At 32.1% G+C, this 144,179-nt stretch overlaps 4 protein-coding genes and 1 long non-coding RNA gene across 5 annotated transcripts; all 5 read right to left on the bottom strand.

Moving 5' to 3' along the window:
• Nucleotides 1-11,824: 11,824 nt before the first annotated feature.
• LOC143061498 (hepatocyte growth factor receptor-like) lies at nt 11,825-17,303 on the bottom strand. The gene is made up of 6 exons (XM_076233746.1): nt 17,211-17,303; nt 16,230-16,291; nt 14,578-14,720; nt 13,797-13,905; nt 13,015-13,160; nt 11,825-11,828 (listed from the first exon to the last, which is right to left on the bottom strand). Exons 1-6 carry the CDS (start codon nt 17,263-17,265, stop codon nt 11,825-11,827), a joined length of 519 nt encoding a protein of 172 aa, XP_076089861.1. The 5' UTR covers nt 17,266-17,303.
• A 21,242-nt stretch (nt 17,304-38,545) lies between these two features.
• Nucleotides 38,546-67,613, bottom strand: LOC143080553 (uncharacterized). Its single transcript, XM_076256446.1, has 18 exons — nt 67,507-67,613; nt 65,664-65,882; nt 63,900-64,139; nt 62,512-62,715; nt 61,999-62,172; nt 57,199-57,393; nt 56,308-56,442; nt 54,453-54,514; nt 54,159-54,301; nt 53,493-53,601; nt 52,892-53,037; nt 50,469-50,657; nt 48,448-48,514; nt 46,645-46,848; nt 44,296-44,460; nt 42,544-42,733; nt 41,348-41,375; nt 38,546-40,221 (listed from the first exon to the last, which is right to left on the bottom strand). The coding sequence occupies exons 1-18, from the start codon at nt 67,574-67,576 to the stop codon at nt 39,954-39,956; spliced, it is 2,808 nt and encodes a 935-aa protein (XP_076112561.1). The 5' UTR covers nt 67,577-67,613; the 3' UTR covers nt 38,546-39,953.
• A 12,070-nt stretch (nt 67,614-79,683) lies between these two features.
• On the bottom strand, nt 79,684-105,064 carry LOC143080559 (uncharacterized). Its single transcript, XM_076256460.1, has 6 exons — nt 104,614-105,064; nt 83,804-83,922; nt 82,364-82,418; nt 81,478-81,664; nt 80,908-81,016; nt 79,684-80,090 (listed from the first exon to the last, which is right to left on the bottom strand). The coding sequence occupies exons 1-6, from the start codon at nt 104,735-104,737 to the stop codon at nt 79,923-79,925; spliced, it is 762 nt and encodes a 253-aa protein (XP_076112575.1). The 5' UTR covers nt 104,738-105,064; the 3' UTR covers nt 79,684-79,922.
• Nucleotides 105,065-108,573: 3,509 nt separating this feature from the next.
• Nucleotides 108,574-109,813, bottom strand: LOC143080547 (uncharacterized). The gene is made up of 2 exons (XR_012979736.1): nt 109,637-109,813; nt 108,574-108,936 (listed from the first exon to the last, which is right to left on the bottom strand). It is a non-coding gene; the product is annotated as an uncharacterized LOC143080547 (long non-coding RNA).
• Nucleotides 109,814-136,551: 26,738 nt separating this feature from the next.
• On the bottom strand, nt 136,552-143,240 carry LOC143080530 (universal stress protein Sll1388-like). Its single transcript, XM_076256416.1, has 4 exons — nt 142,657-143,240; nt 139,212-139,292; nt 138,426-138,532; nt 136,552-137,107 (listed from the first exon to the last, which is right to left on the bottom strand). The coding sequence occupies exons 1-4, from the start codon at nt 142,766-142,768 to the stop codon at nt 136,883-136,885; spliced, it is 525 nt and encodes a 174-aa protein (XP_076112531.1). The 5' UTR covers nt 142,769-143,240; the 3' UTR covers nt 136,552-136,882.
• Nucleotides 143,241-144,179: the final 939 nt, after the last annotated feature.

Raw genomic sequence — 144,179 nt, 5'->3', positions numbered from 1 at the left:
TGTGGAAATAACAAGTTGCTAATTTTTGGTACAGACACAGAAAAAGACGGGATTTTCTTCCTTTCTTCTACAAGTTATCTAGATTTAAATAATTTTCGAAATTGTTTATGCTGTTTTAGCGGCATTTTGGCTTTTCATCCTTTTGGTTAAGGACTGGGATTTTTCTATACCATGATTTTTGCTTATCTGCTTCAAGGACGAGTTAATTTTTTTTATTCATATCAATTTTATCATACGAGTTTGCACTTGTCATAGCTTGTAAACCAAGATACCTGTATGTGCGCAAGCATTTAAAAAAAGAATAATATTGCGAGAAAAAAAAACCGTATTAGATATTTCTCGATACATATCTGTAGGTCTAAGAAAGAAAACAACTCAATAGAAAAGAACTATACAAAACATATAGAAAATAAAACAAGAATCACACTCATCCCTTCGCCTACAAAAAAAAAAAAAAAAAAAACACTACCCAACTGAAAATGATGTCAAATATTGACAATTAATGGTGACAATGCTTACAAAAGTTATAATAAATGCTGACAAAAACTGAAATGGAAATGTATTTAATTTATCTTAAATTTTTAGATTCATGTAATCCCTAGCCAATAAACCTTTTGTACGATTATCAATATTTGTGGTGTCTGGCATTTGATTGTCAGTTTTTGATTGTTGTAGATGATTATAAGGATTTGTAGGCCGAGGCGATCGATGGCCGAGTTCTTCGTATCCAGTATTCACGTCTTGGTGACCAACACTACTTGAACTACTATTCAATTCAGCACCTGGATTTATTTCACTATAGGGCGTCTCACTTTCCTCATAATGTCCAACTTCATTATCACTCCTGATTTGAAAATGTCAAAAACAATAATAACCAAATACAAATAAAAATATTGATACATTTGTAATTAGACAAACAGAAATACGTTTTTAGTAATTGATAATTGACCTCTAGAATTTTTCGGATATTTCGTCTCATTAGATTGCTGTCTCAGTGATTTTTACCACCTTTAATTTCTCTTTCTATTCAATCAGTACAGTCGGTCGACTTTGCAGAAACTTGCCTATTGAATTACCTGTCGCTTATTCTTTTTAAATAGACATAAACGTGTTCTCTTTTAGATGAAATGTATAGGAAAAAAACTATTTCAGTTTTAGTAGTTTGCTAGTGTGCCTAAAAATTGATATATGAACCTAAACAAGTGTGTTTTAGGATTAATTTTGAAAAAAATGCTCCCAATTAAATCGGGCTTTTCCTAATATTTTTACAATTCATCCAACCTTTATGCGCACATTTTCAAAATCGACCGTCTCTAGTTCTAGTTATTAGATAATCCCGGGAGTGTAAGGCACACACTACGACTCTTCACTTTCGTTTTTGTCAACTCTCCTTATGTGTGGTGTTGAATTGGTCTATTTTGATATTATTGAATCGTACTTGCTAGCTTGCACTAACATGGGATATATTATTTAAAAAAAAGGTCTCAAATTGTTAACGGGCAACTACTTTTCAAATCTACGACGAAAAATAAATACACATTTCTAAAGTGATATAATAAATTGTTTGAACGAGAAAAAAAAATGAATAAAAAAGTTCCAAATAGAAATTCTGTACGTGTTTTGTTGTGTTTTGTGTATGGTTGTTTATGTTTTGGCCTTTTTTTTTTTTGCCCTGGTGCAGTTTGTTTTCAACTGAAGAGTTTGAACATCACTTTGGTATATTTAGCTTCTCTTTTATAACTATCTTTCACATACGTCAGACGCGCGTTTCGTCTACATAAGACTCATCATAAAAAGTAAACAATTTTCTGCTATGCATTTGCATTTAAACAAATCATTGTCTCTTCAATGATGATTGAAACAAAACTTTGTTTGTCAATCTAAGCTTTAATATAAATCGTGGCGAGCTAACAAAACAAAATAGAACAAAAAGTTAAACAAATTTAGACAAGGAATCAAATCTTTGCACGAAGTAGACATTTCCTTATGCATAAGTACCGAATATCTTGCTTCTGGGTTAGTGATACCCTCGGGGACTTATGATTATCCAGCAGAGATATCGCACTAGTGGTGGTAATTATGTTTTCAATAATGCAACAATGAGAATATCAAGTTTATTTTCGACTTTTGGGTTAAAGGAGGAGCGAAAGATACCAGAGGGACAGTAAATCTCGTAAATCGAAAATAAAATGACAACCCTTTTGCTAAAGAAATAAAAACAAACAGACAACTGATAGTACAAAAAACACAAAATACACAATAAAGACTAAGCAACATGAACCTCACAAAAACTAGTGGTGATCTCTTGTGCTCCGAAGGAGTAAGCATACCCTGCTCCACATGTGGAATCCGTCGTGTTGTTCATGCTATTACAAATCCGGCAAATAGTCTAATTCGGTAGGTCTCATTCCTTTTAAGAAGGGAAGTTGTTTGAAGTTACAAGATAACGAACATATCCGAGATCATCTGTAAAACGGTAATACCATAAATATATGTACCATCAGGGTCAACCATCTCGCGATGGCGTCCGTAAAATTTACGAAGCAATGATTTCAACTTCACCATATGGAACTCTTTTGGAGTTAAATGTTCCTTTTTTTTTTATCTTGTGCCTCTTTTTTCAGTTGTGATTTCAATGAAATAAACGAATTGGTTGTCATTTTAGTAGCCAAACCTTGCAAATATTTGCTATAAATGTATATTTTAATTTTTTTCCGTTGGTTGTCACAGTCGAAAGTTTCATTTTGTCAGGTTTTATTGACTTTCCTCTTTCTAGAATTAACGTCGGAGTTTGTATCTTTTCGTCTTTATACTTGAGTACAAACCTTGAGTTTTTTCTCCTTTCAGACAAGCCTGAAATACACAAATTTTAGAGTTAACAAAAGTTTTGGTATTCAATCATTAACAGTTTTCTGGTTAATACAAACAAAAAGCTGAAGCGGCGTTCATTTATTGAAATATAATTGGTATATAGTTACACACATACAACAAACATACTAGATTATATCGAAATTTAAACATTTGTGTAAACCCGGAACATGAACACTACAGACATATTATTGACTTTGTAAAAAGAAATAAGAATTAAAACTATAAGTATTTAATTCATTTTCATAAGATTACATTGTGATATAAATATAATACGATCAGAGTTCAACAACGACTAGTTTGACAATAGACTGTTGTGTTTCCGTACGTATATAAGTTAACTCGAACAGATTAGGTTGTTTTTATTATCGGTAATGTCAGCCTGGGTATCATCCCGAGACCCCCAATATTAGCCCGAGACGGAGTCGAGGTGATGATATGGGTCGAGGGATAATACCCAGGCTGATATGGAAAAGGCCATGTATTAATCGCTTTATCATATACTTCAGACAATAGTTTTATGTAAGGCAAATAAGCAAATGCAATAACTAAAACAGTCAAAAACTTTATAAAGAAGTTAAATTATGAATCAAATATAATACTATAATTGTCCAACAACAGCATCACTACCTCCATATATGTATGGTAAAATTTCCTATAGAGGCATTTTAAACATTGAAAATTTGGAGGAGTTTTATGATCATTATTACTCCATGTTTGTTGTTCTATAAAATGATTCATAATAGTCAATGGCATTTGTTAGCAAGTACTAAACTATCCCCACAAAAGTTCCCGTAAATTTTGACGTCGTTATAAACTAGAGGCTCTAAAAAGCCTGTGTCGCTCACCTTGGTCTATGTGTATATTAAACAAAGGACACAGATGGATTCAGGACAAGTTATAACCCAAAAACTGCATTTTACCCCTATGTTCTATTTTTAGCCGTGGCGGCCGTCTTGGTTGGTAGGCCAAGTCACCGGACACATTTTTTAAACTACATACCCCAAAGATGATTGTGGCCAAGTTTGGATTAATTTGGCCCAGTAGTTTCAGAGAAGAAGATTTTTGTAAAAGATTACTAAGATTTACGAAACATGGTTAAACATTGACTATAAAGGGCAATAACTCCTAAAGGGGTCAACTAACCATTTCGGTCATGTTGACTTATTTGTAAATCTTACTTTGCTGAACATTATTGCTGTTTACAGTTTATCTTTATCTATAATAATGTTCAAGATAATAACCAAAAACAGCAAAATTTCCTTAAAATTACCAAGTCAGGGGCAGCAACCCAACAACAGGTTGTCTGATTCATCTGAAAATTTCAGGGCAGATACATCTTTACCTAATAAACAATTTTTCCCCTTGTCAGATTTGCTCTAAATGCTTTGGTTTTTGAGTTATAAGCCAAAAACTGCATTTTACCCCTATGTTCTATTTTTAGACGTGGCGGCCATCTTGGTTAGTTTGCCGGGTAACCGGACACAATTTTTAAACTAAATACCCCAATGATGATTGTGGCCAAGTTTGCTTTAATTTAGCCCAGTAGATTTTTGTAAAAGTTAACGACGCAGAACGACGACGGACGACGGACGTCGGACGCAAAGTGATGGGAAAAGCTCACTTGGCCCTATGGGCCAGGTGAGCTAAAAATATCTGACGTCACAACGGAATATTTAACAACCGATACCGGATATACCGGAAGTAACTTGCACGAGAGGCACTATTATGGGTTTTGTGCACGAGATGCCCCTGATATGGGTTATCAGCCCGGGGGAAATTATGGTTTGTGTACTTCCGTTCATTACACATATACAAAAGCTATCATATCAATGCTAAGTATATGATATATATAGAATGAAATTCAAAACAGTGTGGCTGTGGCCATTGATTGACACATTAAATTCATCCATTGACTGGGACAATTTACGTGAACGTTTGTCTGTAACGACCACTGTTTACGACGTACCTACGATAGACATTTAAACTGTGGGGTCACCAAAGGTTTCTTTAATTTCTTTAACGCCTTTAATTATAAAATAATTCTAAAAATTAATCAGGAATAACCTTTATGTTTTGATTTATATAATTAATATAAATCAAAACATCGAGTTATTTCTGATTAATATTTCGAATTACTTTATTAAGGTGTTGAGAACCTTTTGTGACCCCATAGTTCAAGTGTCTTTAAAAAGTACATAGTGAGCAGTGGTCGTTACATACAAACGTTCACCTAAATTGTCCCAGTCAATGAATGAATTTAATGTGTCAATCAATGGCCACAGCCACACTGTTTTGAATTTCATTCTATATATCTAAAATGATGTTCGAATCTTTTTGATTTTAATAGTGTATAGATTATATTCCATATTTTATTATCTGTGTATAAATCACAATACTCTTCATAGGAAAATGCCTGTACCACGTCAGGAATACACGACATCTGTGTTTTATATTTTCATGTTGTTTCGGAGCTCGGTATTTTTGTTATTCTACATATTGGTATACTTTGCACGTCCTGTATTCGAATGTTGTTTTTTTTTTTTGCATTGTAAATTGTTTTCGAAAGAAGAATAACAACAATAAATCTTTTAAGATGTGTTATTATGTACTTACATTAGTGAAAAATTAAAACAATGATCGGGCGAACAGACGTAGTTTGAGATGAGATTTGGACATATCAGGAGTGAAATCTCTCAAGTTAGTCGGTTATGTTACTCTAGGTTTACAGGAACTTTTAGGATATTTGTATACCAATATTTGTTGTTTTTTTTATTTGTAATAAATTTATAATTTTTTTTTTATATACTTGTTGTAAAAATACTGGCAGTGCACTAAAACACATACTCACTTTAATCAATAAATAATATTTTACATAAAGGCAACACCATTGTTTGTGATAATAACAACATACTTAAAACCTATTTGACCGAAGACTTGTTGGAGTATATCACCTGTTATGAATTGATAGTTTTAAAAAAATAAGAATAAACCAACGTTGTGAGCAAATTATCATTTTTTTAGTTGGCCTCTAAAGGACATTCATAACTACATTGTTTATGTTATCTCTTGATGGCATATGTAGATTTCCACATTTTGTTCAACACAATTAAATAGTATTTCTTACCTTTACTCATTTCCATTTTGCATTTTGTTATAGCTCTTTTCTTATTCCGTCTTAAAATTAATACAGCCGTAATGCCAATACAAACTGATATCACCAACCCGCCAGTTAAAAGTCCAACAACAAGGGAAAACTGATTATCGTCTTCTATATAGTGTATGTCACCGATGTACGCCGTTATCCTACCAACTAAAACCTGTAGTATTTAAGGATAAACTATATAAATATACATTATTATTTCGATTTTATTCTTTATGTATCTTAATAGTACAACAAAACACCTCTAGAAGCAGGCACTGTAAAGCGTATCGGGCCTCAAGACACTTCTTTCGGCCTTATTTATGTACAAAAAAATGAACGAAAAAAATTATGTAACACATAAACAAACGACAACCACTGAATTACAGGCTTCTGAGTTAGGCCAGCAACATACATACATAATAGGGCGGTGTTAAACAAGTTAGCGGGATCCCAACCCTCCCCTAACCTGTGATAAATTCGCTTATTTTCAAATTGTACGTTTGAACTACTCTCTTTGTCATAATGATAATGTCATGGGGCAGAATCGTATAAAAAGATTAACAGTGAGAGATATACAAAGATCATATAGCAAGCGTATTAGGTAAGATTAACTGAAATATCACTATTCTTCAGTCAATCTCAAGATCTTTTTGATATTTTCAAAACACTGGTGTTCATAAATAAGCTTTATTCATTCTATACGTTACACATCATTCTAAATTATCAGAAATCCTCATAAGTAAGGTAACATTTCAGTTCTCTTCGATATATAACCAATCACAATCGTAATTTTTATGTTCAATGTCAAAACATATTGTCTGTTTATTTTGAATTTTAACATTGTGAATGGACATATGCATAGAATTATACCTGAATTTTTTTAAACATGTGACATCGTCATGATTTCGTCGTACTGCAAATCCTTATGCATAAGTGAAATAACTGTCTAAAATTCGTAAGGTTTACCCTTAAAACACGCAGGATTTTTTTTTTAATAAGCATACTAAGGATTTCCAAAGTTATGTTACACGATATCGCCTTGCTCTAACTTATTTGATTTAAAACAGACAAGAAACGTCCAAACTTAACAAAGCGGCCAACGTTGTTGCAGTTCGACATAATTTCTGTACTTAGATAATAGAAGATAGGATATGAGTGCCAATGAGACAACTCTCAAATTATCAAATGTTAAACCTAGATAAAAAGAGGAGTTACTTCAACCATGAGACTACAACTTATACTCCCAATTGATACGATATTCCCGTGCTTACATTTCCTGTCATGATTTTGTTGTTAGAGGGTTGCTGCTTACAAGGAATATATGAAACCAAGAGTTCCAAATGGTAAAGTTAAAATCATCCCTTTTAATTTTTACGGACGCCATCACGAGTTGGTTGACCGTTATGAAATAACCGTTTCACAAATGATATCGGATATTTTCCTTACGTCGTTACTACAATCCCCTTCACTTTCTTGAATGTGCCCTACCGAATTAGACTATTTCCGGATTTGTTATAACATGACCAACACGACTGCTCTGTCTAATAGGGTAAAAAGTTTTTTTATATTGCCAACTAATTTTGTTTGTTGTTTATTTGAGGACCTGTCGTTTACGACAGATCTGCACTCATATTGGTAATCATGTTGTTGCCATATTGGAATTGATAACTATTTATTTTTAAGGCTGTATGTTGAACTCTGGATTTTGCTAATGATGTTTACCTTCTGTAAACGCCGTTAAAGTTATGACTATTTTAATAAATGTTTATACATGGCTGGTATGGTGCCTTCAAAATAGCGTGTGAGTGTGGTGTTTGTAAGGAAATGGTACAAATTTCAATGGATGTAACCAAATGTACTGTAAAAACAACAGCATGCACCAGCACATTTATTGTACTTTAAAATCCTTGAACTAAAAGATGTACTTACAGTTACGTGAACAGTATTTTCATCTGCTCTATTAGTCCGAGGTACTGATTTTGGTGGCATACAGCTGACAACCTGCATATTTATATCAATTAAGAAACAAGTGCCATCCAGTCCAATTTGTACATGGTAGTCTTCACGACGTGCTCCGTTCAAAATATTTGTACCCTATGCAGAAAATCCATCAATCAGTACTGATGATGATGATGATGATGATGATGATGATGATGATGATGATGATGATGATGATGATGATGATGATGATGATGATGATGATGATGATGATGATGATGATGATGATGATGATGATGATGATGATGATGATGATGATGATGATGATGATGATGATGATGATGATGATGATGATGATGATGATGATGATGATGATGATGATTATCGTTTTTGTTTATATATCGTCTCGTTGTTGTACAACTATAACAGCTATGATAATCAAGTTTACCAATAATTGGGCATGCTTCGACATACCACCGTATGTCTATATCAAGATAAAGGCATTCATTATTACGAGGATTTTTGTTTACAACATTTTTATCTATCAAAAAGTTTCCTTGTTCTATTTTAAGTTTCCCTGTTTGGGTTCAGTTTTTCTGATCACAATTTATAAACTCACGAACACTTTCCGTGATTATCCCATAAATAGGAAAAACAATATTGAATTTATAAACCTTACCTTAATTTGGATAGACGACTCTTGATCATATTCAAGGACATCTGAAAACCTTTCGAACGTAGGATCCTCTACATATACTATGTTTATTGGAAGTATACAGCCATCAAAATGAACATGAACAGTTTGATCATTTGATTGGTCCTGTATTTTAGGCGGTGTTTTACAGATAGCGAAAGTATCATCTGGTACATCGCAAGGTTTGTCCTAATAAACACTAATTATAATTAACTTGATTTTGTAAAAGTAATTGTTTTTTCGAGGTTTAATGCTGGTGTACTGCATACCTGATCCTAACGCATTATAATAACTGATGTATTTTTAAAAAATAAACAAAGATGTTTTCAAATTGTTTAAAAAATATGAGTTCCAGATTATCATTTTTTCAAAGTACATGTATCCCCATTGCATACCTTATAACTTTTTTATATAAATATCAACCTGGTTTTCAAATATTTGTGATTGAGTGTTCCTGATGAAGGAAAATATGGGAAAAGTACTTAGGTGCTTGCAATGTACATTGTTATTTTCATTTCAATCGAATATGAAGCAGTATGTATCTTCTCGTGACAGTTATTTAATTGTTCAAAATAAAATCTCTTGGGTGGTGATGATAATTCATTTATGTAATGTGTTTTTTTCTTGCAGACTATATATAATGCTATCGTATCACATGAAATACGTTAGTTACATTACGTTTCCACTGTGTTATGAACGATCTGTGGGCAAACTATTATATAATAATAAAAATAATAGACCTGTTTTTCGGTGGTTAAAGTTAGTTGATGTGATTTATAAGGGTTTCTCGTTTCCAGTTTTATTAAAGATGACATTGTTAGTTTTTCTGTTTCAATTGATTTGCACTTGTCATTTTGGGACCCTTTATAGCTGACTGTTTGACGTAAGCAAAAATTCTTTGTTGAAGACCATACTTAGACCAAAAATTGTTTACTGTTTATAAATTTTGAATAGGATGGAGAATTGTCTCATACTTATACCAAATCTTCTTTTTAAAAAAACATTTGTATATTTCTTATTGTAATTAGGCATACTTGCGATTATGTTATGTCATACAACTACTGAACTCAGAGGAAAGAAAAGAAAGTTTGTCGTCATACTTTGGCTTTTTTTCGACCAAGTACTGATAATCAGCACACACCATGTTGGTTAAAAGACAAAAAGCTATCGCTTGTTGATGTAAATATCAACATACAACTTAAAGAAATGTACATATAATTTTTATTGCTCTGTCTTTCGTTTTCTATGTTGTGCCTTTGAACAGTTGGTTGTCTATTAGTCTTTCATGTTTTTAGCTATGGCGTTGTAAGTTTATATTCGACTACTCAGTTTCCAAATAAATACCTTTCCATAACAATAGTACATGTTGATAGGGGATTAATTAAGGAATGAAAAATGCAAACAAATATAGAGGTCAACGTGCTTGTTTTCGAAATATTAGCCAATGTTTGCGGGAAAATGCTCTCTCTTAATTTCCCGTAGCTTTATTATAGACAAGTTAAAGTTCTCAAAAAACTATTGAAAAATAAAAAAGATTTTATAAGACTTTTACAAAGGGCTTATAATAAGACATGTACAAGATTTATAAAAGAAAAATTATACTGTCTTTTGACATGTTTAATATGCTTTTATTGATTTTTTTTTACTATTGGTATCAACTAATTTTATGGGCTTTTATCACAAACGTAATTTTACCTTAACGGTGTTACTCTGTTAATCAGTGTTTCATCAAATTGTACGTGAACGCTTAGAATATATTAATACGAAAATGTTTGACACAAACGAACCAATATTTATAAGAGTTAAAATGTTTAATGGTCTCATTTTATGTTTGTCAATTATTATGTCTTTGGTCGTCAATTTCAAATCAAAGTTCTCCTATAATTATCATCTCTGTGCTAACAATAATTGTACTAACCACCATGTCAACAGCGATCTCTCCTACATTTTTGAACCCTTCACCCCGAATTGTAAATGTTGTGCCTCCACTAAAGAATAAAATAAAAGCAAGTAAAACGTATGCAGTGTTTAAAAGAATTCATTGAATGCTTTGTTATTTAACATGCTTTCAAGTCCAAATTATAGCACTTATTGTATGTCATTTTCATCATGGACATATGAAACAATACAAAAGCAAGAAAACGAAGGCTATAAAATTGAAATTATAAGCACAATTGATATATGTATATGCTCTCATACCTCTGCATGGCCTTCTGTGATTCATTTGAAATGTTGAATGATGGATCAGGTAGATATTGAAACCTTCCGTTAAGTGCTAAGACTGTGAAGTCATCAATTACAATCTGCAACTTAGTCATGTTTCGAACTTCTGCTGATTGGCCTGTTTTGCAAATGATTGATTTTGAACTGAGCGTATTTTGTATAGGACTGTAATAACAAAAATAGCTCTTTATAAATTGTATTTAGATTTTTTACAACAATGTAGACATGATATTTGTAGGATAGCCATACTAAATTTAACTGTGTTCGTTTCTTAAATCTAAGTATACATTAAGAGCAATCTTTACAGGGACCACTTTTCCCTTGTTTCAGCACTTCAAATATGATTTAGGACATTATAAAGCTATTTTGCTTTTATCATTATTTCAAAAGTTTGTCATAAATGACAATGTAATTATTCCCTTTGCATGTCTTTAATCATGTTGAACAAAAAATTAACCCAATAACTACAATTTAATCATTATGCGTTTCATTCACATGAACAATGCACACGACAAATATTGTACGTGAAGAAAACGCATTTTGGGGCTTTGAGTAGATTGTATGAATACTATTTTGGAACATAGCTTGTATAAAGTATGATTTTATTTTGTGTGTTTCTTGGTGATTATTTTGTATTTTCATATTAACATCGAAATAACGTAATACAATTAATGTGTTTAAGTTTTCTCTGCTTGTCTATATTTTTTACACTGTACTGCTGCTTTCGATAGACTAAAATCTGTTATGGCGAATGATTTTAAGATTTGATTTTCCTTTACATTTTTCTTGTGTCGCAAAACTGTATTCCTTACTGGCATGTACATTTTACAGATCATGCCTTTTTTGAAGTAACATCATGTTCATAATAAAATGTTAAAAATTGCAACTGCTATATCTGGATTTTACAGGGCCAATGTTGGCTAGTAAATCCTTCCTATTCTTACAGATCAGCTGAATTATCTGCAGTAAAGGATCCTACAAATTCATGTAAGATACAGTCACAGAAAAAAATTATATTTATAATTACGTCTGAGCCAGTGACAACTCTACAACAGATTTATGTTATTCTTACATCTTCATGCCTTATATATCATGTACTGTAGTACGACGCTAGATTGAAACTGACGTGGAAAGGTAACACCCGGCCATCGAAAGCTTCATTTTTATGAAGCCCAGGTGGTCATGTGGTCTATCAGGACGGCTACAGTGCAGACGATTTGGTGTCACGATATCTCAGTAGCATGGGTTTGAATCCCAGCGAGGGAGGAAAAACAAATTTGCGAAAGCAAATTTATAGATCTAACATTGTTGGGTTGATGTTGAGACGAGTTGTATATACATAATGTACACAGCCATGTATCACCATCACTGCTGGCGATCCGACGGATAAATCTGTTGTAGAGTTGTCACTGACTCAGACGTACTTATAAATATAATTATTTTCTGTGACTGTATCCTGCATTAATTTGTAGGATCCTTTACTATAGATAATTGAGCTGATCTGTAACGATAACATCTCCATGCCTTATATATCATGTACTGTATTACGACGCTAGATTAAAACGGACGAGGAAAGGTAACACACGGCCACCGAAAGCTTGTCACTGGCTTAGACGTATTTATATAGATCTAACATTGTTGGGTTGATGTTTGGACGAGTTGTATATATATATGGATTCGAACCCATGCTACTGTGATATCGTGACACCAAATCGCCTGCACTGCAGCCGTCCCGCTAGACCACACGACCACCTGGGCTCTCAAAAAAAGAGCTTTCGCTGGCCGTGTGTTACCTTTCCACGTCAGTTTTAATCTAGCGGCGTACTACAGTACATGATATATAAGGCATGAAGATGTTATTGTTACAGATCAGCTAAATTATCTATAGTAAAGGATCCTACAAATTAATGTATATACCATCATATATAAGTACGTCTGAGCCAGTGACAACTCTACAGCAGATTTATCCATCGGATCACCAGCAATGATGGTGATACATGGCTGTGTACTATATGTATATACAACTCGTCTAAACATGTTTAGACGTGTTATGTATATATATATACATATGTACATATATGTGTTTGTGAATACGAATTCAAATGATAATTTAATGCAAGGACATTGTAAGCAAAAACTAATATACCTGCATTGTATACAAGTGTAAATGTTACAAAACGAAATATTATATCGATTTTGTCCTTCGAATTCTAATTCGCTTCCTTCTATTACTACAGTTGTGCCCCCAGATACAACCCCTTTCTTTGGTGAGAATTCTGAGATCATTGCTTCCTGAAATAAAATGAAATACATTATTTCTCTCCATAGGTTTTGACCAACACGATAATATATCTAAAACTTTATTAAACAATAGATGAAATTGGCGACAAAACGCTGTAAAGATTATTTTGCTATTGTGTATTTAGGTATGTCTTATTTCTGTGTGAATAGAATTTAAAAATGGCTACTTAGCCAAACCAATAATACGGATTATATTAGAAAAGACAAGATTAGATTTATGGCTTACTTTGGCTCTGTAAATTTAGGTAAAAGAAAACGATTGGAGGATATTCATTAGTAGTTATATTTGACACCACCCCGGGGCTTTGTAAAAAAGACACAACTTTTAGCATAATCGCAATTTTACTATCTTATACCTCTTTTCATTACTTTTTCAGCAATGAACGATGTTTTCATGATATTAAAACCTTACAGTTTTGTGAGCGTATGTTGATTTAACCTTCAAGTCAGTAAATTTGCTAACAAATGCATTCACAACACATTTTAGGGTCAATTTAGTAACAAATCGTACCCCGGTAGTCAAATACTGTTTTAAAATGAAGTAACAAAGAGAAAATTCTTTACTGTTTGTATGCAAAAATAATCGAGTAAAGCAATTGACGCATTACATATTTTTTTTATAAATACCTTAAAGCCAAAGTAGGTGGCTTTTGTATCGCTGAAGTTATTTGCATTTACTGATATGAATATTCCATATGTCTGTGTGGTACTACCTTTCCCAATTACACAAGTCAAACTGTGCGAATAGATACAATAAAACACCAAAGTGAACGAAAAATACTTTTGTTTCCATCTTAAGATTATTTACAGATTATTTTAATGTCCATGATGTTTAGTAGTTCTTGCTTATTGATGTGGTTCAACTGTGTTTAAATGAAATTAATGATGTCTCAGATTTCCAAAAAACATCAATAGAACAAATTTAATACCCAATTGAATTTACTTATCTCTGATGAATTGATGTTGCAAACTTCATTGAAGATTTATGAGAGAACGAAATACAATAAGAAAAATCTAAGACACGTTATGGCGATCAAACTGTGCAAGAATCTATAAAATATTTTTGGATGCTATGAATAACAAAAAAGCTAAATTCAGTTAAGTGTGGACATCACAATATAGTAACTTATTACATAACAATTTATAATAATGAAATTATCACAATTTGAAAGATTAATCGTTAATCTTTCTTTTGGTACCTATTTATAAAATTTAAAGAAATATGAGAGGAATTACATCAGTTTAAAGATGTCTGATTGGAAATGAAAAATCTTTGTATTGTGATGCCTTAAGGAAAATTGAATAATGTTTCTGATTTCTTATGGTTGTTTTACATCTCGCTTCGGATGCTGGTTGTCATTTGGTCTTTTTTTTTGCTAAATTTTACAAATTATTTGTGTTTCTTTACTTAGTTTCAGGTGTTATAACTGTGACGTTGTGACATCTTACTCCACTAACATCGACATAAATACTATCGGTCACATTTCCTATATATTTCCCAGTTATTGTCAATAATGTACCACCATTTACGGGTCCACTAGATGGATGCACCTATATTGAAAACAAAAGCAAACTGAAAAAGGACTGTTTCCATGTCAAGCATTTTAATATATAGTTGTGTTGTAATTTTTGAGTTTATTTGTATTATCTAACCATGTCGGGTTTTCTTCTAAAGCGAACTGTGTAAAAACAAAAGAGAAAATCACATAATTGATCTAGGTAAATAATTATCGTTATCTTTCAAAAAAATATCGCTTCCTACATAAAACGTCTGTCTAATTTAATAACCAAGGCATATACATGTCATATATGGGACAACAAGTATGAAGAATGTAATAAGAGTGCTAAGAATTTAAAAGACAGAAGTTAAAGTTTCAATTTATTTCTTTCATAAACAAAAGTTTTGAATTTCGAAAGTGCGAAAGGTTCAGTCATCTTGTTTGTTGTAAGTGTATGATATGTGTTGATTTTACTTGATATATTTACTTAAATATTATTGTTGAAGCATATGATAAAAAGATTATTACATGACGTTTTCCATATTGCATGTATTATCAGCCCTTGGTTCAATATCAGCCCAAGAGCCGCATGGGTCGATGGCTGATATTGATCGAGGGCTAATAATACATGAAATATGAAAACTGACCTGTTATGATCTTTTTAGTCATATGATTAAACAATGGAGAAAAATAACAGATTTATATATTAATCCTTTTACGTGGTTCCAAAATAGAAGATCAAAGATTGAAAAGTTCACGGACGTCGGACCCCAGATTAAGTACATTCGATATAAAATATTTCTATCGTATACCTCAACAGAAAAGACAAATATTCTAATATGGACGAACCGACAAATTAAATAATTCAACACACTGTTTGGAAAAGTCGACTTTTTTAAAAGTAACTTTCTAAATTATGTTTGAAACTTTTAAAAAATGCATTTATTTAATAATTAAGTTTTTTTTGTTTTTTTATTATTTTACACAATATACTTTCCAGTATCCAAATAGTTGATTTGTATACTACTTAGTAATGTTTTTTCATTGAAAACATAGCATTGAGGTGTATTATCTGGAATTTGCCAAGTATCACCGTAATGCCATGCGATAACGTTACGGAATACGGAAAGGCATGTGATAACACTCGAAGCATGCGATCATATCAGCCCACTAAGCACCAATTCGTAAAATATGAAGTTTACGTTAATTTAATGTTATTATCATACATTAAAATTCATATCTTATTTAGTCTAAGTATTTGATTATAATTATTATTGGCAATCGTGTATATATAATGATACATGTAACGTTCAACAACTTACGACATATCATATGGATGTACAAATTTTGTAATAAAAAAATCAAATGTATTGTTAGAACTTTCATCGGGTTTCTGATCTTTGGAGGGAAAGTCAAATTTAATAAAATATGTTAAGTTTCCATCACGGAATTTTAAATCCATAAACCTAGTGTTCATACTGTTTAGCCCAGTCAAGAAACTTCGCGAACATAGATCTTTTTGTAATTTAAATTATATGTGATTTTTGTAAAACAATATTACCGTATCAATCTTTGGCATACATGTCACAACTGAAGTCTTTAAGTCAACTGAACAATCTCCATCTGAAAGACATACACAAACACGTCAATGATTATAAAATAAAACCAATTGGCAATGGCGGAAATATTAACTACGATATTTAAATACGTTAATAAAAAATAAGGATAACTATTTTCAACAAGAAACTCACCATGACCGGTCGATAATGCAATAGATCGGAAAGTATAAACAAAATATGACCATCAATTGCAAAGTAAAATATAGCATGCATATGATATAATTCATGAAATTCAATAAAGAAAAATATAATAGAAAAAATACATTTTCCATTTTTTTTCTATTTCATGACTTTATGTACATGTATTTAATACTCCATTCTCAATTTTATTATAAGCTGAATATCTAAAAATGTTTTTCCCTAGAAGGATCTTTAATTGGTTTTGAAAATAATCAAATAAGCTGTAGAGCAAAAGTCTTCTCATTTGAATTGCCTAACGTGTTGTTATTTTCACATTTTGTTTATAGCTTGATATGCGGTTAAGAATTTTACCTATTTTTAAAGGCCTGTAGTTGCAAACATTTACGTCATTTTGTTTTGGATGAATACATGTTTCATTAGCAATCGTTCCTTGTTTGATATAGTAAACATTCGTGTGGGATGGGAATCAATTTGCAGAATGTAGATAAACTGACAGAGGTCATCCATTTTCTAATATCAAAGTTGAATAGAACTTGCATACGGTCCAAATATTAGTAACAAAAAAATTATGAAATATACTGTAACATTTGTTTTGACTTTAAAATGAGCAAAAGGCATCCATAATTTGTAAAATTAGTTAATTTAAGTTTTGTTTATTAAAACTCTTTATGTTTAAAATTGAACCTCATCATACGATACACTTATAATGTAAAATTAGAAAAAAGAATGATATTGAATTACAGGCACTTATATTTGATGCCAATTTGATAAGTATAACTTACTTTGTGCTGTAACTGTCAACATAACAGTTGTTGAAACTAGTAACATTAACAACATATTTTTGATAGTGTTACGTCTTCAAACTATTTTAGTGCTACAATACGAAAACAGAAAAATGAGAACAAGAACAAAGAGTAAAAACGTTAACTTTATAAATCATGAACGATGTGTATCAATAAGACACATTGCCCTGTACGCACTACAATTTTATGTTTAGTAAAGTGTAAAATCGACAAAAAACATAAGTTCAGGCATTACAACTTGAATAGTTCACATCATAATTAGAATATGCAAGGTTTCAAGATTGTGTTACTACAACTTCATGGAAAATCGCTGTAATTTATGCAATACTAGTATATATTACAATGTGTGTCGTGGTAATATTCGCGTTTTTTCTTGCTAAATAAAATATGAATATCACGTTTTCTTTCGATCAATTTTGGAATATGGTATTTGCATATTGATCCATTTGTTGTCATTATTATAATAAACTGAACCTATATACGATAGTTTTTATTACACAATAGACGAAACCACTATAAATTCAAGGATTTGTTTATATCAATACAATAGACAACTTTCGAGTTCGATGCATTTCCGTCAAAACCTCTGGTTTTAGTGAACGTCATTTGTGCGTTTAGGGGCGTCGTCTCTTCCATTCCAATATTGCGCGAGTGGTTGGAAAACTATAATTCTATATTGTACGAATTATACGACAAATTGAAATCTCAAAATTGACAATCAGCATTGATGTCATTAGGGAATTGTCATTAAGTACCTACAGAACAACCATTATTTCTAGTTTATCCTGCACAATGAAGATCACCAAGACGCTTGATGAACGTAAATAGTGCAGGGATACAGGCGACCCCCTCTATCTGGTAAATGACGTCATAAAGGCGCGTATAATTGACGAGTTTTTTCCGGTGACGGATGAACTCGAAAGTGGTCTATTATTTCTTTCAAGTCAACATCTATAACCCCATTACACTTGTCAGTAACGTTCCAGGACTTTGAAATCATCTTCTTCATCATAACAAATAGTTATCAAAGGTAGCAGGATTATAAATTAGTACGCCAGACGCGCGTTTCGTCTGCATAAGACTCATCAGTGACGCTCAGATCAAAATATTTATAAAGCCAAATAAGTACAAAGTCGGAGAGCATTGAGATCCTGAAATTCCAAAAAGTTGTGCCAAATACGGTTACGATATTCTATTCCATGGATAAGAAAATCCATAGTTTTTCGAAAATTTTTAAAGTTTTGTCAACAGGAAATCATTAAAATGACCATATGATTGATATTCCTGACAACACCGAAGTGCCGACTACTGGGCTGGTGATATCCTCGGGAACGAAACGTCCAGCAGCAGTGACATCGACCATGCTATCCATGCTAAATGGTTTTATACTGCAACTAGTTGTGTTTATTTCCTAAATATAGTAACATAGCTATATGTTGTACAATGTCAAATACACTTTCTCCTCAATTAAGGGCTTAGTAAGGGATGAAAATAAGTTTGACCTTTGTGTTACGATTAAAAAAGCTATCAATGTATTAATTTAAGTTACATTATAAAAACAATATTAAGTCAATGTCATAAAAATATAAACTTTATTGTACTCGACGCAAAACTGGGGATTGGTTCTGTAAAATCTCGCCCTTCCCCAGTTTCTCAGTCTCATACAAAAAAGTTGATGTTTTTCTTTCATTGACCTAATATTGTATATTTAATTGTATAATAGTATCATGATAGTAATCAATTTTTCTTTGGTTGATTATTAATGTCAAACTTCATCACGTTTATACTGAACGGACTCTTAATTTTAATAATGTGGGATATTAAGCCTCTACTGTAAAACATATGACACTAAAGAAAACCAATCATCGCCATTATATGAAAATGGCGAAATAATAAAATTAACGGTACCAATTTTCTTGCACCAGATGCGCATTTCGACAATACATGTCTCTTCAGTGATGCTCGTGGCCAAAATATTTGTAATCAAAAGCTTATATAAAAGATGAAGAGCTATAATCCAAAAGGTCCAAAAAGTATAGCCAAATACGTGAAAGGAATCAGAGCTTTGCATGAGGGAGATACATTCCTTAATTTATAAATAATTCTATAACAATTTCTATCATTTTGTAACAGTAAATTTTAATAACAAAAAATCCGTATTTTCATGCCAGTACCGAAGTACTGGCTACTGGGCTGGTGATACCCTCGGGGACTAATAGTCCACCAGCAGAGGCATCGACCCAGTGGTAGTAATAAAATTAACGGTACCAATTTTCTTGCACCAGATGCGCATTTCGACAATACATGTCTCTTCAGTGATGCTCGTGGCCAAAATATTTGTAATCAAAAGCTTATATAAAAGATGAAGAGCTATAATCCAAAAGGTCCAAAAAGTATAGCCAAATACGTGAAAGGAATCAGAGCTTTGCATGAGGGAGATACATTCCTTAATTTATAAATAATTCTATAACAATTTCTATCATTTTGTAACAGTAAATTTTAATAACAAAAAATCCGTATTTTCATGCCAGTACCGAAGTACTGGCTACTGGGCTGGTGATACCCTCGGGGACTAATAGTCCACCAGCAGAGGCATCGACCCAGTGGTAGTAATAAAATTAACGGTACCAATTTTCTTGCACCAGATGCGCATTTCGACAATACATGTCTCTTCAGTGATGCTCGTGGCCAAAATATTTGTAATCAAAAGCTTATATAAAAGATGAAGAGCTATAATCCAAAAGGTCCAAAAAGTATAGCCAAATACGTGAAAGGAATCAGAGCTTTGCATGAGGGAGATACATTCCTTAATTTATAAATAATTCTATAACAATTTCTATCATTTTGTAACAGTAAATTTTAATAACAAAAAATCCGTATTTTCATGCCAGTACCGAAGTACTGGCTACTGGGCTGGTGATACCCTCGGGGACTAATAGTCCACCAGCAGAGGCATCGACCCAGTGGTAGTAATAAAATTAACGGTACCAATTTTCTTGCACCAGATGCGCATTTCGACAATACATGTCTCTTCAGTGATGCTCGTGGCCAAAATATTTGTAATCAAAAGCTTATATAAAAGATGAAGAGCTATAATCCAAAAGGTCCAAAAAGTATAGCCAAATACGTGAAATAAATTATAGTCCGTTTGACTTTTATAAATCTTCAGGAAATAATTCTTAAAAGGTCATTTTTACAAATAAATATTTTTTTTCTTCATGTATGTAAATGTATGATATGTACGCACTCTGACTATGAATACTATAATTTTGAACCAATAATCAAACAAGGTACTCATTAGGTGACTATGTTACTTCTATTTATTTTAATATAAAATACTCAATGGAGTAAGTATGAGTAGTGTAACAGCCTTCCATTCAAAACGAAAACATTAGACCTGTGCTTTAAACCGGTTTCATTGTACCATGTGACTTAACATAACTGAGCTTTATGTGTGCAATGGAAGATTAAGAAATAATTTATGCAAGCTATACTTTATTGTAGTTTTAACATGGGTAGGCATTATATTCATGATTATGTGTGCCCGAGCGACAGTGAGGTCTAAAATGACAGGAATATAATGCCTACCCATGTTAAAACTACAATAAAGGATTGCTTGCATCAATTGTTTCGATTCTGATAAGAACAATTTAGGTAATATCTATGTCCGATGTATATAAGTGTACAGCGTTCGTGTAAGCTCTTCCATGAACCTCCTTTTTTTTAGTAAAATAACAAATGATTGGCAATGTGATTTTTTCAGAGGGGGGAGTTTGAACAGCCAGCAACGGCTGTAGTATCTAGGTCAAAAATGTCAATTTCCATTTGCAACACTTTACAGTCATAATAAATGAATTAGTAACACCATGTGCATCATTTAAGAGTTTGGAAGTGTTTTAAGTAAATGAAATATATTAAATGCATGCCAATTTGATAAAATTCATTATTCTGCAGTAGTCAATATACGCATGTGCAAACAAATTTTATTGGATTTCAGTAGAGCATGGGTTTATTCACAAAGCAAAAGAAGCACGTCATATTAGAATACAAAATCGTGCATACAGTAAGCTCAGTAATCACATGACCAGAGTTATTTAAGTGAGTAAAGTCACATGGTACAATGAATCAGGTTTAAAGCACATGTCGGATATTTTTGTTTTGAATGGAAGGCTGTTAAACTACTCATATTACTTCATTGAGTATTTTATATTAAAATAGATAGAAGTAACATAGACACCTAATGAGTAACTTATTATTGATTCAAAATTATGATATTCATAGTCAGAGTTCGTATCTATCATACACTAACAATTCAATTCAATTCAAAGTTTTATTGCTATATAAACGTTACAGTTTGTGACATATAACAACAACAAAAACAAATAAGAACAATAACTAAGTAACTCAATATATACATGAAATATATATACAACTCGTCTAAACATCAACCCAACAATGTTAGATCTGTAAATTTGCTTTCGCAAATTTTTGGAATATGAAATATATATATATACAAATTCAGGTAAATATTAAAGGGTCCTCTGTCCTCAGTTCCATTGATTTTTTTTTATAAAGGATCCTTGTTTATTCACTTATGTTGGTGTTGATGGGTTAAGTATATATATAACTTTGTCATTGTCAGTGAGATTAGCAAATGAATTATTAACATACATGAAGAAAAACAATATTTATTTGTAAAAAATGAACTTTTAAGAATTATTTTATAAAGATTTATAGAAGTCAAACGGACTATATATTAAAACAAGATTTGTAAGAGAAAAAAAAATGACGGCGAAACTAATAGATCAGAATTTTCATTTATATCGAAAACCAACATAAAACAAACGGAGCATTATGTAACGGTAGGTTTGTGAATGTTGTGCTAACCGTATATATTTGGATTAGAGCGGATATCCTTAAAAGCCAGCCAGTCCACATGCACATGATTAGGAGGTTTTTAAACGACCTTGACTTCACATTAGGGCCTTGTACGGTCAATAAAATTTGTTAAATACTAAATATATAAACTTCATAGGCTCTTTATTTTGGTCATCAGTTTTTTGTTTTCAAATTTCGTTATATAGATTAATTCTGCGTCTTTATATTTATCAAAAGCTATTAAATTTAATTGATATGTAATATATTAAAAATGTTCAAGAAAATATTTTGAACAAACATTAAAATGACGGTGGGCATGGATAACACAAACTAGCTCCATTGGAAGTTGGTCATGATACTATTTGGCTTCAATCTTTAAAACAAAAAAATTAAGTAATAACGCCACACATAACTGTTTTATCAAGGTTTTATTATAAAAAATGGTATATTCAGAAAATGTTAGTAGTGTCGCCTATGACAGAATAAGTTGTACCGTTTTCACTATATGTGAACCGTGTGGATATCATCTTTCATAACTTTTATAGAATAACAGAGACAAAATGTGAAATCATCTTTTACCTAGATCATTTATAAGAAGTAATGGATTCGGAAAGACAACTTACTTTCGATTGACTATAATTACATGCTAAAAAATGCTGTTCTGACTTCACAACACTCTACACGTAGAGACACATTTGAATGCACTTTAGCCATGCAATTGCTTTACATTATATTCAGCTTAAAACATAGAATTTTATTTATTCTATAAAAAGAAGTATTAACAAAAAGACTGTTTTATACTTTACCGTGTGTTTATGTAGAAACGTTCCTTACTTCAAGAATACATCCCAGTATAATAACTAAATAACTAAAAAATAAATATAAAACAAGGAAATATTTTGTTTTCTTTTCCAACTTGCAAAAGTATATTAAAAACAATACTTTCTTTCAAATAACTAGAGCATACAGGTTTTAGTCAACCTAAATTTAATTGTGTTTCATAGTTACAATGTAGAAGCTAGTAGACAAACACAAACGACAAAGAAGATAACGTTTATCTTAAAATCAGTAGAAAATACAGATGCAATCACAGAATCTCGTACAATAATATGGCCGCCAAGCCTTGCGTTTTGAACTGGAAAATGAACTGTCACAAATGAAGTAATTTCACCTTGTTCTTACGCTAAAATAACACAAATTTATGAACTACACGGATATTGATAGCTCTAAAGTGGTTGATAACTTATTAAGTTTGTTGCGTGTCAGGATTTAGGGTTGGATAGATTGTGTCCGTAAATCAATTCTCTTTTCATAACCGTTCATGTTCTGGAAGAGTTAATGATTTACTATTTTTCATAATGTATTTTGAAAATGCTTTTATAAACTTTCTTTAACAATATTTTGACCTGAAGCGGATTTTTCAAATTGTAGTGTATTGCGTTGTATGATTAAAACCACGAATGTTTCATAAATTATGTTAAAATATGTGTAATAGGTATATAAAACACGACCTGGTAATAAGAGATAAGGAAACAAAGGGATGTCATGTGATATAATGATCGACTGCTATCCATTTTTGTCCTATACCGAGACAAAAGTTTTGTTACTTCATGCAATTTCATTAACATGTATTCGATATTTACAGATTAGGGTTGGTCATCTTAACGAGATAGACTTTCTCGCTTGAGTCTGTACGGTGAAAGTGAGAAAAGCTATCGAGTTTCGATGACCAATGATAATCTGTGTATCGCTATTTTACCTATGACGAAGTTGTTAAGTTCATTGGCAACGGTAGATGTGCCCTTAGTTTCTAGCGATATTTTTTCACATCACTCTACTAATACTGTGCTGAGAAATTAAATTATCAGGCAGTAAGATCAAAGGAAAATTTTGTTAAATAGCGATGATGATTACAAACGTTTATATCCAAATTAGTGAGTTCTATTTTACTTTTTGATCAAGCCGTTAGACGGTTGTTATTCCTAGCCACATACAATGTCAGAATATATAATCCAACTAAAATGTGATCGGGCAAATTGGATACCATTTCAATCGTATGTGTTTTCTAAAACGGTATAGAGTCAAAGAGTATACATTTTAGGATTTTTCTTATTGTAGAAATCTCCGAAGGATTAAAAAACAAAGAGAGACCTTATGTCTTGGTTTTACTTGATAATCCTGACAACCCATATATTTTAACGTTTACAAATAATCAACTTAAATTTGTTACTGTTGTATCAACTTTCAAGTCTCATGTTAACAAACTCTGGTTGTGTGTCATGTGACAAAGGAATCTCAAAATATTTGGATCGATCAATAAGGTCACAAGCATATACAGTTCATTCAAGGGAAATTGTATACGTGACTGGTTACGTGATTTTAATTTAGTTCGATTACTTTATTCTTCAAGTCTTTTGATTGTTTATTTTGATAATTCAAAAAATTGATAAGCTGATGAGAAAAAAGCGTAGAATAGACAGTTAAATATTTTTAAGAGCATATTTACAACACCTAGTCAAAAACAATTGCCTTACTTTCCTTTCCACTGAATTTAGAAGTATATACTTTTCCCGTAAACTTAGTTAATATCCATGGATGATCTCAATTAAGGCTAATATCATGCTGTTACATTATCGTCATTATGATTATGCATGAAGACCAATAAATGCCATTATCTTTTTTATTAGCTTTCACAATGATTTGTGAAATGTTGAAGTTGTCCATCCGAAACGGACAACATCACGACTCAGTTGACCGTTATTAAATATAATTTTCAATCAGATATGTTCAAATTGTAACTCTGATTATTCCAATTTAATCCTTTTCACGTGATTTGACAATAATTATAAGACTTATCATCAAGTAGTAAAAAGATTAGCAACCCGATGCGTGATAGATGTAGTAGGAACTGCACCCTAGATCAGTACTGGGTTTGCATTTGGTAACTCTTCCTCAGTTTTAAGTTTCAAGTTAAAAATTAAGAAATCTGATAACAAAGATTCATTGCACTGTCATTTCAGTTCATTCACTCTGTAAGATTATCAAATCATTAGAAATCGCAACACCTCACGTATGTGAAAAAAGCCACTTCATTAGATTCAAGACACTGTATACAATATTTATATATTTTTTGCTAAAATGACTGATTTATTTTTTGATACGTTGACTTGATACAGATATTATATTTGATTGGACTATTCCCATGTTGTGCATTAGCTGTATTAAAATTTGTTTGAATTGTAAGGATGCTATACATTGCATCATTTTAAAAGAGTTTGATAAAGAAAAAGGCTCTTGTAAGGGATACGGTAACAAATGATGTATGACTTGCAAGCAAATACTGAATACCCAGGCTTTCAACAATCACACAACTGGTACGGAATTCACCAAAGTATACAATGTAACTGCACGACCACTAATGCTTTGTATCTTTTAATGTAAATAAGGGGACCAGTATGTTGGATAGATCACTACAATGAGAGGTTATATATTAGTACACACATTTTGTGTGTTTTATTAGTATGTTAGCGAGTCACTAGCCCTTGTATACATTTGTATTATATTGAAAACATTACGATTTATTGTTTCTGGTTAAAAATTTAACAAAGGGCTCACTTGGGAATTAAAAACAAATGTTTTGTTTCTCTAGATTTTTTTTTTAATCCGGGGAAACATTATTTGTTAAATTGAAGAATTATAGCCTCCAATTATTTCTTTTGATTGCTTAACATAATATCCAAAACTAAACATAGATTTAATAGAAATGTTGAATGTGTCAGCGAAACAAAAGATTTGCTTTCCAGTGCCTAAGCGAATACACAATGGATATGATTTCCTTCGTTTAATGGTTCAACTCCACTGTATACTCTGCACTTTGACAGAAAGAGGCTGTTCCGGCCGTGGTCAAGGTCAACTGCTTTGCCATTGTAATAACGACTGTGACAGCTATGTCAAGCACCGGCTATTTCATTTACCTACAACAAAATAGAATGAACGATATCGTCATACATAGATATAGGAAGATGTGGTATGAGTCCCAATGAGACAACTCTCAATCCAAATAACAATTTATAAAAGTAAACCATTATAGGTCATAGGTCAATGTACGGCCTTCAACACGGAGCCTTGGCTCACACAAACAACAAGCTATAAAAGGCCCCAAAATCACTAGTGTAAAATCATTCAAACGGGAAAACCAACGGTCTAATCTATATCTAATCAACGAGAAACTAGAAACACGCATACATTACATAAACAGACGACAACTACTGTACATCAGATTCCTATATGTATATATTTGGCTTTGAAAATGTTATTGTCTGTGTCTTTCTTGTATACATTTTGAAATCAGTTTCAACACAATATGTTTATTTAATGAAATTAAAGGAGTGTTGTTGTATCACATATTAACATGAACATGTATTTAACCGTTTGTAGTATATGAGTTGCTATATTATCAACGCATATGCAGTCACGTCAAATAATTTATCAAGTAGAAAGAGTTTTTGTTTAATGTTCGGGAAACAAAAATCGGTTTCAATATACTGCTTTATATCTCAAATTATGTAAAATTGTGAATGGAAGTACTTTACACCAACATCTGTAATCAACAAGAATTGATGGTATCTTAAAGAAACAATATACATTTGTAGATTCGCTGTCTTCGCTATCGATAGAGCGTTTTGTTTGCATTAGGAATGTCATTTTTGTTAATCATAACACAAGTATGCGATGTTCACCAGAAATTTGCAAAAGTAAAATTGTTAGCCTAAATTAGGCTTTTAAAATTTGTGACAAGTTCAGAAGGAGGTACGCCACAAATGTCGTTAGAAGCTCAAATTCCTACAACGAGATACCATACTGTGTAATTTATAAAAGATAGAACTTCAAGGATTCTTTTTTTCATATGATTCCAATATGATAAATATTCAGTGCGAGTTTTCCATATTTCTTTAAATGACAAACGATACGTCTGTTTCTATGTTATCTTTCTCAAACCGAACAAATCAAGAGAAGATTTAGATTTTTTTCAACTTACATGCATATAGCCTGATAATCATATGTCATGGATGTATTGAAGAAGTTTACGGTCAAGACACAGATGGCCTCCAGAAGCCCCTGGGTTTCTACATTCACCCCATGTGTGACTGTAAATAAAGTATAAGATGTTAAGAAGGATGAATAAGAGTCTTTTTTTCCTTTCATTTTTCAATACTTTTTTTCTTTAATCATACTGTTTTTTTTCAATCTGATTTGAATTTTAAGAAAGGGGACCATCGTCTGCACTATATGATTGTAACGCTCGTACTTAATCATGAAGTAACGAATTATCATTCTTTTACATATAATTTTGTGTACTTAAAAGTTGATGATAACCCTATATTTAAAACCAAAACGACCTAAGAAGAAAAACTTGACATACTATCTGTCACTAGTGAAGTTGGCGGCATATCTACTTTTATTTATGAAGAAAGTAATTATTATATTGAAATGATATTGTTTCAATAGGTAGAGACATTTTTTCATAGCAACTTGTTATAATGAATACCCAAACAAAGAATCATGCTTTCCAATTACATGTAGTCATATATTTTAAGTTCTTATTCGTGGCCATTAACGATACGGTGCTGTTTCATAAAAATAAAGATTAGAATTGCAATGCTGGATACCTTAGATGATCTCAGATACATTTAATTCTGTTCCATAACTTAAGTTAATACCTAGAACTTGCCAATGAGGGTCAGTTGCAAATAAAGGCAACAGTAGTATACCGCTGTTCAAACTCATAAATCCATGGAAAAAAAACAAAATCGGGGTAACAAACTAAAAACTGAGGGAAACGCATAAATATAAGAGGAGAACAACGACACAACACTACAATGTAACACACACAGAAACGGACCAAGCATCAGACAAAATTCCACGAGAATAAAAAATATAACATCAAAATCAAATACGTGTTTAAGAAGTTTTATTTTTTGTCAATGGCGTTGTCAGTTTATCTGTGACTTAAGAACTATTATCAACTCCATAACGTTTGCCTCTTTTTAAACACGATATCAATTATTATAGTTTTATTAAATCGCAAATATATGGTAAAGTTTTCTTATGATCAAAGTTTCCGTATGTGTCAGTATGTTGCATTATTAAACATATTTAAGGTGAACTCGTTTTATTACTTACTGGGATCGGGATGCAGCATGTTCATGACATGCATCGTTGATTTTTTTGTATGCGTATTTGTTGTCATGTTCTCTGGAAGGGTGTTTGTTACAAAGATGGATCTTACCAGCATTTTGGAGAGCCAATATTTTACAAGGATAATCCTTTGCTACAGTATCGCTGCACGTCGTGCCAGTTGAATGTGTGGCTTTAAAATAAGTACAAACACAGATACATGTGAATTGCATTTCACCCGGAAAAATTATTATCATAATTCCTTACATAAAAATGTAAGAATAGATATAGGCACATACCTAACACGATATACTAATATAAAATACATTTATTAGTAAACACAACTGATCTGACCAGGAGTATCCGTGTATTGTTATTATGTAATAAAACATTGATGTTTAAAAATTTGCATAGTCTAAAGAATCTTCTTTAAAATTAGATTCAACCTTAAATACACGTCTTGTATTTCAAATGAATGCGAGGAAATTACAGCCGATAAATCAGAGTAAGATCTTAATTGCAATTTTCAAAAGTCTTAACATTGCCTCATGAGTCAACACCTGCGATTAGCCCTTAACTTATTGTGTATGCAGTTGAATGTTGTTGAAGACTGTACAGGCATGTAACATATGTACTGTAACCTTTAAATCTGTTTCGGTGTATGTGTAAGGCTGGATTGCTATCATAATTTTATTGCCGTAGACAATACATCATTTTTTTTCAGAAATATGTTTCTTTGTCATTTGTTATCTGACCATTCACAACCATACCCCACCTTCTTATTTCTATTATAGTAATTGTGCTATACATACTAGTACAGTGACCTGATGTTGCTGTGTTTCGGTAGTTACCAGCAACCCATAAATTCTGACAATATTTTTATTTTAAAGGGAACTAATTTAAGGTGGTACATACATGTAACTCTACAAGGAGAACTCTGTTAAAATAAGTCAAACGTTTCAATCACGTTGTATTGTTAAGGAAACATTAAGCTTCTCAATGATCAAAATTAGTGTACTCTTTCAACATGCATCAAATACAAAATATCATGAAAATTTAAACAAACGTTGAACTTGCTATTAGAACACAATGCATTAGTTGTAGATTTCCCCTTATTTTTTTTTTTTTGTGTTTCTGTCACAACCTGTTTAACGTATTCTGTCTAAGTCTTGTGCTTGGAGTTTTTGAAAGACAAGGTTTTTATTATTCTATTTTATACCAGTATTACACATTAAACCAACTTTATGATTTTTCAGGGGGCCAAAATTGGTTGATAATATAGGGAATCACTAAAGCATGACTGGAACGGGACCCCTCGAAGGCAGGCAGTGCCCCCCTTATGAAAATTTCTGGATCCGCCATTGTTCATTCATTTGAATTTGTCCGATATTTTGAATTCCATAAAATTAGCAAAGTTAGCAATTTATTTTTAGAATATTCATACAAAAGAGGGTTATTGCATTGATATCGACTAAAATGTGATTGATTTATTGATTTGTGGTTGCTTAGCGACCAGTGGCAATCATTCCATTCAGATTTAAATTTAGGACGATAACACATTTACAATACAATAAGTTAGACCTGTAGTAGGGTTCGTCCGCGATAAAGGTCGTGGAAAATTTGGACTGCCACTGGACAAATGAAAATATATTAGACAGGGACAGACAGTTTGCTGTAACAGATGACCTTAGGACCCCCAAAAGAGTTTATGCAAGGGTTCTTGGCGTACAGTGAACATTAGTCTTGTTATTTGGTATAAACCGACATCTAGCACCTTTATTTTTTTTTATTTAAGCGAAGATGTAAGATACCGAGGCCAATATTTTCATCACTCATACGTTTTCTGGTAAAAGGTCTATAAAATAATAGTAAGGAAAATCCGAACATTTGACCAATATTGAATTCTCATTTTGGATGGAATTCTTAAAATTTTTTTTAACTGCCGTTTAACTTGTCACGCTGTTTATTTTGATATTTTTAGATTTACATCAAGCTTTGGTCAGAAAGCAGGGTCTTTAAGCTATAGTCCTTAATCGGATAGCCTTGGATTGCTTATAAAAACAATATATGTGCGCAATTTGAAAAAATGTCTTATACAAAAATCCAAAACGAAATAAAATCTTTAAAAACTACAAAAAACACATATTAAATAAAGATCAGAATAAATAGTGGATTAAGACGGCGTTCATCATCTAAAAAGAGTCCGTGTAACACCCGTTAATGTACTGTTTTTCTATAGCTCGGGGGGTGGGGGTGGGGGGGGCAAAGTCGTACAAACATGTTAAAGAATCACTTGTGATAAAAAAATATTTTTGAACTAGGCTAGCTCGACTGTGTGGACTTGAAATACTACATTACCACAGTAGTCACAATTATCACGTTCTTTTTTCTTGGCAAATAACAAAACAAAATCGGCTTATTGTTAGATTACGGCCGTGTAACACGTGATGGGTGCTGACTGAGAGGCAGTTATTGCTTATCAGAATATATATAGCTCATCATTTTCTTTCCCATTCATTATCTAGACGTTCTATTTTTTTTAGGATATATTATCTTTACTCCTGATTACAATTAAAAAGAAAGTATCTCCGTATGACGGTATATAATCCAATCGGCACCTTCGATTGTGTTACTGACTGGCTGTTTTATTTTTCATAAACACTTCATGGACATTTCCCTTGATTTATGTGAAATCTGGGGTTTTTATTCCATTAGCTTTGCTCACAATATTGCAATACTGTTGTAGTCCTTCAATAAAAGGTCTGCATTGACATTGTCATAACTAATATTCATAAAAAATGAAAATTGGCGCGGTCAACCTATAGTCGGGGAACCGCTTGTTGATGGAAGTTTCTCTTCATAAATCAAACGATTGCTGAGAACAAATGAAAACAAGTCAACGTATCATTACAACCAAATTATTATTTAATCTACTTTTGTCAACAGTCTCAACAGTCTAAATACATGTACACGACTGTATATCTACATGCATGATCATTAGTTTGAGCACCATTTAAAAAAGTTTGCAAAGGTTGCCAATGTCGCTTGCAAGCCTTGCACGTCTTGAAGATGTACACTTGCCGAATAGTATTGCTGAAATATGCTTGAAACAAATATTTTAATTGAAATCTAGCTGTCATGTTATGTAAATTGCTGCTCGAAAGACTGAAATATATTAACACTCCTTTTGAGCTCTCGTGGGGAAAACATTGACAGTCATGCTCTGACTCTTTTTAAACCACAATAACTAAAATGTATATCTTATTATTTTATATTTTTCAACCAGTAACCGAAATTTTGGAGAATTTCACCCAATGTATTAAACGTTGTCTTATTCTGATGACTGTGAATTTAACCTTAAACATAATTGACAGGACAAATCAATAGCGTTGTCTTCCTTCACGAAATATATATTCAATCGACAATTGTTTTATTTCAATCAAAAATAGGGACATTAAGAGTACATTTCTTTCTAACATAAACGATGCAAACGGCTAAGCGCGCACATGTTTTGATCATTTGTTTCTAACATACGTTTGCAAAGTTTACGTAAACTTTGAAAAATATGCACTCGCTAGAAATACGTCTACAGTTTGCTTCAACCTGATTAAACGATGTATTTGTTTCTACGTTTGTCAAAAAGTCTGTTTACCAACAACATGTGCATACATTATTGAAAGTTCAAACAGGGTCAGTTAACACTGCTTAAACGATGTATTTGTTTATACTTTTGTGGCGTTAAGAAAACAACAACAAACGCCACACAACGTTTACAAAATGTTGGTTAGAAAGAAATGCACTCTAAGATATCAATCGGAAATAATAAAGTTTCAAAAGCGCTTAATATATTATAAGTAAACAGATTAATCAAAGGATTAATGTTAGATTCAAATCGATTAAAGATCATCTAAGTAAATATCCGGAAACATTTTTTTCTGACCCACAAAAGGACGGACACAGCAACACATACACGATTTACAACCCCACGATCTCTTGTTTGCGGAAGTTTGTCACCTCTTAACAACACTTATTTGTTCTAACTAACGAACTAACTCAAAGTTCAGTTGATAAATAATCATACCATGAAACACGTTCTTATATCGGCGCCTGAACTTCAGATTATATTTCATGTAGCATCGTCATGAATCGTACAGACATCCAGATTTTTTTTATAATACCAAAAATAAAATTTGTGAGGATAATAAAACATTAAAAAAATATTAAGGATTTTGTTTTGGTCGTACAGACAATGGATACTTTATTTTTTTAACAGGCGTGTACGGAAAAGATATTTGACAGTTTTAATGATTGATCCATCTTTCACACAAATTAAATGCTTTAAGCTTTCACAACACTTAGTACTCGGGGATACATGGTAATATGAATTGTTACTTCAACTAAACTTTAAAAGTTTGTAACATTTAAAGACAATTTATATAAATAACGATTATGAATTTCGCAAAAGGGTTCTTGTAATCGCACAGACTAGTCGGAATCGAAAAACCATGACAACGGCTGTGAAATTTGTTATTATCATTTTGTTTTGTCGATTTTTAAATCTATTCAATGTGTAGTCAAATTGTATGTAATTTATTTCAAAGGCGAGATAACTCAAACTCCATATGTCCTCATATGAACAAATAATAAATAATATAAATTTATTAATAAATAAATATAGCTAGTGAAACTTTACTTAAAAAAAAGAGAAAAAATATAAATCTAGTAAGCATAATAAAATTAAGAATTGAAATGGGGTAAATGTTAAAGAGACAACAGCCAGACAAAAGGGCAAATACATGTTACAGCCGAAAAGCCACAATGGATTGTCAGCGCAACGAGAAAATCCCGCACAAGGAAATGGGTCTTAGTTGCCCCCCCCCCCACCCCAAAAAAAAAAAATGTGTATTAGTTCAGTGAAAATGGACGTTATACTAAAATCCATAACATATAAATGAACTAAAATTACAAAAAAAAACATACAGGACTTACAAATTCAAAAGGCCCCTGACTTGGGACAGGCACAAAAATGCGGCGGAATTTAACATGTTTTGTGAGATCTCAACCCTCCCCTATTCCTCTAACCAAATTGACTGTAGAATAAAAAAAAAACACAAAGAAAAAACGCACAGTAAAACCTAATTTGAAAGAAGTCGAAGATAAACTACTAAGCAAAATCAATAAACTAGTAAGCAAAATCACAATGATACATAAATTAACAAAGAACTACTAGCAATTACTGACAATACCTTAATTAAACTGATTGAAAGATTATGTCTTCATAATATAAAAATCAAGTACAATTCTCTCCCGTAAGAGGTTTAGTATCCTGCCATTATAAAATATATGAGAAGAACTTAGTCCGTATCATGCCAACAACTAGTTTAAAAATAAATGTGTTTATTATCCGGTGCAAAGACCATATATGAGGGAGTCCATATTAATACCAAAATATGCAATCCTAAATGACCTGACAACAGTATCGTTACTATATCCCTTCTGAATCAGTCTGTTTAAAGGTTTGGTTAGCTTTTGAGGTGAATGCTGATAAATGTATTTCCATAAATAAAGAAAGAGAAGAAATGACAACAAATCCGATTCATTTGAGTATAATAGGATTTAAAATCTAAATTTTAAATCAGTTATCGGTAGTGCTCATACCACTGTCCGTCGTTATACTACTTCGTCAAGTAATAGTATTTAGTTTCTAGTTGGATTATCGATTTTTGCAAGTGATTGATTTACCCATAATCCTCCTTTTGACGTCGACATTTAGGAAAAGCAGACGCATTTTTAGCCATAGATTTATCTAAAAAATCGACACCAATCTGACACATAAGTTTTAAAAACCTTATTTTTTTTATACTGTTTCAAATAATATTTATCAAGGATTTAATTATCGTTTATTTTGCCTCGATGGATACAATTGTCGAAGGGTCATGGCAAAATTATGATTCTTAGCAGACGGCATGGTCAGGTTTTGTCGTCATTCCGAAAAGAAAATAGATTACTTCTACATCGAATTATTTCTAAATTTTATTTCCGATATGCAATTTTCACAATTTGAATTTAGTTTAAATTTAGAGCAAACTTATAAATCTAAATTTAGCATTATTTTGGTTGATTAGAGACGCACGTTAAAATGTTAAGATGGCTGGATTATTGAATACAAAAAAAAATATATTGTTTGTTTTACGATGGATGGGCCAGCAGAATCAGCAGATGTATGGCTCCGGTATTCACGACCGCTACTTCTAGTTCTGCTGATGATAATCAGGTAATTTTCCAGTTTTTCGAAACCCCTTTTTCGAGCTTGCAAGAAATGTCGATAAGTTAAAACTTTTCAGGAGAATATGTTGATCTGGCCTTACCATTAGTTTATTCACAGGCCTCTTCTGGGGATAATTAGAAAGTCGTTATTTCACAGGGACTTTTGATACCCCGGAAAAGGGGGGGGGGGGTGTTCTTCCTATATTTTTATATGTACGAATGTGACGCAAAAACAGGGTCCCTTATTTTCATGTCTAACTTGCTGATTAGAACAGGGTTGCTTTTTGATGCCCTGCTGTCGGGAACAGGTTTATTTTTAAACAATCGATTTAAAAAGAAGGACAGATTGGATACTGGATATTGACACAAGTATGTTTTTTACTTACATTAATAAACTGTTTGGTGACAGGTTTTATATTTATAAACTAGTCTAGAAAATATAGGTCTCTGTCCAGAACAAGGTATAATACATTTTCCGAGCGTGTCTAGAACAGGGTATACATTTTCGAATTCTAAGCACGTCTAGAACAGGTGATTTTTTTTCAATATTATGTTTAGAACAGGGTATGTTTTGCAATGTTTTCTGGTTAGAACAGGATATGATTTGGAAAGTGCTGTCGGCACAGTTATACCCGAAAAGATAGTCAGTTACTTCCACCACCCCGGAATACAACCAAGACGGCAAGAAAAAAAGAAATTTACACAATAGGTACATTGTGTAACTGGACAGATGCGTTTTTTAGTTTATATTAGTATATTTTGTACTACTGCTCACTCGACTGTTTTTCAAGATTTACTCAAGTGCATGCATAGTATACGGCTAGGCGCTAAGCGGTGTGGACTAGGATGGAAGTCGACCGATGAACTATTTCGTCTCAGAATGTCACAGGATCCAGCTGGTTCTTGGGCTGTCGTTGACCCTGCCTTATGCCAGCTCAATATGTAGCCTCCGTCTAGTATTGGTAATGGCAATAAGCATGGGGCGCTTAAAATGTTACGCATTCAATTACCAAAGTTCATCCGTGAATCAATCATGTGCTTATACTCATTCTTGTTTAAGATGCTTTGATCAGCACCCACTTATGATTCAGTGCCCCAGACAAGACTGTTTTCCTGAAGGCAGGCAAAATGTAAGATTTAAGCAAACTAGGCCTCAGTTTAGACCGATATATAAGGCACGTGTAAGCAACTCGTTGCAGTATCCCATCAATACGAACTCGTATACTGGGCAAAATATGAAGTGAATTATTAGCAAATGCAATTACAATTGATCTTAAAGAGATATCAAATTGAGAATTCTTGTGATATTTATCTTATGTTTAATTTTGTATAGAATTTGGATTGTATTGATTTCGAATCCAAACTACCGCAAATAAATTTAATGTCTTAAGCACGGAAAGTCGTATTATCATGTGAAAATCAATCAAGAGCTGGGATCGGATACTTTTAATTTTATTACATGTTTGTTAAATGTTAATTTGAACCTCTTAATTTAGCAACAATTTTTTTATTTATTAAGAATATATTAAATTAAAAACCAAGCACTATATTTGATAATTAACAAGCAAATATCAAAATCAAAGTTAGTAAGGATGTTGATTCGTCCTTTAGTATTGTTATTAATGAGTAAATATTTTCAGATTCGAGCGTTGTATATTCCAGGCTCAAGTAATGCAGGTGCAGATTCTCTGTCTCGTTTTCGGGTTATCCGTTCCCGTACATTTGGACCGGAAGCATTTATTATACCAGACATTCCTAATATGAACTTTCATATGGTCATTTCGAAACTGGAATAGACTTTCAAATAAACAATTCGGTAGTTGATAGTACAGAAAAGTTTACCCGGGTTTTAAATTTGTTAAACAGTTTCAGGAAAGATTTCGGTCTTGCCAAAGTATGGTTTTCGTCCTTGCTTGACATTGTTGCTCTTACTGCATATATGTTAAATTAGGATTTGATCATTCAACAATACGTACACATCGATCAGGCTTGATCAGGCTTAAGCATTTACAATACGCTAAATGATTATGAAGACTTAACTAAAAATTGATTGTAAGCGATGGTTTTGAGCGTTCAAGGTTGCTTCAGATGGACACTAGGCTGATTTTTTAAGAGAGATATTGCATCGTATTTTGTCAATATTATCAGGTATATGAAGTTCTGCATACAAAGCTAGGCTATTCCAGGCATTTTTTTTCCTTGGCTTGACGTGGTCTTTTTATGCATGGTTGGGGAGTTGACAGTTCAAAATATGAGCAATGCATGTTCTACAAATCATGCTTTAAACAAGAATGATGTCAAAATTTACAAGAAATATGTAGAAATTCATTTGGTATCATCTAAGACCGATCAGTTTGGTAGAGGGTTAACTATACACATTCCTGCGCAATAAGACAAATGTATTTGTCCAGTGGCTTTTATTGCTTTGCTATTTGCCAGATAGACTTGTAGTAGGTGGACCGCTATTTCGTCTTTTGATGGTTAGCTAGTTTGACTAAACACTAATTTTCTGCAATACTCAAAATATTTATAAATGCTTTAGGTATTAAATATTCTCGTTGTTCGTCGAACTCATTCAACATAGGTATGGACCTATAATGGTTTACTTCTATAATTGTGACTTGGATGGAGATTTGTCTCATTGGCAGTCATACCACATCTTTCTATATCTATATACGGAGATAGCTTGTGTCGTTGATGGATTATCCGATAAAAATATTTAGGTCGTTTGAAAGCGGGTGCATATTTGCGTTACATATACGAATTTCCATTTAATTGTTTGTATGTTGCTGATTCTCCTATAAGGGTTTGGATTGTTAGGTCGTCAATTATTAAGAATGTGATTTTAGAAGCAAGACAACGACCGGGAGGAGCTAATTTGGCTTTGAAAAGGTCGGGAGTGAAAATTTGATGGTAGGTTTGTTTTTACCGATGGATTAACTATCTCTAAGGTGAAGAATCGCATTAAAATAATGCGAAGATTTGAAGATCCTCCCAGCTATATTATAGTGCACATTGGGAAATGATATATATAAGATATCAAACTAGGTTACTTTCATCATTAGCTTGTTCAATTTATGTCAAGGTTATATATTGATTTGCCTGATACAACATGATTTGGTCTCAAGTTTTATTGCCAAGACTGCAATGATGGTCTTCAAATAATTGGAATTGTAATGTATGGACAAGTGCAGGCGTCGGTTAAACAGCTCCATTGTTGTCCACATGACAAAGCATGGATGTTACATTCGATATCCTTACATAAAAGCTAAACACGAGTCTCTAGCAGAAGATAGGGTGTATTTAACACAGAGAAGAACATTTTTTTTTCTGAACTTAATACAGGGAGCCCTAGAAACAATAATTTCTAGTAAGACGGGTAGCATTACTTTTCCAGACGACTATTCCATGCTTTGAATTTTTATAGTTGACTCGTTGTCAGTAACAAATGCCTTTATGTGATCAAATAAACGAAACATCGGCGTTATTGGGCTGTTTTATAAATAATACAAATAGTTGCTTGTTAATTTACAATTTATACCATATAATGGCATATATTCATTTATCAGAAAATCATTTTAATCACATTTTACTTGAAATGGCACAGCTATGCGCAGCTCTCCCCAATTTTATTGGCGGTTGACGGTTCTGTGAAAATTTTAACTGTAAGCTAAAATTGTCGCAGCACCACCAATTTGGCAGATTTCGCTGCGCTTAGATAACATATTTGCAGTTTACAGACTTATTGTAATCGTATGATAGCATTAGCTTCTGATTTCCAGGGTTAATAGCTTATCTTGAACGTCCCCTTTTCATATATGGTCTGCCACCTCAAACATATTCGGCGATCATCATATAACATTTTCAAAGACACTGTCACACATATGCATTTTTATCAGTTAATTTTAGTTCATAGATCTACATGTATCACAAATTGCATTTCATATAATATTACATATATCATATCAAATATTTTTTTAAAAGCATCTAAGATAATTTATAACTTTATATAAGCCAATACAATTGATTTTTACACTTGAAAAGCTCCTTGCTGCTAGATAAACATGACATTGAAAAAGAGAAGAAAGAAAAATAATAAGTATGAAAAATAGTATTGAAAATAATAAACTAAAAAACAATACCTACATATTATTAACGAATGATGACAATAGTTACAATACTGATTGTGATAAATTAATGATGACAATTGTGACAAGGCACATAATGCAGAAGACAACCCTGGCAATTATGACACTAGTGTCAATGGGGACAATAACTGACAAGAAAATAAACTGTGTATAATTATTCATCTAATAGATTACAGGTTCATGTCACCACTGTAACTTACAAATAAATCATGTGACTCAAGAATCAATCATTGAGCATTCACACAAATTTAAAATAAATAACATGAATAAGTTGTAAACAGTTAATGTTTGCGAAACGCACATAATTGTTAAAAGTAAGCAAAAAGGTTAAACATGCTACACAGAGGAACAGGCGATCAGTATGATCAGTATGCTGGAGTTTCCTATTGTCAACATATTTGTTAAATTTGGCATTCCATGGGAACAAACTGTGCGACTCTCATTGCCGACCTCTTCTTATTTTCATATGAATCGGATGTTCTTCATATACTTGTTATACACAAGAAAATCAAAGAAGCCAGATCATTTAATTTCACATTCAGATACATGTATATTGATGATGTTCTTTTCATTAACCACCCAAACTTTTCTGATTGGGTTCTTGGTACTGACGCTCTTTATCATCTTAATATTGTGTTGTAGCATACTTTTATTTGTCTTTTTGAATATTACTGTTTAGTTTAATTTTTTTTTATTGATATTCATTTCACGTGGCTCGGTACTTATATATTTCATCATCGTGTTATAGTGCTATGGTAATTTCTTGTTTTCTTGTCTTTCAATTTTCCAGATGTGCTTTTGTTGTTGACTGTTGTACCCCTATTTTGACATATCTGTCTGTTCTGTTCACACAGCGTTGTCAATATAATGGAATCTCATGCGACTGTCATACAAACAAGTGGTATAGCTAGCTTTGCAACCAGTTTAGATCAACCATTTGCAACAATCGTTTGATCTGTTTGAACTTTTGATTTAGTCATTTGATTAGGGACTTTTCGTTTTGAATTTTCCTCGGAGTTCAGTATTTTTGTGATTTTACTTTGTTTATAGAGCAAAATAAGATAAAGTTTCAAAAGAAGAAAAAAAGACCACACAAAATGTATAGAAAATATTTAAATTAGCTTCCAACCCTCCCGAACATCCCCAAATCCAAATGCTGGCAACAATAACAAAAGTGACAATGCTGATAATCCTTGCAACGATGACAAAAGTTACAATGCTGACAAAAAGTGACAATTCTATTTTAGTGATTTTAGTTTGGTATAACTGAGATGTAACCACTATTAGATAAATCCTCTATATGGGTATCAACATGTATCATGTCTCGTACTCGATTGTCAGCACTTTCTTGTTGTAGCTGATTATAAGGGTCTCTTGACGATCGATGAGCGAGATCTGCATATCCTTCATTTACATCTTGCTGAATTCTTTTACTTGTATTGCTTTGCAATTCATCATCTGGATTTATTTCATAATATATCATCTCATGTTCCTCAGTATGGTCAAGTTTATCGCTGTTTCTGATATAAAAAATGCAACAAGAATTAAGAAAATTAATGACAATCAAAAGTATGATAACTGAAAGTGATACACTTTGGTTTATTCATTATTGTAGATAGCATGTTGACCGTTTGATATCCTTTTTTGATATTTCGTGTCGTTGGGTTGCGAAGGTATTGGTGTTTACCCCATCTCATTTTGTATATTAATTAATCCGGTTGACCCAGAAACTATCCTGTTGGATTAACTGTAGATTGTTCTCATTATATTTGCATGCAAGTATTCATTATTTTTTGATAAATTTTCTTTGAATAAAGTGTTTTTGTTTCTAGCAGTTTGCCTAAAATTTGAGAACAAAAATATCATGGTAGAAGTTACATTCTAAATTGATAAAGACAAACATGCACTTTAATGTGCGAATCAATAAAGATACCAATATATTATTGTTCTTCTCAGGTTGCGCATTTTGACAATTCATGTAATGTATACGTGATGTGCATGGCCTAATTTATTAAAACCAAATCATAATTAAAAGATCGTAGAGATGATATTATATTTTTTTTAAAAGTCCGACAGGATTGCAGAACTCTGACCGGAAATAAAGACATGCATGGAAGGGATAAGTTCTTTTGTTTCAAATGATTCCATAATCTTTTGACAACACATTTCTATAAAACAATATCTGTACTGTCATGTCGCATGGCCAAAACCAAAGAACTGACATAATCAAATGAATAATGGATTTTGTTATGCAGGGACGCTGCTTTCGTTATGGCGACTAAGTCTATAACTAGAAAGAACGTATATGTTGTGTAAGGGTTTGAAAAAATGCGTCTAAATTTATACAATGTAGTTGTGAAGCTCAAATACATATCGATCTTTTTCAAACAGTTGAAAAATAACAAGCGAAGATATTCTTTCTTCTACATGTATAAACCTTTATCAATAGTTTAACATATTACACAAGGTATCAATCCTCGTGTGTAATATTGTAATACATGTCTTTTAAAAGAAGTAAAGTGGAAAGATAAAACACTTGAAAGTGTATGAATATAAAGAAATCTGCCGTAAACTTCAATAGCTATGTTCTGAATTCGTTTTGAAAAGTGTCTGCTACAGACTGAAAACACAATACGTTATGCTTACCCTAAGTTTGCTATCTTTTCGACCAAATCTGAAACACGCACACATTAATTGTTTAAAATATATTTGTTTTTCATCTTTGGCTGGTAAATGCATATATATACAATATTAGGTCAATGAAAGAAAAATATTTACTTTTTTGTATGAGGCTGAGAAACTGGAGAAGGGCGAGGTTCTACCGAGCCCTTCTACAGTTTTGCGCCGAGTACAACAAAGTTTACATTTTTATGACATTGACCTAATATTGTTTTTATACTGAAACTTAAACAAATACATTGATAGCTTTTTAAATAGAAACACAATTGTCAAACTTATTTTCATCCCTTAATGAACCCCTGAATGTGGAGAAAGTGTTCCATGATGAAATTGACATTATACAAAATATATCTATGTTACTATATTTAGGAAATAAACACAACTGGTTGCAGTATAACGTAATTAAAGCAGCTTATCCTTATTGATATATACATGTGTATGTGCATTCACCTATACAACTATATTTAAGGTGGTGTTCTTTACTTTCAAATTTAGTTATTGTTTGAAAACGATTGAGTCGGCAATAAGTTTCATGGTTCATCTGAAGGAAGAATTTATCGTTTATGGTTATGTGTGTATCGGTAAATGTCTTCAGTTATATTTTTTTAGTTCTCTTCAATGAATTCTTACATCAATACTTAAAAAAACTGAATATTATAAATCATGTGTTACTTAAATACGCAAATAAAATTTAATGATCGAGCAGAAGAGAAAACATTGAGTTGACAGGAATTATGACAAAACAGGATTATTTTTTATTCTATCAATACGGACAGACACATCACTTCAACACATGACACAAACACATTTTTAAATTTACTGGTATCTTAATTATCTTATGTCCCCTATATACAATGTCTTTGCTATACTAAAACTGCATACACCTAATCTGGCTTTAGTTGATTAGATTTAGACTGTCGTTTCATAAATATTAATGTTGCTTTAGAATATTTAAATCAAAACATTTGCTCAAAATTTGCATGAGATTATTTTACTTGTAAGAAATCAACAGTGCTGTTGAAATGAAAATAGCAAGATAGAGTTGTGAACACATTATTCATTTGTTCAATTTGCTTTAATTAAAGGCAGCAAACAAATTGGCATTTACACATTCATGGGCAGCAAACGTACATTTCTTGGTTTTGTAAGTTTGCCTTTCTTACCTTTGCTCATTTCCATTTTGCATTTTGTAACAGCTCTTCTCTTATACCTTCTAAAAATAAGTATTGCAAAAATGCCTATAATAACACATGCTACCAATCCAGTAGTTAGTCCAATAATTAGAGAAAAGTTATTGTAATATTCTGTATACTGTAAGTCACCGATGTACGCCATGATCTTCATAACTTCTACCTAATAGATGTAATTTAAACATGTTAAAAGTAAGCATTCATATAAGTTGTATTTGAAATTCTTGGTATCTAGATAGTAGTATTACATATTAGGTTCGTGGTAAAGGTAATCAAAGTTTAAAATTAGATCACATTATTAAAATAGTCATAGTTTGGAATTACTTTGAATCAAAAGACAAAAAAATCTTATTAATGTAGAAAACATATTGAATTTTTGGACGTCGGAAAATTTGCCTTTTTGTTAAAGCATTTTGAGTCAACTTTGCTGCATGAAATGTTTATATTGTTTTGGCTGTTATGCAACACTGACATTTCGAATAACTAGAACTGTATCCCATTTTTCAGTTTGTTAAGCCTCTGAGTAAATAAATATGAATTACCACTAGTACCCTACGGAAAATGAAAAATAGCGCTATTTGTCCGTCAATAATGGACATCACAAAGATTCCCGTAGGCTTTGACGTCATAATGAAAAATATCTGAAGCCACAATGGAAAAGTGATTGATGTATAACGACAATAGCTCAAAGAGGGACGAAAGATACCAAAGGGACAGTCAAACTCATAAATCTAAAACAAACTGACAACGCCATGGCTAAAAATGAAAAAGACAAACAGAAAAACAATAGTACACATGACACAACATAGAAAACTAAAGAATAAACAACACGAACCCCACCAAAAACTAGGGGTGATCTCAGGTGCTCCGGAAGGGTAAGCAGATCCTGCTCCACATGTGGCACCCGTCGTGTTGCTTATGCGATTACAAATCCGGTAAATAGTCTAATTCGGTAGGTCACATTCATGAAAGGGAAGGGGATTGTAGTTACGACGTAAGGAACATATCCGATATCATTTGTGAAACGGTTATTCCATAACGGTCAACCAACTCGTGATGGCGTCCGTAAAATTTACGAAGGGATGATTTCAACTTCACCATTTGGAACTCTTGGTTTAATAGCTTCCTTGTGAGCAGCAACCCTCTATCAAGAAAATCATGATAGGAAATGCAAGCACGGGAATATCGTATTAATTGGCTCAAGCTGCGCAGATTTCCAAATAGCGATAAGATGCATTTGTCTTGAGAGAAATATGTCTTTTTATATTCAGTTTGATTGTTCATAGAGGTTTGAGATGCGTTAAACAATATCTGCAAAATATTTTTCTCACATACATATGTTAACGTAGGATAAATTACAACTAGTCTGTTCACTGCTTCTTATAAATAAGCTTTATCATTTTGCACCAAAAATATCCTTATATGTAGCTCATTGACCATCTGCGTGTTTCCCTTGTACACACTACCTTCTTTAATGGCATTTTGTCAATTACCTACAAAGTTTAGCAATTTTGGCAGGTTTATTCTCTATCTTAATATTTTTACTAGTGGTAGTTCATGGCGTCTTTACCTTTTGGATGTTTCAAACTAGAAATTTAAATTTTACGTTTACTTATTGAATGAAAGGGGAAAATGAACATCTACTATTATTTTGTATATAATAACATTTTTTTACACTATTATAACCATATAACTTGTGGGAGGGGGAATGAAAATTGTACTTACAGTAACACCAACCGTGTTTTCATCTGTGTTATAAGTCCGAGGTACTGATTTAGGTGGTAAACATGCGATAAATGTCATGGCAATATTAGTTATGATACATTTTCCATCTAGCCCAATATGTACCCTGTAGTCTTCACGCCGTGCTACAGTCAAAATATGTTGACCCTAGAAAAACAAAAAAATAAAGACTGATAGTATTGACGTTTTTAAATAAATCTTGATGATAAAACACTAGTAAAGATGAGTTTACGGCAGGACATTGTCATCAATTACTAAAGTGCTAGTCACATACATTTTATAACATTCAAATAAGGAGAACAAAAGTTTGAATTCAAAGAATGACGAAAGATACTAGACGAACAGTCAAATTCATCAATTGAAAATAAACTGACAACGCCATGGCTAAAAGACAATAACAATCAAAACCAAGGAGTAAACAAAGACTCACAAAACCAAAGGACATTTACATCAACAGTTATAAATAGGAAACAACACGAACTCCACTGAAAACCGGGGGTAAAATCAGGTGCTCCTGAAGGGTAAGCATTTCCTGCACCGTATACGGCAGCTGTCGTGTTATTTCTTTGTTCAATTTCGGTAATGATGGAAGGTAATTATGACTGAGGAAGAATATCAGATATGATTTCTGACACACTTTTGTCATAATGGTCAATCAGCTCATGATGGCGACCGTAAAATTTCTCGAGTGATGACCTTAATTTGATTGATTCATAGCCCTGTCTTAGCAACTTTTGAGAAAGCAGTATTCCTCGTTCAACAAAATCCACAAACTTTGAGCTAGCGATAGAGTAACGTATTAATTGAGACACATTTACTCCATATGCTGGTGCCGTTGTTGTGATGTTGCTACACAGAAATGGAAAGTTGACTATAGGAAAATTAAAATCATCGCGGTTGTCATAAATGTTGGTATTCAACCTACCATTAGTAGTCGTTTCGAGAAAAAGGTCTAAATATGAAGCAAATTTATCTGTGTCTGTAGTATCTTTAATTTCAAGTTCACTTGGATATATTAAATGTAATTGATCACTGAATCTATTATAAGTAAGAGACTGTACATCATCAATATACCGAAAGGTGAAATAAAAGGCTAGGCTAATTTCTTTTCTCCTTTCTGTACAAGTAGCCCTTAGATAAATTCTGCTTCATAGGAAAGCAAAAACAAATCTGCAAGTAGAGGAGCGCAATTGGTATTCATTGGGATTCCAAAAGTCTGTTGGAAGACCAAACCTCCAAATGCAACAAATATGTTGTCAATTAAAAAGTCCAGCATGGCAGTGATATCCTCTTCCTTTACTCTGTATGATTTTTCACAAAGTAAGCTAAATTCAGGCCCAAAACTAAATATTTAAAACGTCTAGTGCCCTTTTTGTTAAAGAAATATAAACTGACGAGTTCTTTTCGTCGAGCTTTAAGTTTAGTATGTGGAATAGCGGTATAAAGAGTTGAAAAATCAAAGGTTTTAAAATTAAAAAAAAAAAAAACAGATATATAATAGTACACAAGAAACAACATAGAAAACTAAAGACTGCGCAAGACGAACCCATCCATAAACAGGGGGGGGGGGGTGATCTCAGGTGCTCTGGAATGGAAAGCAGATCCTGCTTCACATGTGGCACCTATCGTGTTGCTCATGTTATTACAAACCCGGTAAATAGTCTAATTTGGTAGGTCACATATAAAAAGATGAGGGCGATTGTAGTTGGTATCTCTGAAACGGTTATTCCATAACGGTCAACCAATTCGATGAGATAGATGCGTTTAACATAGTCACCAATTTTTTAGTTATTTAGTGCGAGAACATCATCTATATAGCGGAAAGTAAAGTTAAAGGATATTGCTAACTTCTAATTTGTCATCCTAAGAAATTCCTTTGTGAAGTCAGCCAAATTATTTGTAGTATTGTTACCAAAGTATTTTTCATTTATTCAATAAAAGGAAATATACGCAATGTATGTCAAACTCAGCCACCTTGAAGCTATATCGAAATCTGGGTGAAAGTTTTTTTTCTTTCTGTAAACGATTGTAACATACTATACTTTGTTTTTTGTTGTTTGTTTTTGTGAAAAAAATCATGTTATTTTGATATTGTTCCGAATTTCTTATTTGCCATTATACACCTTCAATCGGTCCATTTAATTGGCCTCCCAAGCTTTTCCTTATAAAAAGTGTGTGTGACGGAGGTGTTTCCTGAAACATTTGTACTATTAAATGCTATCCCAATATCATCTTTATTTGAAAAAAGTGTTTGAATTTTTCAAATTTAAAAATCCTGAAAGGACATTATATGTGTATGCATAAATTTTTAAAAATACACAATTTACTTACTTTGATTTGGATAGTCGACTCCTTATCATACTCAAGTACAGTTTTAAAGTGTTCAAATGTAGGATCTTCCACATATTCTATAGTGATATGGAATATAGCGCCATCAAAATGAACAAACAGTGTTTGGTTATAAGACTCATTCTGTTTTCTTGACGGTATTTCACAAACAGCGTAAGTATCTGTTTTTATATAGCAAATCTCACCCTAAAATAATTTATTTAAAAAAGGTTAGATACTACAAACACCAAAAAGATAACATGAGGTACATGTTTGGAGAGTTAATGGGTTTAAAATTCGATATAAACCGGTATCATTCACGGTATATTATCCTCTAAGCCAGAGGTGCCATTCAATATTAAATGTTTCTTCAGTGAAACATTTTAATATCAATCAAAATTGTTGAAGAATTGAAACGTATGCATTGAAACTTTCGGCGTGTCCTTAAATTATATCATAACGGGTGTTCGCATTATTAAGATTTTGTTCAAAGGGATTTATCATACACGATGACTCTAGAAAATTTTGCATGTGACTGGTGCATGCAAACATGCAAATAGAAGTTGCTTACTTTATGTTAATTTATGATTCCAAATTAAAGATTATCGAGTGCGAAAACGTTTACACAAATGCTCGATGTATCAATTTGATAAGCCTTATATCTAGAGTGTTCCTGATGAGGGTAAATCAAAAAAGCGTTTCGGACGCATGTAATTTAAAACGCAATGTTTTCATTTTTTTGTGACATTTTCTCGATATACAATCTACATTAAATACTTTTAATGATTTGTAATTTGTTTCAAAGAAACTAAACTTCAAACTCCTCAAGCAAAAACAAATAGTATGCAATTCGTGTAAACTGTATCATTGTCATTTTGCTTAGTTTCACTAGTTACCCATTCTAACATCTGATTCAGGCATCTTTTTAACATATTGTGACTGTGCGTTTTGTTGTGTGTTTTCGTAATTCCTCATCGTCAGTCATTCACCTCATAAGATAAACAAACCTGACAATAGACTTATTCACCAGGGATACTTATTCACGAAGTATATAGTTATGATACTGTTGTCAAGTCATTACAGATTTTTTTAACTAATATTTATTCGCACATATGGTCTTTGCAGCGGTATTAAACACAATGAAACCAGTTGTTGGCATCATACCGGATGTATTTTTCTCGTATTTGTTATCATGGCATTATACTTAACCCCTAACTGGAGGCATTACGGTTGATTGTTATAGGATGAAGACATAATTTTTCAATTAGTATAATTGAAGTCTGGAGTCGGCATTCCACCAACCGTAATCCTCTATTTCGGCGTAACGTTTTGTTCTTAACCGGTCCTCATATTGAATTTTAGATGTCAGTCAATATATGACTGAATTAATTATCAGTTGTATTCTTTATCTAAAGTTCGAATATTGTTAACGCACTTCGATCTATTTAGTGCTGCATTATCATCTAAATAGCGAACATGTGAGTTGCAGCATCAATACATATAAAGCATAAATGTGTAACAGAATAACGTTTACTTTCTTACTTACAGGCTTAGAACACGTTACTAATCATGAAAACCCGTAACGCTAATGTGCTATTGAATAGTTTGGTATCTATATTGCCATTCTTTTTTCAAATAATCTTAAAGGGATTGGAAATATAGATTATATTTATATTCCTTTCAATTGTTTTAATTTTATAGAGTCGAAATAGCCCTTTCATCAATTTGTCATGTGTTATAAGCTTGATCCTCAAATTATACACGTAATATTATGATTATCTCAGTGATGATCGTATCTGTACTTACCATTCCTCTAACAGTTACATTTCCTACAATTCCGAACCCTTCCCCAAGAATGGAAAATGGGCCTCCACTAAAGAAAAAAAAGCATGAAATTATTCTTCTTAAAGGACGCATTTATACAAGTTATATGATTATAATGTTTTTCAACAAATTATCTTAGCAGTTGGTGCTGCCAGACAATGGGCTTATCTTCTAAAAAGCATATACATGCTACCAGAAAGTGTTAAAACATTATTCAATATAATAATAGATTACTTTCATTAAAATCCAAAATCAGTGTAGACACGGACATACAAGTAGCTAAATAATTAGTATATAGAAACACCGTAAGATTGTGCAAAGGACATCAGTGTCCAAAAAGGAAAACTAACATTAGAGAACGAGAAATCGTTCTTTTCTTTAAATAAAGTCACCTGTTTAAAACAGAATTTTTTTAATCTGACTTTTGTTTTGCTCAGTCTTTATTTTTCTCTGTTGTGTATTATTAATCGTTGTTGGTCATTTGGTCATTTGGTCTTTTTCTTTATATGGCGTTAACAGTTTATATTCGACTTATGCGTTTACATGTCCCGTTCGTTTACTTAGCCTCTTTTTAATTGATGTAAGGTTGTTCACCCATTTATTTGTATTGTAGTCCTGTCATGTAATGTTGTCATTTTAATGTTGTATTCAACATTGCCGTAAAAGAGGGATGGTTGACATGCCACAAAACCAGGTTCAACCCACAATTGTTTTTTTCTAAAAAAACGTCCTGTACCAAGTCAGGAAAATGGCTATTGTTATATTATAGTTCGTTTGTGTGTGTGTTACATTTTCATGTTGTGATTCTGTTGTGTCGTAGTTCTCCTCTTATATTTGATGTGTTTCCCTCAGTTTTAATTTGTAACCCGGATTTTTTTTCTTTTTTTTCTCAATCGATTTATGAATTTCGAACAGCGATATACTACGGTTTTCCTTTTATTTCTAGTTGATTTATTGAAGGTATATTTCGATATGATGATAATTCTGATTATTTATCTAAAATTAGCAAATAACGGTAAGTACAGTTGAATTTGTCAATATGCATTAAAACGAGTCTTTACTAAGTTTGAATAGAGACTGCGAATCTTAACAATACAAGAGCAAGTAAGCTTTTGAAGGTGCATAATTGATACCCATAAAAACACCCACATTTTTTTAATAATTGAATCTTTTTCTAGCTGATTATTTTGCCATTGATAGTACTGTCAAAATGGAAAACAACTTATCATTAATGTTTCTAACATTCTATAATAGTTTGTCACATAATAGGAAAAATTCCAAATGGTGAAATATAAGTACAGTTAATCCTAGAAGGAAATGCATGACTTATTGCATATTTTAATTTGTTTATCATGTGTACTCTAAAGGTTCTCACTATTAATCAATAATAATAGATGAAATATTCAAGTTATAAAAAAAAATGTAAACATAAGTAATTTAACTGACGATCTCTGGAATTCAACCTATTTGAAGATATAAATATGTTGCTCTTTTTTTCGATGAAGTTTCTATCTGTCCATTGTAGTTTTGATATGATATGAGTATGGATATAAAACTTATAAAAAACAAATTGTTACAGAGTTAGAACACCTTTTGATTTTGACCATCAATGTTCTTTGAAGATCTTGTCCCATTTTTAATTTTCCAATGTAAGTTTCTAGGTATCTATAATACATGTAATACTTTTCCAGATAATAAGCAATCATGCAAGCAAGGGTATCATTTTTCATTAAGGGCATTAAATTCTACAAGACGTGGATTGATAATTTCGAGGGAAATTGTCAAATGGTTGATCTAAGTTGTCTAAACAATTTCGCTGTTTTCCGTTTTTGTCATGATATCGTTAATTTTTTCTCGACTTATGATTGTTATTGTCTCTTCTGTCTTTTATTATTGTGTCAATTAAAACACAAATTCAAAACGAAATTGTTTCAATTTATTATTAATCACTAATCACTACTTGAATATCTCACTACATTTTGATTATCTATAAGTTTTTATACCTCTGTAAGGTTTTCTGGGATTCATTAGAAACATCGAACTTTGGATCTGGTAAATATAGAAACATGTCGGTATGTGTGATAACCGTCAAGTCGTCAATCACCATGTGTAGCAGCGTTATATTTCTAGGTTTCCCCGACTTTCCAGTTTTAAAACTAATGAACGCTGAATTGAAGGTATTTTGATATGCACTGCAATAAACATGCAAAATTATATATAAATTTATATAGCATATAACAAGATAAAGATAATGATGATGATTGTTATTAAACATTCAATATTTGCTGGACAAACATCACTGACAATGAATATTTTTTTGACATATACGAACGTGTAAGTTCATTTACAAATTCGAGACTAATGTGATAAATTGAGATAATAAACATTTTACATCTAATCCTGTATATACTCTGTGTGCAGACATGACTAGTATAAAGTACACAGAGGCAAATACATACAATGAGACTGGTTGTGTAGTTTAGTTTAGTTTAAATATATTTATTTATAGTTGATTGGGAGACCAGGTATTGTAACTTATATAAATCCCTGTCAACTTTGTGGTTGCGATTTCTGCCTTGAAGTGGCATTATCTCGCTCTTTTCCGAAATCTACAATGGTGTCTTTTACGTGCAAGACATATTGCTCTCTTTTATCACGGTTCAGCCATTTATCCCCTTCAGACGGACTACCGTCGTTTATCAGGACAATACTCACAGATGGTGTCGAGAGAGACAAATTTTCTCCCAGGAACCAGGAACCTTTGTGCTAGTTGTCAGATGCGCTCACCACTACATCATAACTAGTATTGTATGCGAAGAATCTGAGTAACCCTTTTTGTAAAGAAACATTGCATCGTTCAGTTTGGGAAAATAATTTTAAAATCCAAGATTGTATGTGTCAATTTACATGTCCATGTAAATGTATATAACTGTCACGGTTTTCTTTTAATAATTGTATCCTGAATGCTCTTTTGAAGTTCACATTTTAGAAATCCATGCTTAAAGTCATATGAAACGAGTGACAGGTGAAAATAATGTTAATCCAATTCTTGAACCAATGCATACAAATATCATAAACTTGGTCTTCTGTGCACGATTTTATAATTTTTTTCGCATAAACTTTGTATATTCGTCAAAAAATATTTCCATCGGTCAGTGTTATTGTGAAAATATGGCAGCTAATAAATGGTCGTGTTTGAAAGCCGAAGTCCAACTATTATGATCGTTTGTAAACAATCAACAAAGACGCATGGATATTCAGGTAAGCACGTGTATAAAAAGGACAATAAGATATAGTTTATTTTGATGACAAAGCGATGTTTACATGTACGTTTGGTTTACCTATCACGGGTTGGTGTGGTTTGTAAGTGATTCTCGGTTTTTTAAGTAAGATTAGACTATTGGTTTTCCTGTTTTAATTGTGTCTTTGATGGGCCCTCTACAGCTTGCTGCTTGGTTTGAATGCCGTACTTTTACATATATTTGTTTTTTATACGTTGTGAATAATGTTGAGATTTGTCTCCTTGGCTCTCATATTACATATTTTTATTTATATTTACTTCATGGTTTATAACATATGTTATTATTATCCATTGTATTTATTAGAAATTATCTTTAACAAATCCAAAATCCAATTAAAAAAAACAATTAACATGAGATGGATTTGGCTTTTCTTTAAAAATCCATGTTTGTTATCAATCTTTATCAGTTTACATAAAATTATACTTCATGTTTAGGATCTCTCAGTAAAAGTCGATCCATGATGTATTAAATAAATAAAGAAGAGTGTTTTTGACGCATATATTTTAATAATTTTTAAGTGTGGCTTTTGATACACTGCTGGTGAACTATTAGTTCTGGAGGGTATCAGCAAGTCAAAAGTGAGTAGTTCATTACTGACTTGAACCGATAATCGTTTTTCCCGTTGATAAAAAAAATATTATTTACTAAGGCGCCAATTACCTTAGGAGAAGATGGTCTGAAATGTATTAGATTATTCATTTTTGGTCATGTTTATTATAAAACTCTTTACGTTTTTAAGCTTTCAAATGTATGGTTATGGCGTTCGTGATGAAGATGAACCCAGAAATGTCTTTTATTGCAATTGATTGGTTGATGAGGGATTTTATTTGCTGCAATTTGTTTAGTGATTCATTCTGTTATCCATTAGTACATACAAACAATTCTAGTAATTAGCAAGGTTTAAAATTGACTTTTTTTACTGAATCATTATCTCACTTTTAAGCTGAATTATTTTCATAATACAGTCATTTCCTGCCTTATAACTGAAATTCATCGATTGGTACTGACTATTAATTCATTGAGAAGCGGTCAAATTCTACTGATCCGCATAGACAAAACTACAAATAAACGTATTTATTGATTGAATAGGCAACACGAAGATGCAATAGTTTTTTTAACAATACCTGCATTCTATGCAAATCTCATTGTCACAAAATGAAATGTTGTATCGATTTTGTCCTTCGAAATTAATATCAACACCTCTTACTGATACAGTTGTGCCACCAGCGATAATTCCTTTTTTTGGTGAGAAGTCTAGGATCATAGGTTTCTGAAATGAAAATAACAACAATTCCAATAACTGTCCTTCTAATATATATCAACTTTAACAATATCAATGATAGTCTAACAATTAAATTCGTAATGCTGGTAGTATCATTTAGTTTTTATATTTCTGTTTTCTTTTTATAATATTAAACTTAATAATAACGTCTAGTAAAATAAAAGAAATACTCGTTTCTAAGATGAATTTATTGCAAATATAGGCAACTAATAAATCGTAACATTGATATTTTACTAATTTTTTTTTTAACTCTTGTCGAAAAACTGTCTGATAGATAAATTAGACCGATGGACAATTAATTAACCATAAACAAATTTGATTAATGATGGAATAAAACAATAATAAATCTTAGACATGACCAATGTTTCATTGGATAAATTTTACTTTTGGTTTAAAAAGAAAAGAAATAGATACATAATACCGGTACGTCTTTAAGTAAATACCTTAAAACTGAAGTAAGTGACATTTGAATCACTGAAGTTATTTGCATTTACTGACACAAATATCCCCTCGGTCTTGTTGGTATTGCCTTCTCCAATAATGCACGTAAAACTGCGTAAATAGATCAAACAAAAGTGCAAATAAAACTAATTACCTTTTTTTACTAACAGTACGAAGTCCTGATGTGACCAGTAGTTATACACAATATTTTAAGAGGAGTTTATAATTAAGTATTGTGTATTGAACCTATTGTAAACATAGGTTCATATAAATCAGTACCTAAAGTAATTCCTGCAGAATTTGCTTCAAGGACGATGAAGCTATGCATTGTGTGTCTTAAAACTACTCTCTACAGTTTTTGTTTTATGTGTTTGTTTTAGCATTTTGTTAAAGCTTATATGTATGCATAAAAATAAAATTACAAAAATAATGAACTACGAGGAAAATTCTGAACAGGAAGTTCGTAATCAAAGGGCAAAACCGAAAGCTCAAACACACCAAACGAATGGATAACAACAGTCATATTCCTTACGTGGTACAGGCATTTTCTTATGTAGAAAATGAAGGACTAAACCTGGTTTCATAGCTAGCTTAACCTTTCACTTGTATCACAGTCCCATAAAATTCAGTAAGCTAAAGGTATTCGTAAGGAACATTTCCATTATTACTTGATTCCAGGTGTTGCAACTATAACGTTGTGACATCGTACTCCACTGACTTCAACATAGATACTATCGCTAACATTTCCAATGTATTTTCCAGTTATCGTTAACAATGTACCGCCATTCACGGGTCCACTAGATGGATAAACCTAGATTAAAGAGGGAAAAAAAACACGTCAGGAAAGCATAATATATAGCTGTGTAATAAGTGCATTCATAAATCAAATGAAAGGCAATGAATACGTCATCAATAAATTCGAAACTAAATAAAATATTTTGACTTTTGTTAGAAAGCCCTACCTCATAAATCTTTGGACTGCAAACTACGATTGAATGTTCTGGATTGATCACACAATCAGCATCTGAAACATGTTAAACACACATACCAATGAAATTCAAATAATTTGTGCATTATTTTTACATACTTTTAGCATGGTTTAAAAACATGTGAGATTTAGAAACGAAAGTAAAAGAAGGACGAAAGATACCAGAGGGACAGTGAACTCGCAAATCGAAAAATAAACTGACAACGCAATAGCTAAAAATGAAAAGGACGAACTGACAAACAATAGTACACATGACACAACATAGAAAACTAAAGAATAAACAACACGAACCCCACCAAAAACTAGGGGTGATATTCGTTTTGGTGTTTTTACATTATTAACACTAATTAAAACATGCGCAATACATGTTTTGATATTCGCAGCGTATATGTTGTAAGAAATAAACTTTTTTTTCGGTTTTAGTTTACATCGTACTGTAAAATAAAACTATTCAACATGCAATTGGACAAAAACAAGTTTTATAATATTTCTTTCAGAATGAAAATGTTTAGCTTCACAATGGCTCATCTTAATATTATAACAAAACGAAACTGATACTGTAACAGACGGGTTTTCTTTTTAGTGAACCTGTAAGGGTTAATGATGTATGACAAAATGAGAACTGTAAAAAAACAAACTGTTAAGTTTCTACCGTCAGACTCACTGAAACAAAATGAAAACACTTTCAAAATTGCATTCGTCCGAGTCGCTTTCCTGGATTGACTATAATTAGGAAATCAAAGCAATTGAATAGGTATATGATAAAAAAGAGCCTAACAAGAGTCAAATCAATCTTAAGTCAACTTTGCTTGACGGAGTTGAAACCAAAGTTTGCTGTTTTTAATTTGAAATTTAAGAGAGGTTGGTCATAAATTCTGTCAGTACTTAGATACCGAATATTGAGTCGATGATACATTCGGGGACTGGTAGTCAACTAGTAGAGGTATCGACCAAGTGTAGAAAAAAATGAAAACAATACGTTGCATGCGGCTGACGCGCTTTCCTGGATTCATCTTCATCGTGAATGCTCAAGTCGCAAATTTGAAAGCAAATGATGAATAAGAACCGAAACAGTTTAATCAATAAGGCCGTTATTTTTCTCGTTTGAATTGTTTTACATTGTCTTATCGGGGCTTTTGATAGCTGACTATGCGGTATGGGCTTTTCTCGTTGTTGATGGCCGTACGGTGACTTAAGTTGTTAATGTCTGTGTCATTTTGGTCTTTTGTGGATAGTTGTCTCATTGGCAATCATACCACATCTTCTTTTTTATAATAGCTATATGAGCCATGATGCCCTAATAAAAATAACCAAAATCCATCTGAGGTCAACTTTGACTGATTAAACAACCAGAACCTGCTGGAAGGCATCGAAGAGGACAAACACAGAAATCATCAGCAATGGAATATTCGTCATCAGAGAAGAATGAATCTGTCAAACTAATGTCTATTGTTGTTATAACCGATGGGAGGTATTATTCGTTTTTGGAGACACACAAAAAAACACGGCCTATCGAACATTTTGAAACAAACATCTTCTTGGAACATCAGTGTTTGGAGGAGGAATAGATTGTTTGAGATACAACGGATAGGCTGAAATTCATTCAACATATAAACGTTATTAGTAAAATGTGACCGAGTAATGTGAATAAATCTAATATTTGTATAATATCATATTATTATATTAAGATTTTACTTCATTTTTCAAATTGTCAATTTAATGAAGTTAAAGAAATACTTAACCTGCATATATCCATATGATTTCAAAATGTGGAATATTCGATGACAGAGTAACACATAATACAAAAAACAAATGGGCATTTATAATACCTATGTTACAGGTATCTCCAATCCATCCACTTGAGCATCCATATTTGCAGGTCCCAGTTACTAAATCGCACGGTCCCTTACAGTTTACTGGACACATTTTAGTACACAATGGGGAATAGTATGCAGGAGGACAGCCTAAAAAGTAACACATTCAATAAATTTCAATTGCAAAGACGAAATTTTCTGTCATTTTTATAGTTGCAGCTTCATATGAGACTTAAATTTGCTGGAACTCAATGGAAAATATTGTTGAAAAAGGAGAGTTTGATGCTTATTTGACCTTGCAGAGCAGAAAACAACATAAAAAGGGAATTTAAATTTCCAAATGGTCAATGCCCCATTTATCAGCCATCATATTTTATATTGCATATATCATTTTTCATAATTCGAAAAACAAGTAGAAACTGTAAGGACAGTGTTTGGTTTTTATTTTACTTCCAAGATACAAACAAATCAAAGGGACAGTTCTTTTTTTTAAAATAGAAACAGGAGCACTTTTCAAGTGAAAGCTATTTTGATTTATATCTAGACAATTTTTATTTTGAATTAATTATATTACAAAGTACCCTGAGAATCAAGATATGTGTCTTGAGGGAAGCAAATTCTGCTCACCCATCTGGATGACATGTGATCGTCACCTACATGTTACTGTTTTGTAGCGAATTTCATGTTGCACCAATTTCAGCGGTCTATAATGTTTTTAAACTTTTGTTTTACTGATTGTTATTATTAAAACCATTTTTAAAATTATGATGTCTCGGTTTTTCGTCGGTAACTTTTGAGTATTCCTTTTGTTTATTCAGTCTTTTATTTAATTTACTAATCTGTGTCATTCCCTGCTAATGTATGAATCTCTCAAATGTTTATTTGTAATATGATAAAAACTCTCACCAACAATTCCAATCTCACATATTTCAAGTGAAGACTTGTCGTTAATTAGAGGCACATAAATCAAGTATCTAAAATGAGTTGTGACTTTGATTGCAGATGGTATTGACTGATCGCTATATAAAACAGTGCTATGCTCCGATAAGCCACTTGTATTGGATGCGTAAAACGTATGATTTCCTGTGTTTATAGTGTGCACTAAAACGAAAAATAGTAAGTGAACAAATTGACTGAGTATTTAGAGAATCTATGTAGAATAAGTCAGAAGAAACACGAGTTATATATTTTCAACGTTCAAAATTATACTCAAAACTAGAATTCCATTTAGACTTTTTCACTTTTGTGATTCGAGCATCCGTCGGGTAATTTGAATACGAAAAGTGCATCATGTTTACACGAATTGAATCCTGGCATGTGTGATGAGTATATTTATCGACCCTAAGCTTTTTATTTGATGAATGTCTCTAATTTGTTTATGGTAGTTATTTGTATTACCAAGCATTGACCAAATGATGTTTTTTCTACCAAAACAAAATTCTTTCTACCAAAGTAGTTTTGGATCTTTGAAACCGAAATGCGTCTGTATAGAACTTTTCTTACTTAAAAAAAGCTACGTACGAACAGAAAATGAAACATGTATAATATTCCCTTAAAAACACTTAAAGTTTATGTTTAATCTTATCAGTAAACGGTATTTTTTTTCAGATAAAATGTAACTTTTAAGATAACTTGTTGCAAATAAACCATGCATTAATTATCTGAAAATTAAGATAAGTAGTTTAAAATATTCTAACGTCCAATACGTTGGCACTTCTAACCACGATAACACACATGTGTGCGGGAATTCCTCAAGCATGCCTTAAAAATTTAAACTGAGACTTGTAATACGTCTCATGTTGGAACAAATAACATTTTAACAAAGTTCTTGCAAAATTCACAATTATTTGTGTCAATGAGTACGTCAACGGGGATTGTCAATATTTTTGTAGACAAAGAAACTTCACTACTGCATTTTATACTGTGAGGAAAATGTATTAAAAAAGGCTGTGAGATCTAGAAGAACAGATTTTGGTCTCAATCTAGTAAACGCAGTTAACTAGTTTAAATTCAATTGGCAGACAAGTGAGAGACTGTGCTAGGCATAAAACCAGGTTTTACATTTTCTACATAAGTAAATGCTTGTACCAAGCCAGGATTATGAAAGTTGTTTTTCAATTCGTTTGATGCGTTTGAGTTTTTTATTTTGCGATTTGATTAGAGACTTTTTTTTATTGTTTTACTGTTGTCTTACTTGGACAAATCATTGGTGCATTTATGATATACATAAGATGATAACACCAGCAAACGTGTAAAAATCTCATTTCAATTCCATGGGGATGATAAACACAAACGCATCCTCATATACATGCCTGTATACGAAGTATATATCTCACAGTTGATACGATATTACTGGGCTTGTACTTTCCTATAATGGTTTCCCTAATAGACGGCATTTTAGACGGCTACCCAGCAGTCAACACTCGGTGTTGACATGAATATCAATAATGTGTTCATTTTTATAAATTTCCTGTTTACAAAACTTTGAATTTTTCGAAACACTAAGGATTTTCTTTTCCCAGGCATAGATTACCTTAACCGTATTTGGCACAACTTTTTAGAATTTTGGATCGTCAATGCTCTTCAACTTTGTACTTGTTTTGCTTTATAAATATTTTGATATGAGCGTCACTGATGAGTCTTTTGTAGACGAAACGCGAGTCTGGCTTGCTAAACTGTAATCCTGGTACCTTTGATAACTATTTACCATCGGGTCGATGCCACTGCTGGTGGACGTTTCGATCCCGAGGGCATCACCAGCCCAGTAGTCAACACTTCGGTGTTGACATGAATATCAATAATGTGGTCATTTTTATAAATTTCCTGATTCAAAACATTGAATTTTTCGAAACACTAAGGATTGTCTTTTCCCAGGCATAGATTACCTTAGCCGTATTTGGCACAACTTTTTGGAATTTTGGATCCTCAATGCTCTTCAACTTTGTACTTGTTTGACTTTATAAATATTTTGATATGAACGTCACTGATGAGTCTTATGTAGACGAAACGCGCGTTTGACGTGCTAAATTGTAATCCTGGTACCTTTGATAACTATTGCCTAATAATCGGCATTTAAGGAATTTATTTAAGAATTGAATGCTTTTTTTTTTGTAACTTCATTGGGGTGTAAAAGCGTTGACCAAAGTACATTTTGTTTGAAGCGCGAAAGCGCTTCATACTAAAAAGGTGCGCACGTTCAACGCTTTTACAACCCTATGAAGTTTCAAAAAGAAGCATTCGATACTTATAATTACATTTGTTAGCAATGATCATGAAAACACGAATTTTATTATTGTTTTATTTAATTCACCTGTGCACTTAATTGTGGGACCACGTGTTATCATGATTGAAAAGTTTTACAGAGCAATGCAATTGCTTTCGGAATAACACGTGATGTGCAGTTAGCCAATCAGAATAAAGTATCATAATGAAACATACATCTAATGTAATTATTAAAACATAGAGTTCCAAGTGGTGAAGTTAAAATCATCCCTTCGTTTGTTTTACGGAAGCCGTCACATGTTATTCAAAATCCGTTTCACAGAAAATAGCGGATATGTTCTCGTTGTCGTTATAACAATCCAAACACAAAAAGTGCCAAAATTTTGCTTTGGTTCGTGTTGTGCTGTTGTTTTTAGTGGTGTTTTGTGTACTAATATGTGTCTATTGGTGTTTTTTCAGTCATGACGTTATCAGCTTATTTTCGACTTATGAGTTTCAGTGTCCCTGGTATCTTTGGCCTCTCTTATACACCTTTAATTTAGACATAGAATAAATATCTACGAGATTACAACAAACCAACAAATATAAGTTCGTCGACTCGACGGAAATACATTTCATAATGACAGTTATATAGTCGCACAAAACGTTAAAAAATCGGCGTATCTTATATAGCTGTGCATATACAATAGACTACTGTAAGGAATATGAATGTCGAGGAGAGACAGATCGGGTGCACGCCACTTCTAAAGTACGACCTCGACCTCTATTTACAAATCAAATAATTATGGATCTTGCTTTAGATATAGGAAGATGTGGTATGAGTGACAATGAGACAACTCTCCATCAAAATAACAATTTATAAAAGTAAACCATTATAGGTCAATGTACGGCCTTCGACACTGAACAACAAGCTATTAAGGACCCCAAAATTACGAGACGTGTAAAACCATTCAAACGGGAAAAACAACGGTCTAATATATATATTTATACTCATTTGACGAGCTCTGTAATAATTTTTTTTTTTCAATTTTGCTATTTTTGGGGCTTTCAACATTTACGATTAGGAATGAGTTTATTTTTGTTTTGGGGTGGGGGTTCTGAGGGGGAAAGTCAATTTATTTTTGTACTGGTATTGGTGTACCGAAAGTAATATCAGTTTTGCTAAACTCGGTCCTTTCAGTTGCATATATAACAAAAACATTTCGAGTCTACGGAACAAATGACATAAAAAGAAAACTGGGGGTGATTTTGTGATCTGAGAAGGGGTAAGTAGATCCAGCTGTACGTGTAGCACCCGTCCTGTTGATCTTGTAAAAAGAAATTAGGGGACAAGTTTCATTCGGAGAAACAGTTATGAAATAATATATTATATGATGTATAGTTTGTTTTGATATAGTATGTATTGACATTTTCATATTGGCCCTGTAACGTGCTCGAGATATTAATGATGACACAGGATGGTTGTAATTGCCGCAGGGAAACGCTGAGGGCCATCACAACTGTCCTAGGCCATTATTAATATCAAGGACATGTTACAGGGCTAATATGAAAATTTTATATAGTGATACTTTTATTAACCAACTTTATTCAAGAACAGTTTTCAAGTCTCGGTTTCAAATATTGCTAACCACAAATCTATAATAGGGTCAATACAGAAACAGTCATTTTTCATAACACTTTCATTAAATGGTTTTAATTCTTCGATTAAGCTAAGTTAGAGTGAGAATTTTACCATGAAGAAGATACAGGAATTCATAGCTGAACTTGTATTTTTCGCATTAACAATGCATATTTGGTCAACATCGTCAGATGTAGTTTCTGATTTCTCATCTATGTGCTTCATATTATGCTATTACAATTCATTTTATCAAGCAAATATAAAGTAACTGGGAAGAATGAATAAAACAGTTGAACTATTCTTACTCTTTTGTATCCTGCGTTCTAATTCTTGATCAACGAAAATGAAACAGTGATACTAATCGAAAGTCGAACTCGAAAAGGCTGTGATATATTTCCGTTTCAAGACGTCAGAAAACACAGAACATCATTTAAAGTTTCATGACATTACTAATAGTAATTTAAACAAAAACGAACAAAATCGTCACTTATTTCTAGAAATAAACGACATTTTGAATTAATCAATGTTCTGTTTCATCTGTTCGTTATGTATGGCTTTGATTTCGTAATGCATGATAGTTATCAAAGGTACCAGGCTTCTTATTTGATACGCCATACGCGTGTTTCGTCTACATAAGACTCTTTAGTGACGCTCAGATTAAAATAGTAAGAAAAACAAACAAGTATAACGTTGAAGAGCATTGAGGACCCAATGACTGAGATTTTGTAATGACTGGCTGTAGCAATTCTGCAGTTCATAATGACCTGTTGTCTGTATTTTCCATTTATAAATCATTGGGATTTCTATACATATTGTAGTAAGTTTGTTAATAATGATATATATCAACGAACTCTAAAATAACATACCACGTATTTTAAAGTAAATTTCTGTAACGATACTAATTTCTTTAATGTCAACCTGTACCCATATGTCAGATCCCTGTGTTGTGACACATGATGTCGTATTTCCATCACTGACGAGACTAGTTTGTTTATTAACATTTGAATGTAACAGGATTGAACTGTTAAATGCAATGTTATCTGTAATTAAATTAAAAAGATTCGTCGATTTACTGCAAATTAATTAAACTAATGACATAACTAGTTTGAGGCTTGGATATCTATTGATATGCAAAATATAAAGCTTTAATTAAAACTCACTAGCGTTAAAAGTGGGGTTTAAAAAAATATAGAAACAATATAACGATCATCTAATAAATGAAAAGCACACATAAAACTCAAAAAGATTAAAAACATCGTCTTTCATTAATACTGGTTTCATCCATTACTATTTACATGTAAGCATTTTATACATACACGATTGACTCTAATGCCATTGTACCATAACTAAGCATGTGCACACATTTTATGAATACTTACATTTGTTACAAAAGGGTCCTGTTCGATTTTCTTTACAGCCATCGTAACAAATAGCAGAATCTCTATCGCAATTACGGTTCAAACAGTGTTCATCGCTACATCCTCCCAAAATGCAGGACCCATTTTCAGGAAAGCAATGCTGCTCTATACAACTTTTCGGACAGGTCATTTCGCAGGTATTCCCCCAAAATGTTTTGGGACAACCTTAAAAAAATATTTTGCTCTCTAATGAAAACAGGTAAAAAAAAACAAAAAAACTCCGAGGAAAATTCATAACGTAAAGTCCGTCGTCCAATGTTAATATCAAAAGCTCAAACACATGAATGTTTGATGATTAAAAAAAGATGAAATTTGAATAATGGAAACTTCGGTTTTTGTTATTGTGAATACATTGCCTGACTGTACAATTTTTTTGAAGCACTGTTTTATGTACATATTTTTATGGGTTCACAGTTGATAAGAATTACTGTTTTGTAGAAAAATAATCCAATTCCGATTTGCATAATCAAACTGTCAGGGTATTTCAAAGCTCCACATAGTTAAAGTTCTTTGTAATTTTTTTTCTAAATCTTTCGAATGAGAAAAAAAAAACCAACACATAAGTTTCCAAAACCTTTTATTTGCAGCTGATGTATTTATTGTCCTAATGAATGGTCTGATCCAACACCTTTATCTGTAATAGACTCGAGGATTGACATCGATAAACGGTTTCCATGGTGTCATTTGTTTGTCCTGAACGGCCTTAAATATCCTTGACCGGTACATTCAAAGATATTACCGAAAACACAGTTTATTATGTACACTGATATGCATTTCCTATTTTATGATTTATTCACACATAGTTGTCAACATACTGGACTTGTGTGCGACTGTCATACAAGGAAGAGGTTTAACTAGCTATAAAACCAGATTTAATCCATCATTTACTACAATGGGAATGCCTGTTCCAAATCAGGTACATTACAGTATTTTTTTTAGCTTTTGATTTTGCAATTTGTTTAGGGCATTTGTATATAAAGTTTTCTTTGAGTTCGGTATTTTAGTTATTAGACTTTTTTTGTACATTTTTTTTATATTTGTGAAGTATCGACGGGATGTCGTCAAATTAACATTTGGGTTAGAGTTACATATGGTATAATTCAAAGAAACTAAAACTATAGCGGACAGTTTCCTAATTTAAAGCTATGCCAATTACTGAAATGCAAAGTTTCTATCCGTGATTTGTTTTAAAAACCGAACGTAACAGTATTAAATTGCAACAAAAACCAAAAAATTGAAGTTGAATTCTTACAAGTTTTCAAAGAGAAAATTTGAACCAACAGCCTGTTTTATGTAACAACAATGATCGAAATAAAAAATAAAAAAAATATAATTAAAATCACACTAACCATTAATGGCTACGTAACACAACTCAACAATAGCTTCATCAACATGTGTTCCTTCATCAGATCCTTTACTATCGTAATAAATGACATATTGTCCTAACCGATTGCAAGGTATCTTCTGAGTGGTATTTGGAAAAGGAGGCCGAGAAGAATAATGATCTTCATAACAGAGATAGTCGTCAGCTGGTGGAATGGATGATGTATTGGTCACATATAATTGAAATCCACTCATCCGAATTCCATCTGCAATGTAAGAAAATAAATTTAAATTAAGTAATGAAATGATACGAATTATATTTGATAGGTCCTAGAGAGGACAAATTTTGGGAAATATCATTCCTTCAATCTCAGGAAAAGCACATTGCATGATAAAAACTTCCAAATAATCCAAATATAAGGACAAATAAGGAAAAGTATAGACCACTTTCACAGCTGATCAGGTATGTGTACGTTTCAATAATTGCCAGTGAAAAAAATGCTATGTCACAGTAAACGTATTTGCTGAAATATGTTTCGTCATCGGCACAAAAATAACCTCATTTCTAACTTGTATCTTAGCTTAGTTTGTATTGCTTAAAGTGCTTGCTTCTCTTTGAAGATGTGTCGATTGTGATGTTAAAGTATTCATTGAAGCATTATAAAGTATTTGTTTTGCTTCAAACATTAAAAGAATTAAAATATTCAAAAATACTCGTTCACAGCAGACAGTTTAGTTCAATTTTATCAAAATAAGATCAAATTCCCGCTGAAAGAATCGTGGCAATGATTCGGCCTCGTGAAGACCATCTTTTTCTTGAACTTCTCTATCTTCGTACTTTATTTGATTTTTGGTTAGGTTTTTTTTATTTGATAGTCACATTTGTTTATAAACGGAACGCGTGTATGGAGTACAAAATTTTAAGATAAGTTTATTTGCATTATACATGTTATATTTTGATGTCAATGACAAGTAATTAAGCATTATAGTTTTGTTCCCGCTGTTATTACCACTGGTTAATGTTTAACCTTTTTAAAGTTATATCGATGTCAAATGTCAATATGCAATTTTCGAGTGTCAAGTCAACAGTTATTTTCCTTTAAAAATGTCCTGTACCAAGTCAGGAATATGGCCATTGTTATATTATAGTTCGTTTCTGTGTGTGTTAACAATTTTACGTTGCGTCGTTTGTTTTCTCTTATTTTTGAGTGTAAATTGACATTGCGATTAGACGTGTCACGGTACTTGTCTATCCCAAATTCATGTATTTGGTTTTGATGTTATATTTGTTATTCTCGTGGGATTTTGTCTGATGCTTGGTCCGTTTCTGTGTGTGTTAGTTACATTGTAGTGTTGTGTCGTTGTTCTCCTCTTATATTTATGCGTTTCCGTCAGTTTTAGTTTGTTACCCCGATTTTGTTTTTTGTCCATGGATTTATGAGTTTGAACAGCGGTATACTACTGTTGCCTTTATTTAGACAACATCCAGTTTAAAACATTTCCATACTTTTTTGTATATATTCATGGATATGATTTCTTGTTTCCAGCAGGACTTGGTGATCCTAAAATCGTATGTCATAAATAAAAAATTACGAGTTTGAGTCAATTCAAAGAAATTTATTTTGTTTTGAAATATTAAGAGATCTGTCTAAATAGTACATTGTATGGTGATATTATGAAAAAGATAACAAATGATAATAAAAAAAACAACAGAAAATGTACTAAACATTGTGACAAACATACTTTTACATATGAACTCAGATATTGCTTTATATTTACAATGTACTTACAGTTTTCTCTGTAGTATATCATTATATCTGTTACGTATGCCATACCGGTAGAAAATTCGAACATCCACCAGGCTGGCATACTACTTAGATCTGTCCAACTTTTAGTACATATATCTTCATTATATTTATTTGATATTGGTGGGTGAATAGCATTTTCTGGTTTACCTTTAATACCAAACTTTGGTCCTTGTGTAGCTTTGCCAAATGGTGTCAGGTTCACTGTTTATTAAAAGCAAATACTTCTTAGTATCAATCAAATATTTTTTCAATCTTCTTGTAAAATCAGAGAAACTTTTTTGAATATGATGCTGTCATGAACACGCTAAACATGCTAAATGTTGGGGGGATACATATATGTCCTTCCCAGTACCACAAGGCTATCTGCATTATTTTTAACGATAATTTAAAACCGATCCTTTCAAAGTAAAAAGGAGGTATAACAAAAATACTGAACTCGATGGAAAATTTAAAAAGTAAATAAAAAAATGTAAAAAATCAAACGTTATGAAACAACATAACGAGCGAAAAAAACATTTTTCAAAATTCAGCATACATAGATTAGGGTAAACTTCTCAGAGTAATGTCGACGTTATATAATTGTGAAGCTTATGTATCCAATACAACAAAGAAAATTCTTATATTTGCAGCCCAATAACGCTTATTGAAGCCATGAAGGTCTTATGATTCGCCAACATGCCAAGATCCCATCCTTGTCAAATGAGATATTATTGTATGTATAATTCCTTCCATAATGTAATTCTGTGTTTTAACAAGACACTCGTATTATTACGATTTGCATAGAAAAACAATATCATTTGCAATTTTGTCTGCAGGAACAACAACATATTTTTTGCGAAGATAAAATAGAATTTCACAGCTTCGTTGTCAACTTTGAATACGGACTTTGGAAATCTTTTTCCCAACAGTTGGATTCGATGTTTCATCAAAGACCTAAAAACTTTAATAGGTTAAATAACATAGCAAAATGATTTAATGTTCGATGTAATGCGTCTTCTGTTTGGCGGACAGTGTTAAAACTTTTGTCTATCAGCTCAAAGACAAAATTTTGTCATGTCACCATGACAAAATTAACGTTTGCCCTTGATTTACTCTGGGTTTTTTTTTATTGAATTTAGAATTAAATCATAAGAAATGATTGTAATATATTTTTTTATGTCTATTCAAAATAAAGTAAATGGGGAGCAATCTTTAAAAAACCGCTATGCGTGATATTCAGTGTGCACAACATTTTTGACATAAGGAAACCATCATTTTCTAGATAATTCAATCAAAACGTAAACACACTAATATTAAGTTACCAAACATTTAAGAATTTAATACCCTTAATATGGTATATACTATCCATCCACTTAATGTTTGTGAATCATATTTTAACGAGTTGTTGGGATAAAATACACGGTTAAAAACACTGCAAATAAACTAAGGATGCAACTCCTTCGGGCCGGCAAGTTTAATCTTACAAAAGGCTGACTGTTTTGTGTGAGTTTTAATGCTATCAAAATTTATGTATGTTATATAGGTGTCCTTTCAAAACTGTTGGTCTAAATCGAACCTTAAGAGGATAATTCGAGAACAAATAGATGAGCGCATGGAAATCAAATCATACGTGATTTCGTTCAATTACATACAAGTGTGTCCTTATATTATTGAATTATTGGTTAAAGTTTCAATCCGAAATTCGAAATTTGCATCCAAAATTTTATTTAAATTTAAAGCTGTTACATTGTGCACGAATATTATTAATGACTTAACTTAACTTTGTTACAGAAATATAAAAATATAAAAAAAACCACTCATAATTGGCAAAACTTGAACAACTTACTTTGTGCTGTAACTGTCGACACAACAGATGTGGAAAAAAGCAAAGCTATGAACATATTAGTTGATGTCATATTGTGGTATTCATTCCAAACAATTCAGTGCTAGAATATAAAAATATGAGGATATAGATAATCACGTGCGGTATAGTAGCTTTAAACTCCTAAGAAGGTGGAAGTTGATGGACTATGATTAAATAATTAAATGCAAAATACATAAAAAAAAATCATTAAAATCAACCCAAACAAACCATAAAAAAAAACACAAGAGAAAAGAAGGAACAGTAGAACTAATTAAATGAAGTAATCAGAAAAAATCCACTTAATATAAATAAAACATTATTTATATATATATATATATATATATAAATAAAACATTATTTATATATATATATATATCAGTTACATCCTATCATACTTAAACCTCATTATATAGACTTAGTCGTTTTGAATTAAAACACACCACTATGAAATAATACATATAGTCACAAACACCATCGTACTTAAAATGATTACTCACTACATAACATGATAAATGGTTATTTTCTACTATCTTAAGCTTTGATAAGAATTAATATCGGGTTTTCTCATGAATAAAAGTTAATGTTCAAATGTCAACAGGAAGTATTTATTATCTTTCAAAAGAATCAATACTTAGAATTAGATCATTAAGAACACTTTTTAAACCGACATTGTACACGTACGATATTGCGTTGAAGTGTATTGAAAATAGTGCTCAATATAAATGCCCTTCAATTAAGGAAACACAATCCATACGTCATTTGATGTTCATAAAAACCGTTACCTTAAAAAAGAAAATGTCTGTGTTATCTCAATAGAGAAAACGATAACAAATAGTATATAAGGAAATTAGGCAAACAATGGCACGAAAATTCCTCAAAAAAGAAAAAAGACAGCAAGCTCTGAAGGCAAACCAGAACAAAATACGAAAATCTAAATTTCAAATTTCTCTATAAACCGAATGGTTATTTTTTTTCTTATTTAAGCTACTACAACAGGTACTTGTAATTGCCTCATTTGAATCTTCTCTCATTTGAAAAGTAAATTAATGCATATGAATGAAAGAAGACAGTAACTGCGGACCTACCAACCCTTGTTAAATCGCTTTTAATTGAAGATCAACTTTGCTTAAACAGGTATTGACTAGTAATTTCACATCCGTCATCGTAATTTGACAGACTGAGCTTTTTTAACTGTAAAATGCAAAACACGATGAAAAAACAAGTATAGTATAATTTTAGGACATGATTGAATAGCAGACTTGTTATAATTGTACTATTACGAATCACATTTATGACTAAACTCAGTAAAGAACAATTGAACTGTTTAATATGCATTTAATTGATAAAATTCAACAACATTTATAGTTATCTTGATGATATTTTTCATAATCAAGAATTTTCACAATATATTACCGAAACACGGGAAAAGGGCATTATGGCCCGGTTTTGGCCCAAAAAAAATGTCTGATAACTGTTTCAAATTGGCAGCTAATGTTTGGAAATGCATAGGGTCAAGAAATATGAATGAAAAAAGATTTTTTTATCTGATGAGCAAAACGCTGAAGAATACAGAAGTTATGCAGTTTTCCATCGTTATTTCTTTTGTGGAAACATCGTGCGCAGCCTAGAAACAACAAAATAATTTAAAAGACGCTTTATTATAACTAATGGCATAATCTCATCAAATATAAATTGTTTCTTGTGTGTGAACATACTTTACCAATCTTAGACATACTTGAAAAACATGAAAAATCAAGAAATTTTACAAAATATGCACATTCAGCTATGGTTGAATTGGTTGCCATGGTAACTCATTCAAATTGAAAGTTGTTTTTATTTTCTGAATACCTTGTACCTAAGTCTAGCTTGGAGTATTTCAAGAATATGTACAATAATGAACAATGGACATAGGCTCCTGACTTGTTACAGGCGCAAAAATACGGCGTGATTAAATACGTTTGGTGCGATCTCAATCCTTTTTCTATGATGTATGAATTGAGTATGAAATATGTAACTTCGTTCTGCTAGATGTCTTAACCCACTGTGGTTAGTAAACAAGTAACATTCTGGATAAGTTACATGTCGGTCAAAATTATAAAACATAAAAGCATTGATTATTTAATGCAATTGCATGTGTCAAATCATGGATATGACAGTTGTTACATATATCCATTCGTTTGAAGTGTTTGGCATTTTGATTTGGTCACTTTCCGTTTTGACATTTTCTTGAAGTTGGGTATTTTTGGGATTTTACTTTTAAGCGTAAATCATAATCTAAAAATAAGAAAACAATGTAACGTTACATATAACACCTAGGCACATTGCAATCGTCATCAGTAAATTAAACAAAGAATAACTAGTTTACCCATATTATAAGCGTGGTATCTTTAGTGAGTTGAAACCTGACTTTCAAGTATAATATATTTTTAAAACTTTTTGGTTATTTTATACGTTTCATTTTGATTTGTATGAACAATTTATCTAAATATATGATGTATTAGTCCAATTCATATGTATTTGAGCAAGACTATTCAGGGGTAGAATGTTATTTCAACTAATCAAAGGGTCCGAATTATCATTGATATGGTCATATTTATAAATTAACTGTTTACAAAACTTTAGAATTTGTTAATCACTAAGGTTTTTATATCTCAGGAATAGATTACCTTAGCTGTATTTGGCAAAACTTTTAGGAATTTTGGTCCTCAGTGCTCAACTTCGTACTTTATTTGGCCTTTTTAGCTTGTTTTTTTTTATTCTTGCGTCACTGATTAGTGTTTTGTAGACGAAACGCGCGTCTGTCGTAAATACACAATTTAATCCTGGTATCGATGATGAGTTTATTTCCTTAGTCTAAGACCCAGTACATTGTAAGAATTCATAAGTGACTTGAAAAAACGTTGTATGGTTCTCATTTAAGCGGACTGAAAATTTTGAACGACAATCTTTAGTTTTGAAGGAATTCAAATTGTGCCACCATTCAACATTATAAGTTGTTATTCTTCTCATTTGTATTCAATAGTTTTATGGATAAATTGCTCGTGTCAGTTTCGAATTCTTTCGAGCACATGATTATATTTCGATCAAATAAATACATTGATATTAAAATTCTTCTTTGAAAGCAAATATGATTTATCACCAAAACAAGCTTTTGTAAGTTCCTGCCTTTCATTAAACGTGTAATGCATAAGGACGTATTCAATCATGTCATTGTCAACGCAAAAATGTTATATCAAAGAGGATGTCATTAAAAGATAACAAGAGCTCATTATAATATCATTTTTAAATTCCTTTACAAATATTCGACCATTTTCCGCACAATGCAAAATTTCTAATTTCTGGGACGTAAAAACACGACAAAAGACGTTTTACCTTTGTCCAGAACAGTTCAAACATTATTTTTCGAAACACTTCGTATAATTTACAAAGAACTATTTTCAATATACAAAGAATAGTTTAACAGTTTAATTTAAGGTATCTCAAATGCACGGAAACATTAAAAATAATATTATAAATTCAGTGATTCGACTTCCTTGATTGTGACATATGTCTCAGTTGACTTCAGTAACTGTAATTTTTCATTTGTCTCAATTACAATTCCTTTCCTGTTTGTCACTTTAAGTAAACGCGACTTAACGACGCTTTTATTCTTTCGTTTTGAATTTTTTTAGTATTTGGTGTGTTTTTTTGTTAAAATGAAAATATATGGTGTAATCCAAAATGACACAACACTCCACAAAAGACTAAATAACACGGAAGTTATCAACCATAGATCGCCACACCACAAATAAAACGTCCCCATATTATAACAAAATGTAAACCAATTAAAACGAGAACACTAACGGCTTGATTTATAAAACAATGAACGGAAAATAAATATATGATATTCAGCAACATACATGTACCACAACCACCGATTAACTAGCTCATGACATGGTACCGACACATACATAATGTGGCAGGGTTTAACGTGATTGCAGGCACCCAACACTTCCTTAATCTAGGACAGTGGTTTAACAGCACAATAAAAGAACAAACTATAAAAATCAGTTGAAAATTACTTTACTCATCAGATGGACGAGAAACAAAAATAAAAATAACATCAAAATAGACCGGACATGGCAAGGTATTTATTATGCTCTAGTATTTTATTTTTCGTACCTTCATTGGCACTTTCACATTTCAAATTAGCACTACACAAAATATACATGGACGTTTGTCTTTTATATGAACAAATATATATAAGGTTCGACAAAAGAAATCTATAATGTTGTTGAGTATCGTCAGTAGCCCGAAGGGTGTCATATAAAAAGTAGAAAATAGATACAAAGGGATAATCAAAATTTTGTTTTAAACATGCGTATTTACTGTTCGTTTCAATAGTTTTGGACGTTTCGTCCCCGAGGGTATCACCAGCTCTGTAGTCAACACTTCGGTGTTGGCATGAATATCAATAATGTGGTCATTCTTATAAATTTTCCTGTTTGCAAAACTTTGATTTTTTGAAAAACTAAGGAGTTTCTTATCCCAGGCATAGATTACCTTAGCCGTATTTGGCAAAACTTTTTGGAACTTTAGATTCTCAATGTTCTTCAACTTTGTACATGTTGGCTTTATAAATATTTTGATATGAGCGTCACTGGTGCGTCTTATGAATGTTTATTTTGTGAAAATTATTAAAGTTCTTAATTGTAAGGATATATATTTAAGCAAATAACAATTGCTAACAAATTTTCTCTTTTACTTATTGTTTTACAAAAACTATAGACGTCATGTATTTTTTATACCTATACTGTATAATTTAAAGGGAAACTTCGCAAAAAAATCAAAAATTGATATTATGTCCATTTTGTATAAAAATGCTCAAATTTATAGATATTAAAGTTTTATTCCGCTAAATAAGAGATCACCATCGATTTTTAAATTTTGAGTATCAGTTCTCTGCTCTCCGCCATCTTGTCACCTTCTCCGATGAAAAATCCCGATATGTCTATAAACCACAAAGGAACAAAACTACAGTAAACGATGTAGTCGTTATTGCGTGTCGATATCTTGTCAATCGTACGGTTGTTTTATCTGACTGACTAACTTGATACGGAAAATGGTCTTATATTTTTAAATAACCATATAGTCTGTTATTTTTAAACTGATAATATTGTAATTAGTTAAAAAGTCAAAGTTCAAATCATAAATAAGTGTTCCGTGGAAATTGTTTTCGAAAATCTAATTCGTTCATAATTCTTTCAAGTAATAAACTTTATTTAAATAAATTCGGATCTTCCCTCATCTGATCACCAGCATGGCTAAAGGTATTACTCCCAAAGGTATTGGAAGGGGTGTAAGGTGACACGTCCAGGTATTCAATCGATTTCCTGTCCGGCTGGCTTGCAAGTTCATGCATCGTTTCACTTCTGTAGGTATTGATCAGTGTACACGACCGTTACTTATAACTTTCCATTTTGAACTATCAGGTGCATGTATAATATACATTTTTGTCTTGCGTGTCCGAAAGTTATATTTATACTAGTCATTACTGAACTCATACGCTTGTTTATAAATAACATTTCTGGTGTAAAGAATATTATTTATAAAAAAAAATTAATACAAAAAAACAAATTGAAGAAATACAAATCTATTTACATATTTTTCCAAGGGTTAATTTGGGAAAATGTAATATATACTCATTGTCAATAGTTTAGGACAGATTGGAACATACCAGAATTATTGATTTAAAAAAATGTGCGCACTTGTCGACGATTCGTGTATACATACGCCTGGGTAGAAAGTTACGGAACTATAGTCAGTAGCGCAATTTAAAATATGTATACATGTATACATTTGAACATAAGAAAGAAACATACATTTTGTGTAAATTGTGGTAAAAGTTTTGTAAATTATTATAGACTAGTCCACGTATGCCAACAGTATGTAATCAACGAATTCGATAGACTATTGTATACCAAAAGAAGAAGAAGAAAAAAAAGAAACAATTTGATTTAAATACAGGTCAATTTATAACTTGCTTTGGTTCATCGAAGTTAAGAACATAGTAAACTCACAGATTTATATATCAATTAGATTGTTCTCGAATAAAGGACGAAATTTGTCATCATCACAATTGTTCCAACATTCATGTAAAATATATGCAACTGGACGTACACTAATAATCCCCAAGGGATGTGAATATTTTCTAGGAAAACTATTGAGTATCAATTTCGGGATTTATTTTCTTTCTTGATATTCAATGACAGCAATTTAAAGAATAAACTGCTTGTCGGATATTTGTCCGCTTTAGGGGTATTCTTGCAAGTTGAACAGACTTATAATAACATTCAAAAATAGGGAATGATAACATTAAATTCGTTGTCTTTTAATTTTAAACATCGTTGGTCAAATAGTTATTTAAGTATATATATACGATGGGAGACGACGATTATTATAGTAGTCTCAGATTTTAATAAGGACGTTCCCGCTTATGAATAAATTTGGTTGACGTTTTTCACACTTGAAAAGAATATCTATTCGTAATTTTTCGATTCCATTCCAATACAAAAGTATTTTTTCTTTATTTAAGAATTGAATGCTCTTTTTTGTAAATTTATTGGGGTGTAAAAGCGTTGACCGAAGTACATTTTGTATGAAGCGCGGAAGCGCTTCATACTTAAAATGTGCGCACGGTCAACGCTTTTACAACCCTATAAAGTTACAAAAAAAAGCATTCAATACTTATAATTACATTTTTACCTATAGGATCATGAAAACACGCCTTTTATCAAGTTTTTATTTCATTTACCTGTGAACTTTATTGTGGGACCTCGTGTCATCATGAATGAGAAGTTTTATTGAGTGATACAACTGCTTAAGGAATAACACATGATGTGCAGTTAGCCAATCAGAATAACGTATTGTAATGAAACATACATCTAATGTAATTATTCGTACATATTATATTCCGCTTCGGTAGAGTTATCTTCAGATAGTTTCATATATTAATTAATACATGGCTTTCAAAAGTCTAAATGTAAGTGTTCTCGTACATTTTTTCGCCCAATAAAGACAAATAAAAAATGATTTAGTAAAGCTATTTCTAATTTCTAAGTCCCCCTTTTTTATGAGACATAAATCAAGGACAAGACTTGTATATCATTTCATTCTGACATATGAATTAAGTTTCCCGTCTTTAACCGAAAATTGTGTATTTCTTAGTAAATTAACTTATTTGAATTCAAATAAATAATAGCACCAAATATAATTGAATAATTCCACGGCGACCAATTTTTATTTGTCACCAACTTGAATATGTATTTTTAATGTGTGTATTAAATGCTCCCACTGATCCGAATAGACAGTCACACCTGGCAAGGTGTGCCCTAGAGGCGTGGTTAAATACCGAAGTGCAAATAACAATTTACCTTTCAACAAGCCATCTACGAGTATTGCCACAGAACCGTGAATACACACATCGTATAAACCTAGTCATAGCAGAGATAGTAAAAGGTCAATAATCATGAGTACACCAACATATTGTCTTTACAGATTATTGTACTTTAATTTGTTCACCTTATCAGTCCGAAAATGCATTTATTAAAAATAAATTTATAACTTTTTGTGTTGTCTACAAACATAATTCGAATATATACGTTTAACATAGATAATTTATCTCACGAATGAGTACAATTGAACGTCTGTGCGTTTTATCTTCTTATTATCGGATGGTTATTAGATAAAGCATAAGTCATCGGCGCGCTTACGATTACGTTAAAATATTATTAAAAACCAAGACTTTTAATGATTGTATTTTAAATCCCGGCATGCAAAAATCAGGAGAAAACGTCACGACCTACAGGAAGTAGTTGATATTTTTTCATTAATTATTGAATTTCTCCTTTATTACTGCACATATAGCGATAAAACTTTGTGAATATATATATTATGTCATAATGAACATATTTAAACCATAAGTAAAAAATCGTGAATTTTCCCTTTAAGGTAAAATCAATCAATTATTATTATACTATTTAAAATATTGCAAATCAATGGTTTTTATTCTTTTATAAATAATCTCGCGTGATGTCCAACCTCATAATAGTAAAGAAATAAAGAATGGCCAACGTAGATACAAGTATCTTGTCTCAGGGAGGGATAAATCCTACTTTGTAAAGAATCACTCTGATTCAAACAAAAAATTCTCTGAAACTGATATTATCAAGATGCTTGATTTCTTGATTGACAAAATATTTGTTACGTTCGGAGGACGTGTTTTTCAACAGACTGTCGGCATTCCAATGGGAACAAACTGTGCCCCTCTACTTGCCTACTTGTTTCTTTATCATTATGAGGCTGACTTCATGCAGAAACTTCTTAGGAAGAAAGATAAGAAATTAGCAATATCCTTTAACTCTACTTTCCGCTATATGGATGATGTTCTTTCACTAAACAATTCAAAATTTGGTGACTATGTGGAACGCATCTATCCCATCGAACTAGAGATAAAGGATACTACAGATACAGTTAGGTCGGCTTCATATCTTGACTTACATCTAGAAATTGACAATGAGGGTCGGTTGAAAACAAAACTTTACGACAAAAGAGATGATTTCAGCTTTCCAATTGTGAACTTTCCATTTCTAACTAGCAACATTCCAGCAGCACCTGCATACGGGGTATATATCTCCCAATTGATACGATATTCCCGTGCTTCCATTTCCTATCATGATTTTCTTGATAGAGGGTTGCTGCTCACAAGGAAACTATTAAACCAAGAGTTCCAAATGGTGAAGTTGAAATCATCCCTTCGTAAATTTTACGGACGCCATCACGAGTTGGTTGACCGTTATAGAATAACTGTTTCACAAATGATATCGGATATGTTCTTTACGTCGTAGTCGTAACTACAATCCCCTTCCCTTTCATGAATTTGACCTACCGAATTAGACTATTTACCGGATTTGTAATCACATAAGCAACACGACGGGTGCCACATGTGGAGCAGGATCTGCTTCCGGAGCACCTGAGATCACCCCTGGTTTTTGGTGGGGTTCGTGTTGTTTATTCTTTGGTTTTCTATGTTGTGTCATGTTTGCTATTGTTTTTCTGTTTGTCTTTTTCATTTTTGGCCATGGCGTTGTCAGTTTGTTTTAGATTTACGAGTTTGACTATCCCTTTGGTATCTTTCCTCCCTCTTTTATGTAGACGAAACGTGCGTCTTGCGTACTAAATTATAATCCTGGTACCTTTGATAACTATTTACACCACTGAGTCGATGCCACTGCTGGTGGACGTTTCGTCCCCGAGGGTATAGCCCACTAGTCAACACTTCGGTGTTGGCATGAATAACAACAACATGGTAATAATATGGTCATTTTGATAAATATCCTGTTTGCAAAACTTTGAATTTTTCGAAAAACTAAGGACTTTCTTATCCCACGCATGGATTACCTAAGCCGTATTTGGCACAACTTTTTGGAATTTTGGATCCTCAATGCTCTTCAACTTTGTACTTGTTTGCTTAATAAATATTTTGATATGAACGTCACTGATGAGTCTTATGTAGACGAAACGCGCGTCAGGCGTACTGAATTATAATGCTGGTACCTTTGATAACTATTGTAGCATTTTGTATAGATTGTTTTTACTACAATGTCATATACATTTCCAAGAATAAGTAAACCCATATATAGTATTTGTACGTAGAATACATATAAAAGTTTCAAAACTTTTAACACATTCAATTTGTCACATTTGTTATATACATATCTCTAACAAAATTGAACTCTTTCAAAGAGCTTAAACTTTAAACTTAAAAGATTAATAAATGCATACATTTTGACTACATGTATGTTTTAGTTTTTTTCAGTTCCACTAATGCAAGTAGTTTCATCATTTAGAGCTTCTGTACGTAGGAGGGGTGTTCTGTCACCTGTATGAATTGTTCAGCCATTGTGTGTTCTGAAAAATCTATCCAAATATAGCTTTTTATAACTTTAATACCGTGTCGCAAATCCAAATAATACGTAACCATAGTAACGAAACACGTGCAGAGCTTTATATTACCAAAATAGACTGAAAATGATAGCATAATCCATCTAAGGTCAAATTTGCATGAGAGGGTTAGAATCTTAGTTTCTTGTTAACACTTTCTGAATTCAAAAGCAGTCAATTAAAGAAAAGTATATTGTAAATCATTTCGGTACTGACGCACTATTGACATGATAAACGTAAATGCTCATCAGCAGCTGTATTAACCTTGAAAAGTGCTAAAAAAACCTTAAAATTATAACACTTTATAAAGTGTACGCTGCCGAAGCGTTTTTCTTTTCAACAGGAACGCTCATGCCCAACATATGAAAACCAATTGTGGTTATTTAAGTACCAATCACTCAAAGAGTTATAATACAAAGTTTCCTAACTGTGTATTTTCTTTCTGTATAAACAAATCAGTCATTAACACTTTAAAATTCATGTCGGGTCTACCTTTTTCATGTTAACACACTTTTAAATGGAGTGCCATGCTTATCTTTTTTCATATAAACACAGCTTTAAGTAGAGTTCTTTCATTGTCAGATAAACGTGTGGCTAAAACCGAGGTGACGAAAACGTAAATAAAGGCAACAGTAGTATACCGCTGTTCAAAACTCATAAATCTATGGACAAAAAACAAAATCGGGGTAACAAACTAAAACCGAGGGAAACGCATTAAATATAAGAGGAGAACAACGACATAACACCGAAACGTAACACACACAGAAACGGACCAAGCATCAGACAAAACACCACGAGAATAACAAATATAACATGAAAACCAAATACATGAATTTGGGATAGACAAGTACCGTGCCACGTCTTATCTCAATTTCTCAAATATAAGAGAAAACACAAACGACTCAACGTTAAAATGCAACACACACAGAAACGAACAATAATATAACAATGGCCATCTTCCTGACTTGGTACAGGACACTTTTAAAGGGGAATAAAAGTGGTGGGTTGAACCTGGTTTTGTGGCATGCCAAACCTCGCACTTTAATGGCAAAGTTAAATATAACATTGAAATGACAACATAATATTACAGGACTACAATACAAATTAATAGGAGAACATATTAGACAAAGAAAAACATGATTAATAGATAACAAAAAGCATCAGGTTTAAAATTCAATACGCCAAAAACGCGCCTTGTCCACACAAGACTTACAAGTGACGTCCAGATATAAAAGATCGAAAGTGAAAAAAGTACAAAGTTGTACAACACTGAAGATCAAAAGTTGAAAAGGTTGCGCCAAATACGGCATTGTTTTTATGCCCGGGATAAGAACATTCTTATTATATAGAACAATTTATGGTATTGCAAACAGTAAATTTTATCAAATGAATATGAAAGAGATAAGCGAGACAATCTTAAAACCATACTAGTTAAGGATGTAGTCATGATCAGGTAAAATCAAAAAATCTGGAAATGAATAATGTAAAACAATTCAAATAAGAAAACCAACGGCCCAATTTATGAACCAAAAAATGAACGAAAAACAAATATGTAACACATCATTAAACAACAACCATGAATTACAGGCTCCTGAGAGTCCTGACTTGGGACTGGAACATACAAACAGAATATTTTACCCTTTATAGTATTGAAACTTCCAAGGAGTCTGAACATCTGACAAAAATTCCTTAACCTGATATGACTACATTCTTAAATCAAGCAAAATACACCGAATAATTCATTATTTGGCAACTTGTTCTATGTCCATTACCCCGTTGACTCTGATAACCAGATGGCTACATTCATTCGCAAGTATGGAAGAGATGATTACAGAGAAAAACTAAATTATTCGGGAAAGAAACACGATCATCGCATGATTTACAAATGATGACTGTCAAATAATGTCTTTGTCATTTGGTCTCTTGTGAAGAGTTGTCTCATTGACAAACATACCACATCTTCTTTTTTTAAAAACAGTCGAACCATGATGCCTAAATAATGTTGCCTGGTGGTATTGCAGTATTCGCTTATATAAAGTTTAATTATAATATAAAATGGAAAATTAACAAAACAGTTATATATCAATTGATTGTGGTTATTAAATTATTAGAGGTTACATTTTGTGTGTTTATTAGTATGTTAGCGAGTCACTAGAAGTAGTATTTTATAGTTCAACATTATTGAATACGTTACGATTTATTGTTTATGGTTAAAATTTTAACAAAAGAGTCACTTGGGCATTAAAAACAAATGTTTTGTTTCTCTTTGACTTTTTTTTAATCCAAACAATTATAACTAATAATGAAATATAACTTTTTTATCTGTCTTGATTGCTTAAAATAACATTCAAAATTAAACATAGATTTAATAGAAATGCTGAATGTGTCAGCGAAACAAAAGATTTGCTTTCCACAGCCTAAGCGAATCCACAGTGGATATGATTTCCTTCGTTTAGTGGTTCAACTCCACCGTATTCTCTGCACTTTGACAGAAAAAGGCTGTTCCTGCCGTTGTCGAGGTCCACTGCTTTGCCATTGTAATGACGACTGTGGCAGCTATGACAAGCACCTGCTATTTCATTGACCTAAAACAAAATACGATGTACAATATTGTCAATACATATTTGGCTTTGCACATTTCGTTTTCTGTATTTTTCAAGTATGCATTTTTAAATCAGCTATAAATATAAAAAAGAAGATGTGGTATGATTGCTAATGAGACAACTCTCCACGAGAGACCACATAATATGCTTATTGAATGACATTTTTGCAGTGTTGATGTAACATTGATAAACATGTACATGTATTCAACCGTTTGTTGTGCAAGAGTTTTATTATTAACTTATATACAAAAACTTAAAAATAATTCAAAAAATGATAGTAACTTGGAATAATTAAATGGTTGAGTCTTTCAGGAAGACGCGTATCGCCTATCGTCTTCAAATGTTTTTTTATGCTGTTCGAGAAAACTTAACTGGTTTTGATATACTGCTTTTATTAAATGGCATATCGCAATATGTAAAATTTTGAATTGATGTACATGAATAGCTGTAATCAAAAATAATTAATGAATATTGCTATCTTAAACATGTTAGTTTTTTTTTATTATGTGCTATATTCACCAGACATTTGCTAAAAGTTAAATTTGTTAGCTTTAATTAGGCTTTTAAAATTGGTGACAAGCACAGATAGACGTACGCCACAATGTCGTTTAAAGCTCAAATTCATACAATAAGCTATCATACTGTGAAATTTATAAAGGATGAAAGTTTGTTTTTTTCAAATGATCCTTATATGGAAAAGATTCAGTGCGAATTTTTCATATTTCTGTAAACGACAAAAAATATATTTGTTTCTATGTTATCTCGAAGCAGAGAAGTTATGGATGTATTTTCTACTTACATGTATATAGCCTGATGATCCTATGTCATGGATGTATTGAAGAAGTTTACGGCTAAGACACACGTGGCCTCCGGGAGCCCCTGGGTTTCTACATTCACCACACGTGTAACTGTAAATAAACGATGTTAAGTAGGACGAATAAATAAGTGTTTTTTTCTTCTTTCATTATTGAATTATTTACTTATTTACTTATACTGATTATTCACTGATTAATTATTTATAAACGCGTCCTCTTTTCCTAAATTAGATGCATCATCAAAATGTATACTTACCACGAGCAACATGACAGGTGACACATGTAGGGCAAGATCTGATTACCTTCAGAATCAACTGTTTGTGTTGTTTTTCTTAAGTTTTCTATAAAGTGTTTTGATTTTTCCTAGTCTTTGTTTTATGAATGACATTGACGGTTTATCTTTGACGTGTGCGTTCATGATTTCACCTCCGGAAATTTCATCTCTTTTTCTAAAACGATGTTACAAGTTTTACCGGTATTTGATAGCAACGGAAGTGAAGTTTCTATATGATCGCTATTGCACTATTAAATGTGAACTGGTTCTCCTTACTTACTGGGATCGGGATGCAGCATGTCCATGACATGCGTCGTTGATGTTGTTGTAAGCGTATGCGTTGTCATGTTCTCCAGAAGGGTGTTTGTTCCAAAGATGGATCTTACCAGCATTGTGGAGGGCCAATATTTTACAAGCATAATCCTTTGCTACTGCATCGCTGCACGTCGTCCCAGTTGAATGTGTGGCTTTAAAATAGTAACAAAAGTACTGGTTACATAATTAACAAATGATAATAACAAACCTATACATGTGAAATGCATTTTTCTTTGAAGAATTATCTCAATGCCATACCCTACATAATAATGTTAAATAGTTATGGGCACATACTTCTACACGAGAGATTACTGTGATATATATTAACTAGTAGTGTTTTTTTAATTTCCTTTGTTTTTGTTTTTTTTTTTGCATTCAATGTCTCAATGCGTTTAATTGTGACCTTTTAAAAACAACTGGTATATTGTTATTATCTAAATAGTGGTGTTTAAAAATCTACAAAGTAAACAAAATATTCTTTATAACTCAAATTCAACCTTAAATATACGTCATGTTTTACAAAATATGTGAGGAAAATGTAGCCGATAAATCAGAGTAAGTTCTATATTACATTTTCAAATAGTCTTAATCTAGCCTCATGTCTACACCTGAGATAAGTCATTTACTTAGTCTGATGCAGTTGTTAGTTGCTTAAGACTGTACATGCATGTAACATTTGTACCTATCGATGTGTTTTGGTGTTATATGTAAGGCTGAGGTGCTCTCATAATGTCATTGACATTGACAATACATGTAGATCTATGTTCATTCAGGAACATGTGCCCATGTCATTTGGTCATTCTCAACCATACCAGACCTTCTTATTTCTATAGAAATTTTGTTATACATACTTGTACAGTGACCTGATGTTGCTGTGTTAAGGTAGTTACCAGCAACCCATAAATTCTGAAAATATAAAAAAATATCTTTAAAGGGAACTAACTATCTTAATGTGGTACATAACACTATAAGGAGATTACTCTTTAAAATTCAGCTCAACGTTTAAAGTCACGTTCTATTTTTAAGGAAACATTAAGCTCCTCAATGATCAAAATAAGTGTACTATTTATCTCCTTATGTACCTCCTATACATTTCTAGGACTATGATTGGTTAAAAGCGTCCGCGTGGAGACTGTGTATATTATATTAGGTTAGTAGGGAGGCGGTGCTTATTTCATATTCGGTTAGTAGTGGTTTTACGTCCCTTTATAAAAACAAAACGGTACTGAGAAAAAATGTTAAAGGTTTCAACAGACGAAGAAATTGATGAGTAAGATTGAAATAAATTCGTAAAACACATTGAAACCTAGCAAGTTGTTACTGTTGGCATCTGTTTTTGTAGGATCAATGGAAGTAGTTTCTTATTGCTACCAGTATTGAAAACTTGCTCATTTTGATAGGTCACTACATGTAGTATAAATTTCACACGTTAAGATAGTCGGTAAGATAAATTTGTTACATAGTGTGCTAGTGACGTAATACGGTATATATGGGGTCAGTAAATTCCATATGGGGTGAGAGCGAAGCTCGAATGCCCATATGGAATTTACTGGCCCAATATATATACCGCATTAAGTCACAAGCATACTGTGTAACTAATATTGTGTATATATCTTATGAAATTTGTCCCATGAAGTGTGTGTTTAAAAATTTTTGTTCATGGCTCAAAATAAATATTTTGTCAAAATTTTATGAAAATTAAACGAGCTATATATTAGCTTAGTCAATAGGTTTGGTACCAACTCAATGCTGCTGTTTACATTTCTATCTGCATTAATTCAGATGCGGATTGTTGGTGGCAGGGTCCTGGGGAGCAATAATGTAGATTCATATAGACATTTAATAAGTAGTTCTCCAAATGTTGGCTTGTCAAGGCTCACAATTTTTTTCAAAACCTTGGATCCGCGCACTTGCGCTGAAAACAATTGAAAAATAGTTGTTCATTTATACCCCTACGTGTTAACCCCTTTGCAAATTTATGTGAAATCATTTTTGGCGGATATTCCTTATTCTGGATTCAAAATTATTTCAGAATATATATGTTTTTTATATAACGTCTCAGTCTATTAAGTTATTCCTGTTATTGAAAATTATGTCTGTTTCGGTTTGCTTCCAGTTGTACTTCTACTTTGTCACAACGTTACTTCAATACGCATTGACATGTAAGACGGCAGAAATGTTTACCTCTTGAAATCGGTCAGGATGGTCTAATTTGGTTTTCTTCAAAGCCCTTAACATGTACATTACTTTTTTGGCGTGGAAATGAATTGTAACGTTTACAAGTAACTAACCTCGCCATGGACATTCTGCAGCTGATAAAATGTATAACCGTTTAAAGTATGGATTCCACCGTGGAATTTGTAACAATCACCAGTATTAAGAGAGGCATGCACGGCTGTATGAGTTCCAGCTGAAAGGTACACATGTAAAGTAAATGAAAAATACTTGATACATGATATTAAGTGTTGTCTAGTGATGTCTTTAAGAAAGAGATATTTATAACATTATCAGTTCAAAAAAGCTTCAAGAATGATATGAGGTTGTGAGATGTGATGTTTCCTCACTAGATCATTTTGTTTAGAGAAATCAAAAATTGTTGCAATATCATACATGCATATATAAAAACAATAACAGTTTCAGAAATAAGATACTATTGGACATAAGTGAGTATTTGAAAATAAAAAGACACATAGATAACTTGATCAAGATATATAGTTCAGTCAATCTAGCATAAATTAGATCCTTACCTTGAAGTAATTGCAACAGACGGTTTTTAAGTTTTAATCTTCAGCATTATATCCCAAATATACACAGAAAATAGCCCCATAAAATCTAACGCGAGGAAAACTAAAAAATCACATGATTTGAATATTCCTATGGAGATTTGTATTGAGAAGGGAAATAACTCTGCAAAAGAAGGCTGAAATATCAATAAAAATTATTACAAAATTAATTTATAACTAAATTACTGCTTCTATTCAACAGAATGTATTAATTCTTGATACTGAAGTCAACTTAAGAGTATGACAAACAACTCTTAAGTTTTTTTCATATATTATATCAAGCTACAACTTAGGTTTCATAAAGCATTAGTTAACCATTTATTAAAGTTTTCAGCATGTGAAGGTAAAGCATCTAAAATTGACAAAAACTAGATAAGCATATATTCCTCTAATTTTGTGGTTTTAAGTTTCGTTACATAAGGTAAATGCTGAACAAATATGATTTACAGATATAAACAATACCAAATATTCAAATTTTGTTTTCAAAATGATCACAAAGCCATCAATTTGCAATTTCTTTAATGAAAAATGTGCCCAAAAAAAAAAATAATAACCCATAACACTTCGGTTTTGTCCATTTTATGAGCAGAACATTATATATAATATAGTCAAATACGAGCTTATAACCGCATCAAAGTTTCTTATTTTACATGAATTTTAAGAAAATCAACCCAAAACATTTTTGCAGAGTTATCTCCCTTTTCAATGTTAATTTCCATAAGAAATTAAAGAATCATTAAAAATGAAAAATTTGAGTTTTTCTCAAGTCAGATTTTGTGGGACTTTTTTCTGCGTTTATTTGGGGCTTAATGCTATAGGTTAGACGTATTTGGCACAACTTTTTGGAATTTTGGATCCTCAATGCTCTTCAACTTTGTACTTGTTTGGCTTTATAAATATTTTGATACTGAGCGTCACTGATGAGTCTTATGTTACAGTAGACGACACGCGCGTCTGACGTACTAAATTATAATCCTTGTACATTTGATAACTATTTAGAACTAAAACATTTTCTATTGCAATTAGTTTGAGGTTCAAACTTGATTTGAATGGACTAATATGCAACAGCTAAGTAGCGGTTCAAAAATATGTATATACATTGTATATGTATAATCTATATCCATAGTTCCTTTTCTAACTGAACAAAAAGATTAGAGTTGTCTTTCTTTTCCTACATAAATCAAAATTATATTATGGTGAGTCGATCATTTTCTACATGCATCAACTAAAAAATATCATGAATATGACAAACGTCGAACTCTCCTAAACACACCGTATTTAATTTAGTAGTTGACTTTCCACCCACAGGGTTGTTAAAATTTGCCGGATTCACTATCCATACGAACCCCGAAAAAATCCTTCGTCCTTCGAAGCTGTCCATTTTTTTACATCCACTAAACATAGCAGAAAAAACAATTACTCTTTGAAATATTATAGAATAAACAGCTGCGCCATGAGCGCATGATACGCCCATCGTCTTGTGTGTAAGTGTTATGCAATAATCATAAATAGTTTCTGAGATACAGCGTGACATGTGAAAACTCCCCTTTTTTTAACAAAAAACTCAGTAACTCTAAAATAAAATTTTTAATCAAAACTAAAAAGCACTTAGATCTTTAAATTGAAATAGCTAAGAAGTGTGTTAAGTTTTAAGCAATAATCATATATCGTTTCTGAGATACTGCGCGACATTTAAAAAATCCCTCCCCCTTTTTTTTACAAAATACTCAATAACTCAAAAATAAAATTTTGAATCATCACCAAAAAGTATACAGATCTTCAGATTAATATAACTAAGAAGTGGGTTAAGTTTTAAGCAATAATCATAAATGGTTTTTTAGATAAGTTGTGACATGTGAGAAAAAAAAAACCACACCCCTGTTTTAGTTACAAAGTCCTGTAGCCCTTTTCACAAAAAATCTTAAGTGTAGAATCAGGCTTACGATAAAAATATTTAGTTGAATTGTTAAGGAATATTTTAGACTTACGATAAATTTTACACTTAAGATATTTAGTAAAAAGGGCTACTGTAACTCAAACAGTTTAAATCTTATTTTCACCAAAAAGTATACAGATCATTTGACCATCATAAGAAACAACTATATTAAGTTTCATGACATTTGGATAAGTCGTTCTCAAGTTACGGTGCGACATGTTTACGACGGACATTTGTAAACCATAATTATACGTCTCGTCGCAAATTTGACGGGCGTATAAAAAAGGAGTACGACATTGCAAACCATGTTGACACTAGAATGTGAGTGATTGATTGATTGTTGGTTGTTAAGCGTCCAGTGGCAATTATTTCATGCAGATTCAAGACGACAATACATTTACAATACAATTGGTACACTACCAATAATTTACCCACACTTTTTTGGTACATTTCTACCCTCGTGCATATCAGTACTGTTAGGAAAGACTGAAAACTTATAATGTTATACTTTCAATGAAATCAGTACTGATTTTGTCAGTACTGTTTCAGTACTGATTTTGACAGTACTGTTTCAGTACTGATTTTGACAGTACTGTTTCAGTACTGATTTTGACAGTACTGTTTAGTACTGATTTTGACAGTACTGTTTTAGTACTGATTTTGACAGTACTGTTTTAGTACTGATTTTGACAGTACTGTTTCAGTACTGATTTTGACAGTACTGTTTTAGTACTGATTTTGACAGTACTGTTTTAGTACTGATTTTGACAGTACTGTTTTAGTACTGATTTCGTCAGTAATGATTCAGTACTGATTTCGTAAGTAGTGTTTCGTTACTAAATTTCTTCAGTACTGTTTCATTATAACACTTATTAAATCAGACTGTCTCTGTATAGTGATGCCTAGTTGTTTTATATATTTGGGGTGGGTTAATTGTTCTCTTTGACACTTACCCCATTTCCATTCATTTTCTATATCGTGACATGTTAATGTTTTCGTTATGTTTTTTTTGTATTTCTCTGATTTTTGTTGTCCTGAAGTGGTTTTGCTTTAGATCCAGCTCTTCGACTAGCTTTTTTTTTTTTTAAATATTCTGGCTTTATGTCATATTTATTGTCAGAATTGCATCTTGTGTGGTCTATAAGGTTTATGTTTTTTTTATTTACTTATTAATACTTCTATTTGACAATACCATATTACATGTATTTATATCTTGCTTGAGTCAAATCAGAACATATTGAACATTGGAACTCGGTATATTACTTTTGAGAGGATGGGTGAATGGTTGTTATGTGATCCAGTGGCAAGTTGAGTGCAGGAAGAGGACATGATACTCAGATATAAATACACTGTAATTAACATATTTTGCACATAACTAGACCAGTAATGCACTGAGCTCCTTTTTAACATGCTAGTTCACCACAAGGAGAGAATCTGTTATAAGACATGTCCCCCTACATGAACATGTACCTTCAGACTGAACAGTGTATGTTTTCTCCTTTTACTGTGAGCTGAGCGAATATTCAGAATACGACCACTTTTTTAGTCTTAATTTCTCATAAATAAATTTCCAATCATATGCTCATTGTAAGATTTTTAATGGTTAAATACATTTATAGACAGACTTCTTTTTTTTTTGTATACATTAATCATGCTGCAATTTCATTCACTTGTAATGAGTGTATTGTGAATAGTAACTTAGATACATGTATGCATAACTCTTGTACTCTTTCCTATAAAACTGCAGAGCGTATTTTACGAAAAGAATATATGAAATTTGGTGTTACAATATTTAGGCATCCCGTTAACGGGGAGTTGAAAGGGTGAGAACTACATTACTCAGTATAGCATGTTCACATGAGGACTGATGACTTTCAGAAACTCTTGGTTTGTAGTTCCTCAGAAATCTCTGATGGATTTGAATCTTACAGACATACAAACAGAGGTACATTTTGTAAAATAAGTATAAAAATTTAAAGAAAGATTTCCAACAGACTGATTAATGTCTGACGGAGGTCATTTGGTACATAATTAACCTTTTTGATTTTTGAACATATATGGTTTGCTTTTTAAAATTAATTTTTATTGACTGAATAAAACAAGCTGAAGAACTCAAATTTATAGTTCTATCTTCTTATCAACTGCAATTACTTCCATTGCAAATACAATAAACAGTAATCTTAAGAATGAACAGCATTAAAAAGTAAAAAAATGTGTTTTTCTCTCTCTCAATTTAATGGTTTTTGTTAAAATAACTGTTTCATAATTCTGCTTCAATGTTATGTTCCACTGCTCTTCCTATGCATGTGATATATATCTTTGCCAACTTGTTTCTGGAAAGGAAAAAAGTGGATTATAACATTTATCATTTTGTTAAAGTCCAATAATAAGATTAAACATAGGTCAACCATGACATAATGTGAATCAGTGTACATGCATTGCTAAAGGTGGTATAACGTTAATTATACAAGGTTTATATTATACAGGGAGAAAAATGAAAGAAAAAAAAATGGAACAATGTTTGATTTACCTACTTGAAAACTGGCCTTGAAGTCATTAAACTTTCGAGTCAGTTATTTACTCAAACTCCAAAATTAACAAATCAACCAATCAAAATGCTTGATTTCAATTTTCAACCACAAGTTTTTTTTTCTCCGGGCACTGAAAAAAGTTTTTATGACTTCAGGGCCTGATCTTATACGATTTGGAGAAGAATTTTAGCGTCCCAAGTCTGGGTTCATGACAAATTTCCATGTTTTCAATACGGGCTGCACTTTGAACATTTTTAATTTGTTTTGTTATAAATTAGGTCGTTAATTTTTCTAAATTAAATTGTTTCATATATTGTTTATGTCATGGTCTTTTGTAGCCGACAATACGGTATGGGTTTTCTCATTGTTGAAGTCTGCACAGTTGTATATTATTGTTCACATCCACATCGTCTCAAAGGACTAGGGGCTATAAGGGCCATTTTTGGCCCCACCCCCAAATTCCATTTAATTTGTCATGTTGTAAGTTTATACCATAGACCTTCTGAAATTAATCGAATTATGGGTCTAGCTCGTTTATTCTGTTGCCTAGCAACCACTAAAATGGCGGAGTTAAACTCACCAAATATGATTATTATACAGCTTAAATATATCTATATTTGAAATTGAACCTGTTTAGCATGTAGTGAACTTTTCACTTGTACACTATTTAAATATTACATAATTAATTGCACATTTTTGCCAATTCCCTGTTGTTTCTCCCTAGCAACATATCTGTGCCCATGGCAACCGCGATTTGTTTTCTATTTACAAGATTTAATTTTAAATATATTGAAACAGAAAGGCAATTTAAGATGTAAATTGTAAAAAGAAACAAACTCCAAGGTTAATATTAAGGTGGAAAGCAATATTGAAACACCAACAAACAAAACAAAACACCGGGTATTGCTGATATATACAGATTGTGCATCTGATGCTGGGTGGGGTCTCACTTATCAGCGACAAGAAGAATAATATAAAGACAAGACACATTTAGCGCTTAGAAATCTAAATATTGATTATCTTAAATAAATAGGTACAGACACATGCATTAAAGGGTGTTTTCAAAAGTCAGTGTATTTCCATGACAGTAGTTATGTTTCCGGAAGGGGTTGGGGTTGAAGGGGGGCACTTCTATTTACACCTTTTTAAGCTTGAATAAGTGAAAAGTTGAGAAAACTATCAGATAATTATGATATAACTTGTTTTCCTACGCAATTTATGAAAAAGTATATATTTTTAAAATGTAAACTGGGTAAGGTGACAAAACAGCGGCATCCCCTATCAATTTAGTATTGAAGTACACCTCCTCTAGACTTATGTAAAGGATCGTTAGGGTTGACTTTTCCAAATTCATCTTATTTTTATTATTTATTTCAGTCGTCCAGACTTATAACCGTATCATTCTATAGAATTACAAAACTGGAACATGCTACTATATCAAATAAATCTGTATTCTTAGATTTTTTCTATATTCATTATATATATATATATAATATTACTTTGTTTTATTGTAGTTTTTGTCAATGTGACTAGTTTACTCAGTTTTACCTTCACTAATCTTAGCGTCGTATGACTTGGTCTTTGATCATCATGACAATATTCATTATATATTCGTCAAAATTATTGAAAACAAGAATGTGTCTTTAGTAAAATTTAAAATTGAGAATGGAAATGGGGAATGTGTCAAAGAGACAACAACCCGACCAAATAAAAAACAACAGCAGAAGGTCACCAACAGGTCTTCAATGTAGCGAGAAATTCTCGCACCCGGAGGCGTCCTTCAGCTGGCCCCTAAACAAATATATACTAGTTCAGTTTAGTACATGGATGCCCAAATCGCAAGACTGACAATGGCCAGGAAATCCTAGGTTAGAACAGGCCCAAAAAATCGGCAGATATAAACAAAGCAAAGTAGACAAAAATCAAACACACAATACACACAGTAAAATTTACTTCAAAAAAAGTCTGAGTCTGATTTCAGATTCAACTACCTTGACCAAACACTTAAACCTGAAGCGAGACACAAGGAAAATCGGACGAACAGACTTGCATACGCACGGACGAACAGACGCATAGACCTGAGAACATAATGCCCACAAATGGGGCTTAACAACAAAGCCGGGTCACATTTTAAAATGTACACTTCATTTTTACGCATGATTATAAAACTATTCAAAACGTAACCTTTAAAAAGGTAACAGACATGTAGTATGCTTACAGACTTCAGGCTCTTGTTTCTATGCATGGAAAGGTCAATTATCCATATATATATATATACATTTGCAAATTTACAGATCTTACATTGTTGGGTTAATGTTTAGACGAGTTGTATATACATAATATACACAGCCATGTATCACCATCACTGCTGGTGATCCAATGAATAAATCAGTTGTTGAGTTGTCACAGGGTCAGGTGTACTTATATAATAATATATAAATGTTTATACGGAAATATGGATAGTCTACCTTATGCCGTTTCCGTTTTTTTACCATCAAATTTTATAGAACTTGTCCTCTATGCACATTACCCACAAAGACACATCCAATTGGAATATAGGTTGTTTCATTTTCGAAATAAATCTCGTGTTTCTCGCCAATTATGGAAATTTAAGTAAAATACCCCCCCCCCCCCCCCCCCCCCACACACACTTTTCGTTTCATAAATCATGGATCTGACCCTAATACCAGAGAGAGACGATTGCCCCATTCAAACAACAAATTTTGAATTTATAATTAGCAAACACATCAGAAATGTACAGATTTTGTTATATTGAAGGTCTATCTAAAATTTCATATTTTAAAACATTGTCTTCAAAGTTGTTATTGACTCCCTTGCACATGAAGTCTATTGCTGTCGGATTTTTTAAAGGAATTCACAAGATAAACTTACGGAAATATAATTAGGAATACACTTTACATTCATAAACAAAAAAAATAAGTTTCTATAGTTATAAGAATGTATAAACTAAACTTTGTCAGATGAAAAGGTCCAATTTGGACAGCAAATTTCAGCTTTTTATTGCTCCGCTTGGCTATGAAAAATATAAAATAAACTATCGCACCAACTTGCACCAAAAAGATTTTTTATCCGAAGTTGTATATGTATGAACTTGTCAAAATGTTAAAATTTCTAATTGGTGCAAGCATGGTGCGGTGGTCAAAATTTAGAAAAACCATCAAATTTTAGGTATTTTTGCTTATTTTCCCAATTATGACGTCATTTGCACCTACCATTGTGACGTCATTGAACCTTCTTTAGTTAAATAAAAACATTTTTTTTAAATCATTTACTCATATTCTAAAAATTTATGGAGAAGAATCTGCTCTGTTAGAATTTTTATTATCTTATAAATCTGGGGCCATTTTAGGCCATTAAAGCCCCTACTCCTTTGGTGGATAGTTGTCTCAGTGACAATCCTAAAACTTTTTATTATTTTATACACTATGCAATAGTTTAAAAAATTAATAAAAGTATTCTTTTTGTGATTTTTTTTTCATTATTAGTACCAGTGGAAATTTTCATTATAATATATTACTATCTTTTAAATCTGTTATTCGGTTACAGAGAAGGAGATCTTTGTTTATATTTCCTTTAGGTTCCTAAGTTAAACTATTTTCTGCTGTAAGACTCTGACATCTTTGGATCGGCACCAAAACACATATGTATTAATATAATCTGATTATTCGAGCACAATATCAATGCAATCTGTGAAACAGTTAACTGAGAAGTTGTGTGAACGAATATGTACTTCCCGTAGACTTCTTTGTTAACTTTAATGATATCTTTCAATTGTTGAAGAATTGTATTTCTACTCTTTATTCTTTTGAATTTGCTCGTTGTTGGTTTGTTGGCATATGAACACACTACAACATTTCATGATATTGAAATAGAATTATAGGAATAACTGCAAAAACTTACTTTAAAAAAAATCATAATTGAGTGTAAAACTATATATATATATATATATATATATATATCTACCTTTCAAATTATTTCAATGTTCTACTGTCACCTTTCATACCAGTTCTTACTATCTCTATCTCATATTTTATCTGTTCATGACAATTTTTAGTCGTTGATCTAAAACTTTATTTTCCTCATAGACTTAGTCTTTGTGTTCTGGTGGGATCCCTATAACAATAGATCATATTGCATCAAATACTTTGCATGCATTTATAAAAAGTTGTTTTTCCCAACATGCATGTTATGGTATTAATTATGGACGTAACACTTTGTAAATTGTCCTTTGAAAAAAATACATCATGAGATAAAGTATCGATGATTTACAAAATTATGTAAAGTGGTTCAGGAGTAATTGATGACACTTACGTGGGACATAAGGACAAGATTTGTTCCATATGTTAACACATTCTCACTAAGAAAATGTCACCAGAAGTGCAAGTCTGTCATCACAACGGATAATGTTTATGTGATACAGTAAAAAAAGTAAAAACATTGGTAGTAAAATTGTGCGGGATGTTTAATTTTCAACAAATGTAAGATTGGTCACCTTTAATCGGATGCCTCATATAGCATGTATAGAAAGAGAGTGCCATGATCTCTGCAGGTTAATAACTATTGCAACAACTCTTTGAGAGGCCGTCGGTGGCCTTTTGTCTGAATATGCAGCAGGGCAAATTCCTGTCCACCTTCAATATGCTTTCCTTGTCCAGTGGCAGTCCAAGTTTCATTGACCTTCTTTCACCCCAGATGACATCTTTTACAGGACTTACCTATTGTACTTATTTAACAATTGATTTGAACATGCATGTAATATTTGCCACTGGAAATTAAGCAAATTTTTAATACATGTCATTTAATATGTTATTATTTTGAGGAATCTCAGTAGGATCATTTTAAACTATTGGGATTATCCTCTTGAAATATAAATATTATTCATACAAAGTATTGCACAATAATTATGTGTCGGATTACTAGTATTCGTGTGTCGGTCCGATGGGTCGTCGGACTTATAGGGCGTCAGGCTATTGGGGTGTCGGACCAATATGGTGTCGGACAAAAGGGGCGTCGGAATCATGGTGCTGCCCCACATAGCTCTATGGAGCTTTGCACCAACATAAATTCAATCATTGACCAATAAAATAAATATATATCTAAAAAGTATATGTACATTTTGTACATGATCTCTTCATATAAATTTCACACGTACAAATGTAGTTTCATTTGCAGTAAGAAAACCAAGACAAGACCGGTCCGAACAGAAAGATTTAAAAGGCAAAAAAAAAAAATGTGCAACTTATAAAAGGGTCTGGAAGTGGTTTCTTCATTTCTGTATTCTGTAATATTCTATACCATTTTTCACTTTTTGTCGAGCCTTCGACTTTAGTCGAAAAAGCGAGACTAAGCGATCCTACATTCCGTCGTCGTCGGCGGCGTCCACAAATATTCACTCTGTGGTTAAAGTTTTTGAAATTCGTAATTTGTAGAAGTAAACCATTATAGGTCAAAGTACGGTCTTCAACACCGTGCCTGCATGGGCTCTCACCGAACAGCAAGCTATAAAGGGCCCCAAAAGTGACTAGTGTAAAACCATTCAAACTGGAAAACCAATGGTCTATAGATATAGGAAAATGTGGTTTGAGTGCCAATGAGACAACTCTCCATCCAAGTGACAATTTTTAAAGTAAACAGTTATGGTCAAGGTACGGCAATTCAACACGGAGCCTTGGCTCACACCTAACAGCAAGCTATAAAGCTATATTAACGTGTCCGATAATTTAAGAATGTGTCCGGTTAAAAACGCCAGAATATTTCAAAACTCATATACCCCCAATGATACTCTGTAAAGTAAAAAACGTTTACCGCAATTCAATATTAATGGTGTGGGATACGATAGAACCCGTATTGTTCGGTTGGATTATAAATGATTAGAAAAAAAAGTCGAAGCAGGTGCCAAAAAAAAATCTGGAGGAAAGGTTTAGTTATCCGTACAGACAAATGTCCAAGGTATGCTACACTGTGCACGCTTTCTTCTGCTTGCAGACACAGACTATAGGTCTGGTTTAAAAAAAAATTACACAATAAAAAGTTATTTTTATTTGAAGCGCTTTAATTTTTGATTTTCTTTATCAATATGATTATTATTATAATAAAGTTCAGACAGAGGTACTTCACAATTTAGAAAACTAATACATCATGTACATTTTATATTGTATTTTTCCCCGGTGCTTGACCATGTTTACTGTATGTCATTGATAGGCATTAGTTTGTTAGCATAGGTAATTCATAACAAGCATAACAACAGGCTGAGTTTACAACACATAATTAACTATTGATTACTTAATGTCCAGTGGCAAATATGTCATGCGTATTTAGAAAAAAAAATTAACATTGCATTTAAGGCGAAGTGAACGTAATTAAACTACTCAATGGATTTTTTTAAAATTTCACATATGAATTCTGCTTGTAAAACTACACCAGAAAATAAAATAATAAAAGGGGGTAACCGTTTTCGTTTTTGAGATACGAGCCGTTGAAATTAACAGTATGACACTCCAAAAATACAAAGGATATATAGGGAAAATCATCAAAACTAGCAGATATTTTTACATTATCAAGATTTTCTATTTTGTTGGTCAATAGAATTTTTTTTTTAAATTGATATACGATTCAAAAATGAAAGACGAATCCATCGGTGCAAAGAAAGTCCTTAGCAACCGTGCTAGTTTTACGCTACTCCTTGTTGAAGTTTGGTTTTTTGGCCGGAACATTAGAATAATACGGCGACGTCATTGTCTACAGTAACGTCGCCACAACTTTTACGTCGTAACTCTATTATACCGTACAATGTCGTGCGTGTGTATTACCCATCTTCCTATGTATTACAAATGATTTAAGGTTATAAATTGATAAGAAAATAAACTAACTAATTTTAAAGAATAGTTCTGTCGCAATAGAAAATGCAAGTTTGTAAATAAATTTACCGCAAATGAAAGAAATTTACCGTAGACTCTAATTTCATCTTTTCTATATAAGAGGGATTTCCGAACCTTTTTTAATGCTTGCATGAATTGTTTAATTCTTTTATGAATCAAATATCGAGTTTGAATGTGTCCCGGTTAACACAGTGTTGTTAGAATGAATTGATCGGTTTTAATATTAGGATCGGGTATACACCTCGTTTTCAATCTTACTTCTGCATGTTTGTATTTAAAAAAAAGTAGACCTATTTTCTGCATATTTTCATGTTCGTCATTTCTGCAGGTTGTTAATCTGAGGATTTGCACACAATATAGTCTACATTATAAACCTATTTCATTAGTCATGTTTACACACATGCTCAAGACGCATCTCTGCCAAAACATATTTTATTTTACAAAGTTTCCCGTCTCGATCACTTTCCCTTTTCTTTACCTAAATGACAAAGAATGATGTAATGTTTGCTGAATGAAGTTTCAGTAACATAAGAAAATATGTGTTTGTTCCATGCATTATTTGTTAAAAATTCACATTTAAGGATTTAAATTGATTGATTGATTGTTGGTTGCTTAACGTCCAGTGGCAAATATTTCATGCATGTTCAGGACGAGAACAAGTTAAAAATAAATACAATAGGAAGTTTTGTTCATAACAGAGGCCATCTGGGATGATGGTCTGGGAAATTTGGAGTGCCACTGGAAAATGAGGGTATATTGGATAGGGACAGACATTTGGCCGAGCAACAGTCCACCTACGCAACCCTCAAATTATAGTTGTTGCAATGGTTTTTAACGGGCATAGAATGTGGCACTCTCTTTACACGACATCGGATTTAATGTCCCCATTCTGACCGGACGTGACTGCGAGCTTAATACATCCTGCACAGCCAAACGGACGCTCCTCTTCGGCAAGTGTTTTACTGCCGGTCGGGAGAAGACCAAGCGACCATATTTCGTATCCCCGGTCACCCTTGGGATTTAAACAATAAGCATAATGCATACTATGGCTCTTCAACTATTTTAGTTCTTATACATCCGTGGCTTTAAAATGTTCTGCCTTTAGTGTCCCCTATCTAGGTTAATCCAGAAAAGCGCTATGGACACTTGAAATTTAAAACGTGTTGATTTCATTTAATCTTCAGAAGTTTTTAGATCGTAATGAGGTTAAAAAGATGGACTCGCTTATGTATACATTTTAACAAAATAGAAAAGATTAGAGTATTTGGTATAACTACCCGTCGCAGATATTTCAAACATGTATATTCAAAATGAAAACCTACACCTTATATGATCCTTTTGAGATCGACGTACCTAGTGTAATAACGACCGGAACATACCCAGTGTTATGCAATAAAATTTGTATAGGGAAATGCTTTAAACAGCAATGTATATAATTAGTGTAATGCTTTAAATTAACTGATGTAAAATTAATGATATAAGAATGCGACCTTATGAGAATTATCATGTTCGATGCTTTAAAAATTTACCTAATAAAATGTTATAAGAATGTACTCAGTGTAATGCACGGAGATTATTCATACTGTATTGCTACACGGGTTAACCTAGCGTAGTGCCGTACGAATATAGCCTCTACATAATGCAAATGCATAGCTTTCCTATTTATATTATATAAAACAATAAGGAGATGCGGTATGACATCCAATGAGTCAACTACCCGCCACTGGTTAAATGAAGTCGATGTAAGCAATAATTATTAACAACCAAACTGTTTTCAACAATTAAAGGGACAAAAACATAATGTGTAGGCCAAAAAAATGCAAAAAAATTCAAACGAGAAAATCAACGGCCTTATTCATGAAAAAAATAGTAACGAAAAACAAATACCATGTTGTGAAGTGACAGACTTGTACCAAAGTGAATAACAACCAGTAAACCATTAGTCCAATAATACAAGACTTTGGAGTTTAAAATGATTTACATTCAACAATTTTTATCGGATACATTTTTTTTTGGGGGGGGGGGGGGTCAACGTTGATAATAAAAAAAGTAATATCCGATAAAAAAAAAACGTTGAATGTAAATGATATGAAACTCCAAATTCTTTTTTTATTGGACTAGTCATTGGCGGATCCAAAAGGGGGGGTGTCCGGGGGTTGAACCCCCTTTTTTGGGCCGATCAATGCATTTGAATGGGGACATATAGTTGGAACCCCCCTTTGTCATGGGTTGGGACCCCCCCCTTTTAAAATGGCTGGATCCGCCCTTGCTAGTACACCACAGGCTTCTCAATGCTTGTATTATCATGAACTAGGTGAAAGCATAGAGCTGACCGAGTGCGAGATCTTTCTGGAAAATCATTGAGGTCGTTTAAGCATCCATTGCAGTAGACTTCGGTTAAATTAAAAAAAAAATCTTTAAAATGCTATCGAAATGTATTAAAAGTCTGAGCTTATTTCACCTCTCATTCCACTAAACATTAAATTGCAGTTACAAGTGTCACAAAACTGTCCTGACCTCTTTTCTCTAACCGTAATGATATATTCTACTCATTCATAATCTTGAATTGAGACTTGAGAATAAAACGTTACTTCAAAATAACATTCTCAAATTTGAAATGATGCACACAGGCACAATAAAAGAAAACAAATTTTGCTATCTCTTCAAAATTTGAATTTGATAAAGAAGAAATGACGTGTTATATTTTTATCTTACATGTATCATGTATATGTGTACTTTCAATTTCAATTTGGTTCTAAATTTATATTTAGTTTTCCCATAAATTGCGGACGGAATAGAAGACACCTGTTTATTTTCTGCACATGTAGAAAAAGTTGAAAACTGGAAGTTGAATGACATAGTTTTTACTTTATAATATTCTAAGATAAATGTTTAGAGTGATCACTTTTTAGTTTACTGAATATTTTTTGGGGGCCTAATTTGTTAATTTTCGTCTTTGTTCTTCCGACTTGTAAGTGTTGCACTAGTGGTCAAATTATATTCTCTTGGTATCGCCTTATTTTCTAAATGGATATAAATCGTGTCCTAAAATTTTCATTTGCACAAAATACGAACATGTCAACGTTTTTTTAATCTAATAATTAATTTTACATGTCATTCATTAATTGTTCGTAACCTAAAACTTTATGTTGAGTACTGTGTGTTTTCGTTCAAAACTACGGCTTTGAAAACGATATTGTTGGGTCAATTCAGGTTTCATTTTAATTAATTTGATATCAATAGAAGTAGAATTGTCACATGTTTATTTATTTATAATTCTGTTGTGAGACGTTTTTACAATCTGTTGATATCATTAGTTTTACACGAAATGCCTTCCATGTCCCACGCGTCTAAAACAAAAACAGTCAACTGGTATCAAAGTCAGGCTTGCACGAAACAATAGAATGCTTTGATTTGTAACTGGAGTAATTCAGATAATTTCTCATGATTAGGTTTTAAGACAGCACAGGCGTGCTTGTTGGATTCGTGATAGACCGCACGAAGTAGTTTCTCTTTCGTGTGTCCTTTCTTGGAGTAAGGGAGATAACTTGCGTAACTAACGTCGAACGTTATTAATCCCGTATTCCGCTAGGGGCGTGCAATTACGTACACTTCGCCTTAATAAGTTTTGTAAAGTTTAAATCATCGTTTAATAGTAAGTAAATTCTATTGTTTTAATATTATCCGGTGATGCCTAAATGTCTTTTTACAAAATGTATGTCTATGAGGGTACTGCTCGTCCGGCTTCCCGCAGAAGTGGTTTCACCAGTGCAATTTGACATGTTTATCAAATCATTGACGTCAAATTGACGCGTTTTGGAGGAGTCGGACACGTTTCTGTGTGCTACCATAGATAGATGTATAACATCTCTGTAGCTACATATATGACTATGTACGATAAATTTTCAATTAAATTGAATTTCCACTTCAATCTATTAAACATTAATGTACTTTTGTATAAAGTAGTTAGTATATATTTAAATGTCTTTTGTCGTTGTTTCACGGATCTTATTATAAAGAGCACATACATAGACCGACGGTTAAAGCTACACGTGTATGAAATACTTGCCACTGGCAAACACCAATACTTTGATGATGATGAATTAAATTATCATATTTTCCTTTTTTTTTTTTAATTTAGAAACAAATTTCAACTTTGATTCATTATAATATATATGTTACAGTAAATAGGTGAAATTAGGAATTACATGTAATTACTAAAATTTAGGAATTACATGTAATTCCCGATGCACTTAGTAAATACAAGTAATTCCTAAAACTGCCCAGTTATTACCAGTAATTACTAATTTTTAAATGATTTTTTACACCTATTTACTAACTGTTTAAACAATGTTGTAATATGGTCAGCTGATCAAAAGGTATGGTAATACCTACTAGAAGATCAGTCAATACTCTTTGAAAGTGATAAACCTAAAATGTTCTTTTTTTGTTATTGGTGCATATAAGCTACAAAATATATAGCAAATTAAATACGATATTTGTGTAGTTACGTCATTAATTATAATGAAATTAGAATTCACTTTTAGCAGGCAATCTCACTGGTTCTATTTTGTTAAATATGCTGAGAAACATGGTTGATGAGTTGTGCACTTGCAAGTTAATAATTTGACCTCTTTGAATGTTAATTAATGTTAACTTGGAAAAAACTAAGATCAGCTTTAAAGATTAGATTAATCACAAATATCCGACAGAAGAAGTCATTGCTGTTGCTTTCACACATTTCTCATTTCCTTTCTCAATTTTATAGTTAATAGATATAGGAAGATGTGGTAGGAATGCAAATGAGAAAACTCTCAATTCAAGTAACATGGTTTTTTTTAAAAGTAAAACATTGTATGTCAAGGTATGGCCTTCAATACTTAGCCTTGACTCACACCGAACAGCAAGCTATAAAAGCCTCCCAAAAATACTAGTGTAAAACCATTCAAATGGGAAAAAGAACAGTCTCCCTATATAAAAACGAGAAACTAGGAAAACTGGTGAACTATTCAGAAAAAGGTATTTAACTTTTGTCATTGGGCAACTTGAAAAGCAAAATTAATATAAACAATAGGCTCTCAAGATCCTGAATCGCTCACCTGATTTTTTTTTAACTCAATTTATTCATCAATCATGATTTATATTTTTGAGTTATAATGTATATTGAGTGTTTGCTTTAAATTGCTTTTTTTGGTCATATATGCCACAAAATGAATATATAAGTTATGTAGAACATCATCAGATAAAAACAAATATGAACTTGATCTGCAGTTTGTCAACTTAATAACAATTCTGAAATCAATATTTTTCAAGCATAAGGGGTAAGTGTGAAGTTAATTTTCAAAGTTCAAGGACCACAACTCTGCACAAAATCATCAGCCTGAAACAAAATTCGAACTTCATCTATCTTGTCTGGATAAAACTTTTTACCAATTTTCAAATCAATATCACTTCAAACTTCCCACAAATGTCTGTCTAAATTTTGGATTGATATCAATGTCTTGCATGCCGATTTTTAGGGAGTTTCAAAACGTATTAAACCACCATTTTCCAGTTTCGATTCACAAACTCGAAAGAGTATGCACTTTTTATGTGCCTTATATTCCTAAATCCTTAAGTATGAGCCCTAAAAATCCCTATCCCTTTACTTTCTTGTTTGGTATCTTGAATTATGTCTTTAATTTTAAAACAAAAAAATCAAGTCAGTAAATAGCTGTAAAAATGACAAAAATAATCAGTAAATACCAGTAATCACTGAATCAACTAGTAAATACATGTAATTACTAAATTGGCTAGTGATTACAGGTATTTACTGAAATGTTTAGTAATTACGTGTAATTCCTAATTTCACCTATTTACTGTAACATATACATGTAGTATCAGAAGTCCAGTCCATTACTGGACTTCTGGTAGTATATAAAGTAATAAGTAAATTTTGATGTCAGACCATTCCCTTCCATAATTGTGCATTCTTTTTATTTTTACATAACACAGAAATGAGGAAAGTTTAAACATAAGAAAATTTATAGTAGCCTTTATAAATTCATAACATTTTCTTTCCTCAGAATGATTAACAGCAATGGAGACAGGAGCAGACATGGGAATGTTCGATGTGAAAATTGAAGACCTATAAACAAAATGATGTATCAATATGGCACTCATCAGAAAAAAAAACCAACATTTAATCATGAACCATTGAATCCTGAGTTTCGTACAAGTACCAAAACATTAAAGGTGGATGCTTATAATGAGCTCATATTAGAACTAAAGTGTCCTCTTGAATTACCACTGTACATGTAAAAAAAACATCATATCCGGGACTGAATTGAGGAAAAGAGCCAGGAAACTGACATTCAACAAAGCATTCCAAAGAAAAGATGGCATAGGGGGAGAGCAATGAAACATGATACATGCAAAATTAATTGTTTCTTTGATTGTTTTATTTATGAGCTTTAAAGGGTCATAAAATAACCAAGGGGCATGAAAATGACAGATTTTTGCCACAAACTTCACATGTTGGTATGACATTGAATGTTTTATTATATGTATATTAAAAAATGGTTATGATAAATAAAAGAAATTCCATTTATGATTAAAAATAAGGTAATCGAGACATGGTTTTGTGTTGATTATAATGCATTGCCTAACATAGTAACATATGACTGCATTAATTACAACATATTTTAAGCAATGGCAAAATACCAAAAAATGAACAGTATTGAAGATTCTAATCTTGTTTGATATATATACATAATGTGAATCTCCCTGATGTCGAGTGCGTATTATTTTTATAAACACTGAAAGACAGTCACAATCAAAATCAAGAAGTAAGCAAAGAATCAAAAAACGAAAGGGCATTTACAACAACACTTTGAAAAATACATATATAAAAACAACACGAACTCCATTAAAAACCGGGAGTGAATTCAGGTGCTCCTAATGCGTATTATTTTTATAAACACTGAAAGACAGTCACAATCAAAATCAAGAAGTAAGCAAAGAATCACAAAACAAAAGGGCATTTACAACAACACTTTGAAAAATACATAAAAAACAACACGAACTCCATTAAAAACCGGGAGTGAATTCAGGTGCTCCTAATGGGTAAAATCCGATAAACTGCTTATCTTGCTTCATTTCTGTTGTTTTCTCCTTCGCTTCAATAGTTTTTCGATAGACGAGAGTAAGCTTGATAATTTTCCTTGGTCATGTTCACGTCGCTAAAAAAAATCTGCGCAGCAGGGTGATATAGTCAAAGAGAAAAACGTAACTAGCTAAAAGAGGATAATAAAAATATTGTCACAGAATTATCAAACCTATATTTGGATACCAATTGTACTGAGATGCACATTGTAAAAACTTCTCTAATGATAAACACTTAATCAGAGATGTCTACAAAAGATACAAAATATGCCACAATTATTATATAGCATACTATACTTACCTAGTTTAAAAGTTTTCAGTTCCAAATATTTTTTGAAACAATACACATTCAAGTTAAAAAGATTAACAACACCAAATTTACTGAAACAGTACTGAAAATAACAATACCGAAATAGTACTGACAAAATCAGTACTGAAACAGTTCTGACAAAATCAGTACTGAAATAGTACTGACAAAATCAGTACTGAAATAGTACTGACAAAATCAGTACTGAAACAGTACTGACAAAATCAGTACTGAAACAGTACTGACAAAATCAGTACTGAAACAGTAGTGTCAAAATCAGTACTGATTTCATTGAAAGTATAACATTATAAGTTTTCAGTCTTTCCTAACAGTACTGATATGCACGAGGGTAGAAATGTACCAAAAAAGGGTGGGTAAATTATTGGTAGTGTAGGTCCTGTAAAAGAGGTAGTTCTGGTTGAGGTTAGGGGACATGACGATATTTAATATTTGATCGGGACAGACTTTTTGCCTTGCAACAGGTCACCTAAAAGATTGATGGAAGAGTTCTCAGCGAACAGAGAAAATAATTCTAATAGTTTCGTATTCCGTCATCTACCACATTTAAAAAAAAAATTAAGCGAAGGTGTAAGATACCAAAGCCAATATATCCATCACGCATATGTTTTCTGGTAAAAGGTCTATAAAATAATGATAAGGAAAATCCGAACATTTTACCAATATTGAATTTTTTATGTAATTCTTAAACTATTTTTTTTCTAATCTCCGTTAAACTTGTCATTTTGATATTTTTAGATTTACATCAAAGAAGTAGGTTCAATAAGACCCCTTTTTGGCCCCAAAATATAGCAATTTTACAAAATTGTTAAAATGTAAACTTTTAGATCTTTTTTGGAAAGTAGAATGCTTCTGCTACATAAATATGGGCTGTTTTGACAATACAATACACATATATCGGGTACTAGTCATGCTTAATTACTGAAATCTTAATAATTTTAGCAATTTAGTTAAACTTTAGACGGTTTCCGTCTAAAATGAAAGTGGCCGCATTTGTGTTCAGTCTTAATATTGAAATGTAAGTTGTATTTGATGATAATACATAACATATACTAGTATAAAGGTTGAGGATGAACACGGATGTGGCCACTTTCATTTTTGACAAAAAACATCTGAAAAGTGACATATTTGATAGATTTTTCATATTTAAGCTTGAATCGGAGCGTTTTTAATGACGAAATCAGTTAAAATCTTTCCCAGAAACCAATTGAATCAACTGAAATAGACACTTAAGTGTTTAAAAAGTCTTTTGTCAGATGAAACTGAAATTTGAGGCCAAAATCGACCCTTACTGGACCTACTACTTTTTGTCCGAAAGCAGGGTCTAAATGCTATAGTCCTTAATCGGATAGCCTTGGATTGTATTTATGTGCGCAATTTAAAAAAAATGTCACTACAAAAATTAAAAAAAAAAATCTTTAAAAACTACATCTAGCTTAAACACATGAATAAAGATCAAAACAAATATTGGATTTAAGACTTACCTGACGTATGCGCGTTGACATGGGTACCTGAGACACACAGGCATGTACCAGAGGTGGGTTTCGTTCCCGTTATATTAGCAGCCACAAGACCGACAAACACAAATACAAAAGCGAACGACAACATTGTTCCAGATATTCGTCCAAGGCTTTCTTCTTGAATATGTCCTGAACAGGCTTCTAAAAGTCACGGAACTGTTTATCTGTCAAGATAAACCGAATAATATCATGTAACTACATGTATGTATAATCATGACTCTATATACATTTATTTCTATTTTTAGAAAATCTGTGAATGACAAGACAATGGGGTTTTATATTTTTAATATGGTTGAGATATTTAAGAATATTATTTCTTTAGACTTGAACAAAAAAGGTCATATGTGAATCCTCGTATGCTGATCTTCCTCACTTCACTTAGGTAAATTTTAACCAATGATAAAAAAAACATAACAAAAAAGAGGAAGTCAATTTGTATGCATTATTATACAGGAAGAAAAAGTATGAAATTTTACGTTCTTAATATGTTTAATATTATTATGTTCCTCATATAAACTTTAACAAAATGAACCATAAGTTATCAAATAGTATATGAATATGTAAGCATTTATAGGGCACCGTACAGTTTTGGCGGAATTTATTTCCATAGTAATACTGTACCAAGATCTTTTGTGACATAAAAAAGTTCTATCATTAAATATGTTTATCCATTGCAGTAAGGGGATCTCGGTGGCCGAGTGGTCTTAGCAGTTATTACTCTAATCACTAGACAGTCAACACGTGCACTGAGGTTGTGACTTCGAACTACGCTCGTGCGGGTGCACTCGACTCCAGTCTTAATTGACTAAGATTGTCACCCACCAATAAAAACTGGCCGCCACGAAATAGCCCAAAAGCGGTGCTTAAAGTGAGGTTAAAACACAGAAAATCAAATCAAATGTATTGCCGTCATAAAAATGTCAAATCCACTGGTTAACATTTAATGTATCATAAATATTCTGATTTGGAGGATAAAATTATCTATTAGAAATTCCTAGATTATTCCTTATATAAGAGAGGTAAATAATACTGTTATAATAATATCACAGAGATTCAATGAATAATTTAATGTAGTGTTATCAAGTTTCTCGAATTATAAAATGTAAAAATAATTCTTAAAATACATATTACGTAACAGAATTAACAGGAAAGTCATGTAAGAGAAATTATTGAAATAATCTGTAAGAAACGGATATTCATGACCTAATTATTATTTAAAACAACCTACAACTCTGTGTGGAACATTAATTATACAAAACACATTAGCGGATCCAGACATTTTCGTAAAAAAAGGGGGGGGGCACTGACTGCCTAAGAGGGAACCCGCTCCAGTTAGGCTTCAGTGATTCCCTATATAAAAACAACCAAATTTTTCCACCAAAAGGGGGGGGGGGCGGGTCCCCCGATAAACCCTCTAAATCGGTCTCTGAAACAAATAAATAAAGTAACACGTACGGCCTTCAATAAGCAAACCTCAATGTGTATAATATCTCTGTATATTCTATAAACCATGAACATAGATATATACATAGAAGACATGTATGTACAATATTTAAAAAAAAAAGACATCTACATGTAACAAACAAAACAATATTGATAAGACACTATATGAATATTCAACAACAACAACAACAATTTTTATTTGTCAATCAAGACAAATATATGAAAGAAAACTTTAGAGTTCAATGCATTTCCGTTAAATACTTTGGTTTTAGTGAACATCACATGTGCGTTTCTGCACTTCGTCACTTCCAATCCCATGATGAGCTACCGGTTAGAAAATATAATGCTAGATTAAGCATATTGTACGACATACAGACGAGCATTGCCGAATGATGCATGAAAATGAGTTCGATGTTATTTGAAACATTGCAGAAGTCGAAAATGTACACCTCACAATCTTAACAACATGAACAACAGACAGTTATCCTAAAGCTTAACGAATCCACGATACTGAATTGACCACAAAAATGAATCTTCATCCATGAAATAAGGCAAATTCGGGGTAAGGTGAATCCTGTCTCACGGACATGTAGTTTATAGGATCCAATATACAAAATGTGGGTATCCTATAACAGTGGGATTTCCAGTGACACAAGAACAATAGAAAAGTCACTCTTCTTATGAAAGAGATAGAAAAGGTCTAAGAACAGGAGAGACAATTTACGGTTCATGTGGACCCTATGGCTAAAATGGCCGTATTTTCACCTCAAAATTTACTCTGAGTACAGACAAACCTGCGCATCTGTAAAAAATTTCAGGCATAGCATGCCCTAGATAAATAAATTCTAAATATGTTTCATGTTTTAGAAAAATAAAAACTTACCAGGATTTTGCCGTGCACTTTTTTTCATTCCTCCAGAAGGTACCAAAATAAACTAAGTTGAGAAACAGGTTTGAGAACTTCCCCACAGGTAATAATTGAAGTGAGCTGTATTGCTTGACATGGACATTAGATGGATAATAGATACCTGACAATAATTTGTTATTCAAACTGTGTACCTGAGTGGACCATATCAAAGTAAACTCAACTGTTTGTTAATTTTATCATCTTCTGCAGGGACGAAAAAAAGTGTACAGCAAAATCGAGTTAAGTTATGAATTTTCTAAATCATACAATGCATTTGAATTCTAATTATCTAGGGCATGCTATGCCTTAAAACTTTTCCAGATGCTCAGGTTTGCCTGTACTCAGAGTAAATTTTGAGGTGAAAATACGGCCATTTTAGCCATAGGGTCCACATGAAACTTACGCATAAAACTCGATATGCATAGGGATGAATATCTCGTAAAACACAAAACCATTATATAACTTTTATACAACCACTATAAATAAAGTATATGTTAAAGCTAAATGTGTTAATATATGATTTTTTAATTGCCAAACATGCTGTTAATTGAACAACCTATTGTTCAACATAGGGGTGTGTAAAAAACTGCCAGATTTGACTGCATATTTTTCTTTTTTTTTGAAAAAAATATATACAATGTATCAAACCTTAATAATGTAGCTTTCTGGGTATCCAATTTTTAACGTGTTCCGAAATGTAGTTTCGTCACAAGAATTTTTCAAAGTTGTGTCATTTTGTCTATATGAATGTCGGTAAATTCGTATGATCGAGCACACCGACAAGCATATCGTTGGGACAACTCGATATAATGTAATCAATATACGTGAAAGATTACCTAATGTGAAGTTTATCAAAATCATCATAAGATAATTGATCAACACATTATGTTTGAACAACATGAGTCCTACAATATAAGATTTAAAGGTGCATATCATTTACATTCAACGTTTTTATTGGATTTTTTTTTACTACAATGTAACCTCGAGGTTCAACGTTGATAGTAAAAAAAAATCCCAGAAATTTTTTGAATGATATTGTAAATGATATGAACCTTCGAATTCTTATAACATCGGAATAGAAAATATGTGATCCGAATTAACCATGCACGTGTGCTACAGAAGATTATGAACTTTTATGATGTACAGGGGGTAAGGGTTTTTCTTAAACAATATTATGATCCCAAATTTGATGAATTTTGTTGGCAATACTTTAATATACACACTACATATAGCAAAGTATATATTAAATCTCAATGTATTATAATTAGGAAAAATGTTTGACTCGGTAAAAAAAAATCTTCCCCCTCCCCCCGTATTGCATGTAATGGTTTAAACCTAAAGGATTCGCACTAACTGCCTAAAAGGGGTCCGCTCCAGTCTTGAATCAGTGATTTTGTTTATCATAACAAAATATTGTCTCACACTGAAAGGGTCAGCCGGGCAACATGCACAGCCCGGATTGTCAAAACAACTAAGATTTACAAAAAACGATTACAAAAAAAAAAACATCAGTTGGACAATCTTACTGGAATCTGATTATCTCTACTGATAAATAATGCAACACTAATGACACATTTAAGTTTTGGAATGATTTTATTCACAAAGAATGTTTCTCATTGGTATACATTTCTATGCTCTTGTCTTTTCAGAGTTTATATTGGAAATTAAAAATTGCTGCATGAAAGACACTAGCTCCACATTCCTATGCATATGATTTTATATGTACGAGAATCATTCCATAAAATATCCGTTTGATATCCTTTCAATGCATGACACTGTCTAGTGGTTTTTCTGCCACAATTACAAGGAAAACCTGGCTAAACTTGTGCTAAATCAAACACTTGAATCTTACATCGCTATTGATGTTAAGCAATTATTTAAAGGGCCATCCGGAACTGTTGGGTTTTATGACAGTCTTCCTTCCATACACACCATCGCTGCAAAATAATTTGAACATTCAATTAGATGATTATAATATTATTTGGCAATCCAAAGAGAACCTGAAAACATCAGACCACAATAAACAGAGACCCCAAAAAAAGCCAATTTTACTTTACAATGAAATTGAAAAAGTAGTTAGTTACATGTCAAATCATCTTTTGGCTGTCGACAAAAAATAAATAAAATCTAAATTTCGTAGCATTTTACCACCCCCCCTTTTTTTAACTGAATTTGTTCAAGGTATGGTGGTTTTACCCCTTTTCAGATTTCAGTATGTCATGTTGTATATCTTTTATAAATTAGATGAATTTCTAGCAAGTTTCTACGATATTCTTTATCATTTGACAAAATACTATGCATCTGAATTAAATTGTTTACTATTTGAAAAAGCGCGCCTTCTTTTACTTTAATTTACTTCCCTTTATTTCACATAGCAACAAATATTAAAAACTGCCACATTTGACTGCATATCAATTTTTTTTCCCAAAAAAAATATATGTCAAGCAGCATAATTAACTTTACAAATTGGGAGAAAATCAAGATGTTCCGACTATAGGTTAGTATTAAAAAAAAAATAATGAAAGGTTGGCATGATTCCAGGTTTGAACCCTGACGACACTTAAAATCGAAAATTCACTTATTTACCTATCATATGAAGATACGATGATGTGATAAACTTAACAATTAATAATTTACCTGGTGCATTATCATATTCACATTACGTTGACACGTCTCAGTTCGTCTGTGTTAGCTCATTTCAAGCTCGTAAACAATGTACACCATTTTCCGCTGTTCTTTACCGATTACCTCTAGTCAGAAGAGCCCACTGTTTACAGGGGCGATAATATTTTGTCACCGGTTCACGCACTGATAACTCGTGATAAGTGAGTACTTCACATGACAATAAAAAGCTTCATCCTACAATCATCCACTATTTTACATTTCATTTTCTGAAAATATTAATACTTTGAAAAGCTTAAACCTATTGAGGATGTTGACCTATATAGCTTTTCTCAATACCAATAACAAATATTAATTATGATATAATTGAAGAATAATTTGAACGTCTTCGTAGCATCAGATATTTATCCTTTTCACGATCTTCAAAAATGCGGTACGTGGTCTTTCACGATCCGAAAAATAATTTTTTGTGTAAATAGTTCTTTATTTATCAAATTTCAGATAATTTTTATACAAAATAACTGTGAGAACCATTTGATTAATTCAAGTAGAATGCCCTTATTCGTATAAAAGTAGTTTTTCTAGTTGAATTTGTGAAAAAATCATATTTGTTGACATTTTTTATGTCATTGAAATGTCGATAAGCAATCTGCCTTTTGTTGTTTTGTAATAACTATGAACTTTTAAAACTGGATATTCTCACATACTGATCATAATGTTGAACTTTGTATTTATTTGGCTTTTTAACTATTTTGATCTGAGCGTCACTGATGAGTCTTATGAAGACGAAACGCGCGTCTGGCGTATAAAATTATAATCCTGGTACTTTTGATAACTAATTGAACCATTTTGACAGACAGTTTTATTTTGTCGTAAATTTGTCTGTGTAATTAAAATTAAATTATAATATGTATTGACCTTTCAAATGTCTTCTCGATTGCCGAGTGTTATTAGTAGTTACTACTGCAATCACTAGACAGTCAACACGTGCACTGAGGTTTTGACTTCGAACTACGATCGTGCACCCGATCGTGCGGGTGCACTCGACTCCAATCTTAATTGACTGGGATTGTCACCCCACCAATAAAAACTGGCCGCCACGAAATAGCCCAAAAGCGGTGCTTCAAGTGAGGTTAAAACACAGAAAATCATAAAAATGTCATATCCACTGGTTTACATTTAATTTATCATAAATATTTTGATTTGGAGGATAATATTATCTATTAGAAATTCCTAGACTATAATTCCTTATGTAAGAGGAGTTAATAATACTATTATAATAATAATATCACAGAGATTCAATGAAGAATTTAATGTAGTGTTATCAAGTTTCTCGAATTATGAAATGTTAAAATAATTCTTAGAATACATATTACGTAACAGAATTTCCAGGGAAGTCATGTAAGAGAATTTCTTGGAATAATCTGTAAGAAACGAATATTCATGACCTAATTGTTATTTAAAACAACCTACAACTCTGTGTGGAATATTAATTATACAAAACACTGTGGCGGATCCAAACATTTTCGTAAAGGAGGTGGGGGGGGGGGGGGGGGGGAGGCACTGACTGCCTAAGAGGGGACCCGCTCCAGTTATACTTCAGTGATTCCCTATATAAAAACAATCACATTTGTCCACCAAAAGGGGGGCCGAGTCCCCCGAAAAAAACCTCTAAAATCGCCTCTGAAAAAAATTAATAATTAGTAACACGTACGGCCTTCAATAAGCAAACCTCAATTTGTATAATATCTCTGTATATTCTATAAACCATGAACATAGATATATACATAGAAGACATTTATGTTCAATATTTAAAAAAAAACAAGACAATTGATAAGACAATATATGAATATTCAACAACAACAACAATTTTTATTTGTCAGTCAAGACAAATATATGATAGAAAACTTTAGAGTTCAATGCATTTCCGTTAAATACTTTGGTTTTAATTAACATTTATCCATGCGCGTCTGCACTTCGTCAGTTCCGATCCCATGATGAGCTACCATATTGTACGAATAATTCGGCAAGTTAAGTTCAGTTATTAATTAAATCAATTATAGATGGTTGGTCCGTGTAACACTTATCAATTCAAAGTTTTAAAAAGTTTTGAAATTTTAGATTTTTGGAATTTTGATCAAAGTTTTAAAATATCAAAATTTCAAATTGTGTAAAAGTTTTGAAATTTTGAAATTTTAACCAAATTATTAAAATATTAAAATTTCTAATATCGTTTTTAAATTTAATATAGTTTAGGAATTTGATCAAACTTTTAAAATACTAAACCTTACGTGCAATTTTGATTATTTCACTTTTTGAAAGTTCGATTTTTTAAATTTTTGATTAAAATATCAAAAATAGAAAAGGGGCAAAAAGAGGGGTACCTGTAAAAAGCGAAACGAAATAAAAGCGGAACGAAACGAAACAATATGAATTGAAAACATACTGATACTTAAAAGTTTATGTATGAAATAAAACCACAGACAGACAGTTGTAAGCGGTGAAAAATTGGATGACAAAATAAATATTTCTCAAAAGAAGAGAATTCATTTCAAAACCAGACGTACGGCTCTGATATTGGCCATTTTACTTGCTGATTTTTCTAGCACCTATATTTTAGGAGAAACAGGAGTAACAGTAAAAACTGAACAACTCGCAGTAGGTCAAATAGTATGGTTAGGTTGAGCATGTATATATATTTTCTACTGATCTCTAAGCAATAAAAAGGCTCAATACACGGTGTATTATCTCTTTTGATTTCAAATTTTTCTGTTTTGCTCTACGACTTCTTACTTTCTGCAATCATGTTGGCTAAAGAATATCATTTCATGTACATTATGAACGATCATCTTTAACGTTTTAATCTGTTCTTTGTAAGTTGTTGGCCCTAAATATTCAGCTTTGAGCGTTCCCTAAGAAGGTCGATCAAGAAAAGCGCTTCGGTCGTAACTTTTAACGTTCTGTTTTCATTTTTATCGGTTGTATGACGATCATAATTATATTGAGTTGTATCAATGATTTTAGTTAATATTTTTTTGGTACTTATAGCTCTGGTTTTGTAAAAGTTGAAACCTTTCATATCATATATAAACGTATATCATAAACATTATTTTCACGAGCATTCATATTTTTGTAATAGTTGCCGCTGTACTACGTTGTGCCCATCTAGCATTCATATTTATGTAATAGTTGCCGCTTTACTACATTAAGCGCCCATCTATTCATTTGTAGGTGTCGGCATTTTGAAAATTGAAAATTCTGTTCAAAAGTTTATATCAGCGATAAATGGTAATCTTTTTGGGAATCCAATATATAGATAATCACTTTTTTTTTACTCTGATACTACCACGAGGGGCTTCGATAATGGTACATTAAGATATTCTGATCTCCAATTTGATGAAAAAATAATATTCCGCTGTGCCAGCAGAGGACAAAAGAAAAATTCTGAATCCAAATTTTCTCAATGCCTTATAGTGTTAAATTTTGAACCAGACAAGTTGATTAATAGCGATGTAAAACTTAATAAAATTGTTAGCGCTTCGACAAAACAACAACACCCCAGTTTTAAAGTTAAATGGTTGCTCCCTTATAGACAACGTTTGGACTGGTTATCATATACGTAGCTCCATTATGGGTCCTAAACCAACCACTGTTTTTGAATAGTAAATAAAAGGAAAGGGATTTTTTTTGTATTAAGGGATATTATTGTTCCGTATTTGCATATTGTTATTTGAGCATTTTTAAGTTATCGTACGACAATCGACTTTAAGCAAACTTAAAGAACACATGTACATCCAGTCAGAATGGGGCGTGTAAAGAGAAGCCACACTGTCAGCTGCTTGATGGATTTTTCCATTTTTGGCCGTACACCAATGTTGCTCTCGAAAAACCAGTACAATGTAAAACGCTGAATTTTAAGTAAAGAATTCACCTATGGAACGCTGAACTGAAATTTGAAAGTCAAGAAAAATAAGAACCGAAACAATTGAAGAGGTGTTTGGCCAAAGTGAAGTTAAAACATATCAAAATCCATCTATAAGGGCTACTTTGTCCAAGGGAATTGAATCCTACGTTTCTTCGTAATTTGTATGTAAACAACCTATTTTAAATTATCGATTTTTTGTTGCCAGTGACAAATATTTCATGAATGTTCCGGAACAAATAAGCAATAAATGCAACAGGGAGAGAGTGTGCATAATGAAGACATATAAAACCTTTCAATTAGTTTAATTGAGGTCTGAAGCTGGCGTATGGCAGTAACTGCTAGCCTTATATATAGTAGTCCTTTGTTTATTTATTATTAGCATTGTCATTTTGATTAGTTTCTTTTGTTTCCTATTCTGACATAGGACTTGTATTTCCTTTTCTAGTGCGTTTTACTGTTCATATTACTGTGTGTTTTTCATTCTTTATTGGCTAGAGGTATAGGGGAGGGTTGTGATCTCACGAAACATGTTTAACCCCGCCGCATTTGTGCGCCTGTCCCAATTCAGGAGCCTCTGTCCTTTTAAGTCTTGTATGATTTTAATTTTAGTTCATTGTTAAATTTCGGAGTTTAGTAGGACGTCTATAATCACTGAACCAGTACACTTTTTTTGTCTAGGGGCCAGCTGAAGCACGCCTAGTACAACGTTCATTGCGACGCTATACATTAAGTATTCCTTCCGTATCATTTCTTGGAACTGAAATAAATCATAAAAGGCAATATAGTATCGTCATGCAATCGATAAAAAAAGAAAACAAAACGTTTAAAGTTGCATGCGACCGAAGCGCTCTTTCTGGATCTACCTTCACCAGGAACGTCAAAAAGCCGAATAATACTATTGGGTTTATTGCGAGTTGGTCAGTTTTCACTGATACTTCTAAATGTTGGGCACTGGGAACACCAAATAGCTCTAAATTATTTATCTCAAACGCTAACCTTATATAAGAGATTTAAATCAACTTATTTGATTCCGGTTTAAATAGTTGTTTTTTTTTGATAGATGCACAACCTTAAAATTTCAGGATACTGTGTGATGTGATGTCTAATATGTTTCATAAAAAAAACCGACTTCTTTTTTTCATTATTTATTTTGTAATTAAAAATGATTTGATATATTTCGTGCTATTTATTTATAACTAAGAATGATTGTTATCAGAGCCGTGTTTACATCAGTGTTTACAGCCTCTTTTCGCCCCTTTTCTAATTTTGATATTTTAATCAAAAATTTAAAAAATCAAACTTTCAAAAAGTGAAATAATCAAAATTGCACGTTAGGTTTAGTATTTTAAAAGTTTGATCAAATTCCTAAACTATCAAATTTATAAACGATATTTAGAATTTTAATATTTTAATAATTTGGTTAAAATTTCAAAATTTCAAAACTTTTACACAATTTGAAACTTTGATATTTTAAAACTTTGATCAAAATTCCAAAAATCTAAAATTTCAACACTTTTTAAAACTTTGAATTGATAAGTGTTACACGGACCATGGTTCTCTTTACAAAAGATCGAGAGTTGAAAATGTTTAAATACTAAATTCTAAATCAACAAGAGTGTAAACGCTAATGCTATTAGAGCATTTCCTAAGAACTCGGCAAACCAAATCATCACATTACACTCTGTTAAATGACAGTTGTTCACAAGTCAAAATAAACAATCTACTGCTAAATTTCCAAACGATTTCCATATATTTCGTACAAAACACAACGGACATATGAGCAAGCCCAATGACATTTCCTTTCACTATTTATTACAATTCACAAAGCGATGACAAAAGTATTGAAAATGTTACAAAATATCCGAAGTATACATGCAAGTAGTATATGAATATATATTATGAATAAATTATATCTTTTCTGAGCTACAGGCAGTGTCCAAAGGTTAACATGTTAACATATTAAGCTCTTATTGGGGAAAAAAGCTATTAAAATCCTCTATTTCTCTAGAACCAGCAATGGCGTGGCAGTTATATTTTGCGTTAAGCTTCACTTACAGTGTCATTATTTTTACTTTTTCCTTTGCTGTTGTAAGATATTAATTTGTTGAAACAAAAGCCATCAATTACTTATCAATTATGGACTTCTGACGAGGCCAATTCGTTGTTATATGGACCTGTTCGAAGCTATATCGACAAAGCACGTAGCCCGAAGTTTATATTTTGATTTAGCAGGTCCATATAACAACGTTTTGTCGAGATAATCTTTTTTTAGTCCTTAATTTTAATATTACATATAATATCTGTAAGAACTAATAATAAGCATATTAAGACGTCTGTGACGTTCTCTAACTGGCATATATGAGGTATTGTATGAAGAAGGCCGTTAAGAGAATTTCATCGTCTTTGATGCTGAATACGAAATAAATATGAAAGTTTTACGACTGATACAATTGTTATATCGGCCTTTATACCTTACCACAAAATTATTTTCATTTACCTGTCTAAATTATTGTATATGGCGGCTTTTTGTTCAAGGTTATTGTTTTTTTTTTTATATTGTTTAACATCTCACAGCGGTATACTACTGCTGCCTTTATTTATTCACCCTTTATTTTATTGATTTTGTATTTACATTGTATCATAGATAAAATTTGTTAGTTCAGTGTATGTTCACTAGTGTTAATATGTCTTTTGATTGAGTTCAGCCATTCAATTGATATTTTATAGTGTGTCTTTCTATGTTGTGATGTTACACTATTGTTTCAGATAAGAGTGAAGGTTGGTTCCTTAAAACGTATAAACCCGCTGCATTTTTGGGACCTGTCCTAAGTTAGGAATCTGATGTTCAGTAGTTATCGCTTGTTGATGTGGTTCATAAGTGTTTCTGGTTTCTGGTTTTTATGTAGATTAGACCGTTGGTTTTCCCGTTTGAATGGTTTTACAAAATTGACTCTAGTCATTTTTGGGGCCCTTTATAGCTTGCTGTTCAGTGTGAGCCAAGGCTCCGTTTGAAGACTGTACTTTGAACTACAATGGTCTACTTTTAACAAATTGTGACTTGAATGGAGAGTTGTCTCATTGGCACTTATACCACATCTTCTTATATCTATTGAAAAGAACTGAAATTTAGAAATCAATGCGTGCATTTATTTTTGCGATTCCTTGATAACTATCCAACATTTGCGGTTAATACTTTTATTGTGATTTCAGTAAATGTTATATGAAATAGTTACTGATAAAATCATAATACGAGTTTTTACTAATGCGACGAACATCTTGTTACATTATTCGCATTAAAAAAATAATTTCTAAATTTGCAGTACTTTATCAGTATTTTCGTCCTGAATTTCGAGCATTCATCTTAATATTTGGTTTGCTTGTCCTTCGGTACTGTCAATTGATGTTAGAGTACTTTTGGAGGAATTGAATACCAGTATATTGCGGTTAATTTCTTCTGTTTATGTGTATGTGTAACCGCGGTTTTTTTTTTTGGGTTTTGATTTTAAATGAAACCCTTGAACAAGATATTTTCAACTTCCGCAAATAATTTGCGTCTGTCCCAAGTCAGAAATTTGTGGTCATTGACATGTGATTGTCTCTTTATATGTTGTTGTTACTCGACATTTTTGAAAATAAATTGTTGTGTTTGCCAATTTATCCACTTGTATATTTTCCTGGAGATATTTAAAGGCTCGTCATATGATAAATGGCTTCCAACTTTATTGGAGATCAAGTGTGAACTCCAGATGTCTAGTTTCGTAGGGGATGCATGTTGTCTTTCTGACATTACTGCATATTCCTTCTCCTTTATTTTCATTTTAAGATAAAAATGAAATAGACACAATGTGTTTACGTGTCAAAATATTTCTGGAAGAACAAGAAGGTTTTTTTTTTTGGACTGTCGACTGAAGGAGGTGTCGGAAAATAGACAGTTTGACAAATGGGGAAGTCGGACTTGTGCACTGTCGGAATATAGCTATGCACCCTTCTCAGCTCACAAAACCAGCACATTAACAATAAAAAAGAAGATGTGGTTTGATTGCCAATGAGACAACTCTCTACAAGAGACCAAATGACACAGAAATTAACCACCATAGGTCACCGTACGGCCTTCAACAATGAACAAAGCCCATACCGCCGAGTAAGCTGTAAAAGGACCCCACAATTGATCCTTATTGCCCAAACTACTTTACACAGATGTAGATTTATCGAGTCTCTGTTTAGATGTGTGTGTCTGTTATCATGTAATTATAACTCATTGTGTGCGTTGGTAGTCATAAAACCATTTCCTTCAGTTATAAAATTATCAAACCAATGAAATAACGCAAACAATTATTCATTAGAAATAACACATTATGATAAAATAATCAGCCTCAAAATGCCCTTGTTATCATGTAATCATGCAATCAAAAACCCTAACATAGTATTATAAACATACTCTTGAACTTGCATTGCGGTGAGACCGTTGAAAGCATCACTGACTTTGAGATGAAGAACAGCAATAAATCTAATGTTCCGTTGCTTTGGGCTTTGTCAAGTAGAAATTTTGAGTCATGAATTTATTTACCATATTCATTGTTTCTGATTACCCAAACAATTATTGACGACAGACCTACACATTAATATTATAATAAATCAAATATTTTCATCAGTATAGACATTTGGGAAATATGTGTGCAAAAAAAAGTTGAGGGTAGTTTTTTAATGATTTTCTTCACATAATGAATTAAACAGTTCTACATTGTGTACGTGTACAAGTTAACTAGGCTATGAATAAAAAGAGTCGATTAGGATCAACATAAATAATTTAAAAAAAAAACGTTTTGATATGCAAACAAACATGTACCATCAAGACTTCAATTTGGTAATTAAATGATGTCCATTACCCAAATATCAAATGAGGGATAATTTTCGTAGCTCTTTGTTACTTCCAAAAGTTTTCCGCATGACCAAGACTATCTTGTAAAACAAACCATCTGCCAGGTCTTTCAACATTAAGTCTGACGCTGTACAAAAGCATAAAACAATTTTAATTTGGCCTGGACTATTTCTTTGATGTATTTTCTCAAGTACTGCATGACATCACTATCAGCAGAAGAAAGGTTTTCAAGAAAAATAAGGCTTCCCAAAACGTTCTTAACAGTCAGTTGTTACGTATTGTAAAGCTGTTGTTATTTCGTTGGATTGATCAAGGTGAACAAGTCCGAACAATGTACTTTTGTTGCTGAACTAGTTCTTAATGTGGAATTTCCTTTATGATTAATAGGTTGAAATTATCAGGTTTTCCCACTTTTTACAAGAGTGGCTATAAAAAAAATCTGCAAGGTTTATTTTGTCGATCTCTGCAAAGTTTTCCAAAGCACATAACAAAGCTGCATTTTCACATGGAGTCCGGTACTAAAAAGATATCCATTATATTCCGTTTTACCTAACCAAACATTGCTTCTTCCAATATAACTCAGTCTAGTGCAATTGAACCATAAAAGTTGTGTGCACAAGTTTAAAAAAGTTCTGCGCACAAGTTTTAAAGTTGTGCGCTCAAGATTTAAAGTTGTGTGCACAAGTTTAAAAGCTGTGCGCACAAGATTAAAAGTTGTGTGCACAAGTTTAAAAGTTGTGCGCACAAGATTAAAAGTTGTGCGCACAAGATTTAAAGTCGCGCGCACAAATATTCTTAATTTTATCTTTGGCACTTAAAGGTCAAACCCAAAACAATTAAAATTTGAGGGTATTCATGGTTAAAAGCCAATACTGCAGGGCTTGGAGTCTCCGTTACATGTAGACTTTTGTTGCCAGCTAAGAGCACATGTCAACTTTGGGATTCTTACTATGTGAGCTAGTATAATGCAATTTCAAAATGCGGGTATAATGCAAACCAGTGTACTGAATTTTTTGTAATTTTTACCATTGGACATTAATCAATTATACATCAGTTACATGTACAAATTTATGATTAATTTTACTGACAAAACAGAAAATCATAAACAAAGGGCACTACAGAAATGTCCAAAGAAAATTAGACAATACCTATGAAAAAAAGAAGAAAAAACGACAAGAAGATAAATAAAAGTTTACTTAATACTACATAGAAACATTTGAACGTAACGGTGCAAAAAAAAACTCTCGATATGCAACATACAGTAGAAGTATCAGACGTCCATCAAAATTACATTTTTTTCTAAAGTGGGTTATCGTTTTAACTGGGCGGGAAAGTTAGGTACGTAACCACGTCCGTTTGAAATGGGGGTGTTAAAATGTAAGACCGATGCCTTGTTTGAGAAAGTGCCACACTAGCTCTCCTGTATATATACATGTACATACGTTTTTACCTCATGTTCTAGTTGTATTATTGCTCGACCTTTATCTCGGTATACCTAAATGAACTTTTAATATTAATCGTTAATAATTATTCTCCAATCATTCTCGACTTGAATCTGCATGAAATATTTGACACTATATTTTGAGCATGTACACATTAATCTAGTATGATATTTTTTTGGACATAACTAATGCAATTATTGAACAAAATAAGTAAATAAGTAAGTTATTGTACAAATATTGTTGGCGGGTTGCTGTCCCATTGACGACTTACGCATCCCGCATTTTATTAATATTGTAATGAATGATTAACTATTGGATTGCAACTCCCTAAGGAAAAATGTGTCCTGTACACGTAGAGCATGGTATTAAATATTCATTATAATAATCGTACCGTGGTGGTAAATTCAATATGATTGGAAGAACGAACGAATAATTCAATAAATAAAAAAAGACAGCAAAAAGATCAAATTACAATACCAAGTAATTCACTAAGACAATTTGATATTATAATAGATTGGGGACGTCCTATAGCAAAGTATATATTCAGCATTGGGATTTATTTTCTTTCTGAAGAACATATAATCTTAAGTTGACATTAATTGTTGACACTGTCAGATTAATTGAGCTAAGATATAAGTCATCTGATAATTGGTTCTTTAATTAAATGGCTGTCGATGGTGATAAACTTACTAGTAATACAAAGTCAGGAGTTTTCAAATATCCAAAGATACAATGATACAACTTACAGTAGCACAGTGTTAGAAATGTCTCCAGTCTCTTTGTGTCTCTATTCCGTTAGATTTATCAAAACAATTGGTTTTAGTGAACACTACATTTAATACATGTATACGTCTATATCAACATATATCAACAATTTTCAGCCTTTAGCTTAAAACATGCAATATAATAATATGCCATCGCTCTATACTCATTTGTCACTGTATTTTACATCTTAATTGTGCTAAAAGACCATTAGCAGTCACATTGTCATTCAGAACGATCGGATAAACGGAAGATATCAACTAAAGGGTTGACACAGATGTTTCGAATGTAAAGTGCTGTTCTAATGTTTCTAAGACAACCTTCATCACGTTCTTCGAGAACAAAAATTTAGAAAGCCAGACACGTAAAACCTTTAAGGGTTTCAACATCAATGTCACCAAACACCAAAAGCCCTGTTTGTTTCAAATCAATCCGAATTGCCTCTAATTGTTTGTAGATTTGCATAAATTAGAAATCTAAAACGAACTCCTTCAAATCATGTTAGAGCAAGTGAAGATATAACATTTTTCTGTATATCGTTTGAGTCGCCTCATCTCTCTCTCTCTCTCTCTCTCAAAAATTACTCTTTATGTTTATGGTGATAATGGTGGTGATGGTGATGGTGATCTTTCGGATATGTGACCACCATGACAGGCACAGACGAATGATGTAATATGTAATCACTGACGCTCCCTAGCAATGTCCTTCTGAATCTACCATAACCTCTACTTCCGGTTACAATAAGATCAGCGTTCAACTCATTTGCCACATGTATAACTCCAAGTCCAGGAGAACTTGCATGGGTGCTCTTTACTGTGCCGTTCAGCTGAAAGAAAAAAGTATACACAAGAAAAAAGTCGATGTACGAACATTTATTTACTTTGTTGTTTAATCCATATTTATTAATTTGAAAAAAAGTTTTTTTATTTCAATATCATATTAAAAAAAAAAATTTCACTTTGGAAAAGTATTTAGTTTTGTACAAAATAAAACTTACTAAAGACTTCGTTTGTATTCTGAAACAATATTTTTTTTATAAAAGAAGTACATTGTAGTACAAATATACATGTAGCAGTCTGTAGGTCAATACGGAAAAATAAAGCGTTACGATTATAACTTTACTGGTTAGGGCTATTTTGAGATTGAGAAAAACTGTCAATTGTTAAGATTGTGTTCGACTATATCAGACTATATGTATTTTCTTTAACTGAACAATTTTGTGTTGAATAGATTTAAAGTTCAATAAAATGGATTGTTCTCTTGTGATCATTTACTAACTGAGGTATCTTATTTTAACAAGTACAATTTAAAGGCAGACACTGTTTAGAAACAATGTTACCACGGGGTGCCTCATCCTGAGCAGGATCTATTTATCCCTCCAGAGCACCAGTTATCAACCCCGATTTCTGGTGGAGTTCGTGTTCCAGACTTTAGTTTTGTTATATTGTGTTTTGTATCCTGTCTTTTGGTCTTTATGTCTCTTTGCTATTGTGTTGTCAGTTTATTGTATACACTTAGAAATAGAATTAACAATTTGCTTTTGACAAAAGGAAACGAAAAGAAAACAAGTTCAATATGGATCTACATAAATACATGTACCATGGTAAACATGGAAAAAATATATTTATAACAAAAAACTCTGACAGCCATACTCAATAATAAACATATGATAGTACAATTTGTCAAAAAGAAAAGGTAGTCATACTCAAAAACGTTGAGCACTAATATAGGTATAAATGGAGTAATTTTACAGAATAAAGAATAATGAGCAAAACGAAAGAATAAAGGGTAAACAAATCAAGGATAGAGGAAAATAGGCAAAAATTAACAAAGATAAGAGGAAAATAGTCTTCAAAAAAGAAAAGAAATAAAGAACGCCCATCCAAAACCTCATTTATGTCTTCAACAGTAAGTCGTTATTTACCAGAGATATACTGTAACAGATACTATCATCATCATAAATATACAACTGCATATGTAAACAAACAATACAGTAAGTATGATGGTAATTGCCTAGTTCATGTTAGTGCTTCTTTATTACTCAAATATAATAATAAATTAGTATCTAACTGTTAAGAAGATACACGAGGACCTAATAGATTTTTAAAATCATTAAATCAGCCTTTACACACGAATGTATGTCTGACAATTTGTATTTATGAATAACTATTTAATGGTAAATCGACAGATACACGTAGTGCATAATTGGATAGATTTGGTACCTTAATTTCTTTCATATAAGCAGCAAACTCTACCAGCTTATTCTTAATTCTTCCTATCTCCCTCTGGATTAGATCCTTGAGTTCTCCATGATCGATTGAGATATGTGCTGGAAATAAAATTAATGAACAATCTTATATACTAATGTAGAGAATCAAGCTGTCTCGAATTTATTGTATTCCATCAATCACTAGTTAATCCATCAAAATAAAAGACGCCATTAAAGTATAGTGCACTTAAATACATGCATTTAATATTTAATATAAAACACTTTGAGATTATTAGTACATCATATTCCTTGAATTGCGTCAGGCTTTTTAAAACCGTTTTTTTTATGTATGAATTATTTATACGTCTAGACTAGTATTAAAATGGTCTCTTATTAAGGAATAACTGTAATATTTTTTCTGTCTATGAAGAAATAACATAAAAAATTTGGTGCACACTGAATAACGCGCGTAGCAGGTTATTTAACAGTGTGCACCACATTTTTTATGTTATTTTGAATAGAATAAATATTACAGTAATTTCTTATGATTTAATTCTAAATTCCATTTTAAACCGTAGAAAACCATGAAAAAACGTTGATGACGTCACTGTCACATGACTAAATTATGTCTATGGGCTCATAACAAAATAACGTCAGCCAATCAGAAGACGCGTTACATCCAAAATTAAATTATTGATAATTAGATAAATGATGGATTTTTTTTTTATCGAAGCACCTAAAAAAAACATCGTAGTAAAAAACGACACAGTACAAGCAATATGCCATATAAAACATCACGTCACCATAAGGTCGCTAAACATTGAAAAACATCTGATTCAACACATTTTCTTTTTATTTTGTAATAATCTTTATCACCATTGAAAGATATGATTGATAATACTTATGAAAAATTCGGGTACCTTGTGGGCACAAGTTGTATGTTTATGTTTGCGTCGCACTTCAGGGCATCTGCTTGTACTTTGTGCGCACAAGTGGTATTTTTATTTTTGATTGACACTCAAGGGCTTCAATATTCGAACCATCAAGATACGATCGTTTTTCTTCTATCTTAGATACAGTTGTAGATCATTTAATTATACAATAGAGATTCTTACCTCCAGCCTGACTTAAGCCATATATTGTTCTTTCTACAAAGAAAAATATTTGCATAGAAATCTGAAAACAGACTGAGGGGCAGGCCAATAAATATCCAAAATTAGAATGCAGCGGGACTCATACACATGATATGATGATACAGGAAGTCACGACTACTCCTCCAAGAAAGATTATTTTAATATAACATGTATGTTTTTAAATGAAGACTTGACAAATAAAAGAGCATATATAACTCAACTTGGTTAGCCGTTTTATAGGTATATCCAGTAGTTTTTGTCGTCGTGCAAACAGCGTATTTTTATTTAAATAAAAAACAAAATCTGCTTTATATTCTAAAAACTATTATTTTTCAATGTTGAATTTTGTCTTCCTTTTAAAAAAAAAGTATTGTCAAACAATTTATTTACCCCCTCCCCTTCCCAGTAACCCCATGACAAATGAGTGGTTGATGCCTTAAATACCTGTTGTAATGACATCTCCAAGTTCAACACAATACACAACAACTACATGGTCTGTTGGCAGGTAGATGGTTTCGGCAAAATCTGAAATAATATAAAAAATATTTTAAGTAAGTTAGCCTATATATGTATAAGCTTTAAGACTTTTATGAAACAGAGGTAACAAACAGTTACTCTAATTTATGGTCGTGATGATTAAGGAGGTATCGAACACCTTCACTCAAATTAATTTGGCTCGTTTAATTTTCATAAAATTTTGACATGAAAGTATTCACTTTGACTCTTTGACAAAAATGTAAAAATTTGAACAAACCGTTTTATCAGAAAAAAAAACACTTATTTTGATCATTGAGAAACTTAATACTCCCTTAAAAACACAACGTAATTAAAACGTTCAGCTGATTTTACAGAGTTATCTCCCTGTAGTGTTAGGTACCATCTTAAACGGATACACAAATTACAATCAAGTATATTGGACTTGAATTTAAAAACAGTATTGTTTTCTTTACGTGTGTTGTCTCAAAAAGTAAAATCATAAAAATACTGAACTCCGAAGAAAATCAAACACGGAAAGTCCCTAATCAAAGAGCAAAACCATAAGATAAAACACATCAAACGAATGGACAACAACTGTCATATATTCCTGACTTGGTACAGACATGTTCTTATGTATAAAATGGGGAATTGAACCTAGTTTTATAGCGCTAAACCTCTCACTTGTATGACAGTCGCATCAAATTCCATTATATTAACAACGATGAGACAAAACAGACATAATAGATAGAATTGTCAAAATAGGGATACAGCAATCATCATCGTGTCACAACCTCAGGACTAAAGCAAACAAATATTTAACAAAGAAGCACTCAATAGCATATATATCAAATTTAAGACTTATCTCCCTGTAGTGTTAGGTACCACCTTAAACGGATACACAAATTACAATCAAGTTTATTGGACTTGAATTTAAAAACAGTATTGTTTTCTTTTCGTGTGTTGTCTCAAAAAGTAAAATCACAAAAATACTGAACTCCGAAGAAAATCCAACACGGAATGTCCCTAATCAAATAGCAAAATCAAAAGATAAAACACATCAAACGAATGGACAACAACTGTCATATATTCCTGACTTGGTACAGGCATGTTCTTATGTATAAAATGGGAATTGAACCTAGTTTTATAGCGCTAAACCTCTCACTTGTATGACAGTTGCATCAAATTCCATTATGTTAACAACGATGAGACAAAACAGACATAATAGATAGAATTGTCAAAATAGGGATACAACAATCATCATCGTGTCACAACCTCAGGACTAAAGCAAACAAATATTGCATATATATCAAATTTAATAACCACGCTCATTGCTTACTTATTTTTGTATATTATTTAAGTATTTTAAATTAAACCCATATTAAAGGATTGAAATATTTTAAGTCCTGTTACCGAATGGCTAGATTAACATTAAAGTTCTCTGGGCGTATAGAATCGTGCGTTTGACGTCAAACTGTTAACGTCACACAGATAGAAATAATTGTGTCGTTCAAAGTATGCAGAAATTATAATAGAACATTAACATAATGGCAGGATTTTTGAAGTACTAGTCATACGTCATGTGTATCAAAGAAACACCAAAAGTCACACGGATAAAGCACACTAGCAAACATAAAAGATAATACAAATAACACATCTTTTTTAATGGCAAATATATATCTAAACACTTATGTGTGGAATATTCTCGCTGGCATTGCATTTTATCAAAACTGTGTGTGTCTGCTGTTATCATTTGCTTAACGCTAAACAAAATACATCGTTTAATCACTCATTTGACCTAACTATTTGTAAGCACATCAATGTCATTATGCGGGAAAGTGGTTGCTACAAATAAAGATACTCTTGAGTGCTACGATATTTTTGTTGACATTTTCAGCATCTTTATCTGAAAATAATAATAATAAAGACAGCAGCTTTCAATGATAGATAGAAGGATCGTTATACATAAAATTCGTCATCTGAGACATTATTCCGAGTAATATGTCAAGTTAACATAGTCAGTATTTACAACAACAAAAACGTGAATCTAATTTAAACAACTTGAAGGTTGAAGTTAGAAACAACTGCAGCATAAAAAAGAAGTATGGACCTCAAAATATATCGCAGTTTAAACGAATGAATACATGTAGTTTGTGTAAATGTGTGTAAACTTTGCAAAGTTACAAAAAAACGAAAGTTCTAAACGTGAACGAGATTAACAGTTTGCATCGTTCATATTAGAAAATAAAAGTGTGTTCTTAAAGAGGTTTATTTCGAAAAAATATTTCCGATAGTCAGAATTTGATTCTGAAATTCTTATATATGATGATTCATTCTATTTGACGAGATCCAATAATTTGATGTAGTAAAAAGATTTTGATACAATAAAAGCAACGTGAGCTGAACCCACTATTATAATTTGTAAGCTTACCAGAAACAAGAAAAATAACAAAAATATCGATTTATATATTAAGGAATATTCAAAACTGAAAGTCCCTTATTACATAGCAAAAAATCAACAAACACGTCAAACGGATGAAAACAACTGTCATACTTGTGACTTGGTACATGTACAATAATTTCCTTACACATGTAGAAAATGGTGGATTAAATCTGATTTAAAGCTACATATGTGATATCAAAACCCCAAAAAAAATGATACTGTGTCCGTGTGTTTGGTTTATATTTCAAAATTTAAGACATTTGTATTCTAATGGAGATTTTTGTTTTGTTTTGTTCAATTGAAATACATGGCTTTGGCTAGATATGACTGCTAGACTGCATAGGAGTTCATAGCTTTGGCTAGATATGACTGCTAGACTGCATAGGGGTTCATGGCTTTGGCTAGATATGACTGCTAGACTGCATAGGAGTTCATGGCTTTGGCTAGATATGACTACTAGACTGCACAGGAGTTCATGGCTTTGGCTAGACATGACTGCTAGACTGCATAGGAGTTTTAAAATATTTCCAGGAACGGTATGACTAGAAGTATACTTTTTTCTAAATAAAACAGTTTAAAGAGTTAGAATAAAACTAGTGCTATTTTTTAACACAGCATAGAAAAATAACAACCATATGAATACTTAATAATAAAAAAGGATAACAATTTCAAGAAAATTAAATAGCACAACAGAAGACACGTGCACCAACCATCAACTTACGAATCCTTTGTGGTAAAAACAAAGATGTACATGTATACAAACATGGCTAAACTGCTACTAGTCCTTTGTTAATTTATGATTCTTTAATTTGTGACGTCTTCTGACAACGGACTCCGACTTCTTTTAAACTGTACGTATATTGCTAAACATGATATATGTATGTATTTCTTTATTCTACATGCATTGGCTAGAGTTAAAGGGGGACGGTTGAGATCTCACAAAACATGTTTTACCCCGTCGCATTTTTGCGCCTCAGTGTTCTAAGTCATGAGCCTTTGTGAGTCTGATACGTTTCTTTTCAAATTTAGTTCATTTATATGTTTTGGAGTTTGATATGACCTTCAATTCCACTGAACTAGTACACAAGTCTATTTTGGGAACCAGCGGAGGCCAATCTCCGGATGCGTGATTTTCTCGCTGCGTTGAAGAACCATAATGGTTGGTAGACTTCGGCTGTCATTTGCTCTTTGTTCGGGTAGTTGTTTTGCATAATGGTTGGTAGACTTCGGCTGTCATTTGCTCTTTGTTCGGGTAGTTGCTTTGAAATATTCCCCATTTCCATTCTCAATCCAAATCACGTCGAACAACGAATAGCCTTGTAGAGACACACAATTTCGTGGGGTTTTATCAGTTGTACGTCATCAAAAACCTGACTTATTTAGCCTATCTTACCCAGGTCAAACTAATTTCGAGTTTGATATCGAACACAAACCCAGAAATCAACCAATAAATATAATGTATTCGTTTTTTAGCACAAACTTTTTACTTCGAGTACGGTGTAAATTTTTATGACCGAGAGTCCATATGTATTAAAAGTAAAACACAATCTATAATTATTAAAAGAAAAAGCTTGCTCAGTCCACCTCTATGTTCTAGGAAACATGATGACCCTTGCATTGTAATTTTTCACCTTTGCTCTTCATAGTGGTCAAATTTAAATATTCAAAAACGTAAAACCAGTCTGTGCTATTTTTTCTTAAACCTCACTGATCGAAGTAAACGTTCTGTTTGCTTAACATTTATCATTATTTTACTAGTCTAGCCACAGCAGTTTATTACATGTTACAGTAATCTGTTATCACACAAACTATAATCTAAGATAATGTGATTGCGAAAGAATCCCCCATAAATTGTTCCCAAGTGTAAGCTAACATAGACCTTAAATATATGCATTAATACCGCCTATAAATATAACGATCCCAAATTTAGTATTTCCATGTACTTTTCTGAAATGAACATAGTTATTTAATTTTAGTTTAATTTGTATTCGAAATTTGAATCTGAAAGGAGTCCATATGTCAATATTCAGTATATGCTAGAAAAACTTTTTCCTCTGAAACTCTTCAGAAATTTAGATTAAAAAAAAAAGTATTTCATACTTCAGGTTTTTTTAAATCAAGGATAAAAATTATAGAAAAAAAAGACTCATACTACATAAAATATGCATACGCATTTTAATACCCCAAATATTTAGCATTTTGTGAAGGCTTTCACAATAAATGTATGTCTTTACTAAAAACAGTTGAAGTCATACAGGGTTAAGAAAAATGTGATTAAAAAGGGTTGTACATCGATAAGACAAGAAACTCGACAAGAAAGCCCAAGAGACATCTAGAGGTCAACATAATTTGTATACTAACTGTCACAAAAAGATAGGTTTCTATCTAAAAAATATATAAAGCACAAAGTCTTGCATTCGTTTCGAATCTAGAGAAGTGGAACACATATTACAAAGTAATGTTAGTAAAAAACAACCTTCATTACCAAACTTAGGGCCTGATATGAAATGGTTTTAACGATTTGCAGATTCTAACACATAATACATAGTTATAGAAATAAGAACCATCAATTATCGTTGATTTATGCTGTTTGGTTACATTAAATAATAAAAAAAACAATAGTTAGATTTTACATATAATTCATAGTAAAGGTCCTAAAGAACAAATTCAGATATTGATATTTAAAGGAATAGGAAATCCAATTTTTCTTCATTTCAATACCGATAAAAGTTCATTTTGATTCCATAATGATGGGAGTACACTATTACATATGTTTTGCCAGAACATCTAACTGGTGTTTCATAAAATCAAAATGGAACCTGGCATTTCATAGTAAATTGATGCTAGCCTCGAACGAAATGCAGTAATTCTTTTGTAAAGTCTTTACTAGAACGGCTGAAATACACTTTGGTTGTATTTTGTTTTAAACTAATATTTTATTCACAGTCCTTTAATGTTGATGTTTAAAGCAAGTTACATTTGACAATAAACAGCTGCGCCATGAGCGCATGATACGCCCGTCGTCTTGTGTAGAAGTTTTATGCAAAATCATAAATGGTTTCTGAGAAAGTTTTAAGCAATAACCATATATTGTTTTTGAAATACGGCAGGACATGTGAAACCCCTCCTGTTTTTTTTTTGTTTTTTTTTACAAAAAACTAAATATCACTTAAATAAAATTTTGAATCAAAACCAAAAAGTATACAGATCTTGAGATTAATATAACAAAGACTTGTGTAAAGTTTTAAGCAATAATCATAAATTGTTTTTGAGATACGGCGCGACATGTAAAAAAAAACAAAACCCTTTTTTACAAAATACTCAATAACTCAAAAAATAAAATTTTGAATAATCACCAAATAGTATACAGATCTTAAGATTAATATAGTAAAGAAGTGTACAAAGTTTAAAGCAATAATCATAAATCGTTTATGATATACAGCGCGACATGTGAAAAAAACCTCCCCCCCCCCTTTTTTTTTTTTTACAAAATACTGAATAACTCAAAAATGAAATTTTGAATCATCACCAAAAAGTATACAGATCTTATAAGATTAATATAACTAAGAAGTGTGTAAAGTTTTTTAAGCAATAATCAAAAATCGCTTTTGAGATAAGGTGCGACATGTGAAAAAAACACACCCCTGTTTTAGTTACAAAGTGCCGTAACTCAAAAAGTTTTAATCTTATTTTCACCAAAAAGTATACAGATCATTTGACCATCATAAGAAATAACTATTTAAAGTTTCGTGAAATTTGGATAAGTCGTTCTCAAGTTACGGTGCGACATGTTTACGCCGTACAGACAGACGGACAGACGGACGGACACCGGACATTTGTATACCATAATACGTCCGGTCAAAATTTTGACAGACGTATAAAAATGTACAACAAATACACCGAGAATGTAAATCGATAATACATTATCTAAATAAACTAATTTAAAACCTAATTGGTATAACATATCCTCGTAGAACACTTATCGTGCAAACAACTCGTAAATAATTCACCGAAACATATTATGGATTAATTCTATGATAGTTCTAGTGTTTCTAATATATGCTGTTAAACACTTATTTTGTAAACAACTACAAGATATAATTGGTAATTCACTTGACTTGTATACTGAAGGTTTATCAGCGTTTCTATAAAAAATACATATTATAAACAGAACCATGTACAGATTAAAATATTTCTGATTCTCTTACTCCCAATCCCCAGGAGCCCCATTCCCCCTTTTTACATCAATCCTGCATTTGCACCTGAGAACTCCATATTACCATGTAATTTATACTAAGTAAGTCGAGTCAGGAATATGCCAGCAGTTTTGCATTTGTTAGATGTGTTTATGCTTTTGAATATGGCATTTTTTAAGGGCCTTCTTTGTATTGAATTTCCCTTAAAGTTCAGTTTTTATGTTTTACTACTTTTCACTTGCACTTGTATGCATAAACACTGACTATAGAAATAAAAAAAAAAACATAACTAGTAATTACTTTAACGTAGACTTCGAACGAAGTTATAACTTTAAAAAGTTCTCTAAAATTGTACGACCTTCTAAATTATTAGATCAAATTGAATGATCAATGATTATAAACAAATCATACAAATATAATTATTACTCACATTTCATCGCATGTTTAGCATAATCACTTCCATCAAAAGCAATAACAACTGTTTTCCCTCCTGTATCCTTAGCTGCAGTAGTTTTTACAACATTGTGCTCGGCCATGAATGACGTCTAAAATGGACGCAGATGCAGTTCTAACTAGACAATTGTTATCAAGCAAACCACAAATAAGTCATGTATCATCGACAATTAAGTAAAATAATAAATGTCGATCAGTCAATGTAATTGGAGTCAGCGATCAAACAATTACACCAATAGCTTACCAAACATCACATAATATATCATTAACAATAAATGTTTATCACATGTTGTATTAGTCGCTTCCAACTTTTTTCAGGACGACTAACAGAATTATAAAAACGACGCAAAATCTATATAAAAAACATTACAATTGAATTTTGGTTTTGAGTTAATCAAATAATATGTTTGAACTCGTGTTATTGATAACAGGCTATTAAACCACTTCTCTCGTTTAAATAGCCATGTGAACCACTTATAGGAGATTTGTTTTAAGCACAAACAGCTGAACAAGTAAACATTCTGTCTTAATAATACAAGAAAACGGTAATTGTTCGTTTGCGCATCACTCGAAATGAATAATAAAAAGCAACTCATAATTACATTTTTGCATTTAGTGTTTTATAATAGCACTCCATCTTGCTACATCTTGACTTATTAAAAATTAAATTTCAAGCCATCAATCTAATGTCGTAAAAAGAAAAGCCACAAAAGAATCTTTAATTAGCATTGTATCGATGCTAAACTGTTTGGTGAGGTCAAAACACTAGATTATTTTCATTTTACCGTCTCCGGATTATATAACTTATCGACAGATAACATGTTTCTCTGATCTGTTCTGTGGTATGCCATTACGACCACAAGCACTTGTTTCTATTTATGTAAAGGTCGACAATCCATTTGTAATATTGTTGCATTTTTTATGGATAGTCGTGGATAGAACAAGTGCCTGTGGTTCCGATACTCGGTCAAATAAGAGAAACTAACAAATATCACATAAAATTCATAACTTAAACTGCATATCGAAATCAGTTGCCAATTTTTCCTTTTCTTCTGTTAATTTCGTATCCTTGGTGGTGATGTCCCCTTTTCATGGAATATACTTTAGTTGGTCCAGTACTATGCCCATGACGTTTCATATGACTTTAACACTAGACAATGGGACATTGTAAACACATGGCATTTTGTGTATAGTAGTAAGTTGTACACGGTAACTAATTTTCAAGTGTTTTCAAGTCTTAAAAAGAAACAGTTCCTCCTTTAGTAAAATAAATAAAAGAAAAGACAAACACAAGTTGAAATAAAGGAAGGTATATTTTGCTAATAGGCTTACGTTTATGTAAATTAACTTCTTTGGCACTAAGAAAACATAATTTGACACATTTGACTTTTATTAACGTGTTACAACAATAAGTATTTGTCAGTTCTATTCAATAACTTTTTTGATCCTTTTATCACATTTGCAGATAAAATAATTTCAACAACAACAGAAAAATTATGTTTTAGTACATTTATCATTCGTTTCTTTTGATTCCGATCAGGTACTATGAACTCAACCTGTGTTTATATTCGCATCATCAACAACAAACCCTTGCAGCCCACAAAGTATTGCAAATAAATAAATCTAACCACTTCAACTCGTAATTTGTAGACATGATACCTGTTATTCAAAATACTCCGGACAAGACAACAATTATAAGGGAAATTTGTGCATCTTTGTAAATATTCAATTGCTTATGTGTCTTAACTTCAATCGTACCATAAAAACCTTTATAATAATGCTTGAAAGACAAACAAAATCTACCCCAACTGACAAAGCCAAGGGCCCGGAAAATAAAACTACATTTGAAAGATTCCTATTTGGAAAAACAGCCAACGGTCCTCATAAAAATCTGGAAAGTCTTTCAATTCATTTCATATTTGCAGGTACAGTATTTGATGAGCTTTCTGCCAGTTAGTGCTCAAACTTAAGCCATGGTATTGTTTTTTATGGTTTGTATATAAAGACTTTTTAAGCTTAACCTGCATGCTATTATAGTTATGTAAAAATGAGAATGGAAATTGGGAATGTGTCAATGAGACAACAACCATACCAAATCGCATAGCATTTCGTTACGTCTAGTTGCCTTCTCATCAACCTTGTTCACCCTTATTCATTGACCCACATGATTCAGATGTGATTTCATGAAGTTAATGTTTCTTTTTAAAACACATAAGCAGGACATTGTGGAAGCCTTTTTTTAATTGCATGATGTTTTAGGTAAAATCACAAACAATTTATGAATAATTACAACAATAAGTTTGTTTTTCTCAAAATGTTTCATAATGCAGAACGCCAGTTAACTGTTTATTTACTCCGTATATAATCATTAATGGACATGATTAAATCATTTCAATTACATTCAATAAATGTCTTGAAACATTGAACAATACTGTATTCAATTATTGGATCGGCTACAGCACATTTCAGAAATTTGAAAGCTTGCTTTAGACTCTATTGACGTAAATCATGAATTAGAATCTATTCAAAAAAGGCATGCATTACAATCTGTTCATAAACCTCTATGGGGGTTAGTTGTCATACTTTAATGATTTATCGTTTAATGTTCAGTCACAAACATTTTATGCAATTATCCGTTTATAAATTTATATGTACTTATTAAATAAAAAAAAAACTTCAGTTTCTAATTCCCTAGGAAATATTGACCTTTGATAAATTTGGCTTTTATTTTGAGATAATTTTAGTCACATAGCTCTTCATCTACTTCGGTTCTTTAGTTTTCAATTATTCGACTTGGAGTGTTATTTTTTCATCTTCTTTTTTGATTAAAGATTTCATTGTAAAAATAAAATATGAATTTTGGGATTCGAGTGATGGTGGTTCGTCTCATGTATTATAGTCTTATAAACTCCTGATATCTTTTTTTATGAAATTTGCAAATCGAAGAATTCATCTAAAAAAAAAAGATATTTGCAATACAAATTAGGCGTAGTTAAAGCAAACAATTACTGTCTTTAATCATATGTTTACCTTGTCGTTAGTAAGATATATAAGATTGTATATGCTACAACCGCTCTCCTAATAAGTAAAACTTGGCGTCCAGTATACATTATTGTTTAGAGGCAAACTAAAGCTCGCCTCTGAGTATCGTATATTCTTGCTGTGTTGATGGTCCATTCATGGCTTTTTACTCTTATTTTTCTCTTTGGTCAGGTATTGTCTGTTTGACGTATTCTCGTTTCTATTCTTTATTTAATAAAATGTACTAGTAGTCTATACGTAGACCTTATATAAAACTCCTTCCTGATATTGAGGATAACAGTGATATGTTTATGTATGCATCAATACAAAGCAGTTCATCATATTTACATAACTTAAAACGTTTAGTGTCACATGTGTTGCACACGTGTGGAAACTACGCAATAAATTAAGCTTCAAGAGTATATTATTAATTGATCGTTTCTTCTCTAATTGTGCAATGTCGTCCATCACTCTATTCTCGTACATTACATGTTGTGGGGTCTTATATATTCCCGTTTGACGCTGACCTTGACTTTTGATGTTTTTACGCGGAAGATTTTAAAGACACCTTGATATTATGTCTTCCTATGCAGCATCAAATGAAATCAATGGTAGTAAAATTGATTATTTCCGCAAGGGGCTTATTTTCGAGTAAAACATATGTTTTAAACGCAGCTTGATTTTTAGCATATGACTACTTTAAAAAAGTTTGTTCCCGCTGATGCTTAAATATGCTCACAGCGTTTACCTACTGTTGCATGCCATCTTGAAATCTGATTTTAAAAGCTAGTACCACTTCATATGGTACATTTGTCATTGCACTTGTCTATTCTGTTTTTATTGTGCTGTGTTGGCTTCAAATTTAAGTCGTCAGTCAGCCAACTTCCGTTCCAATTATTGTAGGTGTCGATTGCGTTGAAAATTTCTTTTTTAAAATTATTGTTTCATCCATTAAGTAAATTTAGCAAAATCTTCTCATAACGCACCTCTCGCACTAAATAAATCAGAAGGTGTTACTAACTTTTTTAAGAAAATAAATCAAATTGAAAAAAAGGATATTTAATCTTATAAATTGAAGACCTTGTCAACCAATTCCGATATGGCAAAAAAAAAAAGACCCATAAACTACCTGGTGTGGTTTTTTTTTTAGATGCCCGGTTAGAGCAAACAGAATTTGCTCTTTGTGTGAAATCCTTCACATGTTGCTCACGTTAGTACAAATTCGGCGACAAGCCTAATTCTAAGATGTCACATTGAAAAGAGGTCTGTCTTGATATGTGAAAAAAGATATTCCATAACGGTCAACAAACAAGTGATGGCCTCGTTTGAATCTTTCGATAAATAACTTTCTTGTTAGCATCAAGCTTCTATCGAAGAAATTGTTATAGCCTAGGAAATGCAAGCTCTGGTTTATTGTATTAATATCTTCGTATTAAATCTATGTTAATCCTGCAATCAGCAATCATACATGTACTTATCTGTGGAATATAGTTGTACAAACAATGTTTTGTGATATCCCTGTACTATGTGAATATTGTTCAAAGTGGTCATATTAGAATAACTGTTATACTAATATATAAAGGAATGTGATATGACTACCGATGAGAAAACTATTCACCAAATTTCAAATGACCTTTTGTTTACATAAACGATACCAATTATAGTATTGTACCAGATGCGCATTTCGACTATAAATGTCTCCTCAGTGATCGATGCTCGAGTCAGAAATGGTTGAACAACTAAAACATATTGAGGTGTACGACCTTCAACTATTACCAATGACACTGCAAAATATCAAATAATCAAAAAATGAAAAAAACAACGTCCTTTGAGTAGTAGTTGTCTAATACGGATATCATACCACAGGTTTTTATATCTCAAAGTTCATTATACTTGTTGTTAAATAAAATAAAAAATGTTTAAAATGTTGTTAAATAAAAAAAAAAAAACAATGATATGTTGTTCACAATTCTGAGGAAAAAAAATAATAGTATTACTTTGTCAATTCTAGGTTTGCAAACTAGAACGTATTATTTTCAAAACAAAACAAATTCAATTGTTGATGATACGGGATAATCAAGAAACTGATTATAAATGTCAATTTAAGTGCGTATTTATTTATTTTATTAATTCTCGATAATGTTCTTGTTTTCCATTGAAACATTAAATATAGTAGTCAATTTTGTTGTGCATGATGCGAAGGTCTATTATGATTAGAAAGATAAGGCTTTAGTATACGTCATGGCAAGGATTCATGTTAAGTGCCCTTTTCACATTTGAATATTCATCTTTGTTACCTATTCAATTGGAAAACAATCAGAATGTTAGGTTCTATGTTTGTCATCGACTTCCTTTTGAAGTGTTACGACCAGAACAGGAACCTTCGAATGATGTAGAATGTAGTCACTAACACTTCCGAGAAATGTCCTCCGTAAAGTACCCTGTCCTCTGCTTCCGGTCACAATCAAATCAGCATTAAACTCGTTGGCTAAGTTGACAACACCCAACCCGGGTGTACTTGCATGTGTACTTTTAACTATTCCATTTAGCTGAAATGTCATAAAGATAATTGTTTATAGAAAGAATAGTCTGCCGTCGGTAATGTTTACAATAAACCGTATTATACATACTTAAAATAAAGAAAATGGGTTTGAGTGTTTGTAAGTGTTAAATTTCATTGCTGTAATTACACTGTTAAACATAAAGTTCAAACAAAAAATATAATCATAGTTTTCCAGAATAATTCCTGCAAGCACAAATATTTATCATGGTATATTTTCTTTGATTTTAAATGAGAACGTAATTAAGCAAGATGGTAAACATGGCATTATTTTCACCTCAATGCCCGATGTTTCATCCGATGTTGGATATAAATATCTATAAAATTGCGAAACACATTGGAAACTGTTTGATAGATGTAAGATTCAATGAAAGCATATTATATTTAATTATTCGCTTGTACTATGGATATATCCGTTTCGTTTTTTTTTTTCTTGACCAATCAAGATGAAAGAAGTAGTAGAGTGTGCACTCTGGTATAAAAAAAATGCTTTTTAGAATATTGATAACGTTGAGGGAGACATTTGAAAATGCATGTTATGCCCTATAAGGCTTTTAATATCATAAACCTGAATACATGAATAGGCCTGGAGCCTTTTGAGACTGTATTTGAATAGCTTGAATACATTGTTATACATTATTTAACAGTTACTCTTCAATCATCTAAGTGCAATTCAAAATATATTTCAGGGATAAAACAGAAGAAAATACCGTTATCGTTATAAAACCAGCACATTTAAAGCGGAATGTTCATCAAATACGGATATCGCTATTTTAATTAATCGAACCTGTTAAGGGATTTCGTTATATATCTGATTGCCAATTCAATCTGATATCCAGTGCTAGTAAATGTATGTAGGATGCAACGGTTGCATCACAGTTCAGCTCTTCAGTAAATGGCCTTTTGTATGTCAGTGTTGTGTTTTTTTTTACTTCACCAAACAAGGTAAAGATTTCAAACGACAGTTGTCATTACACGATCAGGATGTTTTTTTCAGATGAACCCAGATATACATTTGTTAAAATGGTCCCCACTGATACAATGGCGGTGCTGACAGTAATTTAACTGCGAAATAGTTTATCAATATATTGAAAAGAAGTTTATGTCAAATCATTGGACATATAAATCTATCATCTTTTGCATTAGCCGTTCTTGATTGATGAGTTGAATTATTGACAAAGTTAATAGTATAGAATTATAAGGACAAAGTCAAAAACTATGAATAATTGAGAATATAAAGTATGTCTAGAAATTGTCTCCACTCAGCTTGGACAAATGATAATTCATAAGTCAATCGTGAATTTTACCTTAATATGTCGCATATACACTGCAAATTCTACTAATCTGTTTTTTATTTTGTCTGATTCATGCTGAATCAACTCCTTGAATGCGTCCTGATCAACAGAAAAATGGGCTGTCAAAAAAGAATACAATTGTGTCATATAAAAGGTTGATCGATGCATTCTTAAACGTGCACACAACACATTCAAAACATAAAACATTGAATTTAAGGTCATGGCAGCGAATTTATACAATTTTAAAAGCAACATAGAAAGTTCTTTAAATTAAAATAAAAATCATACGTACATGTATAATAAAATATAAAATAGACATATATCCATTAAAGAAAGTTAAATGTAAAATTACAATTAACCCTCGAACAAACTAGCACAGAATGCGAATACATATTGTTTGTGCCACTACTTGTTCATACAAAGTAATTCTTCGTATACAAATGCTTGATGCTTCCATGTCAAATCAGTGAGGTTGCCGTTTGAACGCTATTTGAAGAGAGATACAATGTAAAAACCGTTTCATGATTTCATCGGGTTTTAAAATGCCAAAAATGAACATCAGTATTTCACCTGATAAATATAGGACATACAAGTAGGAATATGAAGAAGAAAATAATAATAAAAGAAACAACAAACAGCAGTGTACTTATTAACATATGGTGCAACTAATTGCTTTCAGGACAACAATGTTAAATCGTCTTTAAACAGAATAAAGACCGTTACGGTAGTGATTCTCTCTGTTTTTCATTCAAATTGTAACCTTTTCAAATGAACGACTTACAATATGTTATACAGTACCTGTCGTAATGACATCGCCCAGTTCAACACAATATACAACTATTACATTATCTGTTGTTGTGTGCACTGTATCTGCATAAACTACAAGAGAAGAAATGATAAAGTGTTTGCTTTGATTACTACTAATGGGTTTCAGGCTCGCCACAGATGTTTGCAGTCTTGCTTTGATAGTGGTTTCCTGATTTTCACACGATATCTCCAAATTAATAATCAGAATCATGACAAACTACGAGAAAGCAAAGGAAACAGGAACTAATTGTAATGAAGTACATGTCTAAAATAAAATCAACCAATAAATGTAAAGACGAAATATAGATAAATTCATCAGCATTTGGATAAATTTTTATTCAAATGTTTGCAGGTATTTTACTGATGTCACCATAGTGTTCCACAATAAACAAGAAGACACTCAAAAGCGAGGGCTGATATCAGCAAGTTCTAGTTACTCTAAGGTGGTCGTTTTATGATTTAAAAAAAAAAACCAAGAACTCGTAATTATGTTTATATAAAAAGGTCACCTTCGTCTTTCCTCTTTTCCTTCTGACTTTATCCAACATGGACTTTCACATTCAGTAACCTTTAATTGTTTAACTGAATGGATAAATGACGCCAATATCAGTTATTGTATTTCGCTTGCAAAGTTTAATTACTTAACTAGTGGAAAACGATTATATTATTTTGTAAGGTGTCAAACTTCTTATACAATTTGACGCCTCTGACGAACCGGTTTTATAAAGTGTCATTTTCAATTATTCGACGATTGAATTTATTTGGATTAAAGACGGGCGAATGTGTCTCATAAACGTGAATCTGAATAAAATATACAATTTAAAAGATGTGAGATAATTGCGGATGAGAAATCTTTGAACCGGAGTGAAATCGACCAAGAAATTAGCATTTATAAATTAATCATCATCTTCAATAATTATAGATTAAATAAATACCATATAGCGAGCTGAAAAAGACATGGCTAAAAGGAAAAAGACACACAGAAAAGTCATAGTAAACAAGATACAACATAGAAAACTAAAGAATAAGCAACACGAACCCCACACGAACTGGGGTGATCTCAGGTGCTGATAATTAATGGACATGAGAAAACTGGCGGACCAATTTGTGTTCATGTTAAAAGAATGAAAGGAAAAGAGAAACAAATACGATTAATGCTTACTGCAACAAAAGACATCCACTGAATAATTCACTTCTAACTTTGGAAAGACATAAATAAAAGTTTGCAGAGGTAACTATGTTTCTGAAGTTGCAATCCGCTTCCCTGAACCCAGACATGGAACAGCGGTGTACCAGTACATTATTAGAGCAAACTTTAAAAATCAACTGAAAATATCTTGACTCATCCGAACGACACGAAGACAACACTGCTAATGGAGAAATGCAATGGCACCAATTGATGCTTGAATACAAACCAGTAGTTACATTACCGCCATTTCTATATAAAAGTTTTTACATATAATTAATAACTTGTTACATATGATTTTTTATCGTAAATTATAATATTGATGAGTAATTCTGACTTTCTATCGGTTCTCCCCTTTTAGAGCATATGCATCTAAGATCATACCCATGTCTTTGGTAGGGTTTAGTATATTCACTATATAGTGTTTTATACCCCGTTTTTGCCTTTTTGTATGTTTTCTTATGTGATTGAAGTGATGCCTCGATTCTCAATTTCTTTTGTTATACTTTCAATGTTGTTGTTAAACATTCATGTGTTATAGTTTGTAATCTGTTCAGCTTACTTTAACAACGTTCATTAAGCTGTGCGATGTATTGTCCCCAAAATATACTTTACTTTGATATAGTTTTGAATGACCTAAGCAAACTTAACAATTTCAAAATGCTTTACAACTTTCAGATTACGTAAATTTACGACCGTATATTTTAATAAGACATGGCAGCTTCGATATAGGATTGTTTGCAAGTAGAAGTAAACATTTTTCTGCCTTTAGACATTGATTGCGTTCAACTTTTATAGTGTTCATATTATCACAAATTTTATAGCTAATTAATATACAATGTCTTTCATAGGGAAGAGCTGCAATCATTAGTGACAAAAGATAAACGAAATAACCCAATTATCAATTCACAAAGATTTTATCAGTTTCCGCATTTTGTATCACAATTTACCAAAGAGAAAGAAATACTTTACGAGTGGTCTATCAATTCAGGACACAAATCACTACACGCCCATGTAAAAAATTAAAGCAAAGGAGCAGAGCTGTATTTGAATTGTTTCTTATTAATGTTACATCGATTCCTTCAACATGCAAGGAATAGAACAACAGCGTTAACTCTGTTTCCAGTGCTCGTCTCGTAGTGGTTGTTTATTTGTTCGTTTTGTTTCTGTCCTACTTATTATTACTGTCAGAATGTCCATCTTCTGCGTTTGATTAATTTGCGTCATATTTAGACGATTAATTCGAAGTAAACATATGCGTTATGGATGATTGCTCGCATGTTGACTTGCAGCCTATTTATGTTTACATAGTAATTATCTTGTTGGAATATTGTTCCATTGACTTTCTCCTAACATTGTATTTATACATTTTATTACTAGAGAAAAAGTTGTGCAGTTATATGTTTTTCTTTTTGTTGTAAAATGACTTTAAACACTTGTTGTGTACCGCGCATTACATTGATTTCTTAATTACTTAAAAATCGATGATTTCATTCTGAATTTCTTAAAAATCGTTGACAAGGTCATCGAAAGACCACAGGTTTTTATTGCAAATTGGCAGTATAAATAAGCAATGATAAAACGGTAATAAACTTTTTGAAAAAGTCGAAAAAACAAAAGCGAAGGGACATTGCTTTTTCTGCTGTTATTCACCTGAAAATGACAGGACTGTAACTTTTGTAGTCATGCACTTTTGTTTTACTTATTCGCTTTATTTGAAGTTTGTGGTCTTACTTAGATTTCCCGCTTTGTCACATTACGCTATACTTATATAGTTATTATTAGTACAGTTCTTTGTCAATGTACGTATTGTAGTAGGGAAATTGACCATGTCAACCTTGACATTATGTCGTTGATGATGAAGGCATGTTTACAAACTCTTTGAAAAAAAGGAAAACATTGATGCATCATTTTGTCAATAAAACATCTGGTTAATAACATATGAATAAACAAACCATTACGCACACTGATAAACACAAAGCAGAATATAGATAATTATCATACCTACATTTTGGACAAGCTATAATTAATCATCCACGGCGCAAAATACTACTAGTCAATATTATACATGTGATCAAAGGTCGCGTTTACATTGATTGTTTGTAAACGCTTGCAGATTGGCTGTTATTATTTTATTGACAGTAATTGGCATGTGAATCTGCTGTAATGTGAACATATTTATGCAATCAAAGGCTACTTGCGTGCATTATATTTGAAGAAAGTGAAAATAACATAGTACTTGTTACTTACATTTCATTGCATGCTTAGCGTAATCACTCCCATCAAAAGCAATTACTACAGTTTTACCCCCATCCTTACGATAACCAGCTTCTGAGGCTGATGCTGCATTTCCATCTGCCATAATTAAATCAAATATCAGATACAGAGTTAATAAGACCAGTCGAACGGTACCACTAATCAGCTCAACGAAAATAACACAAAATGTCGATTCCAAATTGTAATTGGTAACTATAATCAAACAAATTATATAAAATGTCCGTTAGCAATAAAACCAAATCATTTATAACTAACGGTAAAGTGTTGTTGATGATACGAAACATGATATATGTATCCGCTCTGTGTCTTTTGTCACGGGACCAAATGATCGATACTAATTTATATCGCTAATATTGAATCTCTCGCAGGACAAATCTTGTTTTTCACAGATTATAATTACATTTTGTCGTGAATAAAATGATCGATGGCTGTCATCATTTCGATATCTGAGGTAAACAAGGTTACCAGAGAGTATGTTATCGGAACGTTTAATATGTATAATGCAGTTACTGAACTTTATAACGTTTCCTTCATAAATATTTGAAAAATAATGAGAGTAATATTACGTCCGGTCTTGGATACATGTTACCCTGTTCTGAAAACGTTTCATAAGTATAAATGTAATTTTAGAAACTTTCGTTGCTTAATGAGTTACGCTTAACGGAGATTCTTCTGTATTATTTCCGTTGTTGCGTAGATTCTATAATGTTTTAGGAAATGACTGAAGATTAATGGTCGATTGTTAAGAATCCCATCTTCTCGGCAGTTCCATGTAAACACAGTTTTGTACTTTGACTGATATATTCCTTTTTTTTAAAATTATTTAACACTATAACGTACAATAGATTTTCTTCGAGGTGGAAACAAAACCTTGAACTGACTGGGAAAACAAACCTGCACCTTCCACAAGGTTAAACTGAGGAATCTCAGATGCAACAAAGTCGTTTCTGATTAAGGTAAGCGTCGTATGAGAGTTGTAAAATACACTAACAAGAATTCGTGATACTACTATATACTTATATATATATATTAGCGTTTTCAAAATGTATAATCCTTTTACTCCAAGTCCTTTTTACAGCAACAAATTGGTATATTACACTCAAGTTACACACACACATTTAATTTGTCTACAAACTTCATGTTGTCCATCAAGCAGACGGCCCATGACGAAGAGGCATTCAACAGTAGTAATGGCACTTAAATGCTTTACACGACAACTAAAACAGAATGGAATCTTATTAAGGTTTTGGTTTTAATTTCAAATTATATTTTCTTAGTTAAAGCTTATTTTTACAAAGACAAAAATCATAGAAATTGTAAAAAAATCATAATATAGAAAAATAACAAAAGCGTTACTTCAGGGTGGAAACAAATTCTAAGTATCAAGAGAAAGGTTCTGTTCAATGGATCGACTGTGATACCGGATTCGGAAATATAATCTTCTACTGAATACAATCGGCTGTAATTTAGCCTGTCGAGGCACCCCGTATCGTCTT

This window comes from Mytilus galloprovincialis, chromosome 1 (assembly GCF_965363235.1).
Source record: "Mytilus galloprovincialis chromosome 1, xbMytGall1.hap1.1, whole genome shotgun sequence".
NCBI lineage: Eukaryota > Metazoa > Mollusca > Bivalvia > Mytilida > Mytilidae > Mytilus > Mytilus galloprovincialis.
Note: the sequence above shows the minus strand (reverse complement) of the source record. Positions and strands in the feature narration are given on the sequence as shown.

Bases quoted from the DNA above. Each gene is read 5' to 3' on its own strand.
- LOC143080553 (XM_076256446.1), bottom strand. From the start codon at position 67,576: ATGACATCAACTAATATGTTCATAGCTTTGCTTTTTTCCACATCTGTT. The intron at 56,443-57,198 runs GTGAGAGTTTTT...GTTACTTTTTAG, and splicing joins ATGTGAGATTGGAATTGTTG to GCTGTCCTCCTGCATACTAT. The intron at 42,734-44,295 runs GTAAGTACAATT...TACATCTATTAG, and splicing joins AAAACACGGTTGGTGTTACT to GTAGAAGTTATGAAGATCAT.
- LOC143080559 (XM_076256460.1), bottom strand. From the start codon at position 104,737: ATGTTGTCGTTCGCTTTTGTATTTGTGTTTGTCGGTCTTGTGGCTGCT. The intron at 82,419-83,803 runs GTTAGTTACTTG...TTATATTTTCAG, and splicing joins TGCAGAATGTCCATGGCGAG to AATTTATGGGTTGCTGGTAA. The intron at 80,091-80,907 runs GTAAGTAGAAAA...ATTTTGTTTTAG, and splicing joins GATCATCAGGCTATATACAT to GTCAATGAAATAGCAGGTGC.
- LOC143061498 (XM_076233746.1), bottom strand. From the start codon at position 17,265: ATGTTGTTAATGTTACTAGTTTCAACAACTGTTATGTTGACAGTTACA. The intron at 16,292-17,210 runs GTAAGTTATACT...TATGTCTTTCAG, and splicing joins GTTGACAGTTACAGCACAAA to ATGGAGATTGTTCAGTTGAC. The intron at 13,906-14,577 runs GTAAAGAAACAC...CTATTCGCACAG, and splicing joins GTTATAACACCTGAAACTAA to TTTGACTTGTGTAATTGGGA.
- LOC143080530 (XM_076256416.1), bottom strand. From the start codon at position 142,768: ATGGCAGATGGAAATGCAGCATCAGCCTCAGAAGCTGGTTATCGTAAG. The intron at 139,293-142,656 runs GTAAGTAACAAG...CTTCTCTTGTAG, and splicing joins CGCTAAGCATGCAATGAAAT to TTTATGCAGATACAGTGCAC. The intron at 138,533-139,211 runs GTACTGTATAAC...CTTTTTTGACAG, and splicing joins GGGCGATGTCATTACGACAG to CCCATTTTTCTGTTGATCAG.